Source organism: Rattus norvegicus, chromosome 14 (genome assembly GCF_021556685.1).
Source record: "Rattus norvegicus strain SHRSP/BbbUtx chromosome 14, alternate assembly SHRSP_T2T, whole genome shotgun sequence".
NCBI classification, from domain to species: Eukaryota; Metazoa; Chordata; class Mammalia; order Rodentia; family Muridae; genus Rattus; species Rattus norvegicus.
Genome location: NC_141547.1, coordinates 64,855,573 through 64,999,751, shown reverse-complemented (window position 1 = coordinate 64,999,751; position 144,179 = coordinate 64,855,573). Strand labels below are relative to the sequence as shown.

The window sequence follows — 144,179 nt, the reverse complement described above, 5'->3', positions numbered from 1 at the left end:
TTGAAGTCCTCCAGCATCATGATCAAAAATGATTTTGAAACTAGATCTTGCTTTTCTGGTGTGTTTGGATATTCCATGTTTGTTTTGATGGGAGAATTGGGCTCCGATGGTGCCACGTAGTCTTGGTTTCTGTTGCTTGGGTTCCTGCCCTTGCCTCTCGCCATCAGATTATCTCTAGTGTTACTTTGTTCTGCTATTTCTGACAGTGGCTAGACTGTCCTATAAGCCTGTGTGTCAGGAGTGCTGTAGACCTGTTTTCCTGTTTTCTTTCAGCCAGTTATGGGGACAGAGTGTTCTGCTTTCGGGCGTGTAGTTTTTCCTCTCTACAGGTCTTCAGCTGTTCCTGTGGACCTGTGTCTTGAGTTCACCAGGCAGGTCACTTGCAGCAGAAAAGTTTGTCTTACCTGTGATCCCGAGGCTCAAGTTCGCTCGCGGGGTGCTGCCCACGAGCTCTCTGTGGCGGCAGCAACCAGGAAGATCTGTGCCGCCGTTTCCGGGAGCTTCAGTGTACCAGGGTTCCAGATGGCGTTTGGTATTTTCCTCTGGAATCAGTAATGTGTGCAGGGTGCAGTCTCTTCTGTTTTCCCAGGTGTGTCTGCCTCTCTGAAGGTTTAGCTCTCCCTCCCATTGGATTTGGGTGCAGAGAACTGTTTATCCGGTCTGTTGCTTCAGGTTCCAGTGGTGTCTCAGGCGCAGGGGTCCTGCCACTCCTGGGCCCCCCCGCACGGGAACCCAGAGGCCTTATACAGTTTCCTCTTGGGCCAGGGATGTGGGCAGGGGTGGGCAGTGTTGGTGGTCTCTTCCGCTCTGCAGCCTCAGGAGTGCTCACCTGACCATGCGGTGAGGTCTCTTTCCCACGGGGTCTGGGAGCAGGGATCCACGGGTGTGGGGCTCCTGGTAAACACAGGAAGTGCCCGGTCCTAGAGTAATTCTGCCTCTGTGTGTTCCGAGTTCACCAGACAGGTCTCTTGCAGCAGAAAAGTTGGTCTTACCTGTGGTCCCGAGGCTCAAGTTTGCTCGCGGGGTGCTGCCCACGAGCTCTCTGCGGCGGCAGCAACCAGGAAGATCTGCCTTCATTTTTCTACATACAGACACTCAGTTAGACTAGCACCCTTTATTGAAGATGCTTTCTTTTTCCATTGCATATTTTTGGCTTCTTTGTGAATGACCAAGTGTGTGTGTGTGTGTGGGGGGGGCTTATTTCTGGGCCTTAATTCTATTCCATTGATCAATATGTCTGTCTCTGTACCAAAACCATGCAGTTTTTACCACTATTGCTCTGTAGTATAGATTGAGGTCAGGCATGGTGATTCCCCCAGCAGTTCTCTTATTGTTAAGAACTGTTTTTGCTATTGTAGGTTGTTTGCCTTTTGAGATGAATTTGTGATTGTTCTTTCCATGTCTTTGAAGAATTGTGTTGGGATTTTGATGGGGATTGTGTTGATTCTGTAGATTGCCTTTGGTGGGATGGCATGTTTACTATCTTAAAAGCAGAAAAATCCTGGTAAAATGATCATTGAAAACATTTGAAAGATCATAGAATCATCCGTCATTCCTCATATAGTTATGGGTTTAGATCCTAGTCTATACTTGGTCTTCTTTCTGTGAATCATTCCTACTTACTTTTCAGTGCCTTCCTGAAAGTTGATAACAGGATTTTTGCCTTCCTCCACTTCTCTCTTTGTATGGAAGGAAAATCCCAGGAAACAAATTTCCAAGAGTATGCCCTTAGCAGGAACTATGTTCCTGAAATGTAACTTATCCCATTTACCACTTACTAACAGGACTAGCCATCCATGAAGTTGACTCTTCTGGGAGTTTCATGTCTGAGCTTTTAAGTGATGGATTTCAAAGTAGAGTTCACTATTGCTATGTAGCCTAGCTGGTTATTGTTTAAATTCATAATAAACTATGCATAGACTTACATTTTCAGTTTCCAAGTTGCCTATTTAATACTGAGATTGGCAACTCAACACTGTTTTTCTGTCCCTCTGACAAGGTGTCACAGGAAACACAAATCTGTAAGAAACTGCCGCTTACCATCTGCTTCACACGCAGGGTTTCCGAATGGCCCCAAAAGGTGGTGGCTGTTTGCAGCGCTCGGACATTTGAATTGCATTAAGTCCTAATCTGAATTTTCTTTTTGGCTGACCTCTAAAGAATGGCAGAGGAGAAATCAAATGCCCAACAAAGGAACCTTGTGGGACAGTAGGTGCTCCTGTCCCTGATGCAAGTGTGACCAATTCAGCAATTGTGTCTTTCCTGGGGATAAAATGAACATTGTGTCAATGAAGCTAAAATCAGAGAATGATGATCTGAGAATCAGCAAGAAAGAAGAAACTGACCTTGGAGAGGTTTAAGAACGCCTTCCAAATAGCTATCCTGAACATAATTAAAGGCATTTTAACATTATAAGCCTTAAAGAATGCAAACCATCACTGCTGCACACTGGGGAGTTAAAGATATTGCTTTTATAGCTGGGGAGCTTATGGTCAGAAGCGATATGAAATATTAGAAATGTGACAGTTTTATAATAATTTTATTCTTGCTCATTGTGATCATTTCATTTGGAGCTTTTTACCTTGAAATATGTTGAATTGCATTAAGTCTCCCTCATTTTATCCTTGTCCTGTAATATTAGAGGCAGTGGTTAAAAGTTGAGGAATTAGAAGGTATTATAGTCACAAGCAAACAGGTAATGGTGTGTACTTATTGTCTCATGAATTAGACATTCATAGTGAATTTGTCTCTTAGTTAATAGAGTGTAGAGTGAAATATTGTCTCTTCTTTATTCCTATTTGTGTCTTTTATCCCATTCCCTTTCTTAGATGCTTTTTATTTTGAAAAGGAAAGCATAGTTCTTTGGGTTCAATATTTTGTGTGTGCTCTGTTTTATCCTTGCCCATAGTCTCTCAATAATTATATTCTCTGTACTGAACCACCAATAACACTTTTTAGAGTTGAAGGTATAAAGCACCTAACTTACCTGTTTCAATGGGATTACCTTATTTCAGCTAAGTTAATATAAAGTCATAGGACTCAGGAACTATCCAGGACTAGAGTGCAATCCAGAAAGTAGAAACAGGATAGCTAACATGGAACTATGGCTGGTGACAGCCAAAATCCCTGAGCACTTTACACATGCTGACTCTTCTAAGCTTTAGAATGAAAATGAGTCTGAACTTCCTATTCCTGTCATTCTCATTTCATGGAAGAATGAACCAAGTTACACTCTGTCTTATTCAAGGTTGCTTGTGGTAGTGTGGTTTTTAATCTGAAATGTTCTTCATAGACTCATGCATTTGATGTCTGATCTTCATCTCATAGGACTGTTTGGGAAGGTTGTGGAACTTTTACATGGTAGAGGGTTGATGGAGGAAGAGGTGCCTGATAAAGTGTGGACCTTGAGGTTTTATAGCCAACACCACTTGCTGTTCTCTGACTCTGACTGGATATAATGTGTCCATCTCATCCCACATTCTTTCCACTATGCCTTCTCTACCATGATGTTCTGTATGCCATCCAGCATAGGAAGCTGCAATAATCCATTTCTCCATTAAGTTATTTGGTCATTTTTTCACAGCAATGTATATACTGATTAAGATAAGTGGAATGGCTTACTTTGATCCTAGTACTCTACAAACTCTGATGAATATTGAAGTCTGAGCTTGGCTATCATTTGTCCTTTCCTTTTCCTTGGGAACTCACTTAAATTTTGACTTTTTAAATTATAAGTAAATGACATGGTATTTCTTTAGACATGCAACTGATTAATAAAACGCTTGATGGCCATGTTTTGGGGGACTGTAGCACATCACATGTTGATGGCTGAGAGATTGTTTCACTTTGTATTGACCTTTGTATTGAAAACACTTATAATTCTTTTCAATAATGGAAAGCTGGTGTTAATGTATTTATCTCCATGAATGATTCAATCTCAAACCATGGACTGGTCTTGAACTGACTAGGTTCTGCCACCTGTGGTGGTTTGAATGAAATGGCCCCCATTGAGTTACAGGAAGTGACAAAGTGAGAAGCATAGCCTTGTTGGAGTAGGTGTGACCTTGTTAGAGAAAGTATGTCTCCAGGTGGGCTTTAGGGTTTTAACAGTTCAAGCCAGGCCTAGTGTCACTCTTTGTTCCTGCTGCCTGCCAGTTCAGATAGAACTCTCAGTTCTGTCTCTAGCACCCGTGTGCCACTATGCTTCCCGCCATAATGACAATGGACTAATCCTCTTAAACTGTAAGCCTGGCACAATGAATTTTTTTCCTATCTAAAAGTTGCTGTGATCATGGTATCTCTCGCCAGCAACAGAAACCCTGACTAAGACAAAAGTTAGTAGTAGAGACAGTGGTGTTACTGTGATAGGTGAGACCATACTTCTGGTTGGAGAAATGAGGACTTTAGATTTGAAAAGCAGTTAAACACTTTAAGTGGAGCTTAATAGGCCACACTAGTAAGAGCATGGAAGACAGCAGTGCTGAAGGCGATTTGAACTGTGGGAGCCTAGCTCAAGGGGTTTCAGAGAAGAATATTGATATGTGGCCTAGAGATCATTCTTGTGATATGTTGGCTGTAAATGTGGTTGCTTTTTGCCCTAGCATCGTTTGTCAGCCATTTCACTATTATCCTTTGCAATGGAGGTCTTGTGAAGGTAGACACAATTGCTATGAATTAATGAATCACAACAGCCATGGCACGTCCAGAGGACGTCCACCTCACTGTACTCCTTCCATGCTCTGGGTCTTACATACTTTGCTCTCCCATCTCCTGAGTTTTCTGAGCCTTGGGGAATGGCTCTTAGATAGAGCTGAGCACTCAGCAGTAGCATAATATCTGGTCCTTGACCAGTTATGAACTTCTGCCCTAACAGCTGTCCACTGTAAATAGAATCTTTATCTTTTCTTACATATTCCTAGGTCATTCTTTTTGACATTTCAAGTGAGAAAGGAAATAATTCTAAGTTATCTTATTCTTGGTTTGCCACTGTAGATACAGAGGTAACCCAATTTTTAGTTCTTTTACAATTGGATAAACAGGAAACACAACTACTCTTGTCCATGTTGTGTAAAGTGGAGTCTGCTAAGTCATGTTGGACAGTTCTGATAACTGAGACCACACTGAGACCACAGTGACTTTAATCATGTTTGTAACCTGACCTTTTCCATGAGGCTGAAATGATATGTTAGCAGCAAATGTAAGACAGTTTCTAACCAGGGTTGGTAATGCATGCTTTTAATTCCAGTAAACAGGAAGTAGAGGCGGGTGGATCTCTAATTTTGAGGCCAGCCCAGACTACATATGCGTTTCAGTCCAGTCAGGATTATGCAATGGAACCCCATCTCAAAATAAAATAAAGTTACTAAACATTAATTTCTAAAATTTGGCAAAGTTAAAGGTCATCTCATAGTTCAAAAGGAATGTATAAAAGTTTAGAAATATAAAGAGCGTGGCTTCTTTTACAAATATTCATATAAATTATAACTTGTACATATTTCGATATGTCCTAAAGTGGTTCTGGTGAATTGACTGAATTCTTGACTAATGTTTCATTTCCCAAGGAGTAGTTACTTCATTTAACAGGAAAATGCCACATATGTAGTAGTTTTCCATTGTGCTTGCTGTCACCATTTTTTGAATCAATTTGACCCATGGCTAAAAGCTAAACCAACACTTTATGTAGTTTGGCCAAGATAATAAGATATCTGTTTTCTGTAATGTTGATTCTTGGGCATATTGAAAATTGATTCATAGCTCCTGCTATCACCCTGTTTTATTTTTATTTATACTGGAATGCAGTACTTTGGAATGTAACATGGAGACAGCAGGCATTTTCAGACTGTGATTTATATTAAATTGATAAGATGTCAGGCACGTCTTCAGCTCAGAATCTGACGTATTATAGAACTGAGTTAAATAAGAGTTACAGCCATTTTGTTTAAATAAATGCATCCAACAGTACTATCTTTGTAGTAAAAAGTGGTGATTTGACAAAATGTAGGCAACGATAAGTATATTTAGTAAATAATTTTGGTACTAATACGGCCATAGGAAAATTACAGAAAATTAAGAATAGCTGCTGAAATGGCCCATGCATAACCATTGGTTTTGGGGTTGTTAGCCTACTGTCTTCTGCTTGGTAGAGTTCACTTTTTAACAACATTTCTTGTTTGCTTGCCTTCTCTTGCTGTGGGAGCCTCAACATATTTTCCAATATTGGTTTCTGTGACTTACTCATTAACCTGTTGAGGATGCTTGTAAAAGACCAGACAAACCAAGAACATATTCTTTTCTGTTTTCTCTGTTTTGATGTTTGCACGTCTGAGAAGATGCAGTGCCTGGAGGTATAGCATCCTTCTTCAAACATGAGGATAAATTCAGAACCCTTGATGTTGCGGAGTGTCTGTGTGAATCTTAACTGTGTTCACACCCTTTTTGTCTAATACATATAAAGCTTTATATGAGTTTTCTATTCTTCAGTTATTCTGTTTCCTGAAACCAAAATTGCCCTTTTTGAATCTGGCATAGCTTTATTACACTCAAACTTTCCTTTCAGAATGTAGCTTTATTAGGGCAGGGATCAAGTATTCATATTAAATTACAGTATCTCAAATATGATAGAAGTTTATTTCTGCCTTACATTCAGCCTAGTTGCTGTGATGGCTGCTGATAGGTTATGTCTTGTCGTGTAAGCAGTCCCTCCAGTGCATTGATCTGTTATAGGATACTGTGGTGGTTTGAATAAGAATGCTCCCCTGTCCTCATAGCCTCATATATTTGAAGATCTAGTCTCTACTTGTTGAAATGTTTGAGTAGGATTAGGTGTGGTCTTATTGGAGGAAGTATGTCATTGGTGTTGGGGTTTGAGGTTTCACAAGTCCGTGTCATGCACAGGGTATCTTGTTTTTTTTTTTTTTTTTTTTTTTTGTTTTTTTTTTTGCCTATAGGTCAGGCTGTATAGCTCTCAGTTACTGCTCAAGTGCATGCTCATATGCCACCAAACTTCCTGCCATGATGACAACAGAATAAATCTCTGAACTGTAAACAAGCCCCCATTTAAATGCTTTCTTTCATAAGAATTGCCTTGCTCATAATGACTCTTTCAAACAATAGGGTTGTCCTCATCTCTAAAGTTCAAGATGGCTCACCACTACATCTGGGTCCCAAATAATCGAAAGGAACAAAGACAATAAGAAGGCACATTTCTTTTAAAGGCATGGCCTAGAAGTCATACATACTTTTGGCTTAACATTATATTTGGTGAGATATAAACACCTGGCAACAGAATCTAGAATGGCCAAGCACTGATTCTTATTCTGTATTATGCACATTATTAAGAGGACCATAGGTATATGCAGATTTAAGAGAGTGTGGTAGTTTGAATATGCTTGGCCCATGAGAAGTAACACAATTAGGAGAGGTGGCCTTATTGGAAGAATTGTGTCACTGTGGAAACAGCTTTGAGAGTCTCTTCCTGGCTGCACGTGGAAGACAGAATCTTCTCCTGGCCGCCTTTGGATCAACATATAGAACTCTTGGCTCCTATAGCATCATGTCTACCTGGATGCTACCATGCTTTCTGCCATGACCATAATGAACTAAACTTCTAAAACTCTAATTAAGTGATGTTAAGCCAGCTCTAATTAAGAGATGTTCTTTATAAGAGTTGCCTTGGTCATGGTGTCTCTTCACAGCAAGGGAAACCCTCAGACATAGATAGAAATTGAGCTCCTGTTCAATATAGGTAGTCTTTGAATTATCTCATTCATTTTTATAATAGCCATACCATGTAAATACAAGACCATCCCCACTTTGCAGATGTAGATAGCAAACCCATAGAGTTTATCTATGTTGTCTAAGATCAAGTATTACATTGAAACCAGAGTTCAGTTCTTGATGCTTTACTCGTTGTGATCTATGTAGCTCAGGACCATCCACCTGAACACTAGCTTCTCTGTCCTAACATCACATCCAAGGTCACCTTTAATCTCTTATCAAAGTTTGCTGGGGAATCCAGAGGACTTAGGTGTTTTCTCATCTCTTGTTCACATTTTCTGTCTCTGTTTCTGCTTCCACCAGCCCTTTAGAGTTTCAGCTCAAAAATGATATTACTCATTCATCTCTGTCCTCATCACTTCTAGTGCCAGTTATTAATCAATTGGTTTCCCTTTGATTTTTATTCCTCTATGATTCTGCAGCTCTGTAGTCACCTTTCAGCTTTGTCACTCTTCCCTAAGACATACCAAGGGGAGGCTATATAATGACAATGTGATCATCACTGAAAGTATTGTCTCCTTTTTCCTTTGTTCAGATTCACCTCCTGTCAGTGTCACCCATGATTCTTTACTCTAGCATATGAGTACATGCTTTCAAACACTCAAAGGACTAACCTCCTCAAGTACCATTGACATAGCAGTCCCAACTATGCAAAACCTGGTTCTTCCTCTCCTGAAGCCTGAATTTAACCTGACTGGTCTTTCTGTTTTGTTTAATGTTAACAACTTTCTTTCTTGGATTAACCAGGCTTAGGGGTACAATTTCTCCCTTTGTAAGAGTTCAAAGGTCCTCATTTACACCCATCCTCTCCTTCATCTCAATTCTTCCAGAGGACAGCAGAAGAAATAGATGACTATAAGGTCAATGCTGCTTTCCTTTGTTCCTGGTCACCAAGACATTCACTTAGCTTTGTTTTTCAGGAGGAGTTTTACGTTGCCATTTCTTGAGTAATCAAGACACTTCACAGACTGTTGAGTGAAGGCCTCACTGCTACACCTATATCTCTGGCTGCTCCATGCTGGGCTCAATCTAGGGAGCACAGTGGAGAACTGCCCAATGGTTGCATCCATTCCTTATTTCTGGAAATGAACTTGTTAGTTGGTTGACTGAACTGTTACCACACTCACGACCTGGTAAGCTTAGTAGCTCTCCAAATGTGAAAAGTTCTCTATTCTCAAGCTTCACTCTGCGATGCTCATCAAACAACCCACTCAGTGAAATGGGAAACTGAAGTTAGGTATGGCAAGTGATTTGGCCAAGCTTTCAAATTAGACTGTAGTGTGAATAAGAAAACTAGATTCTTGTACTGCCCCTCCCCCCACCTCTACTCTACCCCCAGACAAGAGAGGGCAGAGTGACCCTTGAGGCTAAGGTTCTTTCTTCTCTCTGATCATTTTTATTAGAAAGTCTAACCCTTTATTTGCCTGACCTGCCAGGCTGGCACTTTCTACAGGCATAAAATTCACTTCAGAGAAGGAAATAGAAGTAAGATCAAAGTCTCATATAATTTCCTTTCTCCAGGGGAGAGAAATCCTCTTCTATCAGGCTGTTCCTCAGAAGTATTCCAAACTATGCTCCCCTCATAGCCTGTGGGCTAAAAACAGAGGCAGGGACTTGGTATTTCCTCCTGTAGCCACTAATGATCTCGAGGATGGCTAGCAGACACTTGGAGATCCTGAGGGGTAACTGTGAGCCACAGGGGCTCCTCACAAAGATATGGAGCAGCACACAGAGGTCCTTGCAGGTTAAATTGAATCAGACCCTATATGAATTTGGTTTGAAGTCATTATTTGGATGCAGGCAAGCAAAGCACCATGTCTGAGCATCTCCATTGACAACATTCCCTAGAGTGTCACTGGCACTGTGAGATATTGCCATGATATGAATCTCCAAGTCTCCTACTTGAGTCATGTTATGTTTTATTGTATGTTATGCTTTTACAATGGCAGACTTGCAATGGGAGGGTTTGGTTCACAGGATAAGTTGCTTTGAGATTGAGTGGTAGTTAATATTTTGAGTAACTACATCTTGTTGAAGTGATTTGGCTCTTCAAGGATACGCTGTACATATTTAAAATAGGATGTCAGGGTCTGCTACAGCATAATTGACTGTGAAATAAGCCCATTCGAAAGGACAATTACTCCTAGGACCTCAAATGCAAGTCAAGACTCCCATGGCAGCAAAAGGGAGAGTCCTGCTTGGTTTTAGTCAGGGATGAACAGGATGGCTGTTCTCTCATTTACTAAGACCAGTGCCAGCATTATATAATTACTAGCCAGCCTGAGAGTACAGACCTAGCACAGGTCATCACCCAAACATATCTCAAGTGTGATTGCTTGAATAATTACTCCATTCCTCTGCCTGTCCATTCATTTATCCATAAATCCTGGCATTAATTATCTTACAAAATAGGCACTAATAAGTACTTTGTGTGAGACAAATACATAGGTACTAGAAATTTACATAAATTATATTCTTTAGGCATGTGATTATGTAGGAGAGGAGAGGAGTGCTTTTATTAAAGGTATTGTATACTATATAATATGATACCATATCATACCATACCATTGCATACCATTCTATTGTCCAAAAATTTATACATCTAAGGAATCTACCCCTTTCTCAAAGGATAAAACTGAGGCATGGGTCAGTGAAGGCAGTAAGGAGGGTTCTGTGTTTCCAGCTCATGTGGAATGCATGTGCCTCTGCTCTCCTGATTCTATGCTAGAGATAAGTTTGGCAAAGATGTAACCAAGACCTGAACCAGACTTGATTTCCATACATTTCCAAATTCTAGAGTATCCATTTTCCAATCCCAATTGGGCCACATTTCTTAATTTTTAATGGAGAAACTACTCTCCATTTATTTTCCTAAAACAATCAAGGATCCTGAAAACAGCTTTTTAGACAAAGGAACAAATGTAAGTCACATCTAATTAGACACATATTTACAATGACAGTTGGTCAATATCCAAACTTGAGATACCACATTATTCTTTGACCTAAAACTGCAGCTGATGTTGAAAACACACCATATTAATTCAGGAAATCCCATGGATGGCTGTAAGATTCAGCCTAGCACAGTATAAGTTCACAACTTTAGGCTGACATTCTGATCCTAGGGATACCTTTAGTTTTTATTAGTGTTTTATTGTTCCTACTTATGAGCACTCATCAGTCAGAAGGCAGTTTTCTTAAGATACACAGGTATTCAAGCACACCACACCACTCTTTTCCATGGACCCACCCCATACAAATATGATAGTACAGATACAATGTTTCTGTTACCAACAAAATCTCTAATTCACACTTTGCTCATTGTATGAGTTAAGTATCATTTTTGCAAGTTTACTTTTGTTTTCCTGACTAATGACTTTAATTTTTCTTACACATGACTGCCAAGTAGAATGTCTCTAATCCTCACTTCCCTCCTCTACTTTAATATTGCAACAGCTTTTCTGGATATTGTGGCTTGAATCAATCACACCTATACCCTTCTGACTTTCAAGTTGGAGAGGTTAAGAATCTGGAAACCCTCCTTTCCCAAAATCCTTTATAGATTAGGCTTTTGTTGTAAAGTATTTGGGCAGGACCTGTGAAATAGAAGCTGGGTCTCTGGCCCTCCTGAGGAAGGCTGGTGTGGGTGGGTGTTTGAGTTGCCATGTTCTGTTGTTCACCATTCTCTCCCTTCTACAATGCCTTCTTGACGTTGGCAGAACCCCCAGACTCCTAGATACCTCCGGGCTGGTGATTTGGTTTGGAGTTGAATCTAAAGTTGGTTATGGAGGAGCCAATCTTGTGTCTTTATATTAACCAGCAATGGGAAGGCAGTAAGAGCTCACTTCCCTATTGTGTTTTTCTTTTTCTGATCAAAATACCTAGTTTCTTTCTTGAACTCTGACTTATACTGAAATCTTAAAGGCAATCTGAATTCTCTCTCAGCTCTAGCTCATTAAAAATAATCTTAATAACGTCAAACCTGCCATTTTCTAAGTTTTGCTCAGTGAGGCCCTATCTCAGTGCCTTCAGTCACTGTCTTGTTCTCTCTGTTTGAAATGCCTTTTGGTTTTCCCTTCAAGCCATTTGCTGTGTTTGATCATAGTTTTAGAGGAAATTGAGACATTTGTACCTTACATGCATCCATTCTTTGTGCCTTAATTATGCAATAACCTGAGATACTGGCACAAAAGGCAGCCCCTTGCTTTGGAGGGGCACTCTCAATCTAGGGTGGGAGATGAGTGAGTGAAGACACACACTCTGAGAAGCAATAGTCCATCAACACATTGATCCTTCTCTCGAAGGTTGGCACGGTGTTGGTGTTAATCAATGTCTGCTAATGTGGTTTGATGTGACATGTGTGGGTGAAAATACGAATAGGGAAATGCACAGGGCAGCCCTTGATGCCATAAAAGAGGCACTGTCAGTTCCACTTTATGGATTCAAAGTCCACGTTGCATTTCACTCGCTCTAAGATAATGGTTTGTTACCACTTTGATCCTTTCCAAAAGCCTCTGTGAAAGAAAATATGCTGATTCCTCCTTTCTTCATACAATTCAACACTGCTTGCATTAATATCTCTCAGAAGACACCCTCCAACCTTAGTTTCATCTGAGCATTTTAAAAAAAATGTACTTGATTAACTGCAGGATTAGCAACTCCATATCTAAAGGAGAAAAATATCATTAAACTAGCATTTTTATGTAACATTTATGTGGTTAAATTAAGTGCCTACTTACAAAAGGTTTATATTGAGTTTATATGAAAGAAAACAAGCAAGCCACTAGACAACCAACAAGAAAGGAATCATTTTATTTTCTCAGTTAGTCTGTCTCAGACCATAGTGCATGTCAGAGCCAGCCACTATCAAGCACAAGTACAATTTGGAGTGAGTTAGAGACTCATTTCTTTATGATTTCCACCTGTGCAGAAGTAAGGAGCTGTAGCATCCAGAACATGCTTTTCCTGAATCATTTTCTTTATTAATTATTGCAGTCCACTCTTAGCCCAACAATAGAATGCCAGGCCAGTATCCACTGTATTTCTTAGGAGCTCTCCACCTGCTCTCATCACTCCTAATTAGATAAGGTTAGCTTTTATTTTTCCTGATAAGGCTGGCTTGTTCCCAGTTCTCTCATCTACTCATCTTTTTCCAACCTGACTCAACTTCCGGGGATGACATATATCTCTAACCCAAGTTTTAATTTTAACATCAAACTTAGTTTATTTCCCCATGGTTCTGTCCAACTCTAGGAGTTTAGATTTTGCCTTTCCTGCTCAGACTCCTAGAACTCAAAGCTTTTCTAAAACTTCTAGAACTTGTAGCTTTTCTATTTAGAAACACAAAAAGAGAATCCAAATGGGGATAGTGTGTGCTCCAGAGAGACACATTGAAACCTTAATCCCTAATATATGATCTCCTTATTGAGAAATAGTGACTTGGTATGAAAGTAATCAAGTTAAAATCAGGCATTTTGATCAGAAAAAGAAAGGCTACACTCAATGTTCTTGGTTCGTTATCTAATACGAGTAACTTCCTTACAGGAAGAGAGAAGAGAAGCAAGAAAGAGATATGATAGAGGTACAGAAGATGGCTTTGGGTTATGAAAGCCAAGAGTAAAGTCCTGTTCCAAATGGCAAACCATGCTGGGGGACAAAGAGAAGCATTGGGTATGATACTCATAGGTTTGAACAGAAGTTTGGTTCTGTTATCACTTTGTCTTTGGATTTCTAGTTTGAGGAATGGTAAAAGAGGAAATTTCTCCTGTTTTAAGCACTGGATTTATATAATTAGTACTTGCTATCCTAAAAATTTAATGTAGAATCTTAAACAAGATGTGGTCTATGTCTGGCCATGGAAGTTAAGAGAAGCAGAGGTATGAATGAATTGTAGACCCATTTATTTCACAAGTGAGGGAGCTGAGTCTAGACACTAAGGGACTTGATTAATGCAAATAAGCTATCAGAAAAAAAAAGCTCACTTTTGGTTCTTCTGACTAAAACCCACACACTTTGTATTCTACCCTGTATGCCTGGCATGTGGAGAAGAAATCATTGGGATGTAATTTGTTTTCACTGTGTCATTGTTTATATCTAGGCTATTGCACATCTGAATTCAGGACTGAATTCAGGTACTTCAACTTAGATCAGCTTAGGCAAATAGGTGTCCAGATGACTGAGGTACAAAGGTGGAGGGGCTTACTCTTCTCCTCATTCAATCTCTACCAACATCACTGGAGTCCAAGTCACTATTCTCTCTCAACAGAGTCACGCCACCAGCCTCCTGTAGAGGAGTCCTGTCCTAGCTCATGCCATCCTCTTCTCAGATTGGCCAGACTATGTAAACATTTGCCTCACACAGCAATAGCTTTATCTAGAGCTTCAACAGAACACAAAGACCGCTCACCTGGGACTACAATGTCTTCTAAGCCCTCTGACCTCATTTCTTGTCTCTCCTACCCTGTCCATCATCCTGCAGCTTCACAATTTTGGTTCCCCCAGCCCCCCCACACACTTCAATCCATCAAAAATAGTCCCACATCTTGCTTTTGTGCCAGCTCTTTCATGCACTTCAGCTTGTTCATATACTTAAGCATTCATGTGGCAGCTCAGAAATTTCTCTTCAGGATGACTTGAAGTCAAAGAATCCCTGTGTTTGCTTTACTGAGGTTTTAGGTTTTATTTTCACCATAGACTTTGTTAATACTTCTAAATCAAGTCCTTTTTCATTGTTTGTTTCTCTTACAAGTCCTGGAGATTCAGCAGGAAGAATGTATTATGTGTATTTTTTTCCCATGTTGAATTTCAGTGTTTGTTATAGAATCAATGCTAAGTAAAAATTAGCTGAGCGAACACCGACGTAGAAGTAACAGCCAAGCTTTCTAGATATTGCTGTATATCAGGTGCTTGTCTAAGGTGAACATTTATGATGCCATTCACTGCATCCCAATGAATAAGAAACAATTTAAACCCTCATCATAGAGATGAGACACTGAAGAAAGAATGGCATTATAGGACTTAACCCAGATTCCAAAGATGGGCTCTGTCATAGCTAGGATTCAAACCCAGGGCTACAGATGACTGGCTTGTCTGACATTGTACTCTCTGTTCCTAGATGGCACACAAAATCAACTTCTTTTTGCTGTAGCAGACAGTGACAATGTCAGGAAGCTAGTGTTCAATGTGAAGGCAATGGTTCTCACTGTTTTATGAGAGTTGACCAGCTCATTGCTCAGCTGAATCCATACATAGATGCGTACATAGAGTCAGGAAAGTGCCCCTCTCCCCATGTTTTATGGTCTCCCTAGATTCAAGGTGTTTCTTCTGGCAACATTTACTTTGGTGCTTTATGGATTGGGGGCATAATCCAAACAAGTCAATGAGTCCCAGGATAGCAGAGAATTCTTAGAAACAAAGGGGTCATGACAGCATTGTTGAACACTTCTCCTCCTCCTCGTATGCCTCTGGTTAATTTCTACTCCTGTATTAGGAGAGCTGGCTGGGACACAGGCCCCATTTAGCAAAACGACGAAACACAAACGTTTATTGAAACTGTGTTTCGAATCAACAGGGTTTTCCTCAGATTGAGTTGCCGCCAATTATCCTCCATGCAATTATGGTGATCCCAGAAGCAAGCAGATGGGGAAGAGTTTTGTTTTCAAATGGAGGAGAAACCAATATGTAGGAAGAAAAGGCAGCTTGTCCATTTGAACAGACTCCAGATGGCTGGTTGCCAACAGGCAGAGTGCTGGGGAGGCAGGGCTGGCCCTGGATCAGTTTGAAGGCCCACAGACCAGAGCAGCCAGCCACTGAGACAGGGCTGGGCTCTGCTCATCTACTCTGCCCTCAGCCAGACTGTCTGTGGGAGCGGAGGCAGAGTGAATAAAAGCCCCAGAGGACCTCCTAGGTCAGGGTTCTGATCTAGATGCCACTGTATCTAGAATCATGGTATTTTGTTGAAGAGCAACATATTGGTATGTTTTGTTAGAGAAGAAAACTCAAGAAGACACAAAATCCTAAACCAGATGGCCAACCTCCTTGTATGGCCTTGATCATTTTGTAATTTTGCAAAACTAAACGATATTTTAGTTTCTTAAGAATTATATTGTACCAAACTTCTTTTTAGACTCCACTTTTGAGGTGACCATTCACAAGGAAACAGAACAGTGTTGGGGGTGGCATAATTACTGTACCTTGGTCTTTTTGTCATAATTAAATTATATAGCTTGGGTTCAATAAAAACTATTAAATAGATTTCAGATATGGTAGCAAACAGTTCTAATCTTACAATTTAGAAGGCAGAAATAAGATCATGAATTCAAGTGCAGCTTGTGACTTGTGCTTGTCTAATGGTTGGGGACATAGTATAATGAAGGAGTGCTTTCCTAGTTGATACAGGTCCTCAGTTTGACTACCAGCACTAAAAGGAAAAACAGCTAATAGTGAAGTTCTAAGAATATCAGTCTTTAGAAGGGACTTGCTTGCTTTTTGACAATATGGCAACATTATGGGACTGAAATAAATCCAAAGCACAGAATACATAGAAGTGATGTTCACTTTCACTCAGTATATTAACTGTGGTGGGAAAGGTATAATTAAACAAGGGAATTTTCTGTGCAAAAAGTCAGCTTATCACAAGTAGTGATTTGCCAGCATCCCTCAGAAAAATGAACCATTTCCACCAGAAGAAAATAGGTAAAAATAATTATATAACTTCAGAGTCAGTCCCTTTTGAGCAACATGTATATGTGTGTGTGTGTGTGTGTGTGTGTGTGTGTGTGTATACACATAATGTCAGTAGGATTACAACAGCTCTCTGAGATTTTTAGTTCATTTCTCCTGATTAAAGAAATACTTTCAGATTTTCCAATGAAATTTACTCAAACATCTTGAGGTATACTTTTGTGGTTAGAGGGGGAAATGCCCAAATAGATTTTAGGCTTTTTAAGAAGCTGATTGATACTGTGTTCACCAACATAGGATTTTTCAGTGCTTAGTTGTTGATTCCATATATGGTCACAATTGTGCACTTCTTTCCAGAAGTGTAGAATACAGGCTATACAAACCAAATCTGGCCATAGCCATTCAATGAGATATAAATTTTATGTTCTGACTGTGAGGGGAAGGAAGCCCAGGAAACCATTCATAGGCAGGAAAGCACTTTGGAAATGCTACAAAAAGACAATGATATTGCTCTTGGTTTAATAGGTGATCTGTCCCATGAAATAAAGCTGCAGGGCCACGTTTGTCTTGGTTAATAATGTCAGGGGAATGAGGAGGCTTAGCTGTAATAACAGTAATAACTTTGTCATGTAACTGCAGAGGCAGGATTTCCATCTGTAGCCTCATAGTATATGACCTTTGTTAAGCTTCTACCTGTTGATTTTTTTTCCAAAGCAAAATTGTCTTGTCTGTTATGTCTAGGCAATGGAAGCTCAAGTAGTCTATTTTCCCCACCCCGGGTTGGGTCAAGGTGTTGTTGAGTAGTGATTTAGTGTCCCAGATATCCTTTTGAATTCAATTAGAACTTCAGAAAAAGGAAGTTGGACATTAGCAAACACACTGTTCCCACAACCTTGAATTGGGAACTTAAAAGCTACATTTATTAAAAATTTCTTGTCATTTATTTCTTCTCATCTTTTAAAACAATTCATCAAGCCCCAAATCGCACCTGTATTTTCCATGTATGAGGCTTGGTTGACCTCCCATGATAGAGTTGGCCACGACATACTCTTCAAATATACTTGCTTGTTAGATCTGTCGAATGACTTTCTGTCAGTCCATTACCATATGCTGCCTCTATTGCTGGCTTATGAGTTTTTGGTAGAGACCAAGTCTTCCTTATATTTGGATCACTATCTACAGAGGCTGGTTAATGTCTCGTATTTACTCTAAGTGCAAGCACATGTTCTATCGGACATATTTTGGATTTCTATTGCAATTCTCCAATTGTCGTAGTACCATAGCAGGCTGAGGTAGGAGAAAATAAAATAGCAATCGGACAAAGTTAGAGGGTGCTTAAGTTGCTGAAGGTTCAGTAGCTCATTAGTGATGCACATGGGTGAGGTGGGGTGGTGCAGGCCAACGATCTTGTTTTCTAATTAGTATTCCGGAGTGTGGACCAACTCCGGTGAGGTCGTCTGTTAATAATCTTTGTCATCATTCCTTATCTACTATACATTGTCAATTTTCTATCCCATTTCCATTACCTTTTCTTCCATCTATTTTGTGACTGTTTTCCTTTCCCCCCTTTCTCCTTATTTTCCTCTAGTTTTCAGCCTTATTCCTGGTAGTGTCCCATGTTTTCAACTATTGCTTAGATTTACCTATGTCGAACTATTCTCTGGAAGCTCGTAGCCACACTTTGCAATTATCTCTCAGAATTTGTAAGAAAAACTAAGCATCAAGCTCTCAGGTTACCTGGATGATTATATCAGACCGTGTTGTGATGCTTGATGGACTTACTAATTAAGTTTTGGTCCTGTCTTCAGTGGTTTTTCTTCTACAATGAATTCACCCTGTCTTTCAAGGCTCATCTTAGTTACAATTTTATACTAGAATCTCTCTGAAGGATTCTGTCTTCTGAAAACATAGCGCTGCCTGTCCATATCCCCCACTCATCAAATGCTGCTCATAGAATCAGCTGTATCATCATAGGCAATTTTTGACTGGTTTCCCTCAGCTCCATATATGCAAGACACATTATAATGCTTATGATTTGTAATAGCACATAGAAACCTCTCTGGGCTCTCTAGTCTCAAAAATATGATGATATTGGAATAATTTCCAATGACATGCACATTTATGTAGTGTTCCCCAATGGGTTTTCTGTGCATGTATGTCTCATTTTTCTACATTTATGTTGAATTTTTCCACATTTATGTCTCCTTCTTGTACAAGGTAAACAGTAAAGTTCTGTATTTTTACTTTATTTTAAGAATGGAATGAAAGTCAGAGAACTAAAATAGTTCTAGCAATTATGTGCCTTAAGTGTACTAATAATGATGGTGTTGATGTTAATGATGATTTTGGTGGTGGTTGTAGTGGTGATGGCAGTGGCAATGCTGGCAGCAATGACAGCAGCAATGATGATGATGGGTGGTGGTAGTTGAGATGAGGATGGTTGTCATAGCATCAGTGTCAATGATGACCCATCACTTTTGCCCAGAAGAATCTTCTAGTGTCATATGGTTTTGTGAACTTCTTGTGGCCAAGACCTTGATAAGCTATTCTCTTTCTTAAATTTGTCATTAGCTCCTGAGTTGGTTCAAGTCTCTCATTACTATTCTGATATGACAGAGAATGCTCCAGGAGGGGGATCTGCCAAAAACTCCAGCCAAAATATGACAATGACAATCCAATTCTTATGCTGATTTTAACCACAAAACAGCCACAACATCATGGGCCACTGCACAGATAGAAAGAAGAAAGCCAATGAAAGATGGCAAACAGCAGAGCCCCAGCAGGGGATGGCAGTGATGTGAAGGATCCATATGTGGTGCCTTCAATCATCTCTCTCAGACATCATGTTGATGGAGTTTCCATGTCACCAGAAAAAAAAAATCCACCCTATTCTAATATCAGACACTTAAACCTTTGCTCCAAAGTAGGTCAAATTTACTCAAGCAGAGCCAGAGTTAATGTGTAAATGTCTCCCTAGGGGATCCTTCATTTTGAAATGAATGACTTATCACTATGGAAAAATTTCAGTCATTCATGAGTGGGCAGGATTGAGAGGTTTGGAAGGGGAGGGTCTGGCAGGAACTTTTTAAGTGTTATTACAAGGAAATGCAATGCATAATGATTGGGTATACTCTCTTTTGTTCATTTTCAGTTGTGGTTACTCTTTGTTATCCAACTTGGTCTGTCACCTGTTAAAGGGCCAGGTAGTACTTGGTCTGTGGGCTCTTTCAGCCTTGTTATGTTATTGGATCCTGGGCTTCACTTTTGTACTCAGCCATTCACCCTTCCACCAAGAAACTCAACACTCTCTTTTCCATTTTCCCTGATTAATATTATTTGAAAATTATTATGTTACAGAAGAAAAACTGAAAATTCTTGTTCCTTCCCCTGCATTCTTTTTCCCTTCTACTCTTTGCATCACTACTATGTGTCTATCTGTCCTCTTAATAACAGCTGATGTATAACGCTATCTTTGGAAGCTGAGATGTTATGTCACTATCCACTTCCTTTGCATGTTTTAGACTAGGAAAAAATTACAGTTTAAATCTGAAATGCCCCCACAGATGCATAATTGGAATACTTTGTCTTCCAGTTAGCTACTTATTTTCTTAAGTTTACAGAAAATTGAGAACTTTAAATATGAATACAGTATATTTTGACCAAATCTACTTCTGTTCTCTCTCTCTCTCTCTCTCTCTCTCTCTCTCTCTCTCTCTCTCTCTCTCTCTCTCTGTGTGTGTGTGTGTGTGTGTGTGTGTGTGTGTATTCCTGTATTTTACCCTATCCCTCTCCCCTCTCTACTTAATGTGTTCTTTCTTAAAAAAACCACTGAGCCTAGTTCTGACTCTAGTATGGACATAGGGGTAGGGTCACCCTTTAGAATAGGGGAAACCTATCAAAGGGGTCATCTAAAGAACTTGACTCTCCCTTCTTTCAGTAGCAATTACCTGCCCACAGATCCTCAGTTCCTCAGGATTCTTTTTCCTATCCATGAATAAATACTTTGGCTGTCTTAATCTTATATAGGTCTTGTGAATTTTGTCCTAGGCACTGTGAATTCATGTACACAACATCTCTGTCATATCTGGAAGACATGATTCTGCTGCCGTCTTTACTACTTCTGGCTCCTGTTTTCTGTCTAATGCTGCTTGCTCAATGACCCCTGAGTTCTGGGAGAAGCAATTGAGGTACGCATGCCCCACTTAGAGATGATCTTCCCCACTCTCTTATTCTCTGTACTTTGACCATTTATGAATATCTGTATTAGTTACTGCATTATAAAAAAAAGCCTCTGTGATGAAGAATGAATGTTCCACTAATCTATGAGTAAAGACAATTATTTAGGGGGCAGTTTTATACTATATTCATTTAACAAGAATAATACCATGTTTTCCTGTAGGACCTATAAGTTATCCAGCCATGGGTTTTTGGCCCAGTTAGTGACACCTGACCTGAGTTTTGCCTTAGGGAGCAGGCTTTAAATCTAACCAGAAAGCTGTTGGATACTCCTGTAACATTCATGCCACTATTGCACAGTGAGCAATTCTTTCCAGGCCAGTTAATATTGTCGATGGCAGGTTTAGTTGTGTGGATTCCTTTGGTGGTCATGTGAATGTGGATGCCTCCCATAGACCCATGTACTTGAATACTTGGCCCTTAGAAAGTGGCACTATTAAGGTATAGCCTTGTTGGAGGAAGTGTGTCACTGCGGAGGTGACCTTTGACTTTTCATATGCTTAAGCTAGGCCTGGTATGACAGTCTCCTTCAGCTGTTTGCAGATCAAGATATAGAACTCTCACTTTCTTCTCCTGCACCTTGTCTGCCAACATGCCATCATGCTTCTTGCCATGATGATGGACTAAACCTATGAACCTATAAGCTAGCCCTAATTAAATGTTTTCCTTTATAAGAGTTGCCGTGGTCATGGTGTCTCTTCACAGCAACAACAACCTAACTAGGACACTTTTCTCCTCCCCAGCAGCTTATATAGCTGCTATTTGCCTTCCAGCACTGCAGCATTAGGAGCAAGAATGAAGTGTTGAGGTCATCATCAGCTTGATATCTTCACATCCTATGACTCAAAACTATAAAACTAAAGAAAACTTGCTATCAACTTCTGACAAGGAACTAAGAGCAATGACAGCAGCCTGTGTTATTTTAGGCGTCTGCAGGGCCCCACTGAACAACAATATGAAGGGAGGTAACCTTTACATGACACCGAATTTTATAGGTGTGGCATCTCGGAGAGGCATTGTCCCTCAGATAGGGTAACTTCATGTAAATTCTCTTTATATTTGTGCAGTATACATTTTAGAAAGCTTTTATAATAGAAACCTTTTTCAAAGGTCTTCAGTATTAGTTATACTTCCTGAATTCCCACACACTTGACTCCTTTTCCCCTGTTATGTTTATTTCCCCTTCATTTTCCTTGGTTCTGCTATGACCACTTTTGGATTTTCTGGCTTCTCCAAATACTCCACTTTCCAGATGCATATCTAAGATATGTGCATCAAATCTCTCTTGTGAGAATTCAGGGAATTATGTGGAATAGGAGGCAGAAGGAGTTGGGGACAGAGGACATCAGGAGAGCAAGGTCCCCTCAAACAACTAAGTAAAGCTCACAGAACTCATAGAAACTGAAGCAGCCATCCCAGAGCCTACAGAGGTTTGCAGTAGGTCTTGGGTATATACTACAGCTTTTAGCTTAGTACTTTTGTGAGACAGCTCATGGGTGAAGGAGTAGGTGTGTGATTCTTCTATTTGCTCTTGGGGCTCTTTTACCTTTTGGTTGGCTTGGCTTCTCTGACTTCGATATGATGTTTTTCACTTTGTCTTATGTATTTTGTTTTGTTATGGTTTGTTGTTATCTTTTTAGAAAGCTGTTGTTTTCTGATGAGTGACGGAAAGTGAGTGAACCCAGATGGGAAAGGAGGTGGGGAAGGACTAGGAAGAGTAGAGGGAGGAGAAAATGTGTCCATATTTTATTGAATGAAAAAAGAATCTATGGTTTATAAAATCTGGGATATACATATTAGACAGAACATGCACTGTTCTTCTTTTGGATCAAATGTTTGTATTATTTTTGTGTATGTCTTTGGCCATGTCTATGCAGGTGCCTGTAAAAGTCATAAAAGAGTGTCCGATACCCTGGAGTTAGAATTGCAAAGTTGTGCCTCATCAGTCATAGATGCTGGAAATTACATTCCATTTATCTGCAAAAGGAGCAAACACTCATATCCACAGAGGCACCTTTTCAGTCCTGGCAGTACCTATTTTGAAAGCTTTGAAGTCTTTAGGAAGGGAAACCTGTCTGACAGGAGTATGTCACTAAGGGCAGGCCTGTGAGAATTATCCCCAGTGCTTGATTCTAAACTATGTACTGCTCTACTGGAAGGGAAGAGCTTTTACTGAGAGCTCTTTTTTGCATGAATTACATCATCACTTCCGATATATGATGAATCAATAGAAACTGTGAGCCAAAGTAAGCCCTTCTTCCCTTAAGTTGTTTCCGTCAGCTGTTTTGCTTCAGAAAGAGAAATGTAAAAGTTTTAATGTTGTCTACTAGTTACCATGGTAACTCTAAATAATGTGGCTAGACTTATTTAATACAATATTAACTTTAGTAGGTTATGAGAATCTGGTTTATAATGACATTGGTAGAAGACTGCCTGTGCTAAAGTCATTTTAGAAAAAGACTAATTCTAGTCTTTGTACTGTAGGTCACTATATCCATGAAAAGTACCTGTGATGAGAATAGCAATAAAAACTTTGAGAATAAGATAGATTGGAAACCAATATCTTAGAGGCTTTGGTATAGTTGAAAACTGATAAACTCAGGACAAAAAAAAAATTGACATGATAAACAGTAATTGAGAAAATCGCTCAGTTAAAAAAGAAACAGTATCAACAATTAGCCGAATTAGCACCTCTATTGATTCTGGGAAGTATTTTCCCCCATTTAACCTACTCAGATCAATTAACTTGGCATCTGCCTGCAACTTCATATATCAATATAACTGTTTTCTTCCCAGCTAACTGCTACTTAGGAGATAATGGGAGGGGTGGGCCATTTTACAAGACAATAACATGGTTCTTGGAGAAATAAATTGAGACACTGAAGAAATCAGATTTATTTCCAAAGAAAATGGAACATGTCTTCCATGGTGCCTCATCCACCGGTAGTTAAACAATTATGGTTATTTTTGGACACAGAGTTAATTACTTTGAAAAGTCTGCCATCGACAAATACTACCCTTAAACCCTCAGAAATAACAAGGCCGTCACTCAGAACAGCCAAAATGGCCATATTTGACATTTCTTATTGCAGGAATTATACTGTTCCTGCAAATTTACTTGATCCTTCTAATCTTAATTGAGCCCTAACAGGGCAGGCTTCAGAATTTGCCCAGAGGTGGGTACTGAGCACCCCACTATTTTCCTTGTTAGGTCCTGTGAATGTTCTGCAAGTGACTGTTCCCCTCCATTAGCTGTCAAGTACCTTTCTCTCAACGCTAAACCCCTTGATTTTCAATTATATTTAGAAGCTTAGCTGGCCCTGGATGTCAACGAATGCCTTCATAATGACCGAATTCTGACCAAAAACTTGCTTTTCTTCCTTCAAGTTCTAGCTTTCTGCTTGAAGTGTGAGATCACAAACAATGGAGACTGCAGGGATCACAGGGTTTACCAATGCTAGATTTACAGTCAGAGCAAAATGTCTCTGCATAATATTCAATGTCAATTGGATATTGAAATCCTGGCAAAATGTAGTTTGGTGTAAAAGGGCAAACATCATAAATAATCGTAGAATTAATATAGTCCTGAAATGGCTGCGATGGGTCAGTGGAAGAAAAGAGTAACACATTCGAAAGGAACACACTGCATATCTCAGGGTTGGGGTTTATTTTCTTGATGTCGTTTATTCAATATCTTCTTCACAGGCCGTTAAAATCAAACTTTCATACAAGAGAGACGGCTTAGTGTTTAAGAGTGCTGAGAATTCTTACAAGTTTGACTCCACATCTGGCTTCTTGCAAATGCCCATCAAATTCTAGGGACTCTATTGCCCTCTTCTGAGCTGTGTGGACACCTGCACTTCTGTGAGCATACTCTTAACACACACACACACACACACACACACACACACACACACACACACACTTTAAAATTAAAAATTTTCTTTAAAAACCTTAAATAATTCTTTATTTAATGTTAGTTAATAAATAAATAAATTTATTTTTCATCCTGATTGCAGCTTTCTCTCCCTTTTCTCCTCTGGTTTTCCCACCCTCTCACCCTCTCACCCTCTCACCTCTTTTGGTGATTTGAATATTCTAGGCCCATTGGGAGGTTTGGCCTTATTAGAGGAGGACTAGCCTTGTTAGAGGAAGTATGTCACTGTAGGGGTGGGCTTTGAGGCTCCTATGCTTAAGCTCCACTGAATGTAGAATAAGAGTCTCTTTCTGGTTGCCTTTAGTTCAAGATGTATAACTTTCAGCTCTTCTTCAAGCACCCAATGTGCCTGCAATGCCATGGTTCCCACCATGATGATAATAGACTGAAACTAGGGCCACTTAAATGTTTGCTTTTATAAGAGTTGCCTTAATCATGATATCTTTTCACAGCAATGAATCCCTAACTAAGAGAGCTCTCCTATCTACATCTCCCTTCCCTTATTCCTCAGAGAAGGGAAGCGCTCCAATGGATATTTCTCCCCCTGCTGACACGTAAAGTTGCAGTAGAAGTGGACACCTCTTTTCTGATTGAGGTCAAATAAGGCAGCCCAGTTAGGGGAAAGGGATCCAAGGGCAGGCAGCAGAGTTAGAAACAGGCCCTGCTCCTGCTATTAAAGGATCCACATGAAGACCAAGCTGCATGTTCTGTTGTTATGTATGTGTAGAGGCCCTAGGTCTGTCCCATGTATGTTCTCTGCATGGTGGTACAGTATCTTTGTACCCCACTGGGCCCAGGTTAGTTTATTCTGTAAGTTTTCTTGTGGAGTCCTTGACTCCTATGGCTCCTGCAATCTTTTCTCCTCATCTTTCACAAGACTCCTTGAGTGCTTAATGTTTAGCTGTGAGTCTCTGCATCTGTTTCCACCAGCTGTCATTCAAATAACAGCTATGCCAGGCTTCTGTTTGGAAGTATAGTAGATTATCATTAACAGTGTCAGGGATTTGGTGTCTCTCATGACATGGGTCTCACGTTAATTGACCAAAAATAATTAAAGGGACTTTATGAAGTTTCAGATCACATCCTGCTCATTTTTTCTATGTATTATTTCATCTCCATCTTCACATTTTTTTCTTTTCATATTTGTAAAAAGGATTAGTGGGTTTTGTTTTCCTTTTGCCTGAGAGTGACAAAATAATGGTCGCTATGGCTTGAATGTCCCCCCACTCCCCTCTCACCTGCTCTCCAGTCCCTGAATTCAGGTGTTTTGGTGTAAAGAGGTGAAGGTGTGATTATCACAGGAGGTCTAGTTTCTTATGAATAGGATTAGGGCATTAGAAAAGAGGATTCATGAAATGTACTCAAGTCTTATCCTTGAGCCTCTACTCATGTAAGGCTATACCGGAAGTTCTTTAAATGATACTGGTGTCCTGAACTGTGACTCTCTAAATTCCGGAACTATGAGAGATAAACTTCTGCTTTTTATAAACTTCCCAGGCAAAAGCATTGCTACAGCAGCCCTTACCTACTACATCAGAGCACGTGCCAAATTTAGTCACTTTGGAGAACAAAATCTTTTCATACACTTGTAATAATGTGTTTGCTAAGTGATGCCCAGTCACTCAGAGAAAGATTCAGAGGGATGAAAGAGACAAGTTTAAGGAAGGGTCTGATCACACGGGTAGGAGCTGAGGCATGAAAGACCATAGTGGAGGTTAGGCGAATGCTGGGATTAGGGGAGAACCCACAGTAGCATCAGTGGTCTCTGGTGTCAGAGGCAACCAATAGTACAAAACAATAAAATCATAATGAACTATTGATAGGACCATTGATAGGACAACATAGACAAATCTTCAAATAGTTATATGAACAAAAGAGTTTATACTCCGTGATTCCATTCATATTAAATTTTAAGAAAGGTCACATTCATGGATAAGGACAGAAATCGGGGGTTGCCTGGAGCCATGGTTGGGGCTGACAGCAAAGATGAATTTAGGAGCATCTTGTAGCATGAGGCATTTTCATTCTTGATTATGGTGGTGGTTCTACAGATGTATATATAGATTTTTATTAAAATTTGTTGATCAGAGTCAATGCAAATGATTTGACTGTGTGCAAATAAAGCTTGTTAAACAAGTTATGAGGTAATTTTTAAATAAGTGGTTCAGGGAGAAGAAAACAGTCACATAGGATACCAGAATCCCAGCCTCCCACTCGCTGAGTATCTCCCATGGATTTCTCATACAGGATGCAAGGTAAACTATAGTCTAAGGTAGGCTTTTGAGGCCAATATTCCTGACCCAGAGTAGAATAGGAAGTGGATCTGCAGGAACAACAGGAGATAATCCTACAAAATCTTCATGAGGTCAAGACTATTAAAGGGCCTCCCGGGAGAAAAATATTAATATTTGGTAGGAAAGTATATCTTGGTTGAAATACTTTCCAATGATTCAGATGGCTATGTAGAGCAAATTGATTGAGTGTAACTCGCTATAGGAAAGAATGGTGTAACTTGGTAAAACATCATTTACAGCAGATCCCTTTGATTCCTGTCAATGCTCACAGAAAAGAAAACCCAGACCATGAAGTTTGCACTCATGTTGAATAGCAAGCTTCTGCTACTGTGAACCTCTTGCCCTTGTATAGCCTTCCTGTAACTGACTATCCCTATATATTTTTCCGTTTAGTTACTGTGGTGGGATAATTGACAAATGAGATTATAAAATACACATGATTCTCCTCTGTAGGGGATATACTTCAAGAACCCCAGTGGTTATGAGATCAACCTTCTACCCGCATGGATGTTAGATAAAATGTGAAGGGATCCTTCACAAAATGCGATGCCTACACTCTCTGCATAAGAATTTGTTTTATATTTTGTTTGCCTGCAGTCACCAAGTTAGAAGAATTCAACCCAGGGTTCAAGTGTCACAGCATATATAATTTTAATGCTATGTAATAATAAACTTATTTTTTTAAACATCATTGCAAGCCTCCAAGTTATGAGGGATAAAATGCAAATGCAGATTTTGCATAGTTGGAAAGATAGGGCTTAACTAGAATACTTTGGCAGTTCCAGACAATGAAAATGTCACGTTCGTATTTAGGGAAACCTGGGACTTCCTTGCTTTTCATTAGGCATCCTCAGTTTGCTGTCGTTTACTTCACGGTCAGTTGTGGTTTTCTGTCACACTAGTGCCTCTTCACCCTTCTCCCACTGTGCAGATGCTTAAGCTTGTCCTCAAAAGAACATTCAACAAATGAAGTTTCTACATTTATTAGAATTGTGCTAAATTTATGATAAATACATTTTGGAATAGTAATCAAATGAGCTTTAGATTTACTATTATCTTTTTTGATTTTTTTGCATTTCAGATTATGTACCCCAATCCCATTTATCTCCCCATCTTTTCACCCCTTGCCCTCTGCTTTTTCCACCTTTTCCTAAAAAGGAAGAAAAATGTCGTAGTGCGTCACTGTGTGTCCCACAGGTGTCATGGAAACCCTGAAGCCTTGGATCTGCAAGACTGGCCCTTTCACACACTTTAGGAGATCTTATAAGATAGGGTAGACATTGGGGTTAGCCTACTCAAAGTCCTGGTTTCTGGTTCTTGGTGGCAGCTATACTTGTCAGACCGCTAGCTCTCCCACACCCACACGACCAGGGTGGGGTCTCCAGCACTGCCCTGGCTCACTTATCCAATGCTGCAGCAGACACTCTTGGTGCCAGCCCTCACACTTTTGGTTCTGGCTTACCTGCAACCCTGGCAATGAGGGTCAGCTCTACTGTGCTACTCAGGTGACGTACAAGGCCCACTCTCATGAGTGCTACAGCAGGTGAGGAGGGCCAACTCTCCTGTTCTCATGACCTTAGGGCAAGCTCTCTTGCCCTGCTGCAGATGGTGATGGTATGGCAAAAGGTGGGGGTGTTCTTTTAAACTTCTTTCAGTTATTTTTTTCTAAGCATCCATTTAACCCAATTACATTTTTTTTTTGGCTAACACATTTCATGTGTTATCAATATTGTGAGGCAGTGTTTTACATATAACTTTTTAGAATGATTCTTGCTTCCATATGTGTTTCAAAGATGTGATGATAAAAAGAAAATAAGCGGTGTGTATCCTGATTTGGTGGCAGTCACAGTTAGGAACTCCTGCCTACGAGGCTTCCCTACAGGAATTAATTGCTTTTCTATGTAATCCTTGTAGGTTATTTTCCTCCTTCCCCCCCCATTGGATAGCTCTGGTTTGGCCAGTGCGGAAATTGAGATGCAAAATCCTGTGTCCTCCCTTATTTGCATGGGCACAACCAAGACATGTACCAGATGCCATAATCTATGTATAGTATTTAACACACACACACGCACACACACACACATACGCACACGCACACACACACAATGCCTATGATGCATTTTGATAAATAAATGTTACTTTAAGATATCAGTAGTAAGAACTAGTAATAAACTGGGATAATTACAACAATGTATTATAATACAGTATACTTGTGCACTATGGGGCCATTAGAAGAAAAGAGTTACTTGAGGGCTGGAGAGATGGCTCAGCGGTTAAGCGCACTGACTGCTCTTCCAGAGGACCTGAGTTCAGCGCCCAGCAACCACATGGTGGCTCACAACCATCTGTAATGGGATCCGATGACATCTTCTGGTGTGTCTGAAAACAGCTACAGTGTACTCATATAAATAAAATCAATAAATCTAAAAAAAAGAGTTACTTGAATAAAAACACTGGGATGGCAGAATAGCTGATCTGATAACTGAAAGGCTGCTAAGTCAACTTCTAGGCAGGCAGCATATATAGCATAGATACACAGGGCACAGTAGGTCCAGGTAAGCCAGAGCTCAATGGCTTGCCAGTTCATCATATTACTGAGAACAAGACACTATCTGGGTACCCAAAGCTACATACATTTTCAAACATGAACTGTATTTGGACATTTTCTTTTAATACCTGTAGATCACATTTGGCCCTGGGAAACTGCAATCATGAAAGGCCACACTATGATAAGAGGGAATCTGTTAAAAATTTCAGTTCCTTTGGGGTCTGTAGTTGGGGGATTGATCCTCATAAATTCTTAACAAGATAGATATGTAACTATTGAACAAACTGAGGGCTTCAAAGGACTTCTTCATTTCTTCCATTTCCCCCGTAGTCAATAGACTTAGAATAGAGGTTTGTTTGGTTCAATGTGCTTTTAAACCTAGGGATCATAGATTCGTTTACTTTTTGTTTGTTCACCCAGAATTGTAAACAGCCAACATGACTGACACGGGAACACCCAAAAGTGGCAGGAAGTTAGGTGTGTACCCTTTTCCCAGAGGCTTTATTTTCACATTCTCATTTTTGACACAAAGTGCTGTCAAAAATGTTTGTTGAGTAAAGTCTTAATTACTGATTTCTGTCTTTATGTTCCCAAAGTTTCAGAAGGCAGAATAAAGCAAAAAAGAGAGACTGTGTTCAAGTCTCTGAATTCAGGTATTTTAACTGTCAACAAAACCAGATAATATTAATTTGGGTAGTTAAAAATATTTATCGAGCAATTACTGAATACTCTACAGAAGTTATCAACTGTTTATTAATAACTTATTTCCAAACTTAGTCCTTATGGTAACACACATTCAGTATTAGAGTTTTAGTAGATTAGGTTTCTAAGAATACATTGAGTCCCCTGATTTGACATATCTCACAAAACAATATGGTAAACATATGCTTCAGTTTGCTGTGAAGGATAAGACTTCAAGAGAGATTGCTTTTAAACATTCACATAGATGCTGGCAGACCTGAGAGTATCCATTCTCACACTTATTCACATGGTGTGGAGCTCAGATCCTAGTGGACATAGGTTTAAAATGTCAGACTATGACACTGGGCTTCTCCTCTTCCAATCTGAAGTCCAGAAGAGGAGGCAACACAAATCCAGGAATAGCACAATGTTGGGAATATTGAGGTACATCAGTGGGGCTGCCTGCCACAGTCAGTCCCACTGCATCAATATGTTTGATTGACAACTATCTATGTGCTCAGAATTGATGAGGTTTTTGTGAGGCGGTAAGGAGTTGGTCATGACAGCCAAAAAAGAGGTGTGAATCATTTTACTCTCCCAGGAGGACTATAATAGAGCTGAAGCAATGGTAAATAACCAACAGCAACAGTTAATTAATACCAGGTTGCATGTAATTCTTTGTACAAATAAGTGGAACTTGCCCTCAAGGAGTTTCTCATTACAGATGAAGCATGTGCTGGAATACTTATAATTTAAGTGCAAAAATCTCAAGGGCTGTAAGGAAGAGATTGCATAGGAGTGCAGAGAAATTATGATGCCAGTAAAATTATGATACCGGTTAAAATACCTCGGAACCTAACTGTAATTTTTCGGTTTCCAAGAGAAACTCCTTATTGGGCTCACATAGTTTACTTCATTAGTCATTTACTGCATGCCCCCAAGAAATATCACTAACAGAATCTTTTCTGTTTGACAATCCACCAAAGTTTGTTATAATTACTTCAGTATTCACAAATGAATTAACTGAGATTCAGATATGAAAACCGCTGCGATTTAAATTTGCTGTGCCATGTTACAAATGCATCACTTATTATAGTTTCTGTAATTTATTCAGTAAACACTTGCCAACCACTAGCAAGCTATGGGATCTACTTAAATCTGGAAGGCAATGTGGATACAGAGATAAACAAAGCAGAAAAGAGGTTCGATGCACTGTTGTTCTGGTTCCAGTGTTTTGAATAAAAAACAAGTCCAGAAAATATGGGCCACATGATTAATCTGTTCTCCCCTATTTGAATGTTGATTCCTCAAGGACAATAGTCTCACTCATTTCTTATCCACACATTTTAAGTGTGTATTAAAGTTTTTAGGAGGATCATGATCAATAAGGTTTTTCAATCCATATAAATAGCAAGCAGAGTGCCAAGTAATAAATAAAATAATGCACAGTAGAGGGTGATCAAGGGGATATTTCTAGTCAGGTGTCTGTGAGAACTTTATTTGAGGAGTCCTACGTCTGAGTTAAGGTCTGACTGCTAAGAAGAACAAGTTATGTAAATATCTTGAAGAACCTCAGGACACAAGTCAACAGGTAACACAAAGAATGTGAGGTCTGTTTTGGCTTGATGGCTTTTATCAGTTGAAAAGACACCATGGTGAGGAATAAGCTAAATTGTACAAAGGACAGGGGAAGACCAAGGCAGAGTACCAGGAGGCCTATTAGACCATCATTTTCAAATAAGATACCAACCATTTGTGTTAGTCACTTTTACCTGCAAATTATTTTAAAAAATCCTGCTATCAACTATTGAAAAACAAAAAGGATTTATCCTGATCATAGTTTCAGGAGGTTCAGTTTTTTTATTGGTTATTTTATTTATTTACACTTCTAATGTCATTCCCCCTCCCAGTTCCTTCTCCTCCTGAAAACCCCAAGCTCACTCACCCCACCCACCATCCACTTATGCCCAACTGCCCTATCATTCCCATAGTTGGGGCATCAAGCCTTCACAGGACCCAGGGTTTCACCTCCTATTGATGCCAGACAAGGCCATCCTCTGCTACATGTACAGCTGGAGCCGTGGGCTCTTCGTGTGTATTCTTTGCTGGTACTTCCTGGGAGCTCTGGGGGGTCTGGTTGGTTGATATTGTTGTACCTTCCACAGGGTTGCAAATCCCTTTAGCTGCTTCAGTCCTTCCCCGAACTCTTCCACTAGGGTTCCTGGGCTCAAGTCCAATATTTGGCTGCAAGCGTCCACATCTGCATCCTTAAGGATTTGGCAGAGCCTCTCAGAAGACATCTATATCAGGTTCCTGTCAGCAAGTACTTCCCTGCATCAGCAAGTGTCTGGGTGTGAAGGGTGGATGGTCCCATCCCTCAACCAGGGGTCATGACTAACCTCTGGATATGGTCTCTACAAGTTCTCTCTCCCCTTTGTTGGCTAATCTCAGCCCCGTTGGGTCCTGGGAGCCTCTAACTTTTCTGTCACCTGGGCCTTGCTGATGGCTAACCCTGTTTCCCATTCACCATTGCAACACACCGCTGTTCAATTTCCTGACCTTCTGTACATATTGCCCATCTTATCGCACACCTAATCCTGCCCCCCTTTTTCTCCTACCCTTCCCTCTTTCTCCCAAGTCCCTCCTGCCCTCAACCTTTCATGATTATTTTGTTTACCCCCTCCAAATAGGACTGAGGCACCCCCACTTTGGTCTTCCTTTCCTTGACCTTCATATGGTCTGTAAGTTGTATCATGGGTATTCCAGGCTTTTTCCCGCATATCCACTTATCACTGAGTACATGCCTTATGTGTTCTTTTGTGACTGTGTTACCTCACTCAGGATGATATTTTCTAGTTCCATCCATTTGCCTGTGATTTTCATGAAGCCATTGTTTTTAATAGCTGAGTAGTACTCCATTATGTAGATGTACCACATTTTCTGTATCCATTTTTCTGTTGAGGGACATCTTGGTTGTTTCTAGCTTCTGGCTATTATAAATAAGGCTGCTATGAGCATAGTGGAGCATGTATCCTTGTTATAGGTTGAGGCACCTTTTCGGTATATGCCTAGGAGTGGTATAGCTGGATCCTCAGGTAGTACTATGTCCAATTTTCTGAGGAAACTCTAGAGTGATTTCCTGAGTGCTTGTATCAACTTGTAATCCCACCAGCAAGGGAGGAGTATTCTTCGTTCTCCATATCTTCGCCAGCATGTGTTGTTATCTGAGTTTCTAATCTTAGCCATTCTGGCTGGTGTGAGATGGAATCTCAGAGTTGTTTAGATTTGCATTTCCCTAATGACTAAATATTTTGAACATTTCCTTAAGTGCTTCTCAACCATGCAAGGTTCCTCAGTTGAGAATTCTCTATTTAGTTCTGTATTCCTTTTATTAATAGGTTTGTTTGGTTCTCTGGAGCTAATTTCTTGAGTTCTTTGTATATATTTAATATTATCCCTGTTGCTTTAAAAAATAAAATTAATGCTGCCTTTATCCTGCACTAGATCTGGTACTGTAGTGCCCCATGACATCTGTTGGATGTCTTCATCTCAGTCAGTAAAGTATCTCACCCGCTTTGCTCCATCCCACATCACTGGTGATGGCCACCCTCCGAGCCTGGCAACAATCTCTCTACTCATCCAGTTCCCAAGGCAGGTTGCCACCGTGCCAGACACACACATCTCAACTCCGTGGTGGCCCAGTGTCTCCACCCATCACACACTCTCTTGAATTCAATTAAACCGCCACATGAAAGAACATGATAATCTATAAATGCTCACCTAGACATACAAAGCCCTGTACACATCCATCCCTTAAGAATATTCATAAGAACCTGCAGTGTGTAGAGAGGAATCTTAACATCTGTCTCCATGTTGTCTCAGCTGCTACTCCTCTCTAAAACTTTTCTCCCACCCATCCTTTCTTCTCTTCCAATGACAGGTCTCGTTCTATCTTGTACCTGCCTTCACTTGCATAATGACATCATCCAACACTTCCCTCTAGTGGTTGTAGGATTAGTAAAGATCTTTTCCTATTGACAGTATCCTTTGCCTTACAGAAACTTTTCAATTTCACGAGGTCTCATTTGTTGATTGTTGATCTTAGAGCATAAGCCGTTGGTGTTCTGTTCAGCAAGTTTTCCCTGTGCCCAAGTATTCCAGGCTCTTCCTCGGTTTCTCTTCTGTTAGGTTCACTGTATCTGGTATGTGAAGGTCCTTAATCCACTTGAACTTGAGCTTTGTACAAGGAGATAAGAATGGATCGATTTGCATTCTTCTACATGCAGACCACCAGTTGAACCAGCACCATTTGTTGAAAATGCTGTCTTTTTTTTCACTGGATGGTTCTGGCTTTGTTGTCAAAGATCAAGTGACCACATATGTGTGGGTTCATTTCTGGGTCTTCAATTCTATTTTGTTGATCTACTTAGCTGTCTCTGTACCAATACCATACAGTTTTTATCATTATTCCTCTGTAATACAGCTGGAGCTTAGGGATGGCGAGCCCACGAGAAGTTCTTTGACAGTTGAGAATAGATTTCCTTATACTGGGTGGGTTTTTGTTTGTTTGTTTTTTGTTTTGTTTTGTTTATTCCAAATGAATGTAAGAATTGCTCTTTCTAACTCTAAGAATAATTGAGTTGGAATTTTGATGGGGATTGTATTGAATGTGTAGATTGCTTTCAATAAGATGGCCATTTTTACTATATTAATCTTTCCAATCATGAGCATGGGAGATTTTTTCATCTTCTGAGGTCTTCTTTGATTTATTTCTTCAGGGATTTGAAGTTCTCATCATACAAATCTTTCACTTGCTTGAATAGAGTCACACCAAAATATTTTATATTATTTTTGACTATTGTGAATGGTGTTGTTTCGCTAATTTCTCTCTCAGCCTGTTTATCCATCAAATACAGGAAGGCTACTGAATTGTTAGAGTTAATTTTATATCCAGCCACTTTGCTGAAGTTGTGTATCTGCTGTATATTATGTATACTATCATATCTGCAAATAGTGATATCTTGACTCCCCTCCCCTCCCAATTTGTATCCCTTTGATCTCCTTTTGTTGTCTAATTGCTCTGGTTAGAACTTCAAGTACTATATTAAATAGGTAGTTTGTTGTTGGCTATTATTTTCCTGTGTATTGCTTTTATCATATTTAGGTATAAACCTTGAATTCTTGTTCTCTCCAATACTTTTAGCTTGAATGGGGGTTGTATTTTGTTCAATGCTCTCTCAGCATCTAGTGAGATAATTGTATTTTTCCCTTGAGTTTGTTTATATAGTAGATTACATTGATGGATTTCCATACATCGAACCATCCCTGCATTCCTGGGATGAAGCCTACTTGATCATGGTGGATGATCATTTTGATATGTTCTTGGATTCAGTATGTGAGAATTTTATTGAGTACTTTTGCATCTATGTTCATTAGGGTCTGTGGTTCCCTTTCTTTGTTGGGTCTTTTTGTGGATGAGGTATCAGTGTAACTGTGGCTTCATAGAAAGAATTGGTTAGTGTTCCTAATTTATGGAATAGTTTGAGAAGTTTTGGAAATAGATCTTCTATGAAGGTCTAATAGAATTCTGCACTAAAGCCATCTGGCCCTGGACTTTGTTGTTGTTGTTGTTGTTGTTGTTGTGAGACTTCTAATGACTGCTTCAATTTCCTTGGGGGTTATGGGGCTCTTTGGATGACTTATTTGATCCTGAATTAACTTTGGTACCAGTTTACCATGGTGGAGAGGGTGAAAATCAAGCAGCTAACATAAAGAAGGAGAGGGAGGGTCAGAGTAAAGTGGAAGTTAGCTTCCTAGCTCATCTATACTGTCCCACTTTCTCCAGCCAGGCTCCACTTTCTAAATGTCTCATAAGCACTCGTGGGTCAATTGTCCAAATGCATGACATTGTGGAAGATATTGTTCTCTTTGAACCAAGGCATTACTGGAAAGTTTACATAGGGTGACAGAAATGCCAGTATAGTTGAGGGAACAATGCTTATCATGGGTGGGATACTAACTGATAGGTTCAATCTTATGTACTATATTATGTGTGTATGTGTGTAAATTGATAAGGCCAAATCTTAATGATATTGACTCTTCATAACAATGCTGGCCTTTCCTTAGATGTGGACCACCAATGCCAGAATCTGTATTAGTTTGTGGATTATGGGCTTTAACACATATCACACATGAGAGTATTACCCCAAAGAAATGTATTTTTACAGCATTGGAGGCTGGAAGTTCTAGTGCAAGGTATCTGTCATCCAGGTTTATTCTTCACAGGTGTGAAGATGAATCTGTTTCATGTTTGCTAAGGTTTGAATGTGTCTCTTCCAAAATTAAGGTATTGTCCAATGGTAGTGTTCAGAAGTGAGCGTCATCAGAGGTGATTAGCCCACGAGGCTTCCTCTGTGCGGATGGGATTAAAGCCCTTTTAAAGTGATGTCAAATTCAGTATGGAGGGTTCTTAAAGAACTGAAAATAAAACTATTACATGAGCTACCTATACCAGTCCAAGGAAGACATTCAAAGTGATAGAAAACAGCGTGCTAGGGTCATATGCAATCCATGTTGATACCAGCACTAATAGCAAGATATGGAATAGTCTAGATGAATGGATAAAGAAAAGATGGAATAAACAATGGAGTTTTATGAGTCACAAAGAATAATGAAATCATACATAGAGCTTAGATGTTTTACATAAATACACACACACAGAGAGAGAGAGAGAGAGAGAGAGAGAGAGAGAGAGAGAGATATGATAGCCTTTCCTTTGAAAGAATAGGATGGGAAAGAGAGGAAGAAGAGAGTAGAAGGTTGGAATATGGTTAAAATGCATGATATACATCAATGAAAATGTCTTTATGAATTTGTAATTATGGGCAAAGAATATAAGGCAATGAGAAACATGCTTTGCGCAACATCCACTTGCTCTCCCTCCTCCATCATATGAGGCTTAACACCCTCACCTCTGCAGGCTCAGCCGCCATCAGACTACCAAACTTCCCAGCATTTTTATCTTGGACTACCCCAAATCCAAAAGTATATAAAATAAAGTTCTGTTCCGTATGTGTTCTGTAGTACTGGGGAGCAAACACAGACTAGACAGTATCTCTTTTATCTACTGGTGGCTTCCTGGCGATCCTTGGCATCCCTGGGCTACTAGAAAATTACCTCATCTCTCCTTTAATCTCCATATTGTACTTTCTTTATGTAAGCAGGCTGTTGGTCAGGGCAGAACTCACAACTTCTCATGTTAAATGGGATTTGACTGGAAAGTGATGTCAGGTGCTGAGAAGGGAGAGTCTGGTCACAGCTGGGCAGATCTCATGGCAGAAGACTTAAAAATGGGGAAAGTTTTTTGCAGACATCAAACTTCAACATTCTCTGGGGTTCCCAAGCCATTTGGCTAAGTAAATGGATAAGGAAGTGTATTATAAGCACAGAAAAGCATTCATTGTTTACCCCTCACAGAGGGGAAGATCACCAAGGAATTCCTAGGATCATATTCTGATCAGTAACTTCAGCTATTTCCAGATGGAGCTGACAGCTACCCTGGAGAGAGCACTGACTTAGAAATATCCTCCAGTTCCCAGGAAAAGCATCTCTCTTTCTGTCTTTGTTAAGACAGGAGGTCTCTAATGCTATTGGTTAAGTCTTGCCTGTGCCCAGGATACTGACACAAAGATAAAGACAAAAGGAAAATTACTGGATCCAAGTGATTTCTAACTTTTATCCTAACATGTTTTGATACTGATTGGAAAGATCCAATAAAATATCATTATCCTGCTGCTTTAATTTATCATCAGTGCTTTTAGACAGAATCCAGTGTGCTGGCCTGCTCCAATTCTATCAGATATCTGTATGCCAGCTCCGCAGCCTTTCTTCATTTGCTTTCTCCCTCCTATCGCACCTGTACTATTTGCCTGGACTTTGAGGATGTTGATACTTTCCTTATAAATCTGAGCTTTACTCACCGTTCTTCCCCATTCTTGCTATTCTATTCATGTTAGGAAGCCATGGGGAACTGTCTCACTCTTGTCACTTGTCACTCCTCACTTGCCTTTTGCTTCATTTTGCAATAGCTTTCAAATGAGTAGGTAGGTTTTGATGGAGCTATTAATTTGTCACCAGGCAAATTTAATCGATTTCCTGCTTTCCCACTAGGGGGCAGGCCACTCAAGTTTTATGCTTCAGAATTTTGGTAACAGCTCACTCGATGGAGTTAAGGGCAGAAGGCCAGGCTCAGTGAAATGGGAAGGCGGTGTTAAATCTTGAGCATTAATGAGGATGAAGAAGGAGGAGGAGGAGGAGGAGGAGGAGGAGGAGGAGGAGGAGGAGGAGGAGGAGGAGGAGGAGGAGGAGGAGGAGGAGAAGAAGAAGAAGAAGAAGAAGAAGAAGAAGAAGAAGAAGAAGAAGAAGAAGAAGAAGAAGAAGAAGAAGAAGACAACACAAGAGCAAAGTACACAGAGGATAGGTAGGCGTGTTGTAGAAGAAATTAAGCAGTAATTATTTTAAAGTTTGTTAACAAATGTCTTGAGGGTAGTGGGTATGTATGGGTAAGGTACATCTGCTAGAACCTCTGATCAGGGGACATTTTTATTCGCTGTTCTGTTTAGAAGAACTTAAAGGTAACCACATAGAAGGCTCAAATGGGAAATAATATATCAGCCTTTTGGTAGGTAGCCTGTAGTTCTGAACTTTTTAAACAGGAAGTGGGAGAAGGTAAGGATTAAGAGTGTATGGACTGTCGTTCTGGAATTTCTGTTCACCAGCTCTCTCTCTCCCTGTTCATTCTCTTTCCCTCTCTCTCTCTCCCTCCCCTCCCCTCCTCTCCCCCTCCTCCTTCCCCTCTCTCAGTTTATTTACCCTGAAAACATTTTGTTTCTTCTCTGTGCCTTGGTTCCCTCATCTATAGAATAGGGGTGCTGCTAGCTCTCCAAGGAGTATGGTGAAATTTCACGGATGAAAGCTGTACCATGATCATTAGTGCTTTATATGTAATTCTGTGGTTTGGAGAACATTTGTAAGGCATAGTTGCTACTGTAACATTGTTATCCCTACTTTATAGACTCAAAAAAAGAGACATGGAAGAGCTTAGAAAATTTCCAGGTTATACAGCTGAGTGTGACACAGTCAGGATTTAAAAACAAAACCAAAATGAAGAACAATAACAAATCAAAACCAAAACCTGCAATCACCAAAGGGAGACATCGAAACTCCAGAGATGGCTGCTACATGCCTTCTACACCTCTATAAATGTCAGGGGCCATTGAAGAAGGAGGAAAAGGAGGAGGAGGAGGAAAGGAGGAGGATGAGGAGGAGGAGGAGAGGAGGAGGAGGCGAGGAGGAGGAGGAGGCGAGGAGGAGGAGGGTGACAGGAGGAGGGCGACAGGAGGAGGGAGAGCAGCAGCAGCAGCAGCAGCAGCAGCAGCAGCAACAGTAACAACCAGCAGATTTCCAAGGATGATTTCTCTCAAGAGTCACCTCAAACCCAGTCTTTTAGATCTGGGGTAATAGGAGATATGTTTATATCTTATCCTGCCTGCCTGCCTGCCTGCCTGCCTGCCTGCCTCCCTGTCTGTCTGTCTGTCTGTCTGTCTGTCAGATTGTCTGTATAGTCTGTCATCTGTCCATCTATATCTATTATCTCTTATGTATGTTTCCAGTAAGAGATTCTAGTTTATGGAAGAAATACAACTGCAGTAATGCATAGTATTTATTCCCCAAACATCTACCACTCATCCCTATTTAATCTGCATCCTTGCACCAATGTTTGATTGATGTGAGAGGTAGAGGTTGTAGACAGGCACCAAGTTATAATTCAAATTGAATTTATGGCTTTAGCTTGATCCAAAATGATAGCCAAGACAAGTTTTCAAAACCTATTGTGTCTTCTTCAGAGGTTTGCTAAATGAATGTGAATTGCAGAAATGTTATGAACAGACAATATTTTGGTTGTTTAACAGAGTATAGTACCCAGCACACACATTGAAGCACACTGAAGCCAAGGGTATGTTGGAAATCTATGTTCAGAGTCTGTTTAGTTATTTAAAGTCATTCACGTCTGATTGTCTAGTGTTTGCATACAGTATACCTGAATTCTGGAGGGTACAGATGATCTCCTTGCTCTACTCATGATCACGGAAGATCACCACACTCATGGTTTCTGGTTAATCACTCAGAAGCATGTGAATGTGGAAAAATATATGTAACCCTTCTGGGAACAAGATAAGGGTTCCCCTTAACCTTGATGAATCAGAAGGACTCGGACTGTCCTCTGATGTCAGTGAGGATTCAAGGGTGCACTGTGATTGCTAGAAATGAAAATAATCCCATCAGAATTATTGTGTTCTTGCTAAGGACATTACGATTGCTTTTTGTTTTTTCACTGTAAATATAAGCAATAAGTGATCATCTGTTCTACATTATTTCAAGGAAGTGATGGCAATAATTGATTCTAGCTCTGACAAATACTGGTGGAGGGAGACCTCATGGCCTATGGCAAGAGATGTTCATGAGGGTGAGAGTCTGAATACTCACTCATATGGAGAAAAGTTTAGTTGTGAAAGCTTTTTTCAATGATCACCCTTCCTTGGTGTTTTACAAGGATTCACTGTTACCGAGGATCGATGAAACTAGAATTTATAGAGCAGAGTTTGAAAACCTTTGTTGCAGGTATATGAAGAATGATTAGTAAGCTTGGATCTGCAATGCTTTGAGTTTCAATGAGCTTTGCTGGCTTTCCCAGAGCGATTTTTAAAATGATAAAATTCCAGTCCTGAAATATAATGATAATCCCTCTAACATGCACTAAGGGCTTAGATTTTTAGTAGTAGGCTGACATAACAGAATCAGCCAAACCATTTGACACATACAAGGACCAAATATCTGTGCCTTCTCCAAAATTTATGAGCTGAATACTAATACCCAGGCTGGTAGCATTAGGATGTACAGCCTTGGAAGTTAAAGGGGCCTTGGAGAACTCTCTTCTGCTATGAAGACACATTAAGATGATTGTGTATGAACCAGGAAATGGGCTCTCACCTGATAATGACTCTGTCTTTTGGCACATTCATCTTGTGCTTTCTAGCCTCTGGAACCAAGAGAGACAATCTTTTGTTGATTATAAGCACCTAAATACATAGAATTTTGTTATAATATCTGAATAAACTGAAGAATAAGATGGTGTCTTTTCTTGTTTTGAGTTTCATAAGACTAAATGTTCTTTGTTTGTAGCTCTGAAGCCTAGCAATTTTTTCTTTCATTGAATTTTGGAAGTTCAAGTGTGGAGGGGAAAAGGCAAGTTGTTCTCCGCAAATAAGTTTTGCACCAGCTAGAACTTGAGCAAGAGAAAGAACATGGTTGCAATTTAGAACAGCATCAAGAGATAAATCCTGATTTGTTGCCCGTGAAAGTACTTTTTTCTAAAATGGGACTTTCAATTTAATAGTGGAGTTTTCACTTTTATTAAAGATAAATACATTTGGGATACAGTATGGCATAGTACAAAGTATATTGGATTGGATCTGGACTCAATGAATGAAAAGCTATGAGAATCAAAATAAAGTTAAAACCTCTTTAGAACAGAATGTCCCTTTTGCAACATGTAGAGTACTAGGCTTACTGGTATCTCAGCTGACAGTTGATTCTCAATGCTGTGATGTATAGTGACACTTCCTGGTATCTAGAAGAAAGGTGATCGTGACTCTCTTTTTATTGACAGCATCTCATCAGTGCCAACAACCTAGTGCATTTTGTGTCAGAGGAGGAGCATCCCCAAGGGACTATACTGGACCTTGATATGCAGCTTGGTACTAATGCAATATTATAGAGACAACGATGGATAAGATGATTAAAAAGCAAGTCTCCAAACAGAACAGCTAAATAGACACAGTTCATCAATATATTAAATGGGACATTGTTGGGAAATATTATTATTAGCACATAAAAACTGGAATCTTAAAAGTTATGAGAAACAATACAATCAAGTAAAAGTATCTAGGAGGTAAGAAGGAAGGGAATAACAGGGAGGAGGAATTCAGGAAGGGGTAATAGAGCTGTTGCAGGAGAGCTGGTGACTGGGAGAGCTGATTTGACTTCCAGTTTTGTCTTGCTCTGTGGGACTTTAGAGAGAGTGCCTCTCCCATGCTCAGTTTGTTTATTCATAAATGGGAGCAAATAAACACAGTGTTTTTGGCTTCTGCTCTGAAATGCTTCCCTCCAAGTAATACTAACCATTATCAACTGTGTCAGAGCAGCTGAGACTATAGGCGAGCGATCTCAAGTTTGGACTATTTTAGCTTTCCCTCATAGAAAGAAAAGGTAAAGGGCATCACTGGAGCCTGAGATCGCAGGTGCTTCCCCACACAGCACCCTGCTACTTATAATTCTGCCCCAGCTGCACATGGTCTAGATAAGTATGAGAGAATACAGGGGGTTAGGGGGTTCCTGAAGAAAGCACTCTATCTGTTCAGCAATAGTGATTCTTCAGCCATGGTGGAGTGAGACCCCATGGCTGCCTTGGGGTTACTCTTGCTCCTGTAAGCAGCCCCTGACCCACACTCTGCAAGTAAACCCAATGGTCTCATTATTCACCAAGCGAGACATAGGTGGAATGATTCATTTAATCTGCTCTCGGTGTCCCAACTCCGAGTAGACCTTTGTTTATACCACTGCACGGAAAGTTCATATGACTACAGCCTTTCCAGAGGGAAAACTTCATTGTGCTGTGTGAGTTGACACAGGTAAGACATTTGCTTCAGAAGCTGGTGAAATCTCTACAAACCTTTTGTTATTTACCACCTTTGGGAGAATTAAGTAGTTGAATGTCTCTGAATTCTCCAGAAACATCCCTAATACCTGGTATGTAATAAATGTGAGGGAGAAGAAAAGAATTACAAACATTTAGTAAGGACCTATTGATATTGCCTTCAATTAGACCAGAAAGGCATTGAAGTTGAATAGGCCACACTTAGCATCTTGGAAGAGGACAAAGTTCAAGATCTTACCTATCTACAGAGATGCTCTTTTCCTTGCAATTTATTGGGCAGCACTTTGACTCTTTATTATCCACTGTTTACTTGCTTCTTGCTTGCAATAACCACAAATGTTAAGTATCCCTTTTTATTTTAAATAAAGTTCTGGAAAGATAATCTACACTTCTCAAATTCCAACACTAACCCTCTTTAGTAAGAACATATGGAGAGATATTTTGTGAGATGTTAAGTATACAGCACTATAATTTGCCTATGTTGTTTTCATCACTCCTAGTCAGTTACAACATGAAAACCTAAATTAGACTATTTCAAAATAAAGTTTCTAAGTTTTACATTTTATGCTATTTTAAGTAACATGATGAAACATTGTGCCACCTTGCTCTGTTCTTCTTGGGATATAAAATCAATCCTCTGTCCAGGGAATACTATATATATATATATATTACCTTCCCATTAGTTTCTTGGTCATCTGCTTGGCTATTGGATAAAATAGGTTAGTATTAAGTTTTTGTGTTCAAGCAAATCTTATTTTACATAAAGATATCTCCAGAATACAAGACTAGTGATTGTTTTGGTTAGAATAAGAACAGAAAAGCCATCAATTACCCATTTTAAGTAGAGTAATTAAAATTATCAGCTTAATATGGAGACAAAAAGTCTTTGTGTACCCTGAGATTGTTTATATCTGTAGTAAGAACAAACCTGGCAATAAAATTTTGAAATAAATCTGTTAGCTTTGGTGTCATAGTGCAAGCTGATATCATGACTGGTGTGTGATAAGTTCTTAGGTAAGATGGAAAAAGTGTTCAATTATAGGGCTAGTAGCAGTGCTCAGATTCAGGCTGCACATAGGGATATGTGTGTGGTACAGACAAAGGAAGACTGTCACGTAATTCTCTGCAGTTCAGCACTGGTTAATGAGCACATGATGAGGGTTAAAAATGTGAGATTGCGTGTGACTTAAATATTCTAGAAGTCATATTTCTAAAGTAAAAAAAGAAGGGAGTGGGGCTAATTTTCATAATATACTTTAGGTAACCGTGTAGATCTACATCATTTTCATTGTACTTAAATATATAATTAATATGAAAATCACTGACTGTGTATTTTATGTGTTTTACTTTACCTTATACTTAGTCATTTTTCCTCACAGCACATCTCATTTTGGACTAATGACCTTTCTGTTTTTTTATGTTTTAAATTATTTATTTATTTAATATTGTAGTACGTGTGCATTGTTTTCATGTGTGTGTGTGTGTGTGTGTGTGTGTGTGTGTGTGTGTGAGTGTGTGCATCATCACCATACACATGTGAAGGTCAGAGGAGCAACGTACATGAGTCATGTCTATCCTACTATCATGTATGTCCAGGGATTGGTAGCTAAGTGTCTTGGTTCATTAGATGATAAACCAACAGGAGACCAATGGTTGCTGCCATATTTGATCACAGGGATTTTGGAGATTGTTTTGCCAGACTGTCTGATTCTTCCAGCTGTAGAAATTATTGAAGTCAGTAGCCAGAGCAAAGTTGTCACAGTAAAGCAGAAAGGAAAATATGATCAAAGATTTTATGAGTTAATTCTGTCAGTGAAAATTTGGACTTCCTTGGCTAAATCTACAAAGCAAAGAATAGCCCAACTTATTTTGCCCTTAAGAAAAATGTAATTTGTTCATTTAAAATACAAACTTGGCTAGCTTCCCCTTTCCCTAATCAAATTAAGAATGCGAGGTAGTTGGATTTCATGCGAAACAGAGGGAAGTATTCTGAATTCATCTGTATGATGGTTAGAGAATACAAAATGAGGAGGGGGGAAACGAGGTCTTTGGATAAGTCATCAAAGCCTTTTGTCACTAAAGCTGGCACTTTCTAGAGAAGCTGTCATCTGACATGCACTATATTGAGTTTGCTTTGGTGGAGAGGTGCCTAGTGGAAGGTAATTTCATGAACTCCGTGAAATGCATAGGCAAAACCCAGAGGCCACAGCACATGCAATTGCCTTTCTTATTTACTTATGTCATATGGACTATATGTCTGAAGTCCTAAATTAAGAAACTTTTAAGTCCCACAGTCAATTAAATAATAGTTACATTTGACAGCAAGAGCCAAGGAGTTTCAAAAAAGTTAAACTTCTGACATTCAGAAGCCACAATTACATAATATTTCACTGGTGTGTTTAATATTTCCAAGGGCGATAGTGCTATTCTCCCAGGTTCCTCCCAAATCTAGTCACAGCCATAGCCAGTTTCAGGTATATATTCATAGCTCACCTAACCAAAGTGTCTGATTGTGCCTGAGCCATGTAAAGTACTTTTAGGCCTAGCCACATTTAAGTGTTACATCCTCATTTAATAGCCTCCGCTCGGCCTTTCCCCTGCCCATCCAAACCATTGCTTTATCAAGCCCTTCTCGCTATTCTCGTAAGTCTAGAATAAATCAGAAATGTATGTTATTGAGTTGCTGAAAACTTTCTGTGTAAAGTTGAGGAAGAACGTTTCAATTCGATCAGTATGGGGGCTCATTATTTTAGGCAAGCTGTCATTTAGGCTCTCTAAAGTAGATTTTATTCTTGCAGTCAAGAACATTGCTTAGTGCAGAATTAATTAATCATTGTAAATATAAAACCTGCAGTATCAGCTCCTATGGTAGGAGAGATTTCAAGAGGCAAGGTTGAAGGAGTCAACAGGCGGCTGAAGGGGCAATGCTCACACCCACCCATCATCTGATAAAAGGACAATTAAACACTGCACTTCATCATTTTACAGAGCCTGACTTCAAGTACCAGTTGAAGAATTGGAAGGGTCTACTTTTCTAAAGACAGTGTTTCCTTTAGCTTCTGAATGCCTTCTTTTGGTGAGATTTACAAAAAGCAAGGCTGACAAAGAAATGGAGGAAAATTGGAATTTCCTTTGGCTGAACGAAATGTAAAAAAGTAAAACAAAATAGAAAACCCATTTAATTCTTTTAACACTCTGCCAAGTAGAACATGTGACCTTAGTGGGCTCTGAGCTTCCCCAAATACAGCGGCTACTTAAGGATCGTACTAAACAATGGCTCGTGTTCCTCACATTAAAGCTCCTGGTTCTTCTGTTGTAAGAGAAAACACTCACTATCCCCATTTTCCTCCTCTGTTTGTTAAAATGGCTCTGTAATAGTAATATTGTTTCATTTTCTTGTCCCACAATATAAGCTGGACTCAAACATGTTATCAGCCAAAGCATGGGGATCATGTACATATAGATAAAGAAACCATTTCGCTTATCAATGAAGATACTGCTGAGATTAACTAACATTTAAGAAGCCTACTCTATGCAACTTACTCTGATTATCTAGTGTGATTACCTTGGATGTGGGCTTTATATAGAACTGTCTCATTTAAGTCTTCCCATTCATGAGCAAAAACTTCCTCACACACAGAAAAGCTTACTAAATTTATATTGTTTTGTTGACACCTCAAACTTTTAAAATTATATATTTATTTTACAAGGGTACATATATTGGAACTTTTGTCATTCACTTTCCTAAAAGGAAAATGAAGTGCACTGCTTCTCTACCCAACACATGTACAAAGCATTTGTTAGTCTTGTCACACTATAGACTGTGTTCAGCTGGCCTGCATGTGATATGAGAGTCCACAGTTCACAGAAGATCTTAGTCAGGCTGTGAGAACTTTATCTTGTGACCAAGGACAATGTTTACACTTAGAACAGTTTTGAAGTGATAAAGACCAGAAGATCACACTGTAATTGTTTGGAGGTGTCCGTGAGTTACTGAGCTTTAGAAGCAGGAATGGCTTTTGAAGATGATGACTTTTTGTTTTGTTTTATTTTTCTAAGACAGGGTTTCCTCTGTGTAGCCCTGGCTGTCCTGGAACTCATTTTGTAGACCAGGCTGACCTTGAACTTAGAAATCTACCTGCCTCTGAACGCCAAGGGCTGGGATTAAAGGTATGTGCCACCATATATCCCTTCAAAATAATGACTTTTGAGTGGGATCTTGAATAGTGAGTGAGTCAAAAGTCAGTATGTGCTGGAGGGCTCCCTTGTTATGTTACTTACTTGGCTTATTGCTAAGACAAGACACTTGGCAACCAGACCAAACCAAACCAAACCAAACCAAACCAAACCAAACCAAACCAAACCAAACCAAACCAAACCAAAGGGAACCAAACCAATCAACCAATCAAAATCAACACAAGGGAGGAAAAGCTTGTTTTTGAGTAGAGTCCATCATGGTGGGGGCCGCATGGCAGCTGGAGCTTGAGGCATCTGGTCACATTTTAGGAACCATCAAGAAGCAAAGGACAGTAGTTTCTGGTGCTAAGCTCACTTTCCCCTTTTCATTCATCCCAAAGCTCTGTTTAGAAGGTTGGTGCTATCAACAGTTAATGTGGATCATTCAAACTCAGATAATCTAACATAGATAATATTCATAAGTATGCCTGGAGACTTTTCTCCTAGGTGACCCCAGATCCTGTTAAATTGATAGTATTCCCCATCACACTTAGTATGTTCTATTTTTTCTGTGGGTGGTGGGAAAGTGTCTTCAGTTATGGAGGAATGTCTGTGGGGCTTTTCCTCACTTAAATATATTTAGTGGAGACTGGTGTATTTTATCGGTGTCTGCATTTGCCTCTGACATGCTTCTGCAATTATTCTTTCTTTAGTAACAGCAGCCCCAACTTAAATCAGGACAGGTGAGAACAGAAAAGCGTGATGCAGCCTGTATGATCCAGAGAATTAATAATTCAAGAAGTCCCCCATTTATTTTAAAGATATCACTTTGTGATTTATATCACAACAATTATATTTCTAATGGGATTTTAATTGATTTTGAATTCAATTAAAGGAAACCTATTTTTAAAGCCCATCTTAGCTACTGCCACCTCAGGAGTCACAACCAGGTTGGCATACTGTAAGTCATTACAGCATACTGTGTGACCAGCTCAGGGAATTTGGGAATGAGGTATATTTATTGTCCTTTAAAAATTGCCTGGATATGAGTTTGATTTTGTGTTTATCCAGATTATGTCTGCATTTAAAATTCCATTCCTCTGTGTGTATATATTTGTGTATATTTATATAACATCTGTGTATGTGGGTTTATACATAGATGTCAGAGGATAACCTATGGGAGTCAGTTCTCATCCTTTGTCTTTATGAAGGTTATAGGCATTGAACTCAGGTCATTGGGTATATGCAGCAAATGATTGTACCTGCTAAGCCTCCTTCCTAGCATGCTATATCTATTTCTAATAACACAAACAACCTATTTCACTAGACAGTGCTCAATGATCTTTTGGGAGAAATATATTGGTTCTAATTTTGGTATAGGAACATTATTTTTTCTAGGATCAAATGTCTTATTGTTTATATGTTGTGTCTGTGGAATAATATTATTTTCCTCAAAAGCACACATGGTCTGAACTCCTTAGGAAGATACTCTCAAATGGATTTTTAAAAATATTTGATTCAGACATATTACTCATAAACTTAAGTGTATGTATTGTTCTTTGTCCATTGAGTGAATTCAGCAATTGAGGTTTTTCAGAGCCATGATAAAAACCCAGCCTCAATCAGATTCCTGCCTTCAGTTTGCTCTGTACTCTCTGTACTGAACTATACAATGACATTTTTGTCAGACTCTGATACTAACATGAGACTTTTCAGAGTGTTACTTGAATACTTTGTAAAAGATCAGTTCAGAGTCAATATGGAGCCATGTGGTGACAGAAAATAGGAAGGGAGGAGATCAAGTTCCTTTGAGAATGTGTGGACAACTTTGTGCAAAGAAAGTGAAAAGCTTCCAGAGGGAAACAGCTGTAAAGAGACGAGGAATCGCAGGGTTTTAGGTATCAGAACATTTCTATGAGTCTATTAACAGTTCACACCTTGGGTACTGGTGGGTTCCATATAGCATGGTAGAAACGTCTTTCCATGTTAAAGTCTTAGATTTCAGTGATATATAATATGCACAATAAAGTTTCCAGTGCTCAAGCAGTCAGCATGTTGAGCCTGTAAAGGGAACTTGAATTGAAACAGTAATCTCATTTCTTTATAACTCCTCACTGACTTATACTTGTTAGGTCAGCCATTCATGGAACCACACAGTTGCAAGCTGCTTTGAAAGAGCTAATCACCTGTATATACTTTAAATTTTTTGTTTGTTTGTTTGGTTTGGTTTGGTTTTAGTCAAAGACTACAGTCATTGAATCCAGGAGTTTGGCTGAAAGAGAAAATTTGTTGTTTATGCATTGGCTTCCAGAGACAGATTTGTTTGTTCTTGTTGGTGGTGGGTTTTTTTTGCTTTGTTTTGTTTTTATTTCTCTTTTTCCCCCACAGGAAAAGGTAAAAGTGAATGTCAATCATCATCAGAGTTGTGCTTTATAGAGAAGTCTGGTTATCACATGGCTGAGTGGAATGATTTTGTTACCCAGAAAGCATATAAATATCTTCTGGGTTTCAGGCTAGAGACACAAAGAGAGGTCAGAGAAACAAGGAGGGAGGAAGAAAGAAGGGAGCCAGGTAGGAAGAAGGGACAAGGCGAAGGCAGTAGACAAGACAGCACAGAACCAAAGAGAAGGAAGGAGGGAGGAGAGTTGTGTAAAGGATAGGGAATTGTCAAAAGAACCTAAGGCATGATTTTAAAACACGATCTTTGCCTCCTTCTGTGGGGCTAATCCAATAGTTAAAGTTCAGAGACATTTAAGGTAGGGGATTAAGTTCTTCCCTATTTCAGTGAGAATGGAGACAGCACTATGGAATTTCAAACCCTTATAGATTGCTGGAAAATTTGGAGGGAATAATTCAGTGGGAAAGACTTAGGATAGAGCTAAAGTGTATCTTGAAGTAGGCAGTTTACAAAGATCAGGCATAAAAGGTTACCGGTGGCATATATCCATGCCATAGAAAGAATTTGGACAAACTCATCCATATTTCAATGCATTCTGCCACAGCTCTCCTGTGATCTGAAGAAATATCCAAGGACAAAATGAAGGAGGTAGTTGCCCAGATATTAGATCAAGTTATAACCTGGAAAGGAAAACGTGGACTGAGACGCTGAAGACTAATGGGGTGGATGAGCAGCAGAACAAAATACTCTGGATATTTGTTCAGATCAAAACAAAAACAAAAACAAAAAACAAGCAAACCAAAACCCCATGAACTGGTCAGGATTAATTCAAAATAAAACATATGGAAATACATTCATCTTTTGGAATAAAGGGCCCTCATGCAATTTGAGTTATTCAAAATACCTGTATTTTTACATAAAATATTTTTATGAATCAAAGTATATAACTCATTAATTTTCCTGCCATTTCAAATGCTATTTCTTCCTTGAAATCTTTGCCATTACCTTATATGAAGGTTTTATTGACATGTAGTTTTGCTCCATAATTCATTTCTAATTGTTGTGGTTCTTAGAAATTACTAATGCATAGATTCACAGGTAAGAAAGATTCTGATGGAATAACCTTTAAACATGTTCCCCAGAAGATAATACTAAGCTAATAGCTAAGGGGAGGAAATCCTCCATTCACTATTGCATAGAACAATGAGCTATGCAGATCTTTGCTTCTCCTGAGTGTGTAATTAATGCATGTTCATAATGTGACAGAGCAATGTAGTTTCTCACTTGTAAAATAGAGAGTACAGTCTCAGGTTGTTAGAGAATGGCATTGGCTGTTCTTCTACTTATTTTGGTTCCATTAAAAGGAACTCACATCCTTGAGACAGTAAGAACCAGGGAGAACAATATTCAAATAATTTTTACTGTGTCACTTTGTTTTACTCTTAGAATTGGGCATGTTTAATTTCATTTGGGTTTGGTAGAGCCTAGTTAGTTTGAGACTAAGTAAATGGACTTCTGGATTTGAATTTGACCTTATAGGATTAGCTAAAATTGCAATTAGGCTATAAGGAAAGGATTATTTTAAGTTTCCATTTATAGCTCATTTCCAAATGATCAGAACAGCAACATGCTGACTTTTTAACTGTCAGGATATGTATTCATATCCTCATTGTTGTTTGCTCTATTGTAATTGTATCTGTGACTACAGAGTAGGTTGTAAAAATGCAATGGTTAGGGGAGCTAATCACCAAAACACGGAAAATAAACTATTTTATGTTTGTGTCTTTAAGTTGTACATGCTAGGTGTGAAAGGCACTATATTCCTTGAATTTGATTATTTTCCTCCCCACTCCTCACCTTTTTCTTGTCTTTATTTCTTCATCCCACTTCCCTCTCTTCAATCCTTTCCCACTTTCTCTCTATATTTGTACCTTGTCCTCTCCCTCACACATCTCAGAGATGATCAATGATAAGATTCTGGAAGTGTTTTGGTTCCATGTCTCTCCATCATCAAGCCCTAGAGTCATGATTTTCTTCAACCTTTACCACAAGTTGTCTTTATCTCTCACGTTGTCAATTATGGAAATTATGACAATTATTTTATGTTTATAGAATTCTAAAAATACTATAATTCTAGAATTCTAGCCTCAATCATGAATTTCATATTGATAATTAATGTATTACAAAAGCTTTGAATACTGAAGAAGAAAAATTATCTGGAGATCATCACAGGCTCATGGATTAGAAGGAGAGAAACATTTATCAAAGAAGTCTTTGTATCTGAGATGATTTCCTTCAGGAATTCAGTGATGGCAAAATAAAGTTAAAAAGTTGGGAAAGCAGACTAACCAAATTCAAGATTCTTCAGGTAAACATAAGAACTGTTTCAAGAAGTATTTTTAATATTTGATGTTGTCATTAATAAACTTACTGTATCTATCTAGTCTGGAGCTTTTTGTCAGGAGAAGCACAGCAGACCTCTATCCCCACAAAGAGCCAATGTCATGTAATAACCACATCATCAAAGAAGGAATAAAAGGATTCATGAGAAAAGTTTAATCTCCAACTCTTCCCCAAACCTAATCCTGGGAGGAAGCTATGTTATTACTAATATGGATGCAAAATATCAGACAAAATTCAACTTCCCAAAGAAGAGTTGTGTAGAAGAAAGAAGGAATAAAAGGGGTCTCAAGAAAATCCAAATCTTCAACTCTTCCCCAAAGTTCATCCAGCATTCATTCTGATAGAAATGAATGCAAGACATTAGATAAAATCCAACTTACAATGGCTTCAATTTTTCTGACTAGTCTGGTAAGAAGAGATGGGGATAGGAGTCTTACTATATTTCCTGAAAGAAAGATTTGGAAGTCATGCTGAATTTCTCTCCAAGATTCCTGTTTTGGAGAAACAAGAATTTCTTGGTTTACGAAGTTGGAAAATAGGTATTGACTGTGCATGACTCAACCCATTCTGATTTCTCATTCTGGATCAATCAGCCCATAGCCAGAGACTTTCAGATGGCTAGCATATATGTGACTTTGTCTCTGATCCTGGTTCTAATGAAAGAACTGGAATTATGTGTTTTCCTGCTATGGATAAAACATGGATAAAAACACAGTGTTCTATGATTCTCATTAGTAATAATTAATGTGAATTAATAATGAGTGGTCTTTCTTCCGTTCATCTACTTTTGGAAAATTTTCTTCGTTTTCTTTCTATTGCTGTGATAAAGACTGTGAGTAAAAGTAACCTGGGGAGGAGAATTTATGACTTATGGTCACCACAAATGGATGTCAGGGAAGGAACTCAAGGCTTAAGCTCTGTGCAAGAACTGGCACAGAGGCCATGGAGAGGTGCTGCTGAGTGGGTTGCTTTCCACTGCTTACTCACCTTACTTTTTATACAACATAGATCCACCTCCTCAGGGTTTTCACTGCCCACAGTGGGTTGTGCACTCATACATACATCATTAAATAACAAAATGCCCCACTGACTTAGCTATAGACAATGTGATAGAGTCCCTCTTCCCAGATCATTTTAGGTTGCATCAAGGTGATAGGAAACTAACCCAGCTAGAATCTTGATTATAGCATGAGAAAGCATGGGACTGCACATTGAACTGGCTTCTCCTTTACTTTTCCTTACTGCCAACTTTTCCGTTGATTCAATTTTTGCTCATTTCTTTAGACATATGTAAGATTGTTTACCATCTCAAACTCAATGATATGAAAAGGGTTTATATATCGTAGAGATGAAATAAATGCAGTGGAAAATGTTGTAGTAAAAGACAACATCGACATTGGAGATAGCCCTGGATTCAAATTCCATTCTCTTGCCTAACTAGTTATTGACCCAGTTATTCATCTAAGTTTTTTGTGACAAAATCTATCTCCCAGGGTTGTGAAGATTAAATAAGATGAGATCTATCCCTTACTTCGTTATCTCTCTATATCACTGAGGCGGCATATAGTAGAATTCAACTGTGAGTTATTCTCCACATTTCTCTCCTGTGGAACAGGTAATGTTTATTAATATTCACCCTATACTCTCACACAGTCACATCCTCTGTCCATCCAGAGCACCTCCTCACTTCGTCATAATCACTTGACCTATTGTGGAATGAAGAGTAGGTTTTGTTGGGAATGCAAATGAGTCAGTGTTCCACCTATCACCTAGACACTCTATGAAAATTATACTTTCTTGTGCCTTACCTACACAGCCCCATTGGAATGCTGCACTTTCCTTTAGGATATACTCACATTTTAGAGTGTGATAAAATTATCCCAAGAAAATCAAACTCATTTGCAAAATTGTTGGATTGCATTTATAAGATGCACAAGGAATTCTTTTTCTGCTGCACAATTCTATACTTCTGTAAAAATGTCACTGTATCATTACCCTTAAAACTATTTTGTTTACAGGTCCTGCTCCATGTAATTTTTCTAATAATTGGCCCACACTTGTGTTTACAGTGCTTTTATATTTTTCTTTCATTGCATGGAAAGATAGGGAATAATAGAATTCTTTTCGCTTACCTGCAAAAATATTGCCTCAGTGAATTATTATGAAACTATGCAGAAACACTGAAGAAACCTATTTAAATGTGCTATCCTTGTGGTTACGGCTCTATTGATTAATTATCTCATTCAAGTTGAATTTATGGGGTTCAACTCTGCTGATCCCCACAGAGCAGGTCATTAGGAAGGATAAGCTGAAATTTATAGACTTGAGTGGAAGCTGCTGTCTACAGGTAGAATATCCTCATTGCAAGGGAAGCCTCAGTGGCTCTCAAGGCCTTTCAGTAGATTGATTCAGCCACAAAGAAATTATCTAAAACAAACTTGCTCACTCAAAATCAACTGATCATGGAGTTTCATCCTATCTTCCAAATGCTTTGCTAAAAATCACCTAGATCAGTGTTTGATTGAACTATAGCTAGCCACAATGACACAAAATAACATCACAGTCATCAACTGCAAAATCTTTGTCAATCAGAGATGGAACTTAGAGATTTCCCCAAATTACAACCTATATATGGTGGGAGACACTGTTGCTTTCAGCGATAATGTTTTCAGCTCCTTACACACTAGCTTTCCCATGCCATCCGAGATCCAGCACTCTGGCTGCTATTACATCTCTAGCATAGACTTTTGTGATGAAATGGGTTTTATATTATTCTGTAATCATGTGAATGGAGGGGAGAACCCAAGAATACAGAAGTAAAAAGAAATATAAATGAATCATTAAAGGTTACTGAGTTAGTTGTTTCTAAGGTAGAACTCATTGAAGGCAATTTATTTTATCTTGAAATAAAATTCCTAGGTAAATACACTATCATATATCATTTATGTATACATGTATGCATCTACCATCTATCCTTCATTATCAATCTTTAAATCATTGATATATCAATTTTCAATTGCCTATCTGGTTTATGTATAGAACATTTTATTAAATATATAAGTATGGGATATATACATGTGTACATATTTTAAAAACACAACCATTATATATGTACAGTTAAACATGCTTAAATACAGAGTTTCTAAAAAAAGATGAAAGGGAGAAATGCTAGAAATATATTTAAAAGCTTTTTTGCTTCTAGATACTTCAGAACTCTTTGTATGTTGACTTTGTTGTCTTCCAAAGGGACATTTGGAATGTTGCCTTCATATAGTGCAGTTGACCATGAGATAACTTTATTTATGGACCAAGTCAATGAGTTATTATTTACTGTAATGTACATTTAAAACGCACCAAAGTATTTTTTATGGGACGGGAATGAGAAGAATTAGCAATTAAGCAGCTGTTGCAATCCAGTTGAACATTGTATCATCACATGCCATAGGTGGCAGACAGCTCTGAAATTGTGATTTCAAGCACTTGTCCAATGGATCACGCTTTTGGTTTCCTTTCAATCACATGATGGTCAGCACCTCCTGTATAGAAGAAGTTACTGTCTCACAACACAATCGACCACACTGTCTTCATTATTAGTTTGATACTATAATTTGTCATTGTCAAAGGTCTCCAATGATAACGATTCTAAATGGAAAACCAACAGGTTAACACGGAAAGCAATGCCACACAGCATGGTGTGACAAGCACATACAGAGTACAGGTTGTATATATACAGGAACTTACAATGATCATAATTTTATAAATTGGCATTTTTTGAAATAAGGTCATTCTTCTGAGTGTGAAATAAAGGGACTCCCCCAAACAAAGGTATGAAGATCAGGAAAGTCCTAACCCGGAAGACTGAACATTAAATAAAATTACAACAGAGGGTGTGAATTGGATGAGAGAAGAAAGGTGTGGCGGGTTAATGTGTTGCTTCAGGATTTCTAGAATGATATCATAAGCCCCATGTCTTAATGATGTGACATATCATAATACAGAATCCTTTCAAAGGCACATGAGTTGAAGTGAGGTCAGAGTGGACCATATTCCAGTATAACTGGAGTAAAACTCACAAGTAATGAAAGTTACCAAAGAGAATTGGGCTGAGGTAGTCACCTATAAGCTGAGATAGGTTATTGGAGATAAATCTATTCCTTTTAGTCAACCCCCTGCACCAAAGCAACCAGGCTTGCCAACATCTTAGTGTTGGAAGTTTGTCTTGCAGAGACATTATATTTCTGTTGCATATGTGACTCCGCCTGAGGTACTTTGACAGCCCTAGAAATCACCTGTAGAAAGCAAAGTTGAACTGGGCATTCAGGCTAGAACCCTTCAGTTATGTATTCATCATCCTGGGTGGTTGGAAATGTTTGAAGTGTCCTGAGGTACTTACCAAACTAACTGGAGGGAGATGGAGCAATTTCAGGTTCAGAGAGGCGTAGCATTTGCAATCCAGATCAAGGTCTCCATCAGTGGTCTGGGCAAAAGATTTTGACCTCTAGCTTCAGTGAGGAGTATGGGGATGGTTTGGAAAATATTGAAAAGTTAACCGTGGTCAATCTGAGGACATAAATAAAAACAATGAAGAGATCAGAGGGGCAACAAGATTGTGGTAGGACTTTTTGTCCTTGGTTGAGCACAATGGAAGGGTTTGGGATTTTTCCATTTTATGGCTCATGTGGCTTTTTTTAAAAAAATATAAATTATTTAATCTATTTTTTATAGTCTAGTTGTTATCCACCTCCCAGTCTGCCCACACCCAGCTTCTTATCCCATTCTTCCTCCTCCATTTCCAAGAGTACATCTCATCCTCTCACCCCATCAGGCTGCCCCATTGCCTAGGCCTCAAGTCTCTCAAGGGGTAAGTACATGCATCCTTTCTCACTTAAGCCAGACTACGCAGTCCTCTGCTGTATATGTGTCAGGGGGCCTCATATCAGCTGCTGTATGCTGCTGGCTAGTAGCTCAGTGTCTGAGAGGTCTCAGGGATCCAGATTAGTTGAGGATGCTGGTGTTCCTATGGGGTCACCCTCCTCAACTTCTTCCTGCTTTTCCTTAATTCAACCACAGGGTTCCTCGGCTTCTATCCGTTGGTTGTATACAGTTCTTAATGGTCTTTGCTTCTTTGCTCTGTACATGCCCCCCCCCATCTACTATTTCTCTTCATTTCTTTTTGTCTTATTGAAATACAATTGGGAAAATGTCAACATGTAAAGACATACAATTTGTGTTACAATATATATTTCAAAATGATTGCTATGGTCAAGGTAATTAAAATTTCTGTCATCTCACGGAGTACATGTCTATTGAGCGAATGCATAAGGTATACCCTTGTAGCAAATATTGTATATACAATACATTATCATTAGTTATGGTCAACACCCTGCACATTAGGTGTCCAGGATTACTCAGAAATTGCAATTTTTATGATCCTTTTCCTATAAATATCTGCCTTTAAACAACTGTTTGTGTTTTTTCTTTGTAAAAGAGTTTTACTTAGCACATTAAACAATAAGTTTTATTATGCTGTTTTTATGCTTTATAAGCCACATTTGTCTCAGGTTTACCTGTCATTACCCTCCTGTGTCCCTTCCCACACTAGCTCTGTTTTCAAAATCACCCCTTTTCTGCTTTCATGTCATGTTTATATCATGCAGAGTAAGATACAGCATCTGCATATAAAACATTTGATATTGGTCTTTATTCCATTTCATTTTGCTTCTTTTAAAATATTTGGTTACTTTGTACTTGTATCAAAATTACTAAAATCATAGTCACCTCATCACCTCTGTTGTCTTGTCCCCTTTCACTCTCTTGAGTTATTTACTGTGCCCAACTAATCCTCTTTCTACTTCTATCTCTCTCTCCCATCTCCCTCTATCTCTGTCCAGGTGGTCACAGCTGCTGTGTGCTCGTGAATGCAACAGCCATGTCATATCCAGAAGATGGCATTTCATGGAAGTCTTCATCATCTGGTACATCTTAAAGTTTTTCTGCCCCATCCTCTATGATGATCCCTGGGCTGCCGAGTAGATGATATAGATGTCCCTTTCAGGGCTGAGCACTTATCCTTAAGTGCCAACAAATAGTATTTGCCTTTCTGTTTGAAATTTTTTTAAACTTAGCATCATGTCCCAAATGTTTACCCATGTTGCCACAAATGGCAGAATATTTATGCTTTACAAGATAAATAATATCTTGTGTGCATGAGTGTGAGGATGCAGCATTTTCTTTATCTATTTGTACATTGACAGTCAGGTTGAAGATTGGTTCTAATGCTTTCATTCAATTGGAAATCTGAGTGTCCAGTCGCTGAAGGTCCTTGTCCCTAATTGGTGTTTGTTTGATCAATAAAGATGCCAATGACTAATGGCTGGGCACAAGGTGGGACACTTAGGGTTGTGCTTGTAGGACACAGAGAGAAATGGGAGAATTGCCAGCATGCTGTGCGAGATGGAAGAGGAGAGCTGCAGGAGAGAGAGCGAGCCGATGAGCCATGTGAAAGTTTGAGTAAATGACCACTGGCTACTTCCAAGATTAAACCTGGGTTACAGCAGAAGGTTTAAGAGTGCCCAGCCTTTGAGGTAGCCAAGGTGTTTTCAAAGTAAATTAATGTGTGTGTGTGTGTGTGTGTGTGTGTGTGTGTGTGTGTGTGTGTGTGTGTGTTTCTGCCTTTCATTTGTGGATCCAAAGATAGCTCCTGGGCGGGTGTGTGAATGAGATCTGCTGGGAGCACAAAGCAGTGTAGCAAAACCTCACCACAGCGTAGTAACTTAGGTTATTTCCAATGTCTTGGCTATTGGTTAGCCTCAGTGAACAGAGGAATGCACATATCATTTCCATACTCTTGTGGATAGTTACTGACTCATCTTGTGTTGTGGAAATGCTCCATATTGTTTCCCAACCAGGGACCCTCCTTGTACCAATCTCAGTAAACGAAGCCTTTGGCCCAGTCATTACCTGAGAGTGCTTGCACATACTTCTAAGAGAAGTTGCCTCCTTTTCAAAATACTGCCACCTCAGTCTTCTGAGTGTACACTCTGTTTGAGAGATAGTTCTGGGTTCTGGATTTGCAGGACTAGGCCATGTGCTTATTGTGGTCTGTTGTTAGCTGCTCACTTTAACTCAGAGCATCCACAGATGACTCATTCTGAATTTGGCTGGATCTTGTGTGCTTGGGTCTACTACCTTCTTCCTCCAGCCTGCCACAGTTTCTAGTATTTAGTAGGCACTTACTTAATGGTGGATAATTAAGTAAATTGTTTAGTGTGAAACTAGTGTATCTTGGTAATTTCATAAAATTTAAACTATTTCATTGTCTATTATTTCATTTTCTATCAAAAAGAATCATATCATACCTTTATGGTTAAGATATTACTTATAATAATAATATCAAAAATAATTAAATTTCAGAAAATATGACAAATGGGCCCACAGATGGTTAAGTGAATGAAGGTGCTTGCATTAATGCCTCAGGACCTGAATTTGATCACTGAGATTTACATGATGGGAGGAAAAACCGTGCTCCCACAGGTGTGCTTTGATCTTCATATCTGAACACACACACACACACACACACACACACACACACACACACACACCACATAAATACATGTAAAATCATGTAAAATACTGAATTGTGAAAAAGGTTAGAATTTAATTTCCTATTTTCTCAAAGAAAAACTTTTGAATTGTATAATATATTTTTAACATTTTTATATTTTATATAGGTATTTAATATTAAAAAAACAGAATAATGTGGACAAAAGAACACCAGGAAAGGAGCTCTCTGAGTATATGCAATTTCCTGTCCCCCACCCCTTTTGCGGCATGAGAGTGTGATGTGTGACAGAGGATAAGGCAGCCTCCGACCTTTGAATAGCTTAAACATTTAGACACCTGATGGCAATCTTTCATTAAATTTGGTGTCCTCGCAGTGGTTCTGGCAGGAATGAGAAAACACAATTTGTTTTTCCTTAGCAATCTTCATACCGAATATCTGAAAATGTTTCCCAGTGACAGACAGAACTGAGAGCTTAATATCTTTCCAGATGAGCATGGTAGCTTTCACCAAGGGAAAATGATGTGGGTGGACGAGTTCAGTGAAAAGTGAAGAGGAGAGGAGAGGAAAATGAAGTTTATGCATGGTTCAGGTACAGTTAGGGACTTGAGCAGACTACTTAGAGCGAATGCAGGGTATGATGCTAATGGGCAGGAAACATGTTCAGTGAGGTTTATGTTGTGTTAAAATGCAGTGTAATTTTGTGATCTCTCTCTCTCTCTCTCTCTCTCTCTCTCTCTCTCTCTCTCTCTCCCTCCCTCCCTCTCCCCTTCTCTATCTCTCTCCCCTACTTCCTAGATTTCTTTGACTGCTCTTGCCTCAGGCTTGAAATAAAAGATACCATTTTAGGCATCAAGGTATATATTTCTCCTCAACAGAAATGAAAAGGACAGAATTAATTGAGAATGTGGTCAAACAAACTTTCTGTTGTCTTCCTTCTCCTTACTTGGATCAAGTTTTCTGTGACCTTGATAATATAATATCAGCTGAAAACTACATTCATCAATCATCTCTGTATTCAACCCAGGTGAGCTCACTGCAGGTTTGACTGTCCTGTATAAATCAAAGCACCCAAGTCTTGGAGAGTATAGTAAAATTTCCATCTCATACAAGTATGTATCTACTGACCCTTTTCTATAAAGAAATATAGCCCTGAGTAGCAGGGTGTGTGTCCGAGAATGTGCACAATATCATTGTTTATCAGCACAAAGCTACAAGATGCTATTCTAAAGATGACCAGCAGGAGGCAGACAACCATATCATGCTCTATTTATTCAGTGAGAAACAACTATGAAAATGAGGGAGCTAAGTCAACATGGCTTGATGGGAATCCATAACATGAGTTTTCACAGCTCCAAAGAACATGTGGTTCTATTTGTCCCTATTTCAAAAGCAAGCGAACTATAATGGGGGCATATATGTACAAATACATCTATTTAAATGTGTATGATAAATCTGTAAACAGAACAATGAGCAAACTGTAGATCAGTGAAGAGGGCAATCATAATCTGGCATCTGTGCATGCATCTTACTCAGCTTTGGGAGTGACATTTCTATTCCTTTGAGGGCTATTATGATGAACTAATGTTTAATAATCATTTTTGTCATTCTTTTCATTCATAGGCCCCTTACTATATAAATTACTATAAGCCGCTTCTTTAAGTGGGAAATTATTTTCTAAATAGTTATTACACTTTTAAATATTGTCTTTTCACTTTAACTTTTGGTATGAGATACAGAGTTTTTAAAATAAGGAAACAGTAAATTCCCCCAGCAACACTTACCAAGCAGCCCGTCCTTTCTCTGTCTCTCTGTAACACCCACTCAAGTCATTCATCAAATTTTCATATATGCCATGGGCCTGCTTCTGGCTCTCTACGCTCTCCCACTGCTTTTGACAGCCTTCCTCAGGATCTCCCTCGTTCCTCTCACTTCTTGTTCAAACCACTCTTCACTTGATGACTAGAGTCAGGTATAGAGTGGTATGTGTTTGCGTGTGTGTGTGTGTGTGTGTGTGTGTTCATATGCGTGCACATGTGTGTATGAACATCTGCTTATGTAAACTTTCTTTTAAAGTGCCAACTTGTTTGTCCTTAGCTTTTTAAAATATAAATATCCTTACTCTAAATCTCTGTCATTTGCTCCTAACATTGTTCCCATGCACAGATGAAGCACTTGGAGTTTAAGAGACAAGGAGACTTCTCACTCAGTAAATAGGGAGAAGAAGCAGTGTGGCCTTGCTGCAGAAACCAGCAATGTTTCCACTCTCCACTTGTCAGTTTTCCCTCAGCGCCCCTCCTGATTTGCAACGCAGGATTTTCCTGTTTTTGAAAAGAACTAGGCATCTTTAATGTAATTTTTTTCTGTTGTTCTCTGTTCCCCTACTGTCCTTCATTAATGACTCAGCACAGCCTTTGTTCTGTGAACCCTCAGCACCTGCCTTCTTCAGCCCAAGCTGCTTCTGCCTATGCTCTACCCCATGCAAAGCCCTCCATTTCTGCTGCTTCTGACCTCATTTCTGTAAGTGAGAACCTGCAGAGATCTCCATGGTCAAAGTGCTTGCAGTCCCAACACCTTCTTACTACACAGAACTCAAGTGAAAACATTGTTGATAAGAAATTATTTGAAAGGGAAAAGAACTTTCAAAATGAGACCAAACATCAGTATGGGTGTTCTTTCTAGGTTTCAGACACACCTACCAGTTTCTCTCTTCTGTGTTTCCTGTCTGTCTCACTGGAGATGTTGTATCATCCTCCCAGTACACTATAGTTCTCCTTCAAATCCTATGCCAGAGTATCTTGATGATCTTCCTCCACCTCACCCCATAATTTCCTTTCCCTCTATTTATTTTCTCTTTATAGAGAAGCCTCCCTTATCTATATTACTCTTCCCACTGGTCATTATGGTGGGATGAATAAGATAAGCCTCTATTCCATTGACCTTTTTTTCCAACTACTTCTTTTATCTAGACCTCTCTCTTCTCTCCTATTTTTGTGTTTCTTGTGACAGGGTGCTACTATATGTCTACTAGGTCTCTCTTCCTCTCCCTCTCTCTCTCTCCCTTTCTCACATCAATAAAGGATTCCGGTTCCTCTTCTTATTTTGATCTCTGATTATCTCTGTGCCACCTCTATTAGAGACACTATCTCTTCATGTCATACAACCATAGTTTTTACTATTATATCAGCTTATGATGAGAATGAAGAATATTTGCCAGTATCTGAATTTTGTTCTCATGTTTTATGTTAGGTAATTTGTCCCTACTAGAATGTTAGCATCCTAAGTGGACTAACCTTTCCTCCACTATTGTGCCTACCCTTGCTGTGATGTGGCTGTATGGGTACAGGAACCTTAATCAAGCTTTATTATCATCAGCTATAAATTTCACATAGTTATTCACCACAACAGACCATATAATTATTTTTATAGAAGCAATGAAAATGTACATTCACCTGATAATATGTTATGAGTCTTTCTTACTTCATGGTCTGATTTCTGAATAGGATGATTATTTTTACCCCTAACTTGTTATTTTTCTCATATTAAAAGAAGCACTACTTTCACATAGCTTAATAAATGTAAGAGATAATTATGCTCAGTGGCTTTCTTCATCCATCCCACATTAAGTCAGTCACCATGTTCTATTGATTTTACTCTGAAGTCTATTTTATATTCATGGATCTTCCTCCTCCCCACTGTTACAGCCCCAGTCGGGTCTCCCCTTGTTTCTTGCTTAGCTTTCTAAAACCAGTCCTGGTTGGTTTCTCTATTTTTCTCTTCCTACAAATGTCATCACACAGAATCAGGGAACTGTATAAACTAGAGGTATGTTGCTACTCTCCTGTGTGTGGCTCTTTACTGCCTTCCTTGCACACTTGGATGGACTCCAAGCTCCTAAAAGTAATGTGATAGTCACTACATGTACTTCAGCCCCTTCAACATCAGCACTTTTCATTGCTTGTTTCCCATTGGGTGCCATTCTCTCCCCAAAGCCTATGTGATACTTGGAATGAGAAAGCTGATTAGGCCTTGCTCTACATTGCAGGTGGGAAGTCAAGGCCAGGGACAGAGACAGGTTGGATGATGACCAATATTAAAAATGAGCGTATGTTTCTCTTTGTTCCACAGTTGTTTCAGTCCGATGGTCATCAGCTGGTACCAACCCATCTGGATGATTCGCACAGTGGTAAGAGGATTCCCTAGGTACCCAAACCTTCTGAGTATCAGATTCTGCCTAATTTTCATGTTGCTATTGCATTATTGCCATCCTCCACCATGGTGTTCTGTCTATAACAGACAATGATAAATCATCTATAACACTGATAGATCATTTGTTTTAACCAGGTCTGGGTTACTTTGCAACTCAAATATTACTGTATTTAGAGGTAGAAGGGAAACATTTGGGGAAGAGGTAAGTTTTCTGTACATTAAAGAGATAGCTTATGTGTGGCTGTAAATAAATTTAATTGACTACCTATTTTATATTAAGTAGTATCTTAAAATGATAATTTATTAATAATAATGCATTTTCATTATTATTATTATTAGGAAATTTATCATTTTTTTCTTCCTCCTCCTCTTCCTCCACCTCTCTCTCCCCCTCTCTCTATGTATGTATGTATGTATATATGTATGTATGTATGTATGTATATATGTATGTATGTGCAAGTGTGAGTGCATATACATGCATGCCACAATGTTTCGTGGAGGTTACAAAATTACAAAACAACTTTAGAAGTCATGACTCTCCTACTATTCTAGTGTTCAGGTTTGTGTGTCTCCTATTGAGATGCTTAAATATTTTGAGCATAATTAATTGGACTGTTATTATTCCTGTTATGATAGCTAGGAAAACTGAGGTATAGAGAGGTCAGAATTCACCCAAAATCTCACAAAAAGTAGAGTAACTCAGGGATAAAGCAGTTGGCTTGCTTCTAGAGATCATCATGTTAGTCACAATACCACGAGACTTTCAAATAAGATTTTCAGAAGAAGGATTTTTAGATATATAAGAGAGGTCCATAGTATAAGGCAGTGTGGTAACTGTTGGGATCCACTAACAGTGACTTTTTAGTTACCATTGGTAGATATTTTCAAATATGCTTTTATCTTCCTGACACATGAATTTCTTTTTTTTTTTTTTATTAACTTGAGTATTTCTTATATACATTTCGAGTGTTATTCCCTTTCCCGGTTTCCGGGCAAACATCCCCCTCCCCCCTCCCCTTCCTTATGGGTGTTCCCCTCCCAACCCTCCCACCATTGCCGCCCTCCCCCAATAGACTAGTTCACTGGGGGTTCAGTCTTAGCAGAACCCAGGGCTTCCCCTTCCACTGGTGCTCTTACTAGGATATTCATTGCTACCTATGGGGTCAGAGTCCAGGGTCAGTCCATGTATAGTCTTTAGGTAGTGGCTTAGTCCCTGGAAGCTCTGGTTGCTTGGCATTGTTGTACTTTTGGGGTCTCGAGCCCCTTCAAGCTCTTCCAGTTCTTTCTCTGATTCCTTCAATAGGGGACCTATTCTCAGTTCAGTGGTTTGCTGCTGGCATTCGCCTCTGTATTTGCTGTATTCTGGCTGTGTCTCTCAGGAGCGATCTACATCCGGCTCCTGTCGGTCTGCACTTCTTTGCTTCATCCATCTAGTCCAATTGGGTGGCTGTATATGTATGGGCCAAATGTGGGGCAGGCTCTGAATGGGTGTTCCTTCAGTCTCTGTTTTAATCTTTGCCTCTCCCTTCCCTGCCAAGGGTATTCTTTTTCCTCATTTAAAGAAGGAGTGAAGCATTCACATTTTGATCATCCGTCTTGAGTTTCGTTTGTTCTAGGGATCTAGGGTAATTCAAGCATTTGGGCTAATGGCCACTTATCAATGAGTGCATACCATGTATGTCTTTCTGTGATTGGGTTAGTTCACTCAGGATGATATTTTCCAGTTCCAACCATTTGCCTACGAATTTCATAAAGTCGTTGTTTTTGATAGCTGAGTAGTATTCCATTGTGTAGATGTACCACATTTTCTGTATCCATTCCTCTGTTGAAGGGCATCTGGGTTCTTTCCATTTTCTGGCTATTATAAATAAGGCTGCGATGAACATAGTGGAGCACGTGTCTCTTTTATATGTTGAGGCATCTTTTGGGTATATGCCCAAGAGAGGTATAGCTGGATCCTCAGGCAGTTCAATGTCCAATTTTCTGAGGAACCTCCAGACTGATTTCCAGAATGGTTTTACCAGTCTGCAATCCCACCAACAATGGAGGAGTGTTCCTCTTTCTCCACAACCTCGCCAGCATCTGCTGTAACCTGAGTTTTTGATCTTAGCCAATCGCACTGGTGTGAGGTGAAATCTCAGGGTTGTTTTGATTTGCATTTCCCTTATGACTAAAGATGTTGAACATTTCTTTAGGTGTTTCTCAGCCATTCGGTATTCCTCAGCTGTGAATTCTTTGTTTAGCTCTGAACCCCATTTTTTAATAGGGTTATTTGTTTCCCTGCGGTCTAACTTCTTGAGTTCTTTGTATATTTTGGATATAAGGCCTCTATCTGTTGTAGGGTTGGTAAAGATCTTTTCCCAATCTGTTGGTTGCCGTTTTGTCCTAACCACAGTGTCCTTTGCCTTACAGAAGCTTTGCAGTTTTATGAGATCCCATTTGTCAATTCTTGATCTTAGAGCATAAGCCATTGGTGTTTTGTTCAGGAAATTTTTTCCAGTGCCCATGTGTTCCAGATGCTTCCCTAGTTTTTCTTCTATTAGTTTGAGTGTGTCTGGTTTGATGTGGAGGTCCTTGATCCACTTCGACTTAAGCTTTGTACAGGGTGATAAGCATGGATCGATCTGCATTCTTCTACATGTTGCCCTCCAGTTGAACCAGCACCATTTGCTGAAAATGCTATCTTTTTTCCATTGGATGGTTTTGGCTCCTTTGTCAAAAATCAAGTGACCATAGGTGTGTGGGTTCATTTCTGGGTCTTCAATTCTATTCCATTGGTCTATCTGTCTGTCTCTGTACCAATACCATGCAGTTTTTATCACTATTGCTCTGTAATACTGCTTGAGTTCAGGGATAGTGATTCCCCCTGAAGTCCTTTTATTGTTGAGGATAGCTTTAGCTATCCTGGGTTTTTTGTTATTCCAGATGAATTTGCAAATTGTTCTGTCTAACTCTTTGAAGAATTGGATTGGTATTTTGATGGGGATTGCATTGAATCTGTAGATTGCTTTTGGTAAAATGGCCATTTTTACTATATTAATCCTGCCAATCCATGAGCATGGGAGATCTTTCCATCTTCTGAGGTCTTCTTCAATTTCTTTCTTCAGTGTCTTGAAGTTCTTATTGTACAGATCTTTTACTTGCTTGGTTAAAGTCACACCGAGGTACTTTATATTATTTGGGTCTATTATGAAGGGTGTCGTTTCCCTAATTTCTTTCTCGGCTTGTTTCTCTTTTGTATAGAGGAAGGCAACTGATTTATTTGAGTTAATTTTATACCCAGCCACTTTGCTGAAGTTGTTTATCAGCTTTAGTAGTTCTCTGGTGGAACTTCTGGGATCACTTAAATATACTATCATATCATCTGCAAATAGTGATATTTTGACCTCTTCTTTTCCGATCTGTATCCCTTTGATCTCCTTTTGTTGTCTGATTGCTCTGGCTAGAACTTCAAGAACTATATTGAATAAGTAGGGAGAGAGTGGGCAGCCTTGTCTAGTCCCTGATTTTAGTGGGATTGCTTCAAGTTTCTCTCCATTTAGTTTAATGTTAGCAACTGGTTTGCTGTATATGGCTTTTACTATGTTTAGGTATGGGCCTTGAATTCCTATTCTTTCCAGGACTTTTATCATGAAGGGGTGTTGAATTTTGTCAAATGCTTTCTCAGCATCTAATGAAATGATCATGTGGTTCTGTTCTTTCAGTTTGTTTATATAATGGATCACGTTGATGGTTTTCCGTATATTAAACCATCCCTGCATGCCTGGGATGAAGCCTACTTGATCATGGTGGATGATTGTTTTGATGTGCTCTTGAATTCGGTTTGCCAGAATTTTATTGAGTATTTTTGCGTCGATATTCATAAGGGAAATTGGTCTGAAGTTCTCTTTCTTTGTTGTGTCTTTGTGTGGTTTAGGTATAAGAGTAATTGTAGATTCGTAGAAGGAATTCGGTAGGGCTCCATCTGTTTCAATTTTGTGGAATAGTTTGGATAATATTGGTATGAGGTCTTCTATGAAGGTTTGATAGAATTCTGCACTAAACCCATCTGGACCTGGGCTCTTTTAGGTTGGGAGACCTTTATTGACTGCTTCTATTTCCTTAGGAGTTATGGGGTTGTTTAACTGGTTTATCTGTTCCTGATTTAACTTTGATACCTGGTATCTGTCTAGGAAATTGTCCATTTCCTGAAGATTTTCAAATTTTGTTGAATATAGGTTTTTATAGTAAGATCTGATGATTTTTTGAATTTCCTCTGAATCTGTAGTTATGTCTCCCTTTTCATTTCTGATTTTGTTAATTTGGACGCACTCTCTGTGTCCTCTCGTTAGTCTGGCTAAGGGTTTATCTATCTTGTTGATTTTCTCAAAGAACCAACTTTTGGTCCTGTTGATTCTTTCTATGGTCCTTTTTGTTTCTACTTGGTTGATTTCAGCTCTGAGTTTGATTATTTCCTGCCTTCTACTCCTCCTGGGTGTATTTGCTTCTTTTTGTTCTAGAGCTTTTAGGTGTGCTGTCAAGCTGCTGACATATGCTCTTTCCTGTTTCTTTCTGCAGGCACTCAGCGCTATGAGTTTTCCTCTTAGCACAGCTTTCATTGTGTCCCATAAGTTTGAGTATGTTGTATCTTCATTTTCATTAAATTCTAAAAAGTTTTTAATTTCTTTCTTTATTTCTTCCTTGACCAGGTTATCATTGAGTAGACCATTGTTCAATTTCCACGTATATGTGGGCATTCTTCCCTTATTGTTATTGAAGACCAGTTTTAGGCCGTGGTGGTCCGATAGCACGCATGGGATTATTTCTATCTTTCTGTACCTGTTGAGGCCCGTTTTTTGACCGATTATATGGTCAATTTTGGAGAAAGTACCATGAGGAGCTGAGAAGAAGGTATATCCTTTTGCTTTAGGATAGAATGTTCTATAAATATCCGTTAAGTCCATTTGGCTCATGACTTCTCTTAGTCTGTCGACATCACTGTTTAATTTCTGTTTCCATGATCTGTCAATTGATGAGAGTGGGGTGTTGAAATCTCCCACTATTATTGTGTGAGGTGCAATGTGTGTTTTGAGCTTTAGTAAGGTTTCTTTTACGTATGTAGGTGCCCTTGTATTTGGGGCATAGATATTTAGGATTGAGAGTTCATCTTGGTGGATTTTTCCTTTGATGAATATGAAGTGTCCTTCCTTATCTTTTTTGATGACTTTTAGTTGGAAATTGATTTTATTTGATATTAGAATGGCTACTCCAGCTTGCTTCTTCTGACCATTTGCTTGGAAAGTTGTTTTCCAACCTTTCACTCTGAGGTAGTGTCTGTCTTTGTCTCTGAGGTGTGTTTCCTGTAGGCAGCAGAATGCAGGGTCCTCGTTGCGTATCCAGTTTGTTAATCTATGTCTTTTTATTGGGGAGTTGAGGCCATTGCTATTGAGAGATATTAAGGAATAGTGATTATTGTTTCCCTTTATATTCATATTTGGATGTGAGGTTATGTTTGTGTGCTTTCATTCTCTTTGTTTTGTTGCCAAGACGATTAGTTTCTTGCTTCTTCTAGGGTATAGCTTGCCTCCTTATGTTGGGCTTTACCATTTATTATCCTTTGTAGTGCTGGATTTGTAGAAAGATATTGTGTAAATTTGGTTTTGTCATGGAATATCTTGGTTTCTCCATCAATGTTAATTGAGAGTTTTGCTGGATACAGTAACCTGGGCTGGCATTTGTGTTCTCTTAGGGTCTGTATGACATCAGTCCAGGATCTTCTGGCCTTCATAGTTTCTGGCGAGAAGTCTGGTGTGATTCTGATAGGTCTCCCTTTATATGTTACTTGACCTTTTTCCCTTACTGCTTTTAATATTCTTTCTTTATTTTGTGCGTTTGGTGTTTTGACAATTATGTGACGGGAGGTGTTTCTTTTCTGGTCCAATCTATTTGGAGTTCTGTAGGCTTCTTGTATGCCTATGGGTATCTCTTTTTTTAGGTTAGGGAAGTTTTCTTCTATGATTTTGTTGAAGATATTTACTGGTCCTTTGAGCTGGGAGTCTTCACTCTCTTCTATACCTATTATCCTTAGGTTTGATCTTCTCATTGAGTCCTGGATTTCCTGTATGTTTTGGACCAGTAGCTTTTTCCGCTTTACATTATCTTTGACAGTTGAGTCAATGATTTCTATGGAATCTTCTGCTCCTGAGATTCTCTCTTCCATCTCTTGTATTCTGTTGGTGAAGCTTGTATCTACAGCTCCTTGTCTCTTCTTTTGGTTTTCTATATCCAGGGTTGTTTCCATGTGTTCTTTCTTGATTGCTTCTATTTCCATTTTTAATTCCTTCATCTGTTTGATTGTGTTTTCCTGGAATTCTTTCAGGGATTTTTGCCATTCCTCTCTGTAGGCTTCTACTTGTTTATTAATGATTTCCTGTGTTTCCCTAAGTGTGTCCATGTCTTTCTTGAAGTCCTCCAGCATCATGATCAAATATGATTTTGAAACTAGATCTTGCTTTTCTGGTGTGTTTGGATATTCCATGTTTGTTTTGGTGGGAGAATTGGGCTCCGAGGATGGCATGCAGTCTTGGTTTCTGTTGCTTGGGTTCCTGCGCTTGCCTCTCGCCATCAGATTATCTCTAGTGTTACTTTGTTCTGCTATTTCTGACAGTGGCTAGACTGACCTATAAGCCTGTGTGTCAGGAGTGCTGTAGACCTGTTTTCCTCTCTTTCAGTCAGTTATGGGGACAGTGTGTTCTGCTTTCGGGCGTGTAGTTTTTCCTCTCTACAGGTCTTCAGCTGTTCCTGTGGGCCTGTGTCTTGAGTTCACCAGGCAGCTTTCTTGCAGCAGAAAATTTGGTCTTACCTGTGGTCCCGAGGCTCAGGTTCGCTCGTGGGGTGCTGCCCAGGGGCTCTCTGCAGCGGCAGCAACCAGGAAGACCTGTGCCGCCCCTTCCGGGAGCTTCAGTGCACCAGGGTTCCAGATGGTCTTTGGCTTTTTCCTCTGGCGTCCGAGATGTGTGTGCAGGGAGCAGTCTCTTCTGGTTTCCCAGGCTTGTCTGCCTCTCTGAAGGTTTAGCTCTCCCTCCCACGGGATTTGGGTGCAGAGAACTGTTTATCCGGTCTGTTTCTTTCAGGTTCCGGCGGTGTCTCAGGCGCAGAAGTCCTGCCGCTCCTGGGCCCTCCCCCACGGGAGCCCAGAGGCCTTATACAGTTTCCTCTTGGGCCAGGGATGTGGGCAGGGGTGAGCAGTGTTGGTGGTCTCTTCCGCTCTGCAGCCTCAGGAGTGCCCACCTGACCAGGCGGTTGGGTCTCTCTCTCACCGGGTCTGGGAGCAGAGAGCTGCAACACATGAATTTCTAACTTAGAGAATTATATCAACTGCATCACCTTGTAAAGCATATTTTACCTTTCAGATTCAGTTTTTTCATAAATAGAACATAGATAGTAATATCTTTATTGATGTTATAATTAGTTTTAAATAGTTAATGTGTACCAAATGTTCTGCATATCATTGGCCAATATGAATGCTGTTTTAAGCTTTCAGAGTGTAATGAGAGGACTATTATAAAAAACGACAGATATAAATTAAGGAAGAAACTATTTCCCTTCACAGTGATGCCCTACAGGCACCAGTACACTTCAGTTGGGTCTGACCAGAACTTTCAGAATGGTATAAAGAGAAATAAAAACAACCTGATTCGTCCATTTCTCACTTTTCTCAAGGTATATGCACCATACTAGCCCATAGTTTCTACTGACATTCATCTTCCTTCTCTGAGATGAACCTCTCCCATACTGAAATAGATAGACACTGCTGAAGGCAAAGAAGGCAGATGGCAAATAACTGGATCCTTAATAATGCCAACAAGGCATTGGTTCACCCAAATATGAGTCCTGTCAACCTCTACACACTTCACTATGGGAGTCCATACTGGTGTTTCACTTTTGAAATCTGTCTGAGCTGAGACTTTTGGTTTCTGCTAACTGTAGGGGATTCTAGACAGGAGGGATGCCCATGCAAAGCTTTGCAAAGAGATAGCATGGGGTATGATGAGTCTGGAAATATTACATTGAGAAATGAGGCCAGAAGGTGGGTCAGTGGCAGCATTTCAAGGGCACTGACTTCCATTTTAATGAGTTTGGATTCTAGCCTGTAGGCAGTAGGGAGCAACAATTTTTTTTAGCAGAAAAGTGACACGATCAGATTTGCATTTTAGAAATATGACTTTAGCTGTGAGGTTGAGTTTGGATATGAGTAGGGATGGCTGCAAGCAGAGGCAAGAGACAGTCGGTAACTGCCCTGAAATGGAGTATTGGGTTACTGAACTTGGACCACAGATATGGGGATAGCGAGGTAGGAACCTGATCTCATTTTCTTCATAGAACTACTCTGCCATTGTGCATTCCCTGTTGTGGATTCTCCTTGGCTGTTAATTCTGGATTCACAGATGCTGCTCTCATGGCAGCTGCAGACTAGCAGACAGGCGGCTCCTCCTTTGCAGGTGCATTGAGTGCTGAGCCTTCAAAAGATGAGATGTGAGGCAAGAAGCTCTGTAGCCCAAACATTCTCATCTATCATTGTTTATTCCTCATGGAAATTCTTCTCTGCTGGATACTAACAAGGAGAACCAGAACTGTGGTCCTCATAGACCACAGCTCAGCGGGCCATTGTATCTGTCCTCCTGAGTCCTCTGGTCCATCCCTCAGCTCTTCCCAAAAACAAGAGATGGCGCAGCAGGGAATTTCAAAATATTGTAATGAAGTTCATGTTTGTTACTTCTTGTGCCAGAAAAATATCCATGTAGAAACCTCTCATTTGTTTTCATGTGCAACTCTTCTGAGATCTTTCTTTCAACAAATAAGTATTGCAACTGTATGAGGGCAGAGATACACGAAACCCTTGAAACCCTTGAGATTTTGGATTTAAGGCATAGTCATACATTTTAAAACTTAGATCCTCATGTCAGGTATTTAGCAGTTTGATCTCAGTTGCTACACACAGTTCGGTACAAATTTGGATGATCAATTAAACATCTGTTAATTAAACCAAGGGAAGGGTGTTACATATACATCGTGCTAGTTTTCTCTTGAACTCCAATGTGATATACATTGGAATACATAGAGATCTATGGAGTTTAGCTAGGCAATACAATTTCTGAGGTTTTCTTTGTAACTACTATCACCAACACAAGTAAAGTTCACTCCTACATTTACTGTGCTTTGATGGGACAATAGTATTGTTTAATTTTTGTTTTGTTTTGTTTGTGGAGGCATGGTGTCTCTGTGTAGCCTTGACTGTCCTGGTACTCGCTCATTAGATCAGGCTAGCCTTAAACTGAGAGATACACCTGTCTCTGCCTCCCAAGTATTGGAATTAAAGGTAGACACTGGTAGTTTTATTTTATCTTTCAATGTAAAGGATTGGAGTTGAACTTAGAAGTTAGAAACTCTAAACTATACCCCCTAATGTTATTAGCCCATGAACTCATTTGCTTTGTTTGAGACTAAAGGTAATAGAAATTGTTTCCCAAAGTGCTGAACAAGATCTCACCATGTGGGATCTGCCACCAGAAAGGTATCTCAGATCCCAGTTTATAAGATCGGAGTGGCTGTGGTGAAAATGCTGTCCTCTGAGAATACTAGTCATGACTATCATTATGAGCATCATCATCAGAACATTTTGACTATTTGAAAAAAAAAACCCTTCAATATTGGGCCTGAAAGACTTCAACCACGCCTCTCTGCCATATGCATAATTTTCAAACTACGTTGACTTCCCCTTTCTGCTTGTCTCTTCTACTGTTTGCTTATGAGCACCTCCCCGCTCATATCCATATATATATATATATATATATATATATATATATATATATATATATATATTCAATACTTTACTGGTTTCTTAGCCTTTCTCCCTATGCATTCTAGTTTTTTGGTCTCATATTCTTGGGGGATAACAGATAATGTCATGTGTGAAAGGAGCTATACAGCTGTGGATAAATCATTATTTATACTGGAGTAAGACTTCCTGGTGATGTGGCTGCTTTAGGCTACCCATGCTCCAGGAAGTAACGCATTACCCATACTATGGAACCACAGTAAGGTATGGTTTCCTAAGTTTCATATTGCTAGAATTCTACTTGGGTCCCAATTAGATATCCTATTTAAGGTAACTAGATAGTTTTTGCGGGTAGTCTCAATTAAAGATTATGCAACAGATTGATGATTAAAGTAATGCATATAAAATGCATTGAGTGCTGCTTGGACACAGGTTGAATGTTGTTCATTGTCACGTGGTAGTATAGAGACTTGGGGTTGCTGTCTACATCTAGTATGACTGGCCCAATGGTATACTGGTATGCCACACTAATTCTTACTATGTTGTACTTCACAAATGTATGAGATTGTCAGAGCAAAGGAAGAGAAAGGAATTTTTTTACTAATTCTTGTAAATATGCACAAAAGAATGGGTCAAGGGCTTCATTCTTATCCAAAGGAGATGAGTGGATCGATTTTTTGGGGGATCTGGAAAAGCAAAGTTTCCAGGTTTCCCGGGAATAAGATACAACCAGAGAAAAATATAGATTCACTTTTTCAAAAAGGCAGACCCTTGTAATGGAAAGATTTCAAATGATTCTTGAATGGACCATAAGAGAGTCAACTGTCAGCATACAGGTACATAACCAACAATTCGTACATTCATGCACTTTTCTGATACTTGATGGTTAACAGCAGATAAAGATTAATCTCTTCTGCCTTTGGAACTAGAATGCATAGGCAGAAAGGCTAAGAAACTAGTAAAGAATTGACTGTATGTATGATGGATATGAGCGGGGAGGTGCTCATAAGCAAACAGAAGTAGGAGAGACAAGCAGAAGGGGAAGTCAACATGGCTGAGGGTACATTGGGTACATTCTCTGCTTATAATTTCAAATTCTCAGTGCTCTTGAAATTGATGTCATGGGGACAAGAAGGATCAGGCAGGAGATGTTGGAAGTTTAAAGGGAAGGAATAAAACTGTCACCTAGAATCATGGGAGAGAAAACTGAATTGGGAACTGTGGTGGGTTTGTCAGTGGCTTTAAGGACTCTCTTGAGAGCACTGGTAATGATTGCAAAGTGACATGAATAAGCATGTGTGTACATTTTTCTCCAGCTACTTTCAATCACCCTGGTGTGGGCACAGAGAAAGTGAAGAGTTAGATTTATTAAATGTTGGGACTTTGCCAGGGGATCACGATTGACGAAGAGAGGTGAAGCAGCTTGAACCTCTTTGCAAAGCACTGTGGAAGAATATAGAGAAACAAGAAGAGAAGTGTGAATATGTTATAAAGAGGAGGTGTAGGAAGAGGAAAAGAAAACTGAAATGGAACCTATGTCCATGACAGCATCTTGATAATTGTGTGGTTGAAGTTGGATGGAGAGCATGATAAATAGGGAAAACAGAGACCTTTGACAAAAGGATCAGAATGCCAAAATAACTTTATGTATATTTTGGAAGTATTTTTCTTGCCATGTTTCCATCATGATAGGAATTATACTGGGTTGTGTCATAACTATTGACATCATCATGGAAGGAAGAAATATGGCCAAGGCCAGGCTGTAAATGATAGAGATCGTAGTAGTGTAAGGAGGGAGGTAAATCTGAAGCTGGAATCTCGGGGAGTGTGACAGTGCTCTGGAGATATCCAGATATACAAGGATGACTCCTGTATCTTGATCCATTAGTGTAAGCAGTGTGGAGGCATGGAGGGCCATTGCCTATGAAAGCTATGCTGCATATGGTGTGTTCAACAGTTTGCATTCCAGAGCAACTGAGGATAAATGGAGAGTTTCTAAAGATAATGGATAGGTTCTAAGGCTGTGGAGGAATGAGAACTAGAACCAGATTGAACTACAAAGGATTATGAGGAGATGAAGGATGGTTCGAGAGGTAGAGTGTATGTTCTTGACTGACATAAATAAAAGTGAAAAATAAGAGTAGACCACCACTCAAGGTCCTGGATTAGGTTTTTTGTGGGGGTAAAGCTGCTGGGAAGGGAGGGGTGAGGGTCTAGATTGAGCACTTGACCAGTACACTGGAGTGGTTTGAATAGGTTCAGTTCTCATAGACTAGTGAGTTTGAATCCTTGGTCCACAAGGTGTGATACATTGATGACTGGAACTAGGGCATTGCTGTAATAGGCATTGCCCATGCTTTTGTTTGGAGGAATGTGGATTTTGGAACTGAATTTGGAAAGCTCTGGCCTGCTTTAAGTGGAACTGAATGTGACATCTTAGTAGGAACATGAAAGACATTGGTGATGACAATGATGTGTACTGTGCAGATCTGGCCTAAGACATTTCATAGAAGAATTTCAGTATGTGGCCTAGAGATTGTTATTGTATTTTGGTGATGATTGTGACTGCTCTTGGACCTTAGACAAAAAGTCTGCCTGAGGCTAAGGTGAAGAGATTCAAACTAATTGACAAAAGAAGTCTCAAATCAACCAAGTTTAGACTTCATCTTGTGGTTCACGACGAGGAGCATTTTAATCAAATGTAGCAAGCTTAGAAAGGAAAAATGCAAAAGGTATGACTCAAGCAATAAAAGGACACCAGGAAAGTGCAAAGGAGCTAAATCACGTGTTCAAGGATATTAAATGGAATTAAAGGAGTGTAGAGCTTAGGCAAGATCCCACGCAGATAGGCTTTCTATTTATGTGTTTGCAGTTGAACAAAGGCTAGTTATATCATCAGATTAGGCATCATTATTACCTAATTATTGTTTTCATTTGGACTTTAAATCTGAAATGAACTATAATCCAGAAATGGAGGCACACTTATGATTCAGATCTTGTGGCTGGAGGACACAGGCTTTTGATCTGGAGCTTGAGGAATAGTGGCCATGAAACGCTTTGACCCGGGCATAGTGGTACACACTTTTAATCCCAGAAGACAAAGGCAAACAGATCTCTTGAGTTCAAGGCGAGCCTGGAAATGAGTAAATTCTAGGTGAAAAAAAGATTATGCCTAGGTATGTTGGTAAATACTTTTAATCCCAGCACTCAGGAGACAGGGCATGAAGATCTCAGAGTTGAAGATCAATCTACAGAGCATGTTGCAGGACAGTTGAGCTTAGACAGTAAAGGAGTTGGAAAACAGAAATCTGGTGATAATGTAATAGAACAAGGGGCCATGTTCTAGGTCCAGCAAGCAGCAGAATGTGACAGCTTCCAACATGTGCCTCTGGCCTGATACTTGTTTTGAAGGCATGAAGGGGTCATGGAGAGCAACTGAGGCTTGGTACTGTGAGATGCCAGAGAGGGTCACTGGTGAAGGTGCAGCCTCAGTTGCAATTGATGTCCCAGGACTAAAGGGATCATGCAAAGAAACTGAGACTTGGCACCATGAAGGGAGCCTATGAGAGGCAATTAGTGAAGTCTAGTTGCAGCAGAAGACCCTAATGTATTAGAGATGACAATACCATGGGATGACTACACAGCACAGCAGCAGGAGTGGAGTAGAGTCAACCAGAGCCTAGACTGATACAGATGGTGAAGCTGGAGAAGTGACTCAGGCTCTTTAAAGGAGCCCTGAAGATCATATGTGGATCTCAGACATTGGAACAAGAAGATGTGAGATGTTAAAGACTACAGAGCCATGGGATAATTGCTGAGCAAAACTGCTAACATAGAGTGGACCAGACCAAGAGAAAGAAGTTTGTTGCACTCATCAAAGGGGAAGGAAGTTGAAGAGCTGATGAGTGCTTGGACGTCAGGCATGTAGATGCAGAATTTGGAATTTGCCCAACTGGTTTTTCTTCTTGCTTTGGTCCAGTATTTCCTCACTATAACATTTTGGAATGATAATATATGTCTTGTGATGTTGGAGGTAAGTGATCTGCTTTCTGATTTTGACTTTATAGGACATTATTATATGACTCTTAGGAGAGACTGAACTTTGGACTCTTTACATCGTTGAGACTGTTATAGACTATGGGACTTTTGAAATTGGATTTAATATGTGTTGCATTATGTTATAGCTAGGTATGATTCCCATAGACTCACACATTTGAATGCTTGGCCCATAGGGAGTGATACTATTAGGGAGTATGACTTTGTTGAAATAGGTGTGGCTTTGTTGGAGGAAGGGTGTCACTGTGGGGCTGGGCTTTGACAGTCTTCTACTAGTTACCTTCAGAACACGATATAGAACTTTCCGTTCCTCCAGTTACATGCCTGCCTGGAAATTGCCATGCTTGATGCTATGATGATAATGGAGTGAACCTGTCAACCAGCACCAATTGAATGCTGTCCTTTATAAGAATTGTATTGATCATTGTGTTTCTTTACATTAATGGAAACCGTAACTAAGAAAGCCATAGATAATAGGTAATTTAATGATACTGGGCTGGGCTGGGCTGGGCTAGTCTGAACTAGAATAGATTCTTAAGTATCCAAAGCATTGAATGTCCTCACAAACATGCCCAAACCAAATCATGTAGAACAACTGTATATAGCATTATGGAAAGAGGAGGTCAGCCATGAACATGTGATAGAAGTACATTTCAAGTTGCATGTGAGTAACTTCTTCTCCATTTTAAAAACAAAAATAGAGAGAGACAAGTGGTTTTGCCCTAAGTCAGTGTTCTTAAATGAGACCAAAACTAATCCCCAAGACATTGTTTAGATAGCACCTAGCACCAAACAGTGTTATTTTGTATTTTTGTTATTTTGAGCGGAGGCTCAACTGAAGAAAATTAGCTGTATAGAAATGCAATCATGACTTTTCTATTTCTTATGGCATTTGAGGCAAATTGTTTAGCTGTGTTTCAGTTTGAGTTGTTTAAGAGGCAGGCATCCGGATGGGATTGATGGCACAGAGCTTTATCATGGGTGGGGGCTTACTGATCCTGACCAAACCAGAGAGTCAGCCATTTGAGAGGAAATAGTGAAGTGTGTGGCATTGAGTGGAAGCAACTAGATTTCTACTATGAAATTTAAAGCAAACTTTGTAAAGTACCCTGCCCTGGACAGGAGTGGTCTTCCTCTGGAACTCCTTCTGTGCTAAGGGCAATCAGCAATGTGTTGCCTTGAAGCCTGAATGCTGGGGGGGGGGGTTTGAAGCAGTGGTAGCTGGACTCTGTATTTAAGATCGTCCTAGGAGAGGAACACAGAGAACATATCCCTGGTCATCCCACATTGCCAAGGCTCATTGAGAAAGCTCTTAATATTGTCTAGTCAATAGTATAACACAAGTTTGACCAATGTATAGTTTGGTCACTGTTAGTGCATTAACAATGTGATTAAATCACTATTTCCATTTACTTCCATTTACTTTTCACTCTTTCTTGAAGTAGACCCTGTGACCACTGCACATATAATCCCTATTTGCCTCTGCCTTTGCCAAAAATTAATATATTTCAATGTGTATGTATTTGCTGACTATAAACATTGTTGAAGTCATGTGAAGTTTGGTGTATATATTTATCTCATGTCACATTTTTAAAGTGTATTTATTCACTTTACATCCTAGGGCCCCCTCACACAAATCCTCCCTCCATTCTTCCCTCCCTCTTTCCTCTGAGAAGGGTGAGGCCTGTTCTGGTATCCCCTCCTTACACTTAACATGTTTTTAAGGTTCATATTGGAGCATCTATTTGTTCTTTTATGTGGTTGAATATTCACATTTTTTCTTCATTCTTCCATTTATAGCCATATGAACTTTTCCCGATTGTGGCTATGGGATTTTGATAATAGCATTACCATGAACATGAGTGCACATATATTTGTTTTGAGAAGTCTTTCTTTCTTTCTTCCTTCCTTCCTTCCTTCCTTTCTTTCTTTCTCTCTTTCTTTCTTTCTTTCTTTCTTTCTTTCTTTCTTTCTCTTTCTTTCTTCCTTTCTTTTCTTTTCTTTCCCTTCCTTCCTTTCTTTCTTTCTTTCTTTCTTTCTTTCTTTCTTGTACATATATCTAGGAAACAAGTTTTTTTTCTTTTTTTCGGAGCTGGGGACTGAACCCAGGGCCTTGCGCTTGCTAGGCAAGCGCTCTACCACTGAGCTAAATCCCCAACCCGGAAACAAGTTTTTTTTGTCTTGGGAATTACATCCCCATTTTTTCCTGAATAGATGACACCATATCCTCAATTCATGAGTTTCATTTTTTTAAAAAATATGTATTAAATTGGATGTGTAAAAGACTTCCCTCAAAGTGTTGTCGAGGTTAATGAGCAGATGTTCAAAGAGCACAAAGCCTCATGCCAGGCAAACACCTGATGTTCACCATTTGTATGGAATATAACATATGTATACAGCAGACTGTCCACAAAACATACAATAGCTGCATCTTCCTTTTATTTCTTTTTCATTTATCAAGGAGTGAAAGTATAAACTTATGACTAGTCTCTACTTTCAGAGAAAATGGACCATATTTTAACTTGGCTCAGGAGAGTCTGTAAAAACAGAGACATTCGGCCCAGAGTAAAAACTGTGGTTATAGCATGTATCTAAAGACTGGCCAGAACTCGTGTCTCCAGTTGTTACAATTCATGACTTACTGGCAGAGATGTCCTCTATACACTGCTGCTGGGTTGTGATGTAAGCCACCACGTGTCACACCTCATTACATCTGGGCAAATCATCTCAGATTGTCATGCCCCTATTTTTTAAGGTAAGAATTGAAAAGAAAGATTGAGATAAAAGTAATAAGGAAATAAATGAATAGATAAATACATAATACCTACAACATAAAAACCAAAACCAAGCAATTAAAGTAGAAACAGTTATTGTTTAGATACCTCGTTTCAGTGAGAGAAGACGAACTAGTAGCTTAATTGATCCAAATATGATTTGAAAAATGGCTGAGAGATAGACTTCCTGGCAGAGAGCTGACTAGGTCATTGGTGATGACTACTAAGACATACAGTTTAATTTCCTAGTTTTCAGATGTTGAAAATACTAAAACAGCTCTGTTTTTGGCCAAAGTAATGAATTCTACCAAGATAGTCATTCTTGGGCAGCAATATTTTTCTTTCCTAAATAATTGTTTGTTTCCTTGTGGAATTGCTGAGTTGCCAAATAATATCTGTGTATATGGAAGGGTGAAATCTATGGATAGCCTTTCCATGCATTTCTCACTGGTGGCTGCTATTGCCTCTCTCCAGCCCTGGGTGGTCATCTGGAGCTGGTTTATAATGGTCACAGGAACTCTGAGGTGGGATGAAACTTCTCCAAATATATCCATATACAAAATAGAAACTTTGAGTTCGAGCAATTAGTTTAGTTAAAATGAGTTAGAGTTAAATCAGGAATATATTCCATTTCTCTGATTTTTAAACTTTGTTTCTTTCCCTCCTGCGTTAGAGTTCTCAACCTTGGCTGCACATGAGAATCAGCTGGGAGCTCTAAGAAACTTCAGTGCTTAACCCCAAGACAAATTATAAAGTAGAATCTCTGGGGTCCAAGCCTAGGCATAAGTACCTTTGAAAATCTCCCAGATGATTCCGATGCATAACCAAGGTTAAGGACCGCTACTCTTAGCTTCTTTCAAGCAGAAGAAATGAACTGTGGTATTCTATAAAGAGAGTAGTTTGTAAAAATTATTTTAACATATCCCAGTGGTTTTCTCATATGCTTTATTTTCTCCTGATAGGATCACTCATTTGTGTCATAGAAGAGAGCCAAGGTTTCTTTGCTGAAGATGGTAGATTGATGCATTTTTGGCTGCCCTTCTTTATTAACCCTCAGGCTACCTCATCATTAGCAATGGGGTCTCTGTGATAAAACACAGGGCAATGACCAATATCTTTCAATGCATCCCAGGCAGCGGCTGCTTTAAACCACTCTGTAGACATTCTGACCATCAAGAACCATGGGCCTTGGTAAAACCTCACTCTAATGATTGATTATAATATTTCTGTCTCTTATTCCATAGATGAATCTCAACTTTCATTTTCTTTGTCTCTAGCTATTCAAGAGAAAATTTAAAAAGTTTCAGGATCAATAACACAAACATAATATTGTCAATTATGTATTTTCTTTATGTTCATGTTGCCGTGTGTGTGTGTGTGTGTGTGTGTGTGTGTGTGTGTGTGTGTAAACACATATGCAGGCTCACACACATATGTGTTTTCTTCTTGTGCTTTTAGGACATTTTTGAACTGTATCTGTAATCAAGTGCTCAAACTCAAACTCCTGGAGAACTGAGGCAGAAACTAATATTAGAAACTTTTCTGCGTGGATAGATCATATGGGTAAGTAAAGTGTTTGTATTTCTTTTAGTGGTATTTATATTTTTAAAGAGTTCTAAGCTCCCTCTGACCTCCAGCCAAGCAACATTTCCAAAGGAAAGAAAGCTAAGGGGAGAAATGTGTTGCTCCCCCAGCAAAGCGGTCATGAAGAAACAGGAGGTAAAAATGATGGTCAATCCGTTGTTTGAGAAAAGGCCTAAGAACATTAGCATTGGTCAGGCTCTCCAGCCCAAAAGAAATCTGACATACGTTCTCAAATGGCCTCACTATAACTGGCTGCAAAGGCAAAGGGTCATTCCCTATATGTGGTTCAAAATATCTCTTGAAATTAACCAGTTCACCCATGCCCTAAACTGGCAAATAGTTATCAAGCTGCTTATGCTTGCCCGCAAGTCCAGGCCAGACACAATGCAGGAGAAGAAGCAAGGCTCCTGGTCCATTCTGAGAAGAAAGCTGCTGACCAAGGTGACATATCAGCTAAGAGACCACCTATCCCTCGAGCAGAGGTCAATACAGTCATTACTTTGGTGGAGAAAAAGAAGGCTCAGATGGTAATTGCCCATGATGTAGACCACATTGAGCTGATGGTTTTCCTATGTGCTCTGTGTTGAAAGATGGGATCTCTCATTGCATCACCAAGGAAAATGCCAAGCTTGGGTAGCTAGTTCACAGGAAGATGTTCATGGCGGTGGCCTTCAAAAGGTTAACTTAGAAGACAAAGTTGCTTTAAGTAAGGTGATGGAAGCTATTAGGACCAACACCATAGAAGAAACATCCTGGGTCCTAAATCTGTGATTTGAATTGCCATGCTGGAAATTTGCCAAAGGCTAAAGACCATTCCACTAAATTGGATTAAATGTACACAGCCTAGATTTTTTTGTTCATAAGTATAATTACTAAGTTATCTTTCAAAAAATGTTCTAAATTCTACAATGCCAAACAAACATACAGAGACATATATTCTGCATATAAATATTTCAGTGAGGTTCTTGGTGCTATGGAATTTATTTTATGTTATTTAATATCTTAGCTGTTTAGGCTATTCATTGCTTAGTTACATTTGTCCGGGTAGTTAGCTTAGAATATGATTCTATCGTCAGGGAAAGAAAAGGTTATGCATGGGAATACCAACCCAGTATGTTAGATTATGAACAAAGCTGCTTTCTCCTAACTCACTTGAAATGCAGAGATTATCAGACAAATATGGAACTGGAAACTTTTGCACAGGAGCCAGGATGACTTTTAGATGAACTAATGCAACTAGAACCTCTCTCATGGGTGGAGATGGTCCCATTGACTGACAGGATAAAAGCCAACCTCTCCAAAAGAACTATATTCCCCAAAAGTAGGTCAGGAGAGTGGCAGATCTTGTACATACTAGACATTACTATATGATCATAAACTAGGCCTTCTCCTCTCACTTTCATTGTCTTCTAGAATCAAAACTAATACTTTTAAATGGATATCTCCATCATAACTAAAATCCCCATCATTATTGAGACTATATGCAGAGGGAAATTTGTATAGATACTTGGAAATGGGGTGAATTTTGATGTTGGCATAGTAAGATAAATGGGTGTCCCAAAAATTTCTTAATGAAGTTATGATATATTCTCATTGTATTTCTTTTTTACAACAACAACAAAAACATTGTAACATTTAGGATGCATTTCTCATGGTTAATTAGAACTCTTGATATTATGAACAGCATGTCAGAAACTGCCTGGAAGATTAAGTCCTAGTTATTACCAAGCTTCTGGTACAAGTAGCTGGGAGAGGGGATAGAGTTTATTAGATGTTGCAGAGAAGGGGGTTGAATTGACTTTTAGAATTAATGAGTACACAGCTAACTTGAGACAGAATGAAACTGCCACACAGTCACCTATGGGGTATTCTATACAATCTGTGTGGAAAGAGTTGACTATCACATATGTTGTGATAGACATGGCTCCAGCATTTAAGGTGGCATAATGAAAATTTAGGAAGGAGACTTGGACAGGAGTCTCCAGTAAGACAGTAGAAAGAGATACAAACAGTCTTAGTGCATAGTGCTGAAAGATTACAAATGATTATTCTCTGGGGGACAATAAGTAACATAAAAATTTTTGCTTCTTAAGTGTGATGCTAATTAAGAAGTAGAGGTAGTAGTTAGATAAAGAACAGAGATAAGCACAAATGAAATTGATAGAAGGTACATGTTTGGTTGCTTTAAGTGAGGTCCCTTAGCTGACTTTTTAATAAGCTGCTCTGTTTCACCACAAATGACAAAGATGCCTCTTTAGAAAAGATGGGTAAGAAAGTGTGTGTGTGTGTGTGTGTGTGTGTGTGTGTGTGTGTGTGTGTGTGCGTGTGTGTGTGTTCAGATTAATTTGCCTATTGATTGGCACTCAGTGAGATTTCAAAGTTTGGTTATTGATCAATAGTTGTATGCAAAAATCTCCTTTATACGAGAACTTGGGCCCTTTAGGGTATGGCTGGATCACAAGGGGGTTTTACTTCTAATTTTACAGAGGAATCTTCATTTCCATTGTGCTGTAGCTAAATTGCAAAGGCTTTCTCCAGTTCTCTAGATGTCTGTCGTTTTTGTTGACTATTTCTCTATTTTATAGAAGCTTTTAAATTTCATGCAAACTCAACTGTCAGTTCTTACTTTTATTTCTAAGCTATAGCAGCATTACTCAGAAAGCATTATACCTAGATCTTGAGCTGTTTTACATGCACTTTCTTCTTTCTGGCCATGGATTAATATTCAAAATATATAAAGAGCTACAAATTAAGCATTAGAAAAGTAAAAGATCATAGCAACAAATAATCCATAGAAATGAGCAGATACTTTTGAAATAAAGAAGCAAAAATTCTAATAACCTCATGAACTATATTCCCTGTCTAATTTTTTTATAATGTAAACCTTTGTAATTTATTAGTTCTCCGTCATGGCATTTCTTAACATCTCTAGTTCCCATAATGAGAGTGTTTGGAAAGGTGACCTGCTTTTCCTCTCATTTCGTGCTTGTAGGTGCTTTCTAATGTTGAAACACAAGGCAAGCTGCCTGCCTTTTTCATCTCATACTAAAGTTTTACCACTCACTTGAGGATCATTTTCTTCCAAGAAACAAAGGTTTTATCACTCACTAGAGTAACTGTGTACACAAGATGAATAGAGAACAACAAATCCATGTAGAGATCCTGGTGGTGGGCATCGTGTTAGACAACTTTACTGAGCTATCCGAATTCATAGAAGAAAGGCCTATAGCTCATTCCTGAATTAGCTAAATATCAATGAAGTCTATAAACACTCGGAAGCTCATGCCAAAATTTTCATGTTTCTTCCTGTCTATCTTGAACACTAAATTGTTTTTAAGTTAAATACCAAATACAAAGACTCATCTTGTATACTGAATACATATTTGCATAATTGTTGAGAGAAACAAATCATCTCTAAGAAGAACAGCACAGTGTCATAGCACTCATTTTAGAAAAAAATGTGTACTATTTTATGTGTATGAATGAGTGTTTTGTCTGAACTCATATATGTATACTGTGTACGGTGTGTGCATGTGTGTGCGTGTGTGTGTGTGTGTGTGTGTGTTTGTGTGTGTGTGTGGCATATTGAGGCCAGAAGAGGGTTTTGGATTCTTCGGAACTGGTGTTAACTGTTGTAAGCGATCATATGGATGCTGAAAACCAAACTTGGGTTTTCTTCAGGAACATGAAGTGTTCTTGGTCACTGATCCATTTCCTCAGCCACAGTACACTGTTCATCTTGGGCACATTGAATAGAATACTTCTTGAACTAGGATATATTAAAATCTCAAAGTGACAAATCACAGCCTAACTTTAAGTATATGTGTATTTATTTATTTACAACATATGAAGGGAGACCATCTAGGAGTTTATGGACAATTACAGTTTTGTTATTTCTATATAAATGCAAGTACTGTGTCTCATGTAGTGCACGCTCCCTGTCAACCTGATGGCCACTAGGTTTCTGTAGAGTTCCTACCATACAGTTCCTACTGTAGCCCCAAACTCCTGCAGCATATTATGATATTGGGTATCAGAAAATGTCCAAATGGAGAAAATGTGTTTGGTTCCTTTCTTTCCTGTAGTCTCAGGATAAGCTAAGTATTCTATCCAGGGATTTCCCCTGAGTCTTCTCACCGCCAGCTCGGAGTGTAATGTAATTCTGTTCTGAAGTCTGGGACAGAGGAAGATTGTCTCGCTGAGCTTTGACAAAAGCCACAACTGAGTCAGAAAAAGGAGACTGTATATTCTGACCCTCGGACTGTCACAACAGAACACTAAAAGATGAGTGGCTTATAATGGCAGAAAGCTATTCCCTCATAGTTCAGAAGGTCACAGGTAAGATGGCCAAGTCTTATCAAGCTTGGATTCACCTGGAAACATTGAGGGAGAAGTGGCTCTGGGCTCTTTCTGTCTTGGTTTTGCTGGTGGCTGGCAGTCCCAACATTTCTTGGCTCATAGACAGATTATCCCTTTTTTAACTTTATCTTTTTATAAGTCATCACATTGAACTTCCTTGATCTTCATGATGCTGTGTGTGCCCATATTTTTTTCTTTTCATAAGAATACAAGTCCCTCTCAATGTGGGGTGATTTTATCTTTAGTTAGCTATACTTGCAACAATTATTTTTTCCAAAAGGAGTCACAGTCTGATATTGTGAGTAGCCACACATTACTAGAAAATACTGTTGTAATAAAGACTCAAGAAGCTATGGAGTAGCTCTACCCTAACAGCAGTAACCAGGGTCAGAGGCCTGGTGTTGGGATAAAGTGAGGACAAAGAAACCAAGTACAAACTGTAAATTTAATTTTTTTCAAATCCTATTTTTAATGTCAGTCCTTATCACTTTAACCACCTTTGTAGGCAACCACCCACTAGATGTATTGATAAAGAAAGAATATGGGAGTGGGGGAAGTGAATCTGTTTAAAAAGCTTCTTTGGAGCAACTCCTGTCTGTGTTGTCTGGAAATCAGCAGTTCAGTTCGCAGGTTAGCAGACAACAGCAGCTTGATAAATTTCAAGGATATACTAGTAGTCCAGTTCGGTAGAGTGGAGTTAGCAACAGTGGTGGCATGATCTAGCAGAGACAGCCAGGTCTCATCCTTGGCTTGAATCAGCAGGAGGGACCAGCAGGAACACCAGAAGTTCTCAGCCGTTCCACTATCAGCAAGGGATAACACTTATTGCACATCTAGTTGTACCAGTAAGCCAATTGCGCTCTCTCTCTCTCTCTCTCTCTCTCTCTCTCTCTCTCTCTCTCTCTCTCCCTCTCCCTCTCCCTCTCCCTCTCCCTCTCCCTCTCCATCTCCATCTCCATCTCCCACTCCCTTCCTCTCTCTGAAGTCCTATTTATACCCTCCAAACATCCCATGTCCTCTATGGGCCTTGGCTCAGTACAAGCCTTGCCTCAGCGCGTGGAGCCAATCAGCCTGAGGCATAGGAGTCTTTACAAATGCAGCTCGATACCCAAAGTAAGGTTGACTTATACATGTGTATTCTTAGCAAAGAATCCTTCATCGTGTGTTCCTCCACATGTTTGCTTAACAGAACATCCTCTCTTCTGTGTCTGCTTCAGTGAAATGTTCCTTCAAGAGCTTTGGTCTTTCACCTGTGTCTAGTTCAGGAAAATACTCCTTCATGTGTTTGCCCCAGCAAAACACCATCCAATACAACTGAATTTCCAAAGAACCTGTAAGTTTCCACTTTAATAAACATCTCTGCATTAAAAGACATGTGTTTTTTAAAAACACATAAATCTCTGCATAAAAGACATGAGGATGAGGTAAATTAGCCATCTCTTCACTATCTACAGTGGTGAATGCTATTTATTTAGTCTCACCTTTGGTGACCTTTGATATACTCCCTGTATTTGGCTGCATTGAATAGCTACAAATGTAAAATGAACTATACTTTTATTTCCCAAAAAATACCACTCAAGTTATAGTGAGCAAGGTAGACTTTCCTGAAGATCTTTATTTTGTTTTTGTTTTTTTTCCCCCGAGCTGGGGACCGAACCCAGGGCCTTGCGCTTGCTAGGCAAGCACTTTACCACTGAGCTAAATCCCCAAGTGTAAGCAAGGCTTTACACTTGGTATTCCATCGTAGACAGCTAAAAAATCTACAGTACAAATTTTAAATTTTAGTTTTTCCCTTATATATTCTTCAATTGTTTTCCAATCTTGACTTTTCTGCTTCTTCCAGTTTATCTAGAGGTCTCCTCCCTGTGTTGCATATGGCATTTGTGTTCTCTTGATTTGCCTTCAAATATTCCCACACTCTTTTACCCACATTTTCTGGAGCAAATTCTTCATTATTGCTATATTTAACTGTATCAAAAATCAGTTGGAATGAATGAATACAAAGGCTGTTGTTTATTGCATCTTGTGCCTGACAATGAGTTATTTTAGTAAAAACAAACAAACAAACAAAACCAAAAAAGGCCCACAATTATTTTCATCTGTAAGTCTTATACAGACCTAACTTTGCTGATACTACTCTAACTTTGCTCTAACAGATGCTGACACTCTTGATACACAAGTCTTTACACTTTCATTTGAATGTTTCCAGTGCTATCAAGATACCTCCTTATTGTCTTTTTAAAGTGTCTAATTTATGAAGTTATTAAGAAGCCAAAATTAATTTTCTAAAACTCATGTCTTCCTCTTCATGGACAACTCTCTAAATACCTATCTGTGTTTCTCTGGAGGTAATTATTTAGGTAAATATGTATTAGATGACAACACTGTAAACATTAGGCGATCTAGAGATATTTGGTATATAGTCTTTTTCTTATGTATGTTTATTTTCAAATTGAGATGGTTTTGAGCATGTGGCAGGAATACACTCTTTTCATTTACTGTAATAAATTAGGTCTTCAATTTTTATGGTATATTAAGTAGATACTAAACTTTGAGTTTATTTTAACTTATTTGAGACTCAGTTTCTTCATCTATTCCACGAGGGTAATTACACTGCAATAGGCTTGTTGGGAGGATAAATTGCTATATTTCATATGCACAAATATAAAGGACATACAATGAATCCTATGATAAATATTTGATATTAAGTATGATGACAGAAAGTAGTCTGTTATTACAGTGGGTCAATATTCTTATCTGGAAAGATCAAGATAGTTTGTGTCAGAGATGGAATTTCTGGGGTGCTTGTATAAAAGTGCATATCCCAAAGGCTGAAAGAAAATTCTCTTGCAGGGATAATAAGGTCATTGCTAAAGTGAAGAGAAGACTTGAGTTTAATTAGAGTAAATGTACAAAGAATTGAGTATTGGGGTTGGAGGGAGTAGCCATCCTCAAACTTCTAGAGCAAAGCTACAGAGTTGCATATTATTTTTCCACTGACTGTCTCTAAGGCTGGACTGCAGGTGTTACTGATATAATTTACAGTCTGTAGGTATAATCATCTGGTAGACACAAGCTGGTAAGAAGCATGAAGCTCAAACTAGTTGAACTTCCAATTAAAGAGTCCTACAGCTTGATGTGTTTCCTATGAGCTGTTGCAAGCACACGTTTGACTCTTTTCTAAAAGTTCAGATTAAAAGGAAGCAAACTTCCAAAATTAGAATCGTAATTAAAATTTGACTTTGATCAGTAGCTGCTGAGAGGGTCATTAAGAGCTATGAATGTGCTGACGCAGGGGCTTGTTGGGCAGATGAGGTGAGGAGGGGGGATTTGAAACAAATAAAAAAATGTTAAGAAGCATTATCAAATTGCAAATATCAATTATTATGGGTGTATGGATGAGTGATTATTATATTAAAAACATTCTTGGCAGGTGGCCCGCATGGGCGTAGATAGCTGCAACTCCATCAGAGCTCAGATTTAATTTGATTTTTGCAAACATGTTTTGGGTTTCGTTTGCGTTGCTAGGCTTCGGAGAACACTGGACAACAGCTGGGAGAAAACTGTATCTAACCTTCTGCAAAACATGTTGAAAGATCATTTGACTTTCTGCAAAGCTTAGAGCATTCTAGCTCCAAAAATGTGCTAGGGGGAGGGGTGAGGGAGAGTCAAAGACTCACACACACACACACACATACACACACACACACACACACACAGAGAGAGAGAGAGAGAGAGAGAGAGAGAGAGAGAGAGAGAGAGAGAGAGAGAGTAGGATGAGAGAAGGCAGGGGGTGGGAGAAGCTGGGAGATGTAGGGCTTTCGAGCTGCATGCTGAATACAGGCTAGACATAGTATTCTCTAGACTAGAGAACCAGTGATCAAGGAGACAGGGTAGAGCTGAGGGCTTCCTTTTATTTTCCCTGATAAAGAATAATGGCTCGTGTACGTCGATGATGAGGGTTGATATGGCCAAACAACACAAGAAGGATAGTGGTTTTAGCTCTCAGTGAGCCAGCTGTGTGTTGTGGCTGCCAAGAAGACTAATATAATCATAGGCTGCAATTATAGAGGCAGAAGAGAGTGATCACTGCCCTTTTTCTTCACACCTGGAATGGCACATTCACTTCCAAGAGCCCACGATGCCCCCTTGTCTGTCTGACATGTTCATATTTATCTTTTCAAAGCCATCCCAAGGTCACCTCTTGACACCTTTCTCATCCCATGCTCATGAAGCCTATCGCATCTCCACCATCTGTGCCAGCTCAGTTGAGCTAGTGTGCTTGTCACTTCTCATTGCCATATTGCTTATGTGTCCACTGCTCTGCAGGGTTAGTATCGTGTCCAACTCTATTTTATGTCTACAGACCTCATGCTTAGTACGTCCTCAGCATGTGTTGATGGATGCGTTGAGCAGGTCAGCTGAGCACGGTTTGAAGAGGACTAAGTAGAAAACCGAAGGGAATGAAGTTATGTTGATAGCCATCTGAAATCAGGCTATGACATGGATAACGAGTTGACTAGGAGCTGTATCTTCTTGATCAACCTGAGGAGCTTATATGCTGAAAGATGAAAATCATAAATGCTCTAGAGGATCTTAACCTTGTCCTAAAGGCAAAACCGAAAGAGCTACACTTAGAGAAAACAATTGTTTCATGTAAAAAAGTATTCTGGGATTTTTTTTTTCTTCTTTATTTGTCTGACAAAATGAGTCTTTAGGTTTTCAAAGGTAAGTCTTTGACTGAAGGGAGACCAAGGATGGAAGTATTTTTAGCAATTTGTTCAAAATATGACCAAAGGCTGAAAGCCCATGGATAGTGGGGTCCAGAAAGAACACATTGCATTCAATGGAAGTTAGGCTATAAGCCAAACCAAACAAAGGAGACTCAAGATACCTCAGTGATCTAAAGGTGAAAGAATTCTGAATTCCATGCACCACAATCCAGCTACTTATAAAGATGTGCATGTGGGCATGCACACACACATGAAGGTATGTGTTTATTTCTGACGGCTTCTTCCATGTTCTCTTTGCAAGCTACTATGCACTATATACTAGCATGGGAAGAGGACAGACATTTATTATTGCATTTTAATTATTCCCAGAATACTCTAACTGTAGAGGACAATAAAGGTGATGAATGCTGGGGCAGAAACAGAACCCAAAGAAGTTATAGAAATATAACTTGGCTTCTTAAAAGTATCGTGTAAGGAAATGAAGATTGATTTATGAAAACGAGCTAAATATTTAAGTGTACATGAACTGTACTACCACAGACAGGATTTTTTCCGATATTTCCCCCTTAAATAAATGTAATACCAAGCCGAGTATTAGGTAGATTTTCTTTTTTGGTTGCAATTAATGTAAATTGGCTTTGCCTAATTTTAGACAAAATTGAATTTTTGAAGATGTTGGGGCCTCACAGTGCTGAAATTAAAGTTGAAGAATCCAGCATTTGGGGACGCTAGGATCTTCAATGCACATTCACTGGAATAAATCAGTTCCTACTGTTTTTCTCTCTTACCTCCTAACACTGAGAATTAAATCCCCGGGTGATAGATTCGGATTGTCATAGCTGGGATCACGTGGCGGCTCCTTGACTAACAGAAAAGGGACACCTCGACGGATGGGCCCATTAAGACAGCAGACACCAGAGAATAGAGAATAGCAATTCCCTAAAGAAGAACCAAGGTGCTCTCTCTTCAGGAGATGCATGACAAAAAAACGACAACATTAGTCATCCGTAGACAATTCCAGAAATTTCCTTTGACTCAAGGCACTCAGGTGGCAGATGAGTGGTTATTTGTCATGGACATCTCCAAGAGGATTCAATAATTGAGTGAGTAACTTGGTAACATAATCATCTCTGTGTACCCTTAACTTTTGTTTCTTTGTGATTTTTGGAGAAACAAGAAGAACAAGGAGACTCCCTTTAAAAGGAAAAAGAGAGACCCACCTTGAATGTTTCTGTACACAAGCTTATTTGCAAATACACAGGACACACATGTACATTATCCACATGTAAAATACACACACACACACACACACACACACACACACACACACAAATGTTAATATAAACAATTCCTCATTAAAGAAGCAGTTAAATGCAACAGCCTTTTCCCACCCAGAATTCTTCCCCACTGCCACACCTTCATGCCTGCTGGTACTAGCAATTTAGTTACATGTGATAAATAAATACACAAGTGTGGGTAAGTTTAAATTCATTTTTGATGTAAATTGAAGATCATAGCTCTTGTCTAGGAAACTAGTTTTTATTGGTTTAAAGTGAAGGTGAAAATAATTTTGAAGATAAGGTCTCTTCTTCCCCTTTGCATACAAGAAAGGCTATAATAATATTCCTTTAAGCATTAAGACCTTTGGGTCTTCTTATGTGACAGTTATTAATGATGGATTCTATTCTGATGATATTGTATGATCACAAAATTCTGAATACAGAAGACATATTGAGATATTTCCCAGTATATGGCCCCAGGACACAAAGACAATGACTTTAGATGGGTTAGAGAGACATAAAATTTCATGGCTTGGAATCTATTCATGAAAAGCTAGAGAATATGATAAGGCAAATGTTCTAAGCAAGGTTTCTCTACCACATCTAAGCATGAAGAACAGTCTTGCTTATATAGCAGGGACCCAGAAATGCTAGATGCCCAGGGGGAGTTTAATGGTTCAGATGTTTAAGTGTTTCTTAATTTACCTACAGAACTTACCTAAGGGATGCTTCACACTATCTCAATGAAAAGTAATTTCCTGATGCAACAGTCTTAAGAGTGGAGAGTCAGAACACGTGGCCATCCCAGGAATCTGAGAGTATGGCTGTTTCTCATGATGCCTCCAAGGTAAGGGTAAATGGTCCTAGAGGAAAATGATAGATGTTCAAAGTGAGGATTGTCGCTAATCAGAAGCTGTACTGTAGGGTGACCATGAGAATCTAATTGGGTTGTCACTAATGTTTAAATTTAATTAAAAGAAAAAAAAACAAAACCTCTTTATACTCCTCTCTCAGTCTTCAGAATCAGGAAAAAATAAATAAACTATGCATTATCATGTAAAGAGCATATGGCCAGAACAGTGCAGGTCTGTACTTGTATAACAATTTTATGTCTGTAGTCCCTGTAGCAACATGAAACTCTGAATATATCTCATTGTCAACTTTCCCTCCAAAGAAGATCTAGGCTTTACTATGACCACAAACTATTTAAGCTAAGCCCTACTCTATCTCCACAATGAAGAAAATTCATAGTTGCTCTGTGCATCTGAAGTCTTTGGCCACTTCTTTGATTCTCTGGAGAGTTGGTCTTTCACTTTTGTTGCCAAGATGACTTTATTTTTCATATGATGTTAGCCATAGCTGGATGCCACTTGAAGCCATTTACTAGCTGCCACAACTATTTTCATGTTCTTTGACTGCTTTCTGAAAGGAACTTGGCAATATCAATGGCATAAGATACACAGCATAATTATAGGTTAAGTGTGCAGACCAGGTATCCAAATCATCTTCCTTTCATTAGGGGAAGGCTTGCTTGATTAAAGCATTTGATGCAGCACCTCACAGAAACATGCCTGAAAGTAAGATGAAAAGATGTGGAAACCAGCTTTCTGCAGCCACGAAGTCACCTTGCAGGAACACAACACCAGAGAAAGAGAGAGAGACTTTAGATTCCAGAGCCATGTGCGTAGATAACTAATCTTCTATGACAAACTGTTTCCAGTTCATGGGTCTGAGACATTGACTGGAGTCAGAGTGACATTTGCATGTCTCCACCACATGGACACACATGAATGATAGTGTTCAGAGCCCGTGACATTGGCAAGATTATTGGAATTTCTCAATGTGTTCATTGCAACCCTATCATTTCCTAACTAAAAATCACAATCATGTGCAAACTAGTATGAGTATGGTTTTCCACAGGATGGGGAATTCTTACAGTGGGTAGCTTTAGTTGTTTCATTAGCAGGAATTTCATTGATGAATGTACTCACATAATCCTATGTAAATTATCTTTCAGTTGTTCAGATTACATTAAGAAGAAAGGTCCATTTCATTTTGGCCAGTATATCATTACTCTTCTCCATTCTTTCTAGCCCCTTCTTTACCAGAGCCAAGTCTGGTGTTGGCTTGGAGTTCCCAGCCAGCAATGCCAAGCTGGTGTCCCTTCCCAACCCGCTCTAGTGATTTCATCTAGTTTTAAGTTTATATTCTCCTTTGGCAAATGATCCTGACTTTCTGTCTGTAACAGTGATAGAATGTCTCCTTAAATTTATTAAGTTAAAAAGTGAGTACCTTTAAAGAGAAAGTCTTAACAACAACCAAAAGAGGAAAGTTAGGTCCTTTACAAAACAATGATACAGATGACTGTAGGAATAACACACAGGCCTGGGTCTTTGCGTTATTCTCTTTTTCAGGCAAACTTGGAATGACTTTGAAAATGACACATGAATAATACAAGCTTAGAAAATAGGATGGGGCCACCCACCCATCTCAAAAATACTAATCCAGAGTTCCTCCTGTCAAAAGGAAATGAAGGGGCAAAGAGTGAGCAGAAAGAAAGGCCATGCAGAGTCTACGCAACCTAGGGATCCACCCCATCTGCAAACACCAAATCCAGACACCATTGCTGATGCTGAGATGTGCTTACTGACAGGAGCCTGGTATAGCTGTCCTCTGAGAGGCTCTGCCAGAACTTGACCAATACAGATACAGCTGTACACAGCCAAACATTGGATTGAGCATGGGGACCCTAATGGAGAAGTTGGGGCAAGGACTGAAGGAGCTGAAGGAGTTTGCAACCCCATACGAAGATCTACAATATCAACAAACCAGACCTCCCAGTCTTCCCAGGAACTAAACCACCAACCAAAGAGTACACTTGGAGCAACCTGTGGCTCCAGCCCATGTGTAGCAGAGGATGGCCTTATCTGGTATCACTGGAATGGGAGCCTCTTGGTCCTGTGGAGGTTCAATGACTCAGATAGGGTTATGTTAAGGTGCTAAGACAGGAATAGTTGGAAGGGAGGAAGAGTACCCATATAGAAGCTGGGAAGAGTGGAGGAAATGGGTTTGTGGAGGGGAAACTGGGAAGGGGGATAACATTTGAAATGTAAATAAATAAAATAACCAATAAAAAACAAACAAACAAACAGAAAAAGAAAATACTGTTGGCAAACAATCTTGGATTGGCCTTAATTTTTCTTAGAAATAAGTCAATTTTTAACATTTAAAACTTGGATTGTTATTAAAATGTTTCTTACAGTATATTCAAAAATAATGAAGACATTTCAATAGCCTGTCCCATTCTGGTTTAGAGATGGGATGCCATTTGTTTTCAGTGAAAATACATGCAGAGCTGAGCCTTTTGACTGTAATCATTTCGGACATGTTTCATATTTCTGATCTGTGGCTCCAGTGTTTGTTAAAACAGCAAAGTAAATGATTCTAAAAGGCCTTTGTTGGAAAGCTGGCTTGCTTTCCACTCAATGCTCTCCTTTATATTTCATTATAATTGAGTTTAGCAGTATATGTGGGTGGCCAGGTATTTCTGGTTGCTTTGTTTGGGTTTGTTTTGCCTCAGTTCTTGCCCTTGGACTGTGAACACGCCTCATCTCTGCTCTGTTTCCTCCTGCATTGGGTATGGTCGACACCCAGTGCCAACTATGCAGATGAGAAGGTGCTTTGTATACATTGGACCATTAAGGTGGATGTAGGAGCAGCCTGAGGGTCTCAAGTATTCATTAGACTCAGGGTTCCATTTTGTCCACTTAGGAGTTGTTATGTATCAGAAGAATAAAATCTTTGTTCCCCTTTAAACAGTCATATTGCCTTAGCCTCTTTGTAAAAGCAACAGTGCTCCTGTGGGACCCCTCCACCCCCCAAACCACTCTCTATTAATGTTAGAGATAATTAATTGGCATAATGAAAAAAGGTGGAAAGGTGTGTCACCTTGGGCCATTGTCAGTAAATTACTTTTTGACTTCTTTGCTGTAGTTCCCTCCCCCATCAACCTCAAATGAATTTGGGAGAAGAATATTCTGAAGCAACTATTTATAGATTAGACATACATTGTCACAAGTTGATAAATATCAAAACAATAGCTTTCCTGGGTAAATCAGAGATTGACCCTGGTGAAGTTAAGAAAAATATTGCCATCAGAATTTAAAATACTTTACATTAATGTGTTAAACAAATGGAAGACTGTTTCGTGACGACAATAAACTAGACCTAATAGCAAAAGCTATAAGGTTTATAAACATATATTTTTTCTTTGTTTTTTTTTTAGACTTAGGTCCTTCAGAGGAAGAACCCATTTAATTAGCCTTGGCTATTCATTCATTTATTTATCCATCTGTTTACTTATCTAGTGCTGTAGATTGAACCTAATGTACATGCCAGGCAAATACTCTAAGATACTAATATGTCATATATATGTGCATATAGAATACACTGTATAGCATATATCTGTGTAGCACACATATATGCATCATACACACACACACACACACACACACACACACACAATATTCCTTTGTTAAGTTGCGTAGACTGGCTTTGCGCATACCCCATAACCCATGCAGCCTTAAATTTTGTGATTGCCCTTGGCTCAGTCTCTGGAGGAGATGGGACTATAATGTCCTACCAGGCTCAGCTTTTAGCATTACATTTTTCCAGGAAAATGTGGAATGGCTTTAATTTCAGGCTGACCATGCAAGGGACACATGGTAGTTCTTCCAAGTAAAATTGAAGCGCCACTTCTCTGCACCCTATGGTGAGATGGAGCCAGCTTGTGTTGGTTCAAGACTGCCAGGGATGCCAAGCCTTTCTAACCCCATCTCCAGGAGCTTAATCTCAAAAGTGGCTGCACTGTGAGTACTTAAACTGTGAAGGTGCAAAATGCTGCACATAGAATACTTCCTCACAATCCTGGTGGCTAAACACTTGCCAGCACATTGAAGCCCATAAGGCTTCCTTCTTTCTGGTGTTGTCTGTATGACCCACTAGGGAAAAGCATGACTTTCCAGAAGGAGGAAGAAAAATGGGACAGTCCTATTGATTTAGAAAAACAACAAACAAAATCACTTGGTAAGAATAAAAGTTTCCTTTCATAGCAGGCAATGGTGGCAAACACCTTTAATACCAGTAGTCAGGAGGCAGATGCAGGTGGATCTCTGAATTTAAGGTCAGCTTGATCTACAGAATGAGTTCCAGGACAGCCATACTTACACACAATATTCAGAGAAACCGTGACTCAAAAAAAACCCAACCAAACAAACAAAAAAACAACAAAAAACAAACAACAATAACAACCACAAAACACAGGTTTTATTTCACAAACATGACTAAATCAACATTCATGATTTGATATTTGATTTGAACATTGAGTTTAATCCACAAGAATGTGTGGCAGGTTGTGTCTTTGTAGAGAGTCAGACAAGGGGTAACCATTTTAGGTTCACAAATGATCTGTGTCACCTATTTCTTTTTTTGTTTTAAATGATATTTTTAAAATGTAAAACCCATTCTGAGTTTTCTGCCTAGTGAAAACAGGGCATCATCAGATATGGCCCCAAGGTAATAGTTTGTTCTTGCTTTAACAGACAGGTGATACTCGAGAGTTGAAAAGATATTTTACCTTCAATAGTTCGAATAGTGATTCTTCCAACACAAGCATCTGAGTACCCGTGTGCTTTTAGTGAGCATGACAACCCTATAAATTGACAAACCACAGCTTGCTGTGATGATAGCCCTAAGGGATATATTTGTGTTTGTGCTTAAAACAACAAACAAACAAACAAACAAACAAAAACAGAAGCAAAACAATGTGGACTTTCTCTTTATGCCAAACTTCAAGTAAAGTAGGATTTTTACCTGGCAGAGAAGGGAAAGGTGTTTTGCATAAGAGATCCATTGCAAGTAAATCCACACAAACATAAAAGGCTCTCAGATACTTACCTGTGAAGTTTGCATCATAAGAACCTTTTGTGATGGAACATCATATTACTGAAATCATAGGAGTCTGGGGTAGGATGGGATTTGCCAAACATTTCTCAACACAGCATGTAGAGACAATAGAAATACTGCATGGATCAGGCTAAACAGAGAAAACAACCTACAATCAGAAGCAATGGAACCTTAGGATTATAATTCCTCCAAACTTTGAAGTCTAGTTATCTAGGTGGTGGTATTCTGGGAGTCACTAAGGCTGAGCCTCACAGCTCAGTTCTCACATTTGTCATGTGACTCAACTCATCTGGCAATTCTCTAGATACCATTCCCTCCCTTTTTCTTAAATGCTGATGGTCGGGGAGAGTAATAGTGTGGAGCTTAAAATTTAGACACTGCCAAGAGGTTTACTAGAGTCAGTGCTGGACAAATTATTCTTTCTGATATCATTTTACTTTCCCTCATCATGACTAAGCAAGATCCCCTTAATAAATAAATCTGACCCCTTCCTAAACTAAATGCACTGTCTTGAGATGTAGCTGACAATCCTTTGGAATAGAGAGAATGAGCATTGGAACCGTAAAAGAATGAGTGTTTTTAGTGCCCTGGCACAGGTACCTAAAATGAGGGTTTTTCTTTAATATATTTTATAATTAAACTATAATTAACCTCTATACCCCCAAACAAAATATAACAGGTTCAGCACAGATAGATTTGTATATTTGTGTATGTATATTAAGAGAATCAACAAAGGAAAAATTGCTTTCCTTTATGAAGAGAGAGATCTTCAATTATTGAGACACTTAGATGTGGATCTTACTCTTGGTATCAGGGAGGATTCTCTTTTTCTCAATGTCCTCTCATAAACTAAGGGTTGTAGGGGCTGAGTAGGCTGTACCCTAAAGGTGAACTGAGGACTTTGGAAGAAACTCATCAGCTGACTTCAACAGGAACATCTGTGAGCTCATATTGGCCCCATCCCTAGAGATTTCTGTCCACTGCTGAACATGCTACTTCCCAACTGTTCAAGATAGAGGCTTAGAGCTGGGCACATATTTTGAGATGCATCCTGCTGATTGGATTATTTTTAAAGTCGACTTCTTATCTAAAGTATTTCCTTTAATTGTTGCTTTTGGGGTTGATGGTAAGCCTGAGTGAATTAGCTGTGAGTGTGGAGTAACTGAATACTTTGGTTTAAAATTGGAAGTAGCCCAATTGCCCTCCTGATGAGAAAATCGTAGTTCATCTAGGTGAAAAAATACCCAAGCCAGACCCAGGATTTTTTTTCTTGCTTTTTTCCCTTTACCTCTTTTTTTCCTCCCTTCCCTACTTGCTGAGTATCTTCCATATCTCATGTGCTGGTTTTAGGTCTAATTGCACAAAGAGATATCTGGTATAGATGGCTCAACTCACTCAGCAGCAGCAGCAGTGTAGACCAATTATTCTGCAGGCTGTATGAGTGATTTCTTAGAGGTGCACATAGGGTTACAAGGGAATTCAAAAGGAGGGAATCTAAATTAGACTCACAGAGTGAGGTGAATTTATTTGAAGAGAGTCTCAAAGGATCTGTTGGCTCTAAGTGGACTTTGAAGATAGTGAGGTAGGAGTTGAAATGAGAGGAATAATCTTCCAGACAGTGGGAGAGAAGGAGTGTCCTAGCATCAGCCTAGTACTTCATTGTCCTTAATTGGGTTATTCATGGAGGGGGAAAGACAGAGATATTCAGAGACCTACAGACATTAGCCATGGGTGGGGTCTGGACTGAATGATTCCAGGATCTTGACCTCTTATTAAAAGAATTGAAACAAAGGCTCATGCAGATTTGCAAAGCTAATAAGGAAAATTTTACCCAAATCAAAGTGATGGCACAGGTTCAAAGGGAATACTGGCAAGAGTGACACTGGGCCACATGAGTGAAAATACTCAGGGCCCCAATTATTGTTTGAGTTTAAAAAAAAAAAAGAAAACAAGGTTCAAGAGAAGGAGGGTCTGGTTGCTAGTGGGCGTAGCATAAGTGATTCTCTATTCTATTTGACAGGGCTGGATTAGATGGTCCTCTGCTCACCACACATGTCTTTTCCCATGATGCATCTGATGCTGAGGCATCTAAGTTTAATTGTAAGCATGTCCCAGTATACAAAGCTATATGATACTAAATAGTGGATTCTTACTAAAACTTCACTCAGTTTGCCTTATTGTGCATGCACCTAAACCCATTCTCAGATTCAGTATCCCTTCTTGGACATGGCTAAATAGAAACAGGGTGTCATCGAGGAACTACTAAAAGAAATACGTTATTTCCATTATTTAAAGTAAGTGTACCCAAGGCAGGTCTTCTCCAGGTTATTAGATGCATTGTTCAGAGAGGCATATGTATATACGAGTATGTGTTTCAGACTGCCAAGTGTTATGCTAAATGAGGGTATGGGCATAGGTCAAATTATGCCACTCCTAGTTTGCTAAGCTAGTATCTATGTTGGTGTTTTCTAGTGTATTCACAAATGCAAATCCTTGTCTTCCTAGCCCACAGACTGGGAGTTGAGCATCACTCTCTTGAAGTAAAAGTGGTAGAGACATGGTTTCTGGTTCTCTCAAGAGTATTTGATCTAGAGATGTTTTCATTCTGTAGAGTGGAAATTCTCTCTCTCTCTTTGTCTCAATCTCTCTATTTCTCTCTGTGTGCGTGCATGTGCGTGCATTCTGTGTGTCTTCAGAATCTTGCTCTGTAATTTAGGCTTTCCTAGAAATCTCAATCCTCCTGTCTCAGCCACTAGGATGCTTCTGGGATTACTGGCATGTACCACCAACACCTGGCCAGTTGTTTGACTTTAAATGCACGTTGTAGAAGTAGAAGTAAGATGCTCTTCCAATCATAAATGTATTCCAACCACGTACTCATTCATGGGCGTTCCTTGGGAGAGCTCTTTGCCTGAGTTGGCTTTGGGAAATGCAATCCTTTCTATTGATTCAACGGAGATAAATTTTATAGCTGCCTCACGCCATCTTTTCTGGTCTCTTTAATCTGAGGTGGTGCTCTTCTGGAAAGGGCTGTGAAGTCAATAAACAAAGTTAACTAAGTGCGTGGCTTTCCCTTTCTCCCCTGAGTGGGAGGTGGGAGTCAGCAGCTAGCTTGATCCTCAGACACAGCCTCCCCATAGGCTGTGCCCAGGGGCTTCCATTATCTCTAAGCAGCACTCACTCCAGAGCGTCTTATTAATGATATTTAATTACATTGAAATTAATGATGTTTTTCATCTGATCCTGGGCAGATTTTACCACTGTGAGATAAGCCTGGCGACTTTGACTTTCTCTGCCCCTATCTCAGTGGCAAGTGTCCCCCTCCCCCTTTATCTCTGTTGACTCTGCTTTTGCCAGGTGTCTCTGCTTTCCCAGGGGCACTACCTCACTGAACATCACCTCTCCCTTCCCCAGATATTATTAACTACCCTAGCCCCCAAATGATCCCTATCCACATGGGGCTTCCTGAGGATGTGGGCAATGCAGTTTTTCCTCAGCAGAGGTTAATTTGCATACATCCTGGCCATAACTTCATTAGGTTTGGAACACAGAGACTGTCAAATGAGCACTATCTGATTGCTCAAACAATACAATAATTTCAGCAGACTCTAATCTCATCATTGTATACTTGAGTGCTCTGGCTTTTGCTGATGAAAATCTTTACAGGAGTGGAATGGAGTATTCAATTCTCAGGTTCAGGAATTGTTATTATTTCTCAATGAAAATAATGGGGCTTGTAGATAGGATTTACCGAACTTGAACTGTATTGATGGTTTTTGTTTTGTTCGAGCAAAAAAAAAACAAAACAAAACAAAAAAAGCAAAACAAAACCAACAACAACAAAAATAAGACAGGTGTTTGGGGCAATTCAACATTTCTGCTGTGCACTGTAATACAATTGCACTGAGAATGAAATGTTTAAAAACTGAGTAGAAAGCGTGATGATGAAAGTGAATTGGATTGTGGAAATTCTTTCTTAGTTCAAAGCCTTATTACTAGTTAAATGTTTTGAGAGTAATTGGACATATACCCTCTTTGGATATTTGCCCCCCTGGGAAGTGGTGAAAAATGGACTCCCTGATGAAGGCTTGAATTGTATTGACACCCTGACCATTGATTAATTAGAACAGAAAGAAGAGCATTACATCAAATGATTTGCCTGTGTCTTTCTTTTTCTTCTTATCTCAGGCTCTTCATTAGTCTCCTTCCTGCATGACAAAAGCAAAAACAAACCCAAACAACAACCAAACAATACCAAACAAGGAGCAGCCATACTATCAATCTAGCAACAAGTAAAATAGTTCCTACTAGGGCCGGAGAAATGGCTTAGAGGTAAAGGGCACTTGCTCTTTCAGGGTTTGCTTCCCAGTATGCCCATGGCAGCTACCACCAGTTCCAGGTGATCTTGTACTTCCTTCTGACCTCTGTTAGCACCAGGCATGCATAAATGCAGGCAAAGAACTCAATAACATAAAGTAAGATCATTAAGTGTAAAAAATCAAAAAACAGCACGTGTCTATTCAGGCAGATTTCAGTGTATTTGAGGGTTGGAAATTTCCTGGTTATATTTATAGTTGACCTCATGATTTTATCTTTTATTTCTGAACACTATTTTGGATTACCAATTTTTTTACCTAGGTATTGGGTATGTGTTCAAGGACAAATTGTACCTGGCACATATCATGATAGGCTCTGGAAAACTAACCATGGGGCAATCATAATCTCTACCTTGTGGACACTACAGTCTAGTGGAAACTGATATCGATATAACTATTTCAGTAAGCAAAAGTAAAAATGCTAATAAATAGGGAGTATGGTATAAGGACAGTTTATAATACAAGCAAAGTGTGTCTACTAGCTGTGCTGGCAGGCTGAGGGAGAAGAGGAATTGTTATCCATCCCTGCTTGGAGAGAAACTAGTATAAACACTGTGGAAGTCAGTGTGGAGTCTTACAAAAATGTTAAAATCAGAAATACCATATGACCCTGGGCATATACCCAAAGTTTTCTACCCCACCACAAAGATACTTAAATACCCATTTTCCTTGCCTCACTATTCACAATAGCTTGGAAATGAAGTTGGCCTGAAAGCCCATCAATATTTAGAAGACTGAATACCAAAATTGTGGCACGTATACACAACAGAGTTCTATTCAGCTATTATGGAAAGTGAAAATTTTAAGGAAATGGGTATCCCTGGAAAGTCTGGTATTGATTGAGTTGAGCCGCTCAGAAAAGGACAAGTCACATATTCTCTTTTATGCACAAATCCTAATTATTGCTATTTTGTAAATGATGACACACTTTGTCCTTTCACATAGAAGAGGAAAGTTCCTTACAAGTTACTTGGTCCCCAAGGAGAAGGCAAGAAACTTCTGGGGCATCTGTTCTCATGTAGTCTTCCTCTTACCTTTTCTGAGCTTTTTCATTATGGGTGAAAGTTTGTTTTCTACATGAGGACTACAAGGTGTTCTGTGAGGGGCATGTGTGTTTATTTTCAATTTTCTAGTTTTAATAAAGGATAGTAGAGTGAGTCTTAAACTTAGGTACAAAATCCTCAATTTTCCAAGGTGAGTTAATATCTTTCAATCTCAACTTGCCTTTTGAACAATGGTTATAAGGTTCAAATGAGGTAGCCATGCCAATGAACCGTTACTTGACATTTCGTCAGTGATCAGAATACATGCTAATGTAGGATTTAAAATAATGTCATGACATATAGTTAGTATTTTGAATTCAAGGGTTCCAGATACAACAATTCATTTAAATTTGAATCAAAACTATTCCGAAAAACATTGCCTCTGTATTACACATGTGCCCAGTCTTAACCTTGTTGTTATTTCCTGAGCAATATAGTCTAACAATTATTATATCATACATGTTGTATTAAGCATTGTAACAATCAAGAGATGTTTTCAAGTTCAAAAGAGCAATGCATAGCATATGTGTCAATACCACACCATTTAGTATAATGGGCTCCCATATCTACACGATTTCATATTTATAGGTGTGCTGGAGCCAATTGCCCATTCACACCACTGTGTAATGTACTCCATTATCTACATAAAAACAGGAGCAATGCTGTGTTCGCTTATGCTGAAGTTCCTTACCCCTCTTGATCCAACCTGAGCACTTGGATGACTGTTTATCAATTCTTTTCTCTTTAAAGTTTTAGTTTACTTCACTTACCTTGAGTCGACATCGATAGTGGCCACTAAAACAAAACTGGATCACTCACTGGAAGGATTCAGATCCTCAAAGACCTTCATCTTAAATGTTAATGAGGAATTAAAAATAATAAGCAAGCTGGAACGTTCTTATATGTGACACTGAACCACAAGTTCAGTGGACCTCAATATTACTAGAAAAGAAGGTGCATTAGTGACTTTTTTTCCATTTCTGTGACTAAATGAGTGACAAAAACCCTTCATGGAGGAGAGGTTTTTGTTTGTCATGGTTACAAAGATGCAGTCTGCTATGTTAAGGAAGTAATGACAACATGAGGTCTGGTGTGTCCAAAAGCCTAAGTACCAACTTGTTCACATAACAGCAGAGCAGGAATCAAGAGAGACACCAACAGATAGCAAATTCAGACTATAAGCTTCAAGGACCAGCCCCAAATGACCAACTTCAGCCACTTAGATCCTACCTTTCAAAGATCCCATACCCCCAGCCCCAATAGTAGCACCAGTCGATGACCAAGTGTTGCAAACACAGGCACCTGTGGGGGATGATTTGCATCCAAACCATAGCAGAGAGATGTCTAAAACGCATTCTAGCTCTAACCTTCTATGCTAAAATTTCTTTAAGCACTAAGGGATACTAAAGTTAAATAGTGTGAATTCTCATCATAGTGGTATTATTCAGGGACTAAGTAGCCCAAGAAAATTACCTTGGCTATCTGAACCTATTCTTTCTTTTATAAAAGAAAATTGATAATACTCAGAGGGTTCCTAGGAAAAGAAATGAACATACTTATGGTAAATATTTGTAAGAACCTCTCATACATATTAAGTACTGATTGTTACTTTTATTTTATATTTCACTTACATTCGTAAGAGGATAATACATGAACTTTAATCTGGACTCATTTTTTCTTGCATAGAATGAAGAGCCACTGAATTCATACTGTTCAGGCGGTCATTGTTCATTATATAAAATGGTAGAATTCCTTCTGTGCTGAGAGTGGAATCTGTCTCCATTGCCTGCAATTATTTTACCCGTAACAACCAGGTATCAATCTTATGAATCATGATACTGCTGTATATTGAAACCTAAGGAAGAAAAATGCTTATGAAAGTAGGGGGAAGTGCATATGAAATATTAAAATTTAATATTAATTTCTAAAACAAATTTTGTGAGCTTATCTTTCGAAAGAACTGCTGCTTCATAGGAGAAAAGGGAAAAAATCTGCTAAAGAAAAAAGAAGTTTCTAGAAAAAGTTGAGAGGCTCTCCTTTTATTTTCTTTACATCTACTGCCAAGACTTGGCTCTCAGAAAACACAGTTAGCCAGCTGTAAAGTTGTAATAGAAAATAGTAAAAGCAATGAAATGTACAATTAAGGATCACACACCCCAGATATCTTCTAGTTCATTAGTCATCCTCCTATCTCAGTCTGAGAGCATTCTCAGTCTCTGCTCGTTACTCCTAGGCTGGGTTACAGTGGAACCGATGATAAGGTTCACTCTTTTTTATAGTGTTTCTTTGCACAAAGCAATGATCTCTTAAAGATGAAGTTTAATGCTCCCTCAGGAAATTCTGTCCATTCTATATATTTTTTTTTCAATCCTTGCTTGGTTGGTAACATTTCTTTTTTTCTTCTGAAGTTATAGGATTTTACTCTTTTCACCAGCAGAGGGAGTGCAAGAAAATTTGTATAAATTTTGGGAAGCGGTTGTTCTAAAGACTTTTTTTGTTAATTGATTGATTGATTGATTGATTAATTAATTAATTAATTTTTGAGGGCTCAGGAATCTTTGGAGGAAAGACAAAAAGTGGGAGAGAATTATACTTTGATGTGCAAGTTCTTTGCAAATACACTCAGTATAATTATATAAGGATGTGAACCTATTGTGAAAACAATTATTTTATCCAGATTGGTGAGTGATCATGAATTAATTGTTAGCCTTAGAAGAATGAGTAGGCCCCCTTCTCTCCAGTTTCTGCTAAGTTGATTAATTGGTCAGGGATACTTGATGTTTGAGGGTGGAATATTTACTCCACAGCTCAGAGATATGGGGGCTTCTAGTTTCCTCCATTGAATTACTTAGTGATCTTAACCACATTGTAACTTTATGAAATTTTAGTTTATACAGCTATCAGTGCATTGTTGGTTAAGTATTCCACATGTTCTTCTGCAAGCAAGGCATTGGATCATGGCAAAAAGAGATGACAGAGGATTAGAGCCCCTGGTGTATGTTGGCTGAAAAGATGACTTCACCTCTTTGCAGCCCCTGTATCACCTCTTCCACACACTGCTCTCTAAAGGCAAAGTTTCCTGAAATTTCTCTATTGTGCTTGATGGTTTTAACATTTAAGATTCTTATTACCTTATGAATATCTCATTGAATAATTAACATTTCCATTTGAGACAGATTCTGTCCCAGATGCTGTCTTAGGGTCTTATTGCTGCGAATAGACACCATGACCAATGTAAGTTCTATAAAGGACAATATTTAATTGGGGCTGGCTTACAAGTTCAGAGGTTCAGTCCATTATCATCAAGGAGGGAGCATGGCAGCATCACAGCATCCAGGCAGGTATGGTGAAGGAGGAGCTGAGTTCTACATCTTCACCCGAAGGAAGCCAGGAACAGACTGAGCATCCTCAGGCAGCTAGGGGGAGGGTCTCCAAGCTCACCCCCACAGTGATACACTTCCTCCAACAAGGCCACACCTTCTAATAGTGCCACTCTCTGGGCCAAGCGTATGCAAACCATCACAGAGGCACCCCCCCCCCATTATTGTTTTAGTAATTTATTGTGCTTAACATCAAGTATAAAAATTTCAGGTGTATGTTATGATGGGTTAGGCATCTAGCTAGATTTTTTTGAAGGAATGAGGGAAGCCTTAATATGGTCACACCCCACAGCATATGTCATAGAATAGGCACATAGTGCATAGCACTAAATCTTTGCTGAGAGAATGCATTTAGAGAGGGATCAAAGGATGCATGATTACTTCCTTCTGAGATCTATTCCCCTGGGAAAATCCATGTCACTGATGAACTATACCAAATGGAAATTAGCAGAGAGGAAGGAAAAGGCCATGTGAGAAAGGGGGAAGGAGAAAGAAGCAGTGTTTGAGAATGGCCTCACAACCTTATCATCTACTTCTAAGCCCGATGAATTGATTGTGGTGTGGACTGGCAAATCTTTCCACATTCAGTACTATTCTTTTCCCTTGGTGACACTGGCTTTCAGCAGAACCATTTCTCGTCCTTTCTAACTTGTGTCACAAGCTATGGGAAGGGGCTCATGATCATTGACCTGAAAGAATGTTCTCATTGGAGCTAGTGCTGGGGACAACTGATATTCAGGTACTGGAATATATAGTTTGACCTATCACATTGAAGTTTTTCTACCTTCACTTAAAGAAGGCATAACTATCTGTTTTTAAAGAGTGAATAATTAGATAGTGATTAACTTATCCGTGTGTGTGTGTGTGTGTGTGTGTGTGTGTGTGTGTTTGTGTGTGTGTGTGTGTGTGCGCGCGAGCACGCGGGTGCATGCACATGGGCCTGCACATGCATAAGTGGATGCACTATGGGGGCATACTGGGATTCAGTACTCTGAACGGGCTTTTAGTTGTGTTGTGACTCTCCAAAATGAGGTGGGTAGACTGCCTGCAACACTTCACCCACTGCACATTTCCCTAGCATAATATATGTGTCCTTTTAGTTATTTTGTGTTTTTTACGGAATTAAATTCTTGCTGTATAGATTCAATCAAGTCATCAGACAACCCAGTGAAACAAGGAAGAATTGTAAATGGTTCACACATGGAACAAATCAAATGGCTTCATGCATGCTTTTCTTGTTGCTTGTTTCTGGAAATCTTAGGATCTAAGATGTGTCTTCACACAGTAAATTTTTCCCTTGAGAGGATTAGGAATTCAAGAAATGTAATAATTCATTCATTTCTTAGAATTTCTACTAAATGCTCACAGAGAACCAGCTTTTCATTGTTTGAAATATAACAGAACAGCAAGATCTTTGCTTCAAGGAGTTGTAGACCAACAAAACAGACAGAAATTGGTGACCTCTTGGAGATTTCATTTCCATTTTTGTTTCAATTATGATTCAGGTGGAAGAAAATTATGCCAAATTATGTGGATAATTGCCTGTGGCTGTTGTTTCGTTGCTTCTATGGACCTGATCATTCTTATACACCCATTGGGACCCCATATAAACATTCCTCTTAAAAGGAGGATTAAATTTGGAGAATTGAATATACAGAGAATGTTTTAAATTATGTTTTGGTCTCTCTTTTGGTTCTCAGTGGACCATACTGAAGAAATAGAATTTCCACCTTGGTAAAATGTCAATGAGCCTGTATGTTCCAAAATGATATGAGAATTAGAAGCTTGTTGACAATAATTGTGCCTCAAAAGCTGTAAATTATTTAGTGAACCAAAGATATGTATTGGTTTCTTAACTCAGCCAGACTGCACAGGTGTGAACTGTACCCCAAGAGACCATCCACATGCACACACTGGGCCCCTCCAGTGCTGAGATTAGTGAGGGCTCACCAGGAAATTCCATAATTGTCTTCATTTTAGAAACACCTTAATTTTTTTCAAAGAGAAAATTGGCCACCTGCATATTTTGTATCTACTCACCAATTAGATTTTATACTCTTCATGCTTCTAGGTGCTGTTTGAAAAATTATTTGAAATCAAGCATTTAAAAAAGTTTTTCTTCCTGTGGATGCTTCCCATAAGAGGAGAGCACACCTTAGCTGAGAAGGGATTTGTAGGCCCAGTTTTCAGGAGTGACAGTATATTTAAGGTTCTTGCTTTATTAGTTGTAACCTGTTGTATTCCTTGAGTTTAATTTTTGAGGTGTTGACATTTTGGATGAAATCTAACTAGTATGGTGGTGAGCCATCTTTTTCTTGTCATGAGGAATAACTGATAGAGCTTAAAGAAAGATTTGTTTTGGTTCACAGTTTTGTTGTTGTTGGGTTTTTTTTGCTATTGTTTGTTTTGTTTTATTTTATTATTTGGAGGGTGGGACCTGAAGTATTTAGGGTATTGTGGTGGTAGAATTATATGCCTGAATTGTCTGCTTACTTCATAATCACTCGATTAGCATAGTCAAGAGAGGGAGGTCTAGGGAGACGACTCACTCAGTAAATTGTTTGCCGCACAAACCTGAGGACCTGGGTTCCAGAACCCATATCTTAAAAAGACAAAAGATGACAGCTTGTGCCCATAGTAGCATCCTGAAACAAGCTTGACACTTGGAGCTTTCCAGCCAGCTCAGCTATAGTCAAGCTGAATTGACAAGTGACATGTTCAGTGAGGGACTCTGTCTCTAAAACAGAGAGGCATGATTGAGGAATTTATCTGACAGTGACCCCTAACATCCATAAGCTTTGTGCCCACGTTACACACACACAGGACACATATATGCACACAAAGTACAGAGAAACAGGAAGGGCCCTGGGTCAAAGTATATCTTTCTATGTATACCTCCATAGCCTTTTCCTCCAATGAGGCCCTGTCTACTAGTAACACTATTCAGAACGTGTCGATGGTTAATCCACTGGCGAGACAATGTCCTTATAATCTACTTAATCCTCCATGCTTTTTCTATTCCTGAGAACCAAGTAACCAACATATGAGTCTTTGGAGGAGGACAGGGAGGCTACTATACATCTCAACATAGTGGACATGTTGTCATCACTCACCTTTTTTTTTTTAAGTATAAATTCAAACTAGCCATCAGTGACATCCAACTTACACGGTAAGTGAAGCATCACTGTATCACATATCCTATACATACACATACACATCACCACTTGCACCCTAGAAAAAAATGGAAATTTTGATTCAGTAGGTCTCATGAGGCAGCCACACATCTGTCTTTCCTTGCAGCTGTTGGAGATGCTGATCCTTAGAGGACCCTGATGATTATTGCAAAACAACCTGATGGACTGGCCATTAATCACTGCTCAGGGCAGCTTTGCTGCTCTCCTTCTGCTGTTGCATGCCTAGTAATTTTAATTAAGGTTTAAAGAAGCAACTTAAATTTTTAGAGTTGTAATTTAATGTGTTTTCTGAAGAGAAGTCACCCTACACAGTGGTGATCACAATTTAGGATTAAGAATCTCTCACGTTGACACACATTCATAGATGTCCAGGCTCAGGCACACATTTGGGAGACTCCTTCCCACACACATCTTATTTGCATCTGAACACTTTGGTAGAGTCAGGCAGCCCAGTGTGGAATGTAATTAAAGTGAGAACCTAGCAGTGAGTAGATATTTTCTCATACAAAGAGCATTGTAACATGCAGAGCTCCAAGTCCAGGAGGCCTAGTTCATCAGATAGTGTACCTATCTCACAAATGTGATCTGTCTTTATCCTTTTCTGAAACCCCTGAACTTCATTCTCTCAAAATACCTGAATGATCATATGTGTCCAAATGGACTTACTACTGTCAACATCTGTAGCACTCCATGTTCATTAAGTGACAGTGACAATTGAGCTTCTGGCAAGAGTTTATTTTAAGGAACATCACAGTATGTGTATTTGGAGTATACCAAACAGTTCAGGGATCAGCCCAACCTTTGAATGAAATGAAATCATAACAGGGAAAATTGAATTAGCCATTAAGTTAAATTAAATTAGTTAGTCTCTTCAGACAGAAGAAACACTCAATTTTACAATCAAACGAGTATTTAAATCATTCTATCCAACACTGGTATTACCAATTACTAAAGGAAGCTTGATGGCCAAGCAGAAATGTTAGTGGCTAGTGGGAAGGAGTAATACCATATCTGTTGGGACAGGGGAATCCTATTCATCTTTGAAAGCTAAAGTCTAACTGCCTGGATTTGAACAACAGCTCAGCCATTCCCTCTTTGTGGAAATTTGTTTAACTTGGTTTACTCTGAACTTTGGTAAGGAACTTTGAGTGTTAGTTCTCTCATCAGTCAACTGATGAGAATGCAACTATTCGTGCCTCAGAATCGTTGAGAGATGCAGTCATGCCTAGTTCCTGAAGGAATATGCCATGGAACTAGAGAGCATGCTATTCAGCACCTCTGTACTCTCAGGTGGGCTAAAATGTACTGTTCTTTTCAACTCCACAGTAGTGTTTTGAGCCAGTGCATCGTTATATTATCATAAAGTTGAAGGCTGAAACCAGAGAAATTGAATGACCTAAACCACGCATCTCAGACTTTGGGATTGTGACTACAGTGATTAAGTGTCAGGCACTTGCTTCCATACCTATATTCTCTACTAAACTACACCAACTAGAAAACTGTTAGATTTAATGCTGTTTCTGTCAATATTACATTTCGTAGTTTCTGTTTGTGGCTATAGAATCTAGAATCACTGACAGAAGAAGAAGAGGAGTCACCTACTGTGAGCAAAGGTGGAAAGAAACCCAGAGATAGTCCATACAGAACCTAATAGTGCAATATTAAATGGGTCCTTATTTATGGAAATTGAGGTCCCCACTACATCTATGTCATAAGAGAACAGTTGATCACTACTTAGAATAAAGTATAAAGTACCAAAGATAACAGGTAGGTGCTTGTATATTCATCCATTCATCCATCCATCCATCCATCCATCCATCCATCCATCCATCCATCCATCCATCCATCACTTTCTTATGCCTTCAACCCACCACAATACATATAAAAATACAGTTAGAAAGAAATTTTTCTGGCCTCCTGACAGCAGATACAAATTTATATCTGCAAACACACACTCCACACAGTATACACAACAACATGAAATGTGGCTCTACTGAAGCTAATTATACAAGACTCAAGGGAACTCTTTCTCATTACTTGATATCCTTGACTCAGGGGTAAAACATATATTAGCGATTCAAGCTGGGACATCATTCCCATTTTTTTTAGAAGTTACTTGTTGTGTCTCACTTAGTGGGTCTGTAACAGACGAGATCTGTATGGTAGCAAAATTCCTATCAGTCCCAGCTTTGATAACCACCTATTGATGATAATTAGAGTTCCATAATGGCAGGTCTCAAATTGGCTCTTACTTCCTTAAACCATCATTGTATTGAACCACATAACCAGAAAATCACAGTGTGGTGATCTTTCTCTACACTAATCCTCCTAGAGCACTTAATGGCTTGTCTGTTCATCATGGAGATAATAAACCTAGCATCGAAGCAATGGCTGTCTTGGTGACTTTGCATAAATCATTATTTGTAAAAGTGAAGGAAAACCTATAGATAGAAGCCAAAGACTGCAATTTCTCTGCCTTCGAGAATTAGCTCTGATAATTGCCGTGACTGCATTCCGAATGCTCTGAACAAATGGAGGCAGAGCAAAAAGTAAATATTATCTCTCAAAGTGATCAATATAACAACTTCCAGCACAGGAAGGGCAATTATTAAATATCCTGGCAAGGTCTGCCTGCGATAAACAGGATTGCCATGAACTGCTCACTGGGGAAGAAAATAGAAAGTAGGTAAAGATACAGAAAACATGGAAAATAGCTGTCTACAGCCAGAGAACTGAGTGACACATTGTAAGAAAGTTTCCATGGTAAAAAGTGATCACTAATATAGTGGGAATTGCATTTGTGAACCTCGTCATTTGTAGGAATTTTAAAATATGGCTTCAATTGTCATAGTTTTCTTGGGGCAGAAAACCTATTGGTTTTCTTCTGGAATTTGTACATTGTGTTTCATCAACTTTTTATCCCTTTCCGCATGAAATTGCTATTCACTCAATCAATTTCTGAGCATCTTTCTAGACTAAAGAAAACACAAACCATTTATGGACACAAGGACAAGTGAAATTTCTCCCCGAACACAAATTCATAAGGAATCAGGCAAAGAGAGGGGGCAGCAGGAGTGGCAGGCGTGCCTCTATATTTAGTCTAGCTGCCCAATTGGCACTTACCTTATCATGATTTCTTTTCAACTCTTGTCTCTGGGGCTGATTTCATTGTTCAAAGAGCAGACAGACCTTCAACTTGATAGCCCAGGTAGCAGAAAATACTCTACGCTCAGATTAATCAAGAGGAAGGCAGGTTAGTAGCTGCTAACTCCATAACGGGAGGAAGCCATGCTGCTGAGCTAGGAGCCGATGGAATACTGATGGGCTACCACATGACTCCGGCCGGGCAGAACGGAGCATTCATTTTCACTCCATCATGTTTCCTCTTTATACTCGCCTTTTCTTCTTTCTGTTCCACATCTCACTCCTTCCTTTGCTTCTTTTGTCTTTCTATTTCTTTCTTTCCCATCATGCTATTTTAAGCTTATCCCCTCTCTTCGATTTCTGCAGTGGCCACACTATATTCTAGACTGGACCACTGTTCTTCCAGCCTATTTTCAACACAGTAGTAGATATCTTTTTATAACTCAGGACAGAATATGCACTCCATTTGCTCCCCATCTTGTCCTGGTGTCCTATTTCATTCAAAGCAAATCTAAAATCCTTAGGAAGGTATAGGACACTCTGTCTTATAGAACACTCTGGTTGCTGCCTTCCCCCTTCCTGCTCTTCCCCAGATATGACAAGGCCCCTCCTTAACACCTCAATCATTGGCCCTTATCTCCTTCAGTCTGCATGAAAACTCATCCTCTCAGTTACTACACTCTACCCCACTCGAAACTTGAATTAAGCTTCCCTTTGTTCCTTTACCTTAGCATTTTGTTTTCTTTTACCCTATTATTTCTATTACATTATTCAATTGTCTATGTTGTTTATGGCCTATTCCTTTTTTTCTTGTTGCTTTTTCTAATGTATCTTGTTAATTTCTTCATATGTCTATTGTTTATGGTTCATTGCCTACTTGTCAGTAAATCCCATTAGAATGGAATTTTCCCCCTTCTCAGTGAGCCTAGAATGAGCCTGGGAAAGCAGATCTGGGAGAATGAGTCCCTGAGTAAGTTCAGAGAGGGGTTGCTTCAAAGGCCCACCTATGTTGCATGAGACCTACAGGAGGTTGGGTGGTGCAGTGGAGGGGAACCAGATGTTGACAGTGAGATAGGTGTTGCTCACTTATTTGATAGGCATTCATTCAAGAACTTTTATGGATTCTCAAGTACAATGGTGTCTAAAAAATAATAAGGCAGCAGAGTGATTTTGGAACCACAGAAAGACACAGTAGGTACATAAATACAAGCAATGAATACAGAAGAAGTAATATTGTATATCAGAAATATTTAAACGATGGTACCCATGTGAATGAGTATGTCTTAGCAAATGAGATGAAAAACTTCTGGCATTTTGAAATGGAGGCACCAGTTGAGATATACTACATTTTATGTGACAAGGAATTTAACAAGAGCCAGCTTGATGACATTTTACCTTTAAATAAAGAACTGTTGTGTTTATGATATATTATACAACTCCCAAGACAAGCCAGGAGGTAATTAAAGTAAATTATGTGGACAAAACTGAGGATGGAGATGTATGTGATAAGAAATAGAGATTTAGGCACTGATGTTTAAATGACAAGTAGACCACAACTCTTCTATTGCCATGATGGCCAGAGAATGTGAATGTGAAAAGACAGAGGAAAGAGACAATGTGGGTGGTGACCAGGGCAAAGCTACTGTTTTATAATCAGGTGTAGAATATTGCCTCTGAGGGGATGCTGAATTAAAGTTAAAAGAATGGGCTCTTTCACTGGATAGAAGTCAAGGACAGAAAGGCTAGCCACTATTAAAATGCACTTTAGGAGAAGTGTGGAAACCCAAACATGGACAGTTCAGAGATTGCTCTATTTACTAAGGAATTAGTACAATGTAGGAGCCTGAGGATGCTGACCAAGCTAAAGGATGTTGAAAAGTCTAAATAATGTGATGGAGGAAGACTGCTGTTAGAGGAGCATCTTCAAGAAGTCAGCTAAGGGACAAGGGATGAGCCACAGAAATAACACCATGGATAAAATGCATCGGACATGAAAGCATAATTTCTACATAAGGAATACTACTGAAGAACAGAGACTTGGTATAGAGGAAGAATTTAAAATGCAGAAGGGTGTAGGGCTTTACCTGTGCCTAAGGGAATGATAATGGTTTGGATGTAGAATTTATATAGAAACATTGCCCCCAAAGAAGAAAATTAGTAATTGTTTTTTGGAGTTGAAATTCTGTTCCAGTTTGTAAATATTAAGAAACTTCAGGGATTTTACGAATCAGTAACTTCCCCTATCTTGCCTTATGAATTTAGAATGAAAAAAATGTAACACATTGAACTAGAATGATAAAGCTCAAAATAATGACTTTATTATTGCTAGGTTGACTGGGCCATGTAATGGTGAGGGCTGAACAAAGTTGTTAATGCTCCAGCCTGGGATAGAGACTAGCCAAGAGGCCCTACAGAGAGGGCAGGGTGACCTTCCTCTACCCAGATAGACCATAAACAGAGAATGATGTGTGGGAGGGAAAGGGGCAAAGAAATAGGTATGGAAAACACATTTAATGGTCAATGTAAAGCATACAGAATGATAATCAAGAATTATTTAAAGAAACTGAAGTTCAGTTGAGGGCAGAGAACATTTGCATTGGTGAAGTTTTCTCCAGAAGGATCTAGCTGGTATTTATAGATGTTCTAATTTATACTCATTAGAGACTTCCAGGAGAGGGGAAGTGTGGTGAGAGAACACTGAAATAATAACATAGCACGAACCTTAGAGGTTTATTTTAGTTATCCCATTGCTATATAACTGACAACCCCTAAGCATAATAACGTTGGACAGCAGTGACTTGTTCATCATGGACAACAGTTCAGACTGGTCTCAGCTGGCCAGCTCTTCTACTCCAAATGGTGTCGTTGGGGTTACTCACTTGCCTTCATTCAGCTGAATCTAGAACAAGCTGAAGGTCTAGGGTGAATTCATTCACTTGCCTAGAACTGATCTCCTTCATGTCACCTGCGTCTCCTCCCCTTCCTCCCCCTCTCTTTCGCCTCCTTTGATCTTTCTATGTATTGCAATACATCACTTAATATTAGCCCTAGGTTTTTCATAGTCAGTAAACTGACTTCCTTAGAGAACACTGAAAGGAAGCTGCCAGGAGTCTTCCGTGTGATACCTCAAATTGGCATAGTGTCAATTAGACTCAAACAGAATAATTTAAATAGCTCCACCTCCTGACAAGAGGACCAGCTTTTGGGGTAAACAGTAGCAGCAACCATTAGCATTTTTCTACCAGAGTAGGGTAAGCAGAAGAAACGAACGCTAGCACGACCCATTGTACAACAAGACCTTGAAATATTTGCCCATAGAGGAAAGGAATTTAATTCATGGCCATGGCTCTCTTCCTCCTGGAGAGAAGTGTAGCATTTTCATTAATAATAGCTTACCATAGATTTTTAACAAAATTAAAGACATAGAAAGATAATGAAGGAAAAAATTCTGAATTGAAATTTCATTTTGATGTTCAGCACTGGCCAACTTTGAGGATTAAAAGAGTTTGGATGTGAAAGGGTTACACCACAGTTAGCCTTTCAGAGGAGGTACATTTAGGATTTGCCTAAAGAATGTGTGAGATTCCCACTGTAGTCTGCTACTCAGCACATGTGGAAGTTTTTATGGTACATGTAGAAGACTCTGCTCTCTTGATGTCAAATTATTCTTATAATTAGTCATTGTCTAGGGTTTGTCATCCATGGTCTCAACTCTTTTCTGAAATTTCCTGACCACAGTAGTCTCTTCCACCCTTGACGCTGCACCTCTCTCTGTCTTTCCCTTTGGGGACTTTGAGATGAATGTGAGTTCTCATCTCCATCCTTGTTTAATTTTTTTCATTACCTTTAATGATGTACACATTATCAAAATTTCTGACTCTACCTCCACTGTTAGGGGATACAGAAAATTTAGAAAGCTTAAGGACTTCCCCTCTCTACCTCTCTTAGGCTATTCCAAAATCCAGACTCTGTCAAAGATGCTTTTAAGGAGTATGTGATAAGGTGGTAAGCCTTGTCCTCAGCATCTAGCCTCTGTGGAAAACTAAGTAGACACATACTGGGTTTTTCTCTATCATTGAATGGTACAAAGATATTGGATACCAGTATAATTATCTGGAAGAACTATGATCTTTCTTATTTTTCTATCAATTTTCTTCTCACTGGGAAATCTCTTTGAGTATCCTTACTTTAGAGTCTACTATTCACTATGAATTTGTGTTTTTGATGGTAAAAAGCTAAGAAGTCTTGTCATAAACTGCTCTTGATTTGAGTCTGTTGTCTGCTTGAATGGGGGCAAAGAAATGGACCAGGCAGAAAAAAAAACTAATTAATAATGTAAAAGCCCTTCTGCCATAAATTATCTTCACTTCCAATCAAAGATGATGTATCTGTCTGTGTGTCACTGCATCCCAAAGGAACTATGGCTTGTTTTGTTAAACAGTACAATCTAAGAGAAATGACCATTCACAAGAGAGGAGAGTTCTGAGCCCTGCCTTCCTCACTCCACACAGGTGTGCAATGATGTCAATAACAGTAAAATTGCTGAGTTTTAAACATCACTTTACAATCTATTAAATCTGTCTCTATCCTTAGTTTCCTTTAGTCTGAACTGTGAAACAATTAAACGTTGCCAATGAAAAGAGTTTGTTTGCCTTGTCTTCTCTTTCATACTGGAATGCCATTTAAAAATGTCAAAGGATGGTAAAGTTACTTGTCTGCTGTCAATGGATGGGGATCTTACCGCTTTATCATGACAAACCTTCTAAATGTTCAGATCTGATTGTGCAAAAGAAGTTTTCTTTAAAATGGAGCCCATAGCCATTCCATACTGAAATTCCATGCATTGACCCCAGGATCCAGGTGCATAGAGAAAGAGAGCAGCTTGGAAGTGACGTACAAGCTGATCAAAATAGCAATGGAGCCAACTACCGCCTATGATTTAGGGTACAGTGTGAGCATTGTTGATACATTTGTAAAATGCCAATAATCAGGATGCAAGGTTTGCTCAGAATCACAAAAGAAGCAACAAACCCTCCATGTACCTTCAGGATAATAGTAAACTTCCCCCTTCCCCTGCATAAGGCACTTTCTGCTGGTTATAATCCATTGCTTTACGGGATGCTGTATCAGCTTTCTACAAGGATTCTAGACATTGTCTCTTGTGAGCCTATCTACTTCATGAAGCTCCTCTCACAGACTGCTTCCCGTGTACAATAACACACAGATAGCCAATGTCGTACTATGTACCTGTGGGGTAATCATCCTCGTTTTGCTCTCGGATAGGGCCACGTGTAGTACATTGTTTTCATGATACAGGGGTCATTTTCATTTCCGAGTTCCATTATGTTCTAGACCGTGGATATTGCTGAACACTTATTTTTTTTTTACAATATACTCCATCTGCTACATGTGATGTCCTATGCACATTCGACTATTTTTCTCAGCTGTACCAGAAGCTGGGAATGAAATTTTTCTTCACCTGGCACCCAAATACCACACTTAAGTTATAGGATAATAGTGGACACAGTGGCAAAGTTCTGATTATACACACGCTCACTGGATGTATCTCAAGTCTGTTTGGTTCTCTCCATCTCCGCTGTTACCCTGGGTTGATATGTATGTACCATCCCTCTGTGAAATATTTCAAAACCTTCAAGAATGAATGATGTCAAGCCAACTCAACAACTCATAAAATATATTATAACCCAGCCTCTAAGGAAATTTGGGTCTGTGTTGCTATAATGCATCTAGGCACGTCACTACTTGATTCTCTCACTTATTATTATTAGCACTATTAATTAATTAATTAATTAAATATTGTAGCAAGTCTCACACTACCCAAAACCTCTGTTACATGCAGGTGCAAGAAAACTTTTTTTATTTTTAACAGCTAGGAAGAAAAAAGGATTAATATAATGAATTTATTCTAGATTGAAATTTGCAAAAATTTGTTCCCATATCTAGATCTAGAGGTGCTTGTGACTCATGCTCTCTCTCTCTCTCTCTCTCTCTCTCTCTCTCTCTCTCTCTCTCTCTCTCTCTTTCTGTTCTGGATGCTTTGAAAAAGCATAGGAAAGTTCCTTCAAGCCCAGCAGTTAATTGTCACAGTGAGGCCTGTTTGATGACTCCATATTTATTTTAAGAGGAACCGCATTCCGCTGGGCCTGCCAGGATGAGTTAGCTGCGAAATGCATTCCTAAATAGTTAAATGATTCAGCACAAGATCCCTATATGAAATTGACTCTGTAATGCAGCTGCATGTCTCTCGGTTGGAAAGTCTATCTATTTCAGGTCCGTGCTTTATTTTATAATTCAATATTGCATATGAATAGATAATGGAGGGAAGCTTTCTTGCCTCGCAAAACTCATGTTACAACCAATACATCGTTAAAACTTCGCCCAGCTACTTGGAAGCTGCTTTTGATGAGAAGAACTCGGTTGTGCGGGGTAAATGTATCCGAACATATTCAGAATTTTACACTGCAGCTTGCAAATAACAATGAGGATGCTCTTGAACCAAAGAAAGCCCCTAGAGGGTGCTTACCTTCTTTACATCAATAAAATACAACAGCTTCTTATCAGAGGCTGACTTTTGCTTACAGCTAGGAATCCAGCTAAACCCAGTTCCCAACCACTTAGAGACTTCAAATAATTCCCAAATTATACCTTCCTTCAAAGGGAATGTGCTTTAAATCAAGTGTTTAATGTTAAGAAAACAATAACTCACGCAGTTACCCACCTTAGCAGTCTATTTTAATTTAGAAACAAAGGGACTAGAATCAGTAAGGATTGTGCTGGCCCTAGCCTTCCCAATTCCCCCTAGAAGTGCTCGAGAAACAGGCCTCTTTTTAAACAATAAAGGCTTAATCAGCACTAAACCTCACAGAAGCTCGACTGGAGGTTTCACTAAGGAAGTAATGTATTGAGAATAAAAAGTGGTGGTGTTCTTCGGAGACAATGTGGGGCTTGCTGATGCAAGGTTGCTATCATTCATTACAGGGGCAGAGTCCCAGCTTAGTTCTCAGTCAAGTCTCATGGAGTTTCATTCCACTTCTGCAAAAATACCCCGTGTCATAAGTGTTGTGTACCATAAGTGGAAATTTTGAAGGGAAAATGAGCTTAGCATTGACAAACTGTGACTTAGATAGATGGTACATGTGGTGTAAAATGCCCAGTGCTATGGGTCCTAGGTATTCTGAGACCTTGGAACAGGCATTCTCTCATACATTTCTAAACTTGTACTGTGTGTATGAATGACCTTTGTGTGAATTGAGAGAATTTGACTATTGCCTTGCATTGGGCACTGTAGAGAAAAAGCCTCTGAGGGGAGGCTGTTTGAAACTCATGATACCCTACATCTCGTGTTTTTCTTTTTTTTTTAAATACTGTGAATCAATAAAAACTGGAGAAGCAATTTAGTTACATTTAGAATCAGTTTCTGTATCTGAAACCATAATAATAACCAGTATGGCACAATAATCCTAAGGATGCAATAGTGGTGCACAGAACTGGACAGTAACCAATTGATTTCTAATTGGAATTAAGATCAATTCAAGAAGAGACTGTCTTGCCTGTTAGCCTAGCCAGTTACTCAAGGCTAGTGAACTCATAGATTTCAGAAGAGAACATACAACCACTACTTTACTAATTCCTACCCACAAATCATTGTAGTCCTTACCCCCCCATCAAAGAAACTTTTCTTTGCAACAGATGGAAACCATTGTAGAAAACCACAAGCAATCTAAATGCAATTGTAGCATTCAGTCCCAGTGGACCCATCTAGGAAAGAATTCTAGCACCTAAGACTCAAAGGAAAAATGTGGAAGAGAAGCAGAGGATCAGGTACCGCTTTTCAGCCAAGTATTTTGTCAATTAATTCAAGTCTCTGTCTCTTAGTAATGTCAGAAACTATGTACATAAAATCTCACCCACATGCTACATCAACATAAGTTGAAGAAGGACAATAGACATGGCAAAGGGGACAGGGAGAAAAGCTCAGGAAGACTCATCCTTACACAAAGAGCTACAGGCAACCAAGAAATGCTAAAAGTAGAAGAGTCTTCCCAGGGAAGAGCACACCTATTGGTTATCCAATACAAAGTGCAAATAAGGAACATTATACAGACTTATCAGCTTATATTTACATATTTAAGGTTTGAAGGGAGGAAAGAAATGGGGAAATTGATGTAATTCTATTTCAATTTTAAAAGATTTTAACAAATACTAATGAAGAGCGGGTTGATTTCTGACATGCTTTGTTGCTTAAGAAATCAAAGAGGAGTGAGAAGAGAGGCAAGATACAGAGGAATATGTACATTAAAAATAATCTCAGATATTTTTAAACTTCACTCTTTCATCTAGAATATTACCTCCCTCGTGTCAAAACAGAGAGAAAAGGAGTATCATTGAATCTATCCTAGTCTTGAGTTTCTTCTGAAATACTTCAACTAAATAACCATTTATTGCATTCTTGATTGCCTCAAGTTACAGAACACCCACAATCAGCAAATTTACCTATTCTATCTTTGAATGATTCTAACAGTTCTCCCCTAGGTAAAATGCTATTTTCTCAGCCCTACACAATGACTACAAAATGAGGCTACATCCTTTTTATACCAAAATAACCTATATCTAGATGGTGTAGTTTTTGGAAACCAGGCTCTATCAGTATTAGTCACTGTTCAATTTTCCCCCAGTTCCTTTTCTTTTATCCTCCAAGTCCCCTGTCCTTGGACTGCTTCTACAAATATTCTCTCTTACATGAAGAAAGTTAACATGCTTTGTGAATGGGAATTAAATCTGGGCTGTTATGTGAAAAGCATGGTATACAGGCACATACAATGCCCCTGAGAGCAAAAGTTTTTAAGTGTACCCTTTCTTTTCCATTTGGATCCACATCTGCTAGAGGACATGGATTAAGAGTGTCTTGGATATAACTCTTTGAAACATTAATGGACATTAGTTGTTTTTTTTTCAGTTTAGTTTGAATAAGTGACTCTAGTTCTTGTTAGGAAGGGTGGCCTGAAAATATGAGTTCGTCTAATGTGTGCAGATTGTCCGCACAAGTCTGCTAAGTGTCATTTAATCACTCTACAGATACAGCAGTGGATTAACCCATCAGCTTCAGCAATGGAGGAAATCGGACACTTGGAGATGTTGACAGGTGTTTTGAGTAAGAGTCATAGGAATAAAGCCCATATCCTTATATTGATGAATTAGAAAGGGTAAAAGGAGTGGTAAGAAAATGGTTGTAACACTATTAATGATTCTCTGTTATGCTTGCAGACAGGAGTATGTTGTCTTCTGAAAGATTCCACTCAGAAGCTGACTCAGACAGATACCGATACCCATGGCCAAACAGTGGATGAAGCCTGGGGACACTTATGGAAGAACAGGAGGAAGGAGTGGTGGCCCTGAATGGGATAGGAACTTCACAGAAAGTCCAATCGAGTCAACTAACCTGGACCATTGGAGCTCTCAGAGACTGAACCACCACCCAAAGAACATACAGGGATTGGATCTTGGCCTCCCAGCACATATGTAGCAGATGTGCAGCTTAATCTTCATGTGGGTCCCAAATTGGAGTGGGGCTATCACAGAAACTATTACCTACACATGGGATATGCTCTTCACCAACTGGACTGCTTTGTCTGGTGTCAGTGGGGGAAAAGTGCCTATCCTCACAGAGACTTGAAGTGCCAGGATGGTGATATTCTCAGGGACCCCCTTCCACTCAGAAGAGAAGGGGAGGGACGACGGGGAAAGGATTATGGGAGGTAGTCTCTTGAAGGTTGACAATGAAAGGGATGTAAAGTGAATAGTTAAAACAATAAAATTAAATTAAAAAAGAAAGAAAAGTAAATGATTAAATGGTTGGGAAGATACAGGAAGCTCAGCTCCGTTTGATCTACTCACAGTTTAAATGATGTGCTATGGTATTATTCTTTCTGTCTGTTCTATCAATAATCCTCTTCTCAAATACCTTGCAAGTTCCAGTTGGTAGGTGTTGGGATTCCATATCTCACCGTATCATAAAATCACTATGTCCACTTCAATGTTGTATCTTTACTTCTATCCAATTATCTCCAAGTCATGTTCTGCTCATTTGTTGGTAACATCAGAAATGAACCCACACACCTATGGGCACTTGATTTTTGACAAAGGAGCCAAAACCATCCAATGGAAAAAAGGTAGCATTTTCAGCAAATGGTGCTTGTTCAACTGGAGGGCAACATGTACAAGAATGAAGATCGATCCATGCTTATCACCCTGTACAAAGCTTAAGTCCAAGTGGATCAAGGACCTCCACATCAAACCAGACACACTCAAACTAATAGAAGAAAAACTAGGGAAGCATCTGGAACACATGGGCACTGGAAAAAATTTCCTGAACAAAACACCAATGGCTTATGCTCTAAGATCAAGAATCGACAAATGAGATCTCATAAAACTGCAAAGCTTCTGTAAGGCAAAGGACACTGTGGTTAGGACAAAACGGCAACCAACAGATTGGGAAAAGATCTTTACCAATCCTACAACAGATAGAGGCCTTATATCCAAAATATACAAAGAACTCAAGAAGTTAGACCGCAGGGAAACAAATAACCCTATTAAAAAATGGGGTTCAGAGCTAAACAAAGAATTCACAGCTGAGGAATGCTGAATGGCGGAGAAACACCTAAAGAAATGTTCAACATCTTTAGTCATAAGGGAAATGCAAATCAAAACAACCCTGAGATTTCACCTCACACCAGTGAGAATGGCTAAGACCAAAAACTCAGGGGACAACAGATGCTGGCGAGGATGTGGAGAAAGAGGAACACTCCTCCATTGTTGGTGGGATTGCAGACTGGTAAAACCATTCTGGAAATCAGTCTGGAGGTTCCTCAGAAAATTGGACATTGAACTGCCTGAGGATCCAGCTATACCTCTCTTGGCCATATACCCAAAAGATGCCCCAACATATAAAAGAGACACGTGCTCCACTATGTTCATTGCAGCCTTATTTATAATAGCCAAAAGCTGGAAAAAACCCAGATGCCCTTCCACAGAGGAATGTATACAGAAAATGTGGTACATCTACACAATGGAATATTACTCAGCTATCAAAAACAATGACTTTATGAAATTCGTAGGCAAATGGTTGGAACTGGAAAATATCATCCTGAGTGAGCTAACCCAATCACAGAAAAACACACATGGCATGCACTCATTGATAAGTGGCTATTAGCCCAAATGCTTGAATTACCCTAAATGCCTAGAACAAATGAAACTCAAGACAGATGATCAAAATGTGAATGGTTCACTCCTTCTTTAAAAGGGGAACAAGAATACCCTTGGCAGGGAAGAGAGAGGCAAAGATTAAAACAGAGACTGAAGGAACACCCATTCAGAGCCTGCCCCACATGTGGCCCATACATATACAGCCACCCAATTAGACAAGATGGATGAAGCAAAGAAGTGCAGGTAGACAGGAGCCGGATGTAGATCTCTCCTGAGAGACACAGCCAGAATACAGCAAATACAGAGGCGAATGCCAGCAGCAAACCACTGAACTGAGAATAGGACCCCCGTTGAAGGAATCAGAGAAAGAACTGGAAAGCTTGAAGTGGCTCGAGACCCCATATGAACAACAATGCCAAGCAACCAGAGCTTCCAGGGACTAAGCCACTACCTAAAGACTATACATGGACTGACCCTGGACTCTGACCTCATAGGTAGCATTGAATATCCTAGTAAGATCACCAGTGTAATAGGAAGCCCTCGGTCCTGCTAAGACTGAACCCCCAGTGAACGTGATTGTTGGGGGGAGGGCGGCAATGGGGGGAGGATGGGGAGAGGGAACACCCATAAAGAAGGGGAGGGGGAGGGGTTAGGGGGATGTTGGCCTGTAAACCGGGAAAGGGAATAACACTGAAAATGTAAATAAGAAATACTCAAGTTAAAAAAAAAAAGCAATGCTATTGTATAGCAAATTTTAGGGATAACAAAGGTTTTGGACTGATTAAGTAGCTGGGCTAGTACAGCTAATTATGACTGGAAAGGTAGCAACTGGATGAGGCAGGCATCAGCAGCAATTTTAAGAGGACTCAAGGTTTAATATATTCTATTCTCAGAAAAGGTCTATGGCAGCTACAGACTCAGGAATGTGGTTTGCTTCCTTGTAGGATATGCTGGTCAACTGTTGCCAAGATCTGGCATGCAGATCTCTGCCCCAGATAGATAATTTTTACTAGATGAAAGGCTGAAATGTTTGATAAACTATAATTCCACGGTGTGAAGGTTTTGGGTAGATCCCATGTCCAAATACAAGTGCAGCCTCAATCAACAAATTAATCCCAGATACTTTGATAGATACCTGGGACTTTTCTATAAGAGTCCAATGCCGTGCCTGAGATACCTAAGTCAGCAGTACAGAGATAAGCCAGTTTCCATTCACAGAAGAATTCCTTAAATATGCCAATCTATATTTTTCCAAGGGGTAGAACAAATACATACACTTTAGAAACAAGGGTCGTAAGCTCGAAGAACTTGAATTTGATCACTGGCTCTTACGAGTGGCCAACTGAGTGTATCTGCTTTGTACTCTGTATATGTGTAGTGTTGGTGCCTATAATTTGATACTATTGGATACTATTGGGTTTCAGATTAGCTGCAGTGTCCATGTACCTGGCATAATTTTTAACTGGATAATCTTTAATGTTGACAACTATGGTAGGGATTGGTTTTTGTCCTACAGAAATTGTTGCCAATTTTTCCTGCAAAGTTTAGATGTTGCTGGGGTCAGGTTGATTTTAGTTTTGATGATATCATTTCCATTTGGCAAACGAATTTCATTGAGCTTTTTCTACCATCTCAGGCATTTAGTCCAAGTTGGTTTCCTCTAAAACGGTAATGCCAGCTGCATGCAAGGGACAAGGGCTCATTTTGGAAAGGGCAGATGAGAAAACTGCAGGATGCTTTTCAAAACTTTTTCTTGGTTTAACCTTCTGAAGCCATGATGCAACCCATAGAGACTCTATTGGGTAGAGGCTTTTCTCCCTTCTACATGGCAAGGTCATTTGTCAAAAAGAAGTTTAGGTAAAAAGACTCATTAGGATTGTGGGAGCTATCAGTCATCTATAAGTGTAGATCTTCTTAATTAGGAGAATTTCTTCTGGCACCAATGAGATGGAGTAGTTTAAGAATATAATACACCACTGTCTTTCATAATTCAGGTAGAGAAGCAACAAAAACAGCACATTAAATTGCCCCATAGGCTCTATTTACAAGATCGTGTTTGTTTTCCTGTTCATAAACTTGCCTCAGATCTATTAGTTGAGTCAAGGTGCTCCCTTTCTATGATGAGAATGTATTATTCGTTGAATCTCACTTCTTTACAGATGAAAGTTGTAAAAGTTCGAGACCCTCCTCTTCCTAAAGTTCCATTGATTATGAAATGAGTTCCATCTTCCATTGGAACAGAGTTGGCTTTTATTTTTATTTACTAATTTTTTCTACCTTGAGAGTCAGCTTATACTAACCAAGATCAGCACAGAAGAAATGGAGGAACCAAAGGCTACAATGAAGCAATGCTTATACCAGTAAGTAGATGCTATACCAGTAAGCAGGCTCTGAATTTACTTTGAGGTTGAATGGCGTGCCAAAGGACAGCCACAAACACCCCAAGTAATCCAGTATCATAATTTTATTTCTATTGCCATGATTAAATAACCTTTCCAAAAAAATCAACTTGTCAAAAAAGGGTATTTTTTAATTTCCAATTTCAGGCTATAGTCTATGAAAGCCGAGAAGTCCTTAACTGAATCCGGAGACATCAGCTCTGTAGTCTACAGTGAGAGGAATGAATATAACACACTTACTACTGAGTTTGCTTTCCACACTTACACAGTCCAGGAATGATGCTGCCCACAATGGGCTGGTCTTCCTACCTCAATTGAAGCAACCAAGACAAACGTGTCCATGGGGCAATCCCTCATTGAGAAACTCCTTCCATGTGATTCTAAACTATGTGATGTTGTCAATTCAAACTAACTCATTGGGTTTTAACATCATCATTGGTGACAATACCTATTCCAGCTTTGGTGAATAATCATTGTGCCTACTACCCTCAACCATATGGCCTTCAGACTGGGTCCCTAGGTCTTCATTCTCAGGTTGACTATAGTTAATTTGGTTCACAAACTATAAGCAATTTTTAAAAAATAATTTCCCTCAATTTAGGACAGTTGGTACCAAACTCTTAAGAAAAACAATTCTCTTATGTTTATGCCCATTTTAACTTACGTCTAGGGAGCTCTCTGTATCAGTGATGTTTGTTTGCTTGCTTTTTGGGTATGCACATGAGTAATGTGAAAATACAAGTCAGCAGTAGATGACTTAATCAGTTATTTTCCACCAAACCTCTAAATTGACCTGGAATTCATTGCTTTTCTAGTATGGTTGGCCAGGGAACTCTACAGTTCTGTCTGTCTCTGCTCTCACTGTGCTGGAATTCTAGGTGCACATTGCAAGAACCAGCCTTTAGATTTTCACCTAGGTACTAGTCAAGCTCCTTGTGCCTGGGCATCAAACACTTTACTGATTGACCCAAATCCCAGGCTCAGCAATATTAATATAAAAAATATTGTATTTCTTGGTGTCAGCTTGACATTTTCTGATGAGGTACCTCTATCAGCATTCTACAAATCAATCTAGCTTGTGGGAGCCCTAACTAGTTAATGTTTCACTTGTAGCTTCTTAGAGGACTTTGTCTAATGGAAATTTTTGGAAAGTCGAAAGTTATATATATATATATATTACATTATATATTATATTATATATTATATTATATATACTATATATTATATAAATATATAATGACCATGATATGCTTCACCTTCAAACAAAAATAAACAATCAAACACACTAACAAACAACTCAACCAACCAACGAGCAAAATCCCTGAGTCTTTTGCTATTATTTGTTGTGTCTAGAGTGTACATAGTCAGACTGCCTCATCTGAAGAACTGTAACACTGTCAACCTCTTTTCACCCTTTCTTACCACATCCATTGTTTGCCAAGTCCAATGGCCAATTTCGAATGATATGCCTATTTCCTACCTACGTTGGTTAATACATTTCTTTGTTCCCTCTCAGTACAACTACATTCCTTTTTAACCAGGAAATGAGCAGACACCTGTGCCAAATTTGTAGCCAGGTTTTAAAATGAAGTTCGCTCGAGCCTAACTACCACCTCTGCTGGGAGTCATCTCAAGTGCAGCTAAGGCATATTCTAGAAATTTCCAGGGATTTTTTAATTTATTGACAAATACCTACCCCCTATCTTTTGTTTCTAGGTGTGGTTCTCTGTGGTGGAGTATTCAGCAGAGACCAAAAGAGACAAAGTTCCCTTTGAAGAATAGAATCTCCAAGGAAGTAGTTACAATATGTGTTAGAAAATGACTAGTGCTCTGAAGAGGGAGAAGTAAAGAGGATTCCAGGGTGAGAATAGGGCTGAGAATGCTGAGTAAAAAGGACCAGTGTTCAGTAGTGACATCAAAGTGGATCTTACTGAAATGCAAATTGAGGCCACCTAAGGAAAACGTCATAGGAAAACAGAAGGTTCTTTCCACAGAACTCTGTTTGCCTGTCATGAATTAGGCACATATCTCAGTGCCAGGCACAAGGACAATTTGATGACCCAACTGCGAAGCAAATATTATCTCATAGGTCCAGCTCCTAGCTCAGACATTGGTAGGAAAGTTTCAGCTTTGATCCCTGTTCAGCCACCCTCTCTCCTGTGAGCAAGTAAAGGAAGACCAAAAGCCAACAACCAAATCCTTTTTTAGCTGTGAGCAGAGAACCTAATGGTTCAATGGTTCTGAAATATTGCAGCTGATCTGGCCTCCCTTAGGAACAATCAGCAAGCTCAAATCTTGCTCTGCATGACTGAAGAAATTCACCAGAGGAATCTCTCCCAGACCAAGTGTGGATTTGGTTGACGGAAACATCCATTTCATAATGCAGCAAACAGAAACTGTTGGCATAAACAAGCTTCCCCCTCAGAAAGTATTGTGTTTAAGACTTGTTTGAATGCCCTATTTCATCAAGCCAGTATATAGCTCATGGTATCGTGCCTGTTGCCATGTTCTAGTACTTGAGTTATAGTACATGCATGGGATTCCTTTTCCACATACTTTTGTTTAAAATGCCGAGGCCGCTTCTTGTCTTCCTCTAGTCACTTTGCTTCTGAGTAAGGAGCTGGAACTTTACAAAACCCATTTCATTTAACTCATCAGAATATTTTCACTTTCTGATACATCCTTTGAAGATGTTCTGCTTGTCTTAAATTGTGGTATTTAAAATTGAATGAGTTTACTATGTGTGTTCTCAGTAGTACAGAGCAGAGAACATTGCCATCTCATTTATTCAAGATATATTTTTATTAATACATCTTAAAATCACACTAGCTCTTCTGGGGACAATTCCATCTCATTATAGGAGCTCATTGAGCCAATTGCCAGCTAAAACAATTGTTATTTTCACCTGGGCACTGCTAAGCCAAATTTCTCCCATGCTCTACTTTTACTGTTGTTTATTGGGGAGGCTCGGTAGTCGCTACACATATTTTCTTATTAAATTTTTCCTTAAAGATTTAGTACAATGGTTTAGACTGTCAAAAAACCTTTCTATTGTGAATCCAGCACCCAATATATTTTCCATTTCCCCCACTTTCATGTCACTACCATATTAGATGAAGTTGCTTCTGTTATTGTTATCCAAAGTAGTGAATTTACACTTCATAAAAATAGGATGCTTCCTGAAGCAAACTTCGTCACAGTACCCTAAAGTTTAAATTTGATACTTGCTTAATTTTACTTTATGTTTATTATCATTATATTTATAGTCATTCATCATGAAGTTCTTTTGGTGAGCTAAATGAAGCAGTTATTTTTAAACACAACAATTTCCAAATCACAGTTTACACGTGACAACTGAAATCAGATCAATCTGATCATGGAATTTACTTGAATAGTTTGCTTTTGTTTCACAGTAGTGAGGATGCTGTTACTGAAAGAGAAGTAGTGACAGCAGTTTGCTGTCTAACTATTTAACTTCATTGTCCTTTCAATCTCAAGATGTCTGTTTGTGGGATGAATCAGATATTTGAAAGAATGGTAGTAGAAACTTTTGTATTGAAACCAAAAGAATAATACATTTTAAACAGTCATGTTAAGAGCTATTTGTTGTGAACCATCTCTATGACCTCGGGGTTTGAGGTTCTTGGAATAAAGTGAGATAGAGGAACAAAGACAAATGGATGTTGGAAATCTACATTCTAAATAAGTGAGACAATGTATAAGCATATGCACTGATAGATATGTATATGCATTCACAGACCAATAAACATAGTTCAAAGTATTTATGCCTATATATTCTTGTTAAGATGAAATATGCATCAGTAAAGCTGGATAGGGCTGGGGAAAATATGCAGATTAGACTTGCTTTTTTGTGCACTTCCAAACTTGCAGACAGCTCCAGTTGCTACCTGGTATTCCGTCAGATCTCCAGAACCTATATATTTACTATACTTGAGAATAATTCTCTTCTGTGTTTTCTCCTTATTTTCTTAGTTTTCATTCATATTTTTAGCTAGAAACTTCTGGTGAGTACTTACTCTTCCTCAAGGGCAGGAGAAGCTATTGAAAACAACACTTGCAGGTTACTACCTTCCAGAATCTCTTTGCAATGTAGATCTCCTTTCCTATAGAATTGTACCTAGTAATAATAGGCCATGGATATTTGTGTAGACTTTAGCAGTTTGGATGCTCAGCTTTCCCTTAGGTAAGCCAGGTTCAGTGGCTGAGCTTCATTCTCATGGCCTACATATGTTTTCTACTGGGATGTTTTTTCCCCATCGATCCCCCTCTTATATAAGCTTCCCAAATGCTCACTACCTCTTTTTCTCTGCTCTCCTTTGAAACAAAAATTCTTAAATTTTTTTCTGCATTCACAACCTCTACTTCCTCTTATCCCTTAAAGTTTTAAACGTTTGGGACTTTAAAAAAAAAATCCCTGGAACACAGGAGAGAAGTACCTGAAATACAAACTGAAACATAAATATCAATAAATTATTACAAAGAAAATCTCATGAAACTGATGCTATGAATTGGAATTTAAAGATCCTACCAAAAGCTTGTGTGTTGAGTGGTTAGTGCCTAGCATGTGGCAAAATTAAAGCATGATAGGCACCTCAGGAGACAGGGTGTAGTGAGACACATTAAGTCACTTGCGGACAGGCACTTGAGGAAACATTAGAATTCTAGCCCTTTCTCCAAAGCCTTCCTCCACCTTATTTTATAATCATCACGGAGTAAGGAGTTTTGATCTACAACATTTTTTTTCTCCAGTATCTTCAATGTTTCCAAAAGGCACATGACATAATACAGCATGAACTGTTTCGAATAGGTAAGTGAAGAAATTACTCATATCACTATTTAAAATGGTTTAGGATTGGGTTTTTTGTTGTTTTATATATACCTGAGATTGATCTTTTAAACATTGAATTCTGTTCAAGTGACAAAGTCACCTATCAGCTTCATAGCAGCCAAGGAGGAGCTTGCCCAATAATGGAATACAGAGGCTAAACATGTCATGGCTTGTAATGTGCAGAAAACTTACTGTCTATTGGAAGGGTGAGTGCTTTGTTTTTTGTTTTTTGTTTTTGTTTTGTTTTTGTTTATTGGATATTTTCTTTCTTTACATTTCACACATTATCCCCTTTCTCACTTTTCCCTCTAGAATCCCCATATCTCATTCTCCTTCCCCATGCTTCTATGACAGTGCATCCCCCCGCCCCCACCTACTTTTGCCTCCGTGCCCTGGCATTTCCCTACACTGGGGCATCAAGCCTTCCCAGGACCAAGGGCCTCTCCTCTCATTGATGTCCATAACCATGGAAATCATGAGCCTAAATATATACTTTCTCCTGTTAAGTTCATTTTCTCAGAGTATTTGAAAAAAAAAATAAACAAAAAGACAGTGAATGGGAGTGCTTCTCCTTTAGCTGGATAGGTATTTTGGGAAAGTACCATTAGGAAGCCAAGTACTGATCTCTGTCACCTTCTCAGCAGCAGAGACAGTAGGCAGGTGGGAGTCACAGCAAGCAGTGCCCTCTGGTGTTACAACCTTCATACCAGGCTCTTATATTGGGACACTTAGCTCTATTACAGCTCTTTTGTGGGACTAGGACATCATGATTCCTCTGGCATTAACACCCTCCTGAGCAGGCCTATGGTTTCAGGATTCCTCAGTGCTTAATACCAGCCTATGTTGGCACATTGGCCCAGAATCTGAGAGACTTAGACCCCAGAGACATTACAGGTGTGTTTTGGAATTCTTCTGGCAACTACCTACCGTCTCCAGTTGTTATTTCCTGCTATGTCTCCTTACCACAGTTTATTTTTCCTCAGCTTTAGCTCTCTACTCTCTCTTGCAGGTTTTCTTCTATTGTCTTTCTTCTTCCTTCCAGGGCCATTGCCCAATAGTTTTGCTTTAAGCAGCTTAGTCACCTGGCTGTTTTACAGCTGGGCCAGCTGATTGGCGTGCTGTCCTTACCCCTGCCATTCAGCTGCCTCAGCTGTCACTGCTCTCTTCAATTTCTGCGGCCTTTTTCTTCTACTGTCTCTGCTAACTGTTTCTTCATGCTTCAGTCTTTATAGATACATAGATGTATCTTACAAGCTACACACGTCAATACTAGTGGAGTTAAATGGATGTACTTAGAGCTGTGTAGTTTTTGTGCTTATGTCCTTTATACTCTTCTATTCCCTATTTGTGAAATATCCTATCAGTAGTATGTAGGTTCCTTCCCATTGTTGAGCATTATATGAATGCATAGGTGTTTATTTTCCAATTTACCAGGGATAGACATTTAATATGATTTTAGAGTTTAGTTCTATTAAATGATGTTACTATGGGAATTTTTGCTTTTATCTCTTGACTTTTAATCTGTACAAACTTCATTGTGATATAAACTAGAAGCTAGATTGCTTAGTCACAAATGCTCATATTTTCACTTTTAATAAGACCACATTACTTTTCAAAGGGTGTCAATTTACTGTTTCACAGTGCATATGCCAAAGTCACAGTCTATTTAAAAATTTGGAGACTATTTACTATTTTATCTATTTTATTGTTTCATTACATAATGTTCCAGTAGTAAACCTTGTGTTTTAAATTTCCATTTCCAACATTTTTGATAATATTGGACAGATGCTTTTTCATATAGTCACAAGCTACTTGGAGAGCTTTTGGGAGAAGTATCTGTTCGTGTCTCTTGCTGTTTGATTTTCTATTGGATGATATTAATTTCTTATGGACTTGTAGAAATTCCTCATATTGTAGTTATTAGTTTTATGTCAGCTATATGTGAGGGAAGTAGCCTTAACATTTTAATGTTTGAATGATTGAAAATAATAAGATTAAGTTGAATTTATAAGTATTCCTTTGTATTTAGATCTTTCTTGCTTTATCAAAATCTCCCAACTCAATATTATTAAGATCACTCTTTTATGTTATATTTTTTAAAAAAATATTATTTTGTGCTTTGGCCTTTTGTAAAATGACCATCAAAAAGCAATTTTATGGTATGTATGCAGTTTAGGGTATCTGTCTTTTTTCCCACCTGGAATACAATTCTTTTCTCTCAATAACAGACCTGGCTTAGTCGTTCATTGCTATAGGTCTCTGCTTCATGTTGTGTTTCAGTGGGCATCTCCTGGCTATCCTAATGAAGAGTGCAAATTCCACCCACTAAACAGTCACTCCCGCAGCCTATAGGACTTCATTCCAATGTAAGAATCCACACGGCTTAGTATTTGATGTCTTTTTCGCTCTTGGAAGGTAAGTACAACGAGAGAAGGAATATCTGTCTATTTTATTCAGCCATCAAAGAACCTAGATGGTTTCTGGGCCTGACCAGGTAATCAATATTTGTTCAGTTTAATGAATGAATAAAATGAGACAGAGCACTTTATTCAAGTCAGTGCCCACACTTCTTTGTGTAACTGTGTGGTTTATTGAATTAGTATCCAGTGAAATTTTGAATAGAATGAATTTGACCATCTGTGATATTTTTGTTACCATTTATAGAATAATTACAAATAGATACTGAAAAAACTCATAAGAAGGCCTAAAGCTACTCCTTGTTCCAATAGGTTTCTGTGCCTTGACAATTCATTCAAAGATTTCCTCTAAAGCATTCATTTTTATGCCAGAAAAGGGTGTGGCAGTCTAGGGGGAAAAAGAGCAGTGGTCCTTGCCTTCAAGCAGCTTGCAGTTTGAGAGCAAACAGTTTTAAAATCTGTAGAGTTAAGGCATGTAAATTGAACTCCAGGTACTAGGATTAAGATATGGCTCCAACAATGCTGGGCTAATTGCAGAACAAAACTTAAAGGACTGGGCGGGGGCCCTCAGTCACAATCCCTTGGCTTCTCTAAGGACTGTGTTACTTACTATCTGAGTCATGCCATTAGCTGAGGGCTTAAAGAAATCCCTTGAGGGTAGATTGCACAGGATTTGAAGAGTTCTTGAGTAAATCATCTTAGAAGAACCTGTGTATGATGCCAGGGATGTAGTTTGAATCTTCACTCACTTAATTGCTATAATTTTAATCAACTGGCTAATTGTATTCTGAGCACCGGCTCTATACCCAACTCTGTTTCACTTCATTTACAGGGGTTGGATCATCTTTTACAATAAAGATGTTAAAAATGTTTGCTTGAGTTACAAAACTTTTAAGTGGTAGGGATGGGCTATGTACCCTGATAGTCTGATATAAGATCAAAAGTTTGACTTTTCATTTCTGTCTTCATTCAATTGACTAACTTGTTTATTCATGTAGCAGAAAGTTACTTAGTGTCATCTACTCTTTTTATGCATTGTATCAAGATTGAGTGAATTAGACATATCTATTTTAGACTATCAGACAAATGCTTGTCCATATGCAGTCTGGCTGTAAGTACACCTGAACTTTGGAAAGGACAGGATCATCTGAGATCAAATGATAAAAGTATTTGACAGCAATTATTGCAAATCACATAGACCACTACAAAAGGGACATTTGTATTATTTAATTAAGGGTCCTATGACTAGATAATCATTTAAAGGCATCTTGCTTTTTTGTAATTTGATATTTCTTCTAAACTTTTGATTTCTTTCTTTTCTGTTTCATCCAAGAAGTATGAAATTTTCGTTTGTAAGATAACAATCTAAACACATCCCCAGGATGACAATTTAAATTTTATTTTGAAAAGAAACTTAAATAAGAGTTTTCAGTACATTTAAAATATAATCAAGCCAGAGATGGCAACTCATGTCTGTATTAGTTGCACTTGGAAGATATATGATGATTTCCATGAGTTCAGGTTCAACTAGGACCTCATAGTGAGTTCCAGGATTGTCTAGGATAGAGAGTGAGACCTTGTTTCCAAAAATACTTCAAAGCAAAATAAAACAAATTGTACAGAACAAAGACATATGCAAACAAAACAAAACAAAAGTGGTAACAACAGCAACAACACAAAAACTATTAAGTATATAAAATGTTGGGTACTTACACATTACATACATTTTAAGGTTATAAATAATAATACAGCCACCAACTAGATAAGATGGATGAAGCAAAGAAGTGCAGGCCGACAGGAACCGGATGTAGATCTCTCCTGAGAGACACAGCCAGAATGCAGAAAATACATAGGCAAATGCCAGCAGCAAACCACTGAACTGAGAACGGGACCCCCGTTGAAGGAATCAGAGAAAGGACTGGAAGAGGTGAAGGGGCTTGAGACCCTATATGAACCACAATGCCAACCAACAAGAGCTTCCAGGGACTAAGCCACTATCCAAAGACTGTACATGGACTGACCCTGGGCTCCAACCTCATAGTTAGCAATGATTAGCCTAGTAAGAGCACCAGTGGAAGGGAAAGCCTTTGGTCCTGCCAAGGCTGGACCTCCAGCAAACGGGATTCTTGTGGGGAGGGCGGTAATGGGGGAAGGATTGGGAGGGGAACACCCATATAGAATGAGAGTGGGAGGTGTTAGGGGCATGTTGGCATGGAAACCGGGAAAGGAAATAACATTTGAAATGTAAATAAGAAATACCCAATTTAGTAAAGATGGAAAAAAATAAAAAAATTTAAAAAATAATGTGGCAGACCAAACCAAACAAAATAAAATCTAAACCCCATCTCGTTTAGCCATTCAATGTAAGTGTAAAGCAGCGCTTCCCATAGTCTTACTCTCTGTGACCCACTGAATAGAGGAAATTAAGGAATATGTGTTCTAACAAATCATGATTGTGGTAATAAAATCTGGAGGCAAGAGAGAAAGTTTATTAAATGATCTTTCACATAATTTGTAATTCTACCATGGCTCAGTGACCTTATCTGTAAATCGGGAGTGGTCATAGGAAGCCACATCTCAAGGTTATTGTTCATTAGCTGGATCATGTCAATGTAAGTAAACTATTCATAACTTAGGGATTAGCAGTTTCATTACTGCCAACTAGAAAACATATTCATGTAAAAAGGAGTTGCTATTATTAGATGTAAAAAAGCCCCAACTATTCAATTCTTTTCTCAGAGTTTTGACTGTTAAATGTCATTTGTTTCCCTTACATGTAAAAGAGAGCAGTTACATGTGATTTTCAAAGTTGAAAGCCAAGAGGCACTTACATAGCCACAAATGCAGTACAGGGTTTTGAAGAGGGTCTTACAACATAAGTGTCTGGACATGTTTGTTAAATTATCCTTAGCCTCTACATGTAGGTTCTATTATTTCTACAAATTCCTTCACAATACTGCATTTTATGTTAGGATGAACACAACATCTCTTATCTCAAAAAGGAGGCTTTCCAGCTGGTGAGCCCAGGAACTCTATTCTTTAGTGTTTCATAGGGAAGTACTGATAAGAGAGACAACACTGTGGTATTTAACTAGCTGCTCAGAAGAAAAGCGTCCACTGTCAGGTGTGGTAAAGATGATTGCTAGGTTTAATCACAGGTGATCTAATAGCTTAATGAAGTCACTGGCATTAGCTGGCTCTGGTCGTCTAGGAAATTCTCTTATGGGAGTGTATTGTTCACATATTGGAATATTTGTCCTGTAGAATTCAGCCAACCTACTATGAACATTTCTGTAATTATATTAAAGATTTCCTTAGCATCTATCTTATTAGACTCTATATAGTTTCTATATAGTTTTTGTTTATTGTTTTTTGCTTTGTTTTGTTTTGGTTGGTTGGTTGGTTTATATTTGGGGGGTGGTTTATATTGGAACACTCAATATCTTTTCTAGATTTTCCTTTGCCTAAATCTTTGGCAAAACTCTTTGGTCCTCTGTTCTCTTATGAGAGTGGGTGTTTCGTTTTGTTTTCCTAACATTTAGAGGTTCCCAAGATTAGCAGTCACATTCCATGCCAAATCATAACCACAAATTTTGGTGCTTGTTGACTGATCATGGTTTCAGTTTTCCCACCATATTAGCATCTCCGAATCCACATCTTGGATAGTTTCTGTAATTTTAATAGAAATCTTGCTTATTAATAAGCCATAAACCTTCCAATATCCCAAGAAGAGATAAGTTTTCCTTTTTTACAATAAGAATTAAAGAATTTAAGATGTAATATAGGGGTCCGGAGAGATAGCTCAGTGTTAACAGTGCTTGATGTTTTTGCAGAGGAAGGATGAAAGTTCAGTTCCTAATCCCAGATACCTGTAACTCTAGTGCTAGGAGACATAACGAGCTCTTCTAGACTCAGAGAAGCCTCACAGATGTGTGCACATCCACCAAAAGTTTTATATATATATATATATATACATATATATATATATGTGTGTGTGTGTGTATACTCATATTAAACATATGTCTATATGAATATTCATCTAAATTTACTTGTAAATCATATATATGTACACATACACATACATGTACACATATATGTACACATACATACATGTACACATACATATGCATGTTGAAACTTTAAAAATGTGTATTCTAAAATTTTAAATACAATTTTTGACTGCAATTTAGGTGCATCACCTGCTTTCTATATATCATATATATCATATACTTTGGTCATAGAAATGGTGGGCAAATAATTTTATAATTATTTTTTGAACTATATAGTTTAATCTTGTTAATAAGGACATTCAGTATTTATTAATAATAAATGATGCATTCTTGGGTGACACATACATTCATGGAAGGGAATGTTTTGCTTCATTGGCAGTAATCTTTTTAATATGATTGTAAAGTCTTTGTAACCATGAAGATGCTAGTTGATTAATTTTATATTCCCCCTAAAAATTACAGCCTTATTAAACATCTAATAGTTGAATTCATTATGTTTTATTTGTAGAAAAAACTAGGCTAAAATAACTATAAGTTTTATTTTATCTAAAGATCAAGATTCATCAATGGTTTGGCTTGTAGTCTTTACATGACAACAGCCTAAAATAGTCTGTGACTGAAAGTAGTGAATTTGCTTGCAAGATGGCTCCCATACTCACTTGCAAGTTGAAATTGGCTGTTATTTTTTGGGTTCCTTGTCTTTGGCTATAAAATATGCCACAAGGTTAGTTTAGAATGTTCATGGTAGGAAGATTATTTGACCTGGATTGACCAAACCAAGGGCCTCAGGTTATGAGTTCTAATGTTAATTTATATTCTTATCTTGGAAATTACACACTGTTATTCATGTGGTTGACAATAACCATTCCTGACTCAGTGATGGGACTCTGTAAGGACACAGGCCCCAGGAAAGTAATGATCATGGATGTCCCCCCTAAAGTATACCACACTGACAGTTGTCACTGAGATTCAGATCATGACATACTTATGAACTTTCATCAAATATCCACCAGTATAAACCTCATTCAGATGAAGACAACAGAAAAGTAGCTCATTTTTAAGTAGGTGATTTAGAGTTCTGAAACACTCAACTATATTTGTTATTGGCAAGATGAAATTTAATTTCTAGTGGCTTAGACAAAGAGGTAAATGGCTGATATATATAAAGGGACTTCTGAGAATAGAGCAGACCTAATGTAAATGTGCACACGTATCTTTAAGATCATATTGCTTTCTGTCTCCTTCTTATGTCTTTTTATTATAATGTACTTTGGCCACGATGTAAAAATGGGGATGTATACAGGAACATGTTATTTTTGTTCACGTCCATTAATAGTAGAGCAGTTTTCTTGGTGGCTTGCCTTTGTGATATAGGGGAAAATGTTGATGTAAATGTGTAGGTGTGCTTGTGGCACACTTGAGCAGTAGTGTCATAGTAAAAGAGATAGGAAGATGCCCCTACAATGTCACCCACAGGGGCAGAAATCATATCTACTGTAATCAGTATTTATGACTTCAGCCAATCAGTTACATGGACATTATAGGGAAGGGAGGATGTAAGACTTCCCTTTCTCTAAAACTTTCGTGAATATCAGAAATATTTGGTAATGACTACACTGTTCTATTATCAATATTATTACAATTTGAAGATAACTATTATTTTTAACTTTTATAGGAAAGAATTTCATTAGAGGCTTGATTACAGTGAAGATAACTTCATGTGTGAAATGATATCAACATTCTTTTAAAAGTAAATCACTGGTAAAATAGGTTTTCAATTATTTGAATCTTATTTATTTGGCCAGTGTGTTGATTAGTCTTTTCTTAATCTGGCACTTGCTAAATCGTCAAGGATGAAGAAACCTCAATTAAAAAAATAGCTCCTTCAGATTGACTTACAGGATTCCCAAGTCTGAGGAAAATTGTCTTGACTGATGATTGATACCAGAGAACTCAGAAATCTGAGTGTTATGCTACCCCTGGGTAGATGATCTTGGATTCTATAAACAGAGCAGGCTGAGTATAAAATGAGAAGTAAGACAGTGAGTAGCATTCCACCATGCCTTCTTCTTTAGTTCCTGTTACAAACTCCAGGTTCTTGCTTTCTGTTCCTCTTCTGACTTACTTTCACAATAGGCAGTAAGCTGGGAGATGAAATAAACCATTTCCTCCTCAAGTTGATCATAGTGATAGAAAACAAAGGAGGTAAATTCTCATTAATTTATAAATAGTCTACTAATAGAGATGGCCAATACCTCAAACAGAATTAGAATTAATTCACTTTATTTCCTTTCTATTAGATGGTTAAACTCCTCCCAATCTTGTGCCATGTCTCTTCTTTCTCTCTTTTCAGTGTTTGTGTTGCCCTGGCAACACAGAACACAATGAGTAGTAAATGCATAGTAGATAGGTAAGATTCATTATTATCACTACTACTCTATGGTATCCTATCCACTGTGAAGTGATCATCATGATTAATAAAAGGAATCCATCTGATCTGTAGCACCACTCACACATCACATTCCAGAATGTCCATTGCATTTGCAACCTGCCTCATTTTCCATATCTTTCATTTTATAGGCCAGATGTGAGACTCTTTTGACAGTTTATTTCTCTGACTCAAACCTGCATGTGCTATGATAAAAGTGGCCTAGACTTTGCTTTGTTGCTTGGTAGCTACATGAGTTTTTTTCAAAGTTTATAACCTCTACAGCTTGAAATTTGTCCTAAATTCAAAAATATTTATAGTGCATAACTCCTAATATATCAAAGGATCAAATAAATTAATGAACTTAGATCCTTGAGAGTAGTTACTCACACATAGAAAGCTCAATCACACATCAATTATGGTTATTCATACATTGCATTTATGCCATCCCTTCACAGAAAGATAAGCAGATGTCAGAGATGAATTTTAAAGTAATTATATACTCAACATTACAGTGGGAAATCCTAGTGATACCAAAACTTCAGTAATAAGATTGTTTACTGAAGGCTATGCACTTAGAGTTATAATAGGTTTGATTTGATAATTGTTCTTGCCATTACAAAGCTACATGACTTAAAATAATTTAATATGTCCTTTGTCTTAAATATATACTCTACATCATAGATGATCATTAAAGGGATTAGAGCAACATATTAATATATTAGCTATCTCATTGTTTGTGGGGTCAAGGGATTGGTACATTTTCAACAGTTTTGGGGAGACCCTCTGTTCACTGCTTCATGCTTGGATTCTCCTGAGAGGCTCACTAGAAGAATACCAAGATTCCTATGTTATTGAAAGAGTTAATTTCTTTATATCTAGAGTATTCATGACAACTTGTCTCTTCAAGGTTCCCAAGGGAATCAGTTTGCTAAGAAGATGAAATCTTAAACAGTGACACCATTGGAGTGATTTATTTTGATATATTCTATTAGTTAAAAGCAATTTATAGGTCTCATCACCACTAAAGAGGGAATCAGATAGGTCAAGGAACATGTGTGCTATGTCAAAATGAGTTGACAGCATTGCTTAGCTCTCCTTTCTTCTACATACATAATGATTTGATCTCTATAAAGTCTTTAGCATTCTGGATGAGTTGATGACATCATGTGCATTTTCAATATCTCTTAGTTACTTGATTAGGTCAAATAAAGATGAATGATAGCCATAGAGTAATATTAAAATTAGGACTATTTTCTCTTGGGAACAGGGAGTTACTATGTAGCCCAGGCTGATTTAAAATTCACAAAATAGATAAGATTGACTTTGAACTCAGAGATTTGCTTGCCTCTGCCTTCCAAGTATTGAAATTAAAGGACTGCATTTCCACATCTTGACCAAAATTAGGACTATTTAAATGCAATTTATGCTCAAGATACTACTGTGAGGTCTTAACTGTCTTTCTGTTCCTCAACATTTCCAAACACTGTAACTCTGATTCTGTAAACTCATTTATTCATAGTTCAGTAGAAGACATTTAAACTTTATTCACTCAGACTATTACTTTTGAGGGGTATAATTATGCTGATAAATTAAAAAAATTAGTGACCTAAAGCCTGAGCTATTTTTTTCTTTTTGTTTCTTTATTCCTTTCCTAAATAGAACACATATTTTAAGTTTTGCTTTATTGTGACACAAATATTGCCTATGTAGAATTTAATAATACATAAAGACCTAGTGTGCTTTTTATAGATGGAGAAATTGAAGTTTTAAGCATCCAAGAATTTCTGTCTTCTTTCTTATAGGAGGCTGCTAGGTTCACATTTCCTGATAAGAGCATATAGCCTATAACGCATGGTGCCAATGTTATAATAGGGGGGTGAGAAAGCAATAGAGAGGGGAACAGCAGAGTACAGATCCATCTTATCAATGGTAAATGGAGGGCCTATAGGGAGAGAACGTGAAGTAAATACAGAACAGGGAAGAGGTGGCAGGGAAATAACATAGTATAAGTGACCTGATTGGGGACAAGGCTACTTCAGATAGGGAAGTAAGTACAGGAGAATGAAGGAAGAGAATAAAATTAGAAGGACGTCTGAAAAAAATCATGAAGACTCATCCTATTAACTATTCATTTCAAAATAACCATCTCTCTCTCTCTCTCTCTCTCTCTCTCTCACACACACACACACACACACACACACACACACACACACACACACACACAAACTTTCCTCATCTGGACTGATCATCACCTCTTCAACAGCCAAAGACCACCTAATACTCTACTACCAGATGAGAAAACACTTTTTAGTTGTTGGTCAGGGCTGTCTAAGAAACTCCCAAAACATAAAACCCATCACTATTGCCCTCGGTTGCCTCCCAGGAGTGGAAGATAAGTTTTCATTACTGAAGACTCCATGCACTTCTGAAACAGGGCCCAGAAGCCTCTGAGATGGAACTGACTTAAATGTTCCATTTCCGTGGACTGGCTTTTATGGTACCAGAATGCACTATGTAAGCATCTAATGGAGGAACAACCAACAATTTGATACATCTATAATGCCTGTGAACCACATCAATGTCAAGGGTGGCATAACAGCTCTGAGGGTGCAATAATGGCAGGCAAATCTTGGTGGCACCAAGATCTCTCTAATTGGACTAAAGGCCCACTGAACAGTAGCGGAAGCACGACTGGTACTAGAAACTTAGTCAACTACTCTGGGCTAGTGTAGTCATATCTTAGAGGAAAACCTAAAACCACTACTCTTTATAACTGACATAACTCCTAACTACATTCTAAACGTTTGTTTTTAATATCCCCAGATAGGTGTAGTTAGTCTTCACCCCATATCAATGAAATTTTTCTTTGCAACAAATAGAGACTAATAAATAAATCCACAACCAATCAAGATGCAGAATTGTGCAGCCTATTTCCAATACATATATCTACAAAATGCTCCTGAACTGAGACTCAGGAAACAATGTAAAAGGGGAAGCAGAAAAATTTAAGAGCCAGAGGATCAGGGAATTTGCTAGGGTTGTGTCTCCTAGTAATGTCAGAAGCTACATCTATAAGGTGTCTCATAACTATGTAAGCATGAGGTGAACAAGGACCATGACAGTAGACATATCATAGTAGATAGGGAAAAGCCTACGAGGTCCCAACCTTACAAAAAGAACTCCAGAAAATCCAAAGAATGCTGAGGGGAGGAGAAATAGTTTTGCCCATGGACGAGTACACAAACTTGTTATCCAATATCAATTAGTCAGCCTTAAAAAGATATATACAATTAAAATTGTACATTAAGCAGGTTTTATTTACAAATGCATATTCATATACATGTGCATATAATAACAACTAATGAAAAGGGATACTGTCGACTTGAAAGGTAGCAAAGAGTATTTAGAGGAAAGAAGGGGAAGGGATAATAATCTCAAAAAATAAGAGAACAAAAATAAGTCCTGTATTTTAA

At 38.9% G+C, this 144,179-nt stretch overlaps 1 protein-coding gene and 1 pseudogene across 1 annotated transcript; both read left to right on the top strand.

Annotated features, from left to right (window-relative positions):
- The first annotated feature begins 38,443 nt into the window (after nucleotides 1-38,443).
- Nucleotides 38,444-96,092, top strand: LOC148001372 (uncharacterized). The gene is made up of 8 exons (XM_087584612.1): nucleotides 38,444-38,630; nucleotides 57,795-57,878; nucleotides 60,343-60,491; nucleotides 63,593-63,650; nucleotides 81,779-81,883; nucleotides 91,820-92,099; nucleotides 92,988-93,123; nucleotides 94,803-96,092. The coding sequence occupies exons 1-5, from the start codon at nucleotides 38,444-38,446 to the stop codon at nucleotides 81,787-81,789; spliced, it is 489 nt and encodes a 162-aa protein (XP_087440738.1). The 3' UTR covers nucleotides 81,790-81,883; nucleotides 91,820-92,099; nucleotides 92,988-93,123; nucleotides 94,803-96,092.
- Nucleotides 81,998-82,675, top strand: LOC148001373 (large ribosomal subunit protein eL8 pseudogene; annotated as a pseudogene).
- Nucleotides 96,093-144,179: the final 48,087 nt, after the last annotated feature.

Excerpts from the sequence above, each read along its gene's own strand:
- LOC148001372 (XM_087584612.1), top strand. The coding sequence starts at position 38,444 with ATGAAGAAGGAGGAGGAGGAGGAGGAGGAGGAGGAGGAGGAGGAGGAG. Across the intron at positions 38,631-57,794 it reads GCAAAGTACACAGAGGATAG|GTGGTCACAGCTGCTGTGTG; the intron begins GTAGGCGTGTTG and ends ATCTCTGTCCAG. Across the intron at positions 57,879-60,342 it reads ATGGAAGTCTTCATCATCTG|AAATGAAAAGGACAGAATTA; the intron begins GTACATCTTAAA and ends TCTCCTCAACAG.